Below are 144,179 nucleotides of genomic sequence, written 5' to 3'. Positions count from 1 at the left end.
ACTATCAAGTTAGTACCCTCACTTCGACTTCTTTTAGAAGAGTCTACATGCAAAGCACATTCAAATCTAATTATTAAATATTGAGCATCTACTAAATGAAAGGTACTGGATACAAAAGGAATCCAGATATATATGGATGTATATCAATAAAGGATGGCTATTAAATCCAATACATGGATACAAGATTTATACTTTTATGTTAACAGATATAATGATGCTTCTATAAGGTATTACTAAGACTTAAGAAATGAACCTTTAAAAAAAAAATGTCTACTTATTTATATTTTGGGATTTGGGGCAAGTTTTTCCTCCTCCCTGGGCCTCAGTTTCTTCTCCTATAAAATGACCCCCAAATGATACCTAGTTCATTGTGAGCTAAGATTGCTGTATTGGATGAAATAATGTCCATAAAAAACTTGGAAAGAGAACCTAAATCATAATGAGTGCTATTATGACTGAATTCTGTTACCCCCAAATTCATATGTTGAAGCCCCAGCACCTAAAAATGTGAGTATATTTGGAAATAAGGCCTTCAAAGAGGTAATGAAACTGAAGTCAAGCCATTAGGGTAGCCCTCATCCCGTAGGAATAGTGTCCTTACAGGAGGATATTAGGACACCCCAGAGACACAGGATAACCACGTGAAGAGGCAGATGGAGAGGGCCGTCTGCACACCTAGGAGAGGCCTGGAATGGATTCTTCCCTCATGCACTCAGAAGCACCTTTGTCTAGGACTTCTACCCCCCAAAACTGTGAGAAAATAAGGTTCTGGTGTTTAAGCCACTGGTCTGTAATAGTTTGCTATGCAGCCCACGCAGACTAGTACAAGAGCTCTTGTGTGTTTACCATATGGAGCTGAGAAGGGCAATGTGGAAGAATGAGTGGCCAGGGACACTATAGATGACCTGCACATGGCCGCAGCCTCTGCCTAGGCCCGCCTCCCCCAGACCACCTTGGGTAGCTCCATCCTTCCAGCACCAGGGCAGTATGTTGGACTCCTTCCTTAAATCAGCAAGGACATTCTGGAAAGAATCACAGCTACTTGCAAATAAAGGGAGAGCAGAGCATTCTCATCTGTATCAATTTATAGATTCCGTTTGGAAGGATTCTGAACTTGAAATCATCCAAAGTAACTTACAAACCTAAAGGAGCCTTCATTCCTCCCAAAGCTATTGTCCTTTTGCAGATATAAATCAATACTGTGTTTTCAAAATGGCCTATTTCTTTTATGAATGTCTTGGTTTCTCCTGGCAAAGAAATTTAGAGTCCAGAGTAAAATAAAATAACCCAGGACATTATGTATCAGCATCTATTCATAGAACCATAATCAGTACAATCATTGAACACCATGTTCTCAGTGAGTTCCTTACACTGTGTAATGTATGCAAATATGCAATTCCTTCCTACAGACCCAAACTGCGATGTATCCTTTCCCAGTACTGTCCAGGGGGTTAAAGGAGATCATGCTCAAAGCCCTGTGTCTTTGCAGTGTCATGTCAACCACAACAACACCAAAAATTCCACAGAGATCTAATAGTGTATTGCTGCCAATAACTGGATCTTTTTATTGCTAAATGTTCTCTTTCTCCTTTGTTTGCGGCATAGTTTTAAAATCACGTAGTGCAGTTTATGTTTAGAGAAAACCAGATGATATCTGTATATCCTGAAGTCAGACCCCAACAGTCCATCAGTTAGCACTCGATTGCCCTGGGCTATGTGTGTTACGTTTTAAGGACTTCATTAGTCTGGGGCTGTGTTCCCTGGGGCTTCCTGCTAGCAAAGGTTATTATGGGTGCTGTCCAAATGTTCCATTGTTTTCAATCATTGTTTCTTAAATATAGGCAGCCTATATAAAGAAGAGAATCCTAGGATTTTAGATGGTACCTCTCAAACCTTCCAGTCCAGGGGCGGCAAATGGATTTCACTTAAACTCTTGATTCTTATCTACTAGTGGTGGCTACCTAAACCCTAATACTGAAAAATGTGCCAAGATCAAATGTGGACCTGACAGGAAACAATGCCAAGGTTAATGCTGACCTCTGATGAAGGCACAAGATTGGGAGGAGGAGTAAGACCTGCTGAGAACTTACTTTCCATCCCTAAGTCCATCGCTTTCTACTGTCAGATAAGCAAACTGAATTCCCAAAACATTAAATGATATTCACAGGACACATATTTCAGGACTCTTTTCTGCCACACCAGTGAAAATAATGCTTATACTGTGTGCATGCACGAATATGTAACAATGAATCCCACCACCGCGTACAATTATAATGCACCAATAAAAATATGGGGAAAAAGAGAACAGATCCTAGCAAGATGAATCACACTGAATCCTGCCCTCCGGGCGGCCACACTGGTCTTCTTCTGGAGTGACACTGTCATCCGGAAAGTGGTCCTAAGAGCCTATTCTCCCTAGAACAAAAACGCCTATCCTGCTCCTGAGAATGTGCTCGCTTTGTATCTACTTAGAGACATTTTCTGCGGAGACAATTTTATGGTAGAAATTCAAAGGAAAGTGTTGTTTCTGGTCACCATCTTATCTGAATAACAGGGTGAGAAATAACCAGTCTAAATTCTGCACATTGAACTGAAGTCTTTGAATCCTTTGGAAAAATAATTTAATGAAACATAAGTTTCATTAGTAGCATTCCAAATATAGGTAAGAGAATATTATATGTAAACATAAAATATTCTGCACTTGAAAAAGCATTTGATAAAATACAGCACCCCTTCATGCTCAAAACACTAAAAAAATTAGGGAGAGTGGGAACATTCCTTAACATTGTAAAGGCCATCTATGCTAAGCCCATGACCAATATCATTCTAAATGGTGAAAAACTGAAAGCATTCCCCCTAAAAACTGGAACAAGGCAGGGATGCCCTCTTTCACCACTTTATTCAATATCATCCTTGAAACTCTAGCCAGAGCAATTAGACAGACCAAAGAAATTAAAGGGATACGAATTGGAAAAGAAGAACTCAAACTATCCCTATTTGCTGATGATATGATTATATACTTAGAGGAACCTGGAAATTCCACCAGAAAACTTTTAGAACTCATAAGTGAATTCAGTAAAGTAGCAGGATATAAGATCAATGCACATAAATCTAATGCATTTTTATACATAAGTGATGAATCTTTGGAAAGAATAATTAGGAAAACTACCCCATTCACAATAGCATCGAAAAAAATAAAATACTTGGGAATCAGTCTCACAAAAGAGGTGAAAGACCTCTACAATGAGAACTACAGAACACTAAAGAAAGAAATTGAAGAAAACCTTAGAAGATGGAAAGATCTCCCATGTTCTTGGATAGGCAGAATTAATATTGTCAAAATGGCCATACTATCAAAAGTGCTATACAGATTCAATACAATTCCAATTAAAATCCCAATGACGTACCTTACAGAAATAGAGCAAGTAATTATGAAATTCATCTGGAAGAAAAAGAAGCCCAGAATAGCTAAAGCAATCCTCAGCAGGAAGAGTGAAACAGGGGGTATCACAATACCAGATCTTCAACACTACTACAAAGCAATAGTAACAAAAACAGCACGGTATTGGTACCAAAATAGAAAGGTAGATCAATGGTACAGAATAGAGGACACGGACACAAACCCAAATAAATACAATTTTCTCATACTAGACAAAGGGGCCAAAAATATGCAATGGAGAAAAGATAGCCTCTTCAACAAATGGTGCTGGGAGAATTGAAAATCCATATGCAACAGAATGAAACTAAACCCATATCTCTCACCATGCACGAAACTAAACTCAAAATGGATTAAGGACCTCGGAATCAGACCAGAGACCCTGCAGATTATAGAAGAAAAAGTAGGTCCAGATCTTCAACAAGTCGGCTTAGGACCAGACTTCCTCAACAGGACTCTCATAGCACAAGAAATAAAAGCTAGAATCAACCACTGGGATAGATTCAAACTAAAAAGCTTTCTCTCAGCAAAGGAAACTATCAGCAATGTGAAGAAAGAGCCTACAGAGTGGGAGAAAATCTTTGCCAATCATACTTGAGATAGAGCACTAATCTCCAGAATCTATAAAGAACTCAAGAAACTCTACACCAAGAATACAAATAATCCAATTGACAAATGGGCTAAGGAAATGAATAGACACTTCACAGAAGAAGCAATCAACAAACATATGGAAAAATGTTCAACATCTCTAGTAATAAGAGAAATGCAAATCAAAACCACCCTAAGATTCCATCTCACCCCAATTAGAATGGCGATTATCAAGAACACAAGCAACAACAGGTGTTGGCGAGGATGTGGGGAAAAAGGTACACTCATACATTGCTGGTGGGGCTGCAAATTAGTGCAGCCACTCTGGAAAGCAGTGTGGAGATTCCTTAGAAAACTTGGAATGGAACCACCATTTGACCCAGCTATCCCTCTCCTTGGCCTATACCCAAAGGACTTAAAATCAGCATACTACAGAGATACAGCCACATCAATGTTCATAGCTGCTCAATTCACATTAGCCAGATTGTGGAACCAACCTAGATGTCTTTCAATTGATGGATGGATAAAGAAACTGTGGCATATATATACAATGGAATATTACTCAGCCATAAAGAATGATAAAATTATGGCATTTGCAGGCAAATGGATGAAATTGGAGAATATCATGCTAAGTGAGATAAGCCAATCTCAAAAAGCCAAAGGACGAATGATATCGCTAATAAGTGGATGATGACACATAATGGGGGGAGAGAGGGGTTAGTGTTAGGGTTAGAGTTAGGGTTAGGGAGGGGGGCAAGAATGGAGGAAGGAAGGACTGTATAGAGGGAAAAGAGGGGTGGGAGGGGTGGGGGAAGGGAAAAAATAACAGAATGAATCAAACAACATTACCCTATGTAAATTTATGATTACACAAATGGTATGCCTTTACGCCACGTACAAACAGAGAAACAACATGTATCCCATTTGTTTACAATTAAAAAATATGTATACAGATTTTTAAACACAGAAAAAAAAAAGAATAATATACTAATTCCAAAACTCTTTCAACCATCCAACTTGTCAATTGATAGCCAATCTTACTCCATTTACGCCCACATTTACTTCTCCCTCACTTTGGGTTATTGTGAAGCAAATCTAAGGTACATCATTTCATTCCTAAATGCATCAATATTTATCTCCAATATATGAGGACTCTTTAAAATATCAATAAACAATCATCGCAATTTAAATATATATATATATATATATTCTGCACTTAAATTGGGCACTCTATAGGGAGAAATAAAGTAAAAGTGACCCTAAACCCTTTTGAAGGGATAAGAGCAAGGAGTTAAAGTTTAATTCCTTATAGCAATTATTTTTCTCTCTTGGGGAAGGACATTAAGAACTTTGTGCTGCAATGCCAGGCATTTTTTATCGCACCCACGAACAAGTACATCTTTCCAAACTGCCACCACTCATCGCTTTTAAATAAGAATAGATGAGTTTGAAACGCTATGAAGATTCATTAGTCCCAGGTCTAAATATTGCAGGTGAAATTATTTTCATCTACTGCCTTCTACCATGGACTCAGGGAATAGTCACATGATACCCTTGAAAAGTACATTTCCAAAGAATTTGTCCCCTTTTTGATAAATGCAGAGGCAGCAACACATGTGCCCTCTATTCACTAACAAACTGTCATGCATCCCAGCAGACTTTAAAGGATGTTTGTTCTCCATGGGATGGGTTGTTTCTATACACTGAGACTATCCCAAGAGCATGGGTGGGGATTTTGCTATTGATGTAGTATTTCAGATGAAGTTCCATAGTCAGTAGAAAAGTATTATTAAATCCACATTCTTCTAATGACATTAACCTCCAGGGGACAACTGAGGCGTATCTGCATTTGGGGAAAAGCAGGCAAGAGGAGCGGTGAATTCTACTGAGCTGCTGATTGGCGATTGACACTTATTACCATATGAATTGTCACAGCATTCCAAAAGGCAGGTATTATGATCTACATTTTACAATTGGGAATGTAGAGACATTCAGGGCTTAAGTGGATTTGTCAGTTAAAGATTCGTGATCAGATCATTCTGAGCACCGGAAACAGAAAGAGGAGCTGAGCCATTCCTTGACCGGCTTCCTCTGGGCCAACCTGAAGGCTGCTCTGGGTGACCAAGACCCTCAGCCTCCTAAATCATCACCTGGGTTTTCCTTCAAAACAACCAAGTCCCTGCGCTGGCCTTGCCATCTGGTTTACCTTCTCATCACACACCCAGCCCCCACAAGGAAATACCTAACTCTCCCAAACACAGGAAGGTCTAGTCCTACGTGCTTTCCTGAAACAGCGTTTGGAGCTTGCTTTTAGCCAAACATGGAGATTAAGACATGACTGGGGCAGGATTTTCATACCTTCTTTATGAGATTCATTTCACCCTGCGTTCTGCATTCATTTCCCTAGACTTTGCTGCTTCAGTGACCAAGAGCAAAAACCATGTCATGCACCCTGAAAGCACCACAGCATCTAGCCTGGTGCCCTGCCCATAGTGGGCAGAGTGATTTGCTGATTGAATGAATGATTACAATTCTCACTGATGGTGCACCCTCAGTTGTCAATCCGCCCCTCTTTTTTTATTCATCTTCCACCATGTGAGTGACTTTCCAGACAGAAGAGCATCTCTGATTGTCCTGTGACTTACCTGACGTGCCCTCTGCTATGTCACCCTCCACTGACTTACCCCAACGTAATGAGGCCCAAGGACAATGACTCAGCTCAGAATTATATCTAGATTTTCCATCATCTTTTCTCCTTCATCATTTGCCTCTTTGCCAGTCTGAATGACTCAGCTGCCAGCTTAATGGAAGCAGGGCTTATAGTGTATATAATACTCCTTATACAAAATTTTTTTTCAAAACTCCTCCATAGCCACTCTTCGGTTTGATTGATGCAGAACTTTCTGGAACCAGCAGGAGGCACCTCATGAATCTTATGTCCTAGGTATGAAAGGGCGACAAAAAGGTGACCTCACCAAGGTTGCATAGCTAGCCACACTAGTTGGTGGCAGATACGTGTTCCATGTTCTTTCCATAGCACCATGATTTCCTCTTCAGTTGTAGCTGACCCTGTTTCTATTCTAAGGGCAAAGGCTTAACCCCAGTGACTCAGCTTCAGCTTAGCACAATGGGTATTGATAAACTTGACCATAGCTTCTAAAAGTGCACGCTGGTGGTTTTAGTTCACAGGGTTGAAACTACTTGTGGAAGCATATTTTTGTTATAAATATAAAAATTATCCAAAATATTCCATATTTTTAAAATGGCATCTCAGTGAACTCTCATCAAAAATTAATATTCCCCATTCATTCATTTGGTAGGATTTGGGGGGAACAGAGGTAGCATATGAAGCAAGTACTTTAGAAACTTCTGGGCATCTTCTGTCCCAATGAGGGGTCCCAGAGATAATCCCAAAAGTCAGAGTGGTGGGGCATCCAGATGCATAAGCAGCTAATGGGCAAGAAGCTCTGACTTGAGAGAGGAGGAAGTCTGTCCAGAAGCAAGTGGTGGGCAGAAGAGAGGGGAAAAGACAGGTGCTTCAGAGACACAGGCCAAGGGATGCTAAACTGCTGGTTTAGGGTACTAGATTAATAATGTGGAGACCATGTGGATCACAAGGATATGCATTCATGTCTGCTTTTTAAATTTAATTTATTTTATAATTGTTTGGAAATTATTTTCTCCTGAATACACCTGTGTATCAGGGGGTTAAACTAGGCTGGATTTCCCACTTCTTAGCCATGTGGTGCTGGGAACATTTCTCTGATCTCCATCTTTCTGATTTTGTACATCAGAGGCATATGGACCTACTGTTCAGGGTTGTTGTGGGAGAAATGAGACGATCTCTGTAGGGCACCTAGGGCAATGCTGGCACTGAATAGTTGTTTAGGAATTTATTTCCTGAGTGGGTTTTTATGAGTTTGTGCCCTTCTTACCAAACATACATTTCCAACGATCGCCTTGATCCTCAAAGTCTAGATGTCTTGGAGACTATTGTGTTGCCATTTCTTCAGTCTGGAAGCATAATACACCAATTAGACAAAGGACAGAGAGATGCCTGCATGCATACATAGACGGAGGTAAGGTAGGTAGAAAGTCAGAGAAACAGAGGAGAATTGAAACATTGTCCTTGGTCCACCCACACTTCTGTGAGACATTACCACTAAATCTTGCTGAAACCAAAGCCTGAGTAATTGCAACGAATGCTTGGACTTAGGAGGTTTCATGGCAGGTCGTGGTTATTTATATTTCTTTCTTGTTACTGAGTAATGAGACATCATAGGAAAATGGAAGTGATGGATAAGAAAAAATTCCAAACCTACTCAGATACTAAAAGTGGAATCAAACGAAAATTGGAGAGCAAAGAACATAGGTTTTCATCACTCAAACAGAACATTTTCAGCCTCCCCCTAACTCTGTCATGACTTTAATAAAGGGCTCCTTCCTGGCCCCCACGCCTCCTCTCTCCTCTGCTCCAAGTACCAGTGATCTCAGCTTTTACCATGGCTGAATTAAGTAAAATTACTACTTATGTGGAACCTAGGAACTCTAAGATTTAAATTGAATGTGCAGGTTCAGGGGGCAGGATTCCTGGAGAAAGAGCACGAGAGGAAAGAAGCATCAATACTGGAGATCCTAAAGTTACCTGCCTGCGTCTCACACACCTTGACCCTCAGGGGCCACTACCAGTGTGCAGAGAGCAGCCTGGAAGAAGTGACCCAACAAGCTTGCATGGACAGGCCCACCTGTTACTTGCATTGTGACCAGTGATCACAGCTTACAGGATCCATGTCTGTTGATGGAACTGGCTCAATTCTTCCCAGGCAGGCCTTGACGTGTGGTTTTATTCCCCAAACTTTCAGGTTCAGAACTTATTTTTAACCCCCAAATATTTTATACTTCCTGCACTTGTTATAATGGTCACTAACATTGTCAGAAAACCTATCCCGTGCCAAGCTCTTTTAGGTACTTTCTGGTTTGTTGGTATCATTACTATTCATGCCATGTCTATAGGTAAATGACATCAAGCTACTTCACAGACAGGAAACCCAAGGTACAGGGAAGTTAGAGTAACTTACCCAAAGTCACACAGCCATTTGGAGGAGCCTAGGTGTAGACCAGGCAGGCAGTTCCACGGCCCCTGCCCTGAATAGGTACACAGTGCTTCCTCCTGATCAAAGGTGTGCTTCCTCTAAAGAACAAGTCACAGAAGAACAAAATAATTCCATACATTCAGGAAGTCTTCTACATTAGTCTCACACAGATGAAAACATACCTGCTGCCTTAGTTATTCCATCATAAACAGTACTCAACAGCACCAAGGTAAGTCAACTTACAGTGGCCTCACTTACCCTGGTAGCACATGGCCAGACTCCATCTGTTCTGTGGCCACTGTTCCCAGGGCTCACAGACCTTATATTCTCCTGGAATAGACTGCAAACACTATGTGTTCCTGGGGTCTTCACTATTATAATCCATGTCCCCATCGAGTCTTGCCCATAAATATTCAGTAATATTTTTGGAATGAGTGAATGCATAATTTTGTATCTAGACCCTTCTTCCCTCCACCAAGGGTATTCCCAAGTACAGGAGATACAGAAAGACTGGATTAGACTTTGAAACAGGTGATAACACTAGGAATTTTCAAAGAGTAACACTGACAGGGATTATGTGTGAGTGAGCTCCTGCTATAGAAAGACCAGTACAAAAACCAAAGCACAAGTTCAGTTCCAGGAGCCCTTCTCACATGCTCTGGTTCAGGAGTTTGGGAGGATGGCAAAGGACATTGTGGTCATGGGTGAGTGGTCAGCATCAGTAGACACCAGCATTGAGAGTGGCAGGGTTTGGGTCTAGTCTAAGGCTCTTGCATGTCATGACTTCCATGTGGGTCCTGAGAAGGAGTAAGAAGCACTTTCCTCCAGTCTGTGAGGACCACATGGACCACCAGTAAGGTGAACCAGATGGAGCTGGGGCTGTGGGCAACTTGCTTGGGCTGCTGATCCTAAATGGCTGTGTTATAAGGGTTTGTTCTTTCTGGTGGAATTCCGCACAACCTATGGGGAAACTTTCCCTTCCATTGTTTTCCAAGGGCATGACCCTAAAAGGTATTCACTCTTTGCTACTCATACTGGATAGAGACACTGTGACATTCAAGCTTGGCATTGTGATTATGAATCTGGGCACTCTTAGGAGACAGGGGCCCAGGTATCAGTACTTTGGGAGTCTAGGGTTGCCTACTGTTCGTGGCTCTTGTATCTATCCCAGGGAGAGTTTTGGGGGTTACAGGCAGTGCCTTCTCACTGCAAGAAGCAGCTAACAAATCCCAGAGGCCTATCCTCAACCAGAATAGTAGAAATGAGAGTTCACAAAAGGGTTCAGGGACTGTCTTATGTCATTTGAAAATGACTCGTAGGAATAGCATAGCAAATATCTACTTTAAAAGAGATTTTGGTCCTAAATTGTATTACCTGTGGTAAGAGAAGAAGGAAACAGAATACTCCCAAGTAGCTTGCCAGTTAAGATAAGCTTCTATCAGAGAGGACGGTGCTCAATTCCTTGCTCAGAAACCCATTCTGAGGTGACCACTTGGAGAACTGACCACAGGCTTGTCTTACCACCTGTGACATGACACTTTTTTTACAGAATGAAACCCGATGCCCACCCCATATACTGGGCATAGCAGCTAAACAAAAGCAAATCAACCACTGCAAATAAAAACTTTAAGCATCTCAAAACCGAGACATGTATAAGAAGAGCAGTGTAGCTGTGCATCAGATATGCACACAGTCAACCTTTTGCTAGCTGAGCTGAAGGGAATCAAAAGCACACACTTTCTTCACCATAGTGAGAAAGTATCAGGATAGTGTAATTGCAGATTGCTCAGTCTAAAGTACAAAGAAAATCCAATTGAAGGTTGGCTGGCCACAGAATAGGACTGGATTCACTTATTGCTAATTAGGATGAATAGAAAGAGACAGTGGAAGATGTGATGCCTGGGATTAGGGGTCCACTGGATGGAGTGGGGTGATGCACTTACCTGGTGCTTTGGAAAATCACTTCATGCTGCATCTGGTCCACTGTTGATGCCCTGAAATTTGCACCTAATGAGAACTAAGGATGTTTCTGATAAAACCACATTGCAGGATCCAGTCTGAAGGAGACTCGAGTGTCTAAGCTGGAAAGACTGCTCGACTCCCTATACAGAATGCATCTTTTGGACTGGCCTTCATGGAAAGACATTTTTTTCTTTAGCCTGGGTAATAAAATGCACACCACTGAGCAACACTCTGGACTGTTTGCTGAGGTTGTTGTGATGCCCAGATTGCCCTCTGGATAATCCACAATTTTTTTTGTACCTCCTAGTGCTAACTGCTCTTCTTGGGGTGAACTCACTGTTCCTTTACTCAGTTTAGAGAAGAAATGAACCACTAGGCTCATGCAAGATAGGAACAAGCAGTAGGGAGCTGAGATAGAAGAAACAGATAGACATGAAACATACCAAATAGGACTCTTCTAGGGGGATCTTAACAACATTAGAACTTCCTTTTCCTTCAGCTTTCTGTCCCAGAGTGAGATTGGAGAGTTATTTTAATCTTAACTCTATTTAGAGGACCAGAGTGTTCCAAAGAGAAGAGTTTTGCTGAGCATTTCAAACAATTGATTCCAGATGGAGTCTCTCTGTATCATTTTTGGAATTGTTTTCTCCAAATGTGTTCTAAAGATAGAATCTACATGTTCACTGAAGATTGAAGGATGCTGAAATATTAAGGAACCAGGAAAGCAAATCCTGCCACATGCTGGTCTCACTTAGACAAATGGCTTCTTTTTTTTTTTTTTTTTTTTTTTTGGTGTTTCCATGAGGTATCTGAGACATTAACGTTGTCAGGACAGGGACCACAGGATGAGTTTGCAGGGTGAATTGTCCACACCTCTTCTCAGGCATGACTTTGAGAGTATTTTGCAGTAATAATATGTGGCTTTTATTTTAAGTCAGTTTTAGGAGTGATTGGAATGGGAAATGTGTGTGTGTATGTGTGTGTGTGAATGCGAGTGTGTAGCAGGTAGAGGGAGAGCAGGGGAGAGAATTCTGGTGGAATTGATCAGCTCCAATACACTTCTGCACAAGGCTTCTTGGTGGTTGCCATCCAACATCCCCATGTGAAGGTGATTGTCAAGACAATTGGTGGTGCCCCAGCATGCGTCAGACAGAATGAACTCAGCAGGGGCTGTGGCCATGTGTCAAGGTGAGTGTTCCAGAGACTCTACAGACTTCCCACACCTGCGGCCAGAGTGGAAATGATGTGCTGTCGTGCTGTGTCATTGGACATGGATATTTTACCCACAACGGATGAACCAGAGATTTGCTTCTCAACTAAAAGTTACATGATATGTATGACAGCCCAGTGGCTTACAGGGTGGATAAGTGCCACATAAATGTGTTCCGTTTAGTTTTTGTTTGTTTGTTTTGCGACTCAATAACCCAGGGCCTCAAGCAAGTGCTCTATCACTGGGCTACATCCTCAGCAGCCTGCTGTTTTGAAACATGGTATGGCTATTGCTCAGACTGGCCTCCAGTTTGCCAAGCTCCTGTCTCAGCCTACTGAGCATCTGGGGTTACAGGTATGGGCCAAAGCACATAGTTATTGTGCTCCATTTTCTGGATGAAGAACAACCAACCCAAAGAGCACCTCTTCCTGGAGGAGTTGAATGAGTAATACAAGAAGGAAGAGACAGAGGGACAACCACCAGAGAGAATCTAACAACATAGGAACAGCTAAAATCACTGAGCACTGAAAATGGTAGATTCACTAGAGTAGGTCCCAACTCTGGTGTTGTGGTCAAGGAGGACAAGAAGGTGCTTGAGTTCCTGAGGATCTTTGTGACTCCTGATTGTGGGAGAACTTGGGGGCTGCCCTGATGCTCCTGACTTCCCCAAGTGTTAATTGCTAAATCCTCATCACCAGAGGGATCACAAACCTGTCTCTCCTCCGTGTAACACAAAATAACAACTATAAAAGTAAAATGCTTAGTGTGTGCTAAGTGTATTAAGTAGATTTTTAGTAAATTATTTCAGAAAGCTTTGAGGTGAATGTTACAATCATGATATCCATCTTACAGATAAGAAAATGGTAGGAAAGGGGACTCAAGTGCAATGGACGTCTTCCAGAACACTGTCAGGATCAATCACCAGTTGATCAACTGAAAATGCCAGTTAAAAGAAGAAATTGTAAAACTGTTTCATGCATATGTTACACATTTTATTTTCTTAAAAACATGAGTTTGCATCAGTTTGGCAAGGACTTTTATTTCAGTAGAGGGTCCGTTAGTTGAAATCAGCACTGTTTTTCTGGCAGAAATCACACACGTAACATGTGCTCAGTGTTTTCTGAGTTTCTGTTGCTTTGATGAGAGGAACCTGGAGATCAGTGTGAAACAGTGTGACGCAGAGTTGTCCTAGTTTTCTATTTTACTGTTCCCTAACATTTTATAGCTATTTTTCTAATACCCAATTTTCATGGAGTGCTCATATCCTCTCCTTTTAAAGCATTCGGCCTAGTTTTCACAGGGGGAAACAGAATTTTACGCCACCAGATTTCATTATTAGTTATTATATTTAACTAATTTGTGTGATGACAATCGCTATTCAGAGATCTGAGATCTTCTTCTTGAACAGCTCTCATGACAAGAGCAGAAATGTGTGGGTCTACCCCAGAGTCTCTGTCTAAGTGGATGTAACTCTGCCATCTCACAGGCTTGAAGCTGTGTCCACTCCCTCGAATCTGAAGGTGGCTTGGGGACTACCTTGACAGATTAGGGTGAAATGTGCCACATGACTTCCAAGCTGAAGTCATCAAACTTGTTCTTTTCCAACACTGCTGCTTGAAAGGCAGCTGCAGGCTGGGAGGAAGCCCAACACGGAAGTGCCCACAGGGAGAGGGGTCAAGGTTCCCCACCCACAGTCCTGGCAGAGCCCCCAGCTGGCAAGACACCAACTTACCAGGCAGGTGAATGAACTAACTTGAACATGGCACCTCCAGTTCCCAGTCAGACTGCTCTACCTTACACCATACAGAGTAGAGAAGAGCCATCCTTCCAATTACAACTTAGTGAGGAAAAAAATTGATTTTATTTTGAGTCACTAATTTGGGTGGTTTGCTATATAGCAGAAGATTACAGGAATGAGTGCTTTGGATATCACCGGATATGTCTCACAGAAGGAATAAAGAGCAGATATCAATCTGTTGGCCTACTGAGTAAACTTCTACCATAACTCCTTCAAGATTATGCAAATGTTAAGAGATAAGCCTAGTTTTGAATCCAGAGCTCTGGCAGAATTGTATTATTATAGCCCTAGAAAAAAAAATCTGAAAGTCCTACTGAGGAATACATAGAAGTAGATGAAATATAATCATTCGGTTTGATTTCTTAACTTGGTGCCTATAAATAAGCTCTTGATATTTAAAATATCCAAGACAAGAGTACAAATTTAAACAAGATGTCTAATAGTTAAGAGTTAAGCACTGTTAATAAAATAAGTTTTGTGCTCCTGACTTTTCAGATACTTTCATGAAACTGGAATGGCTAGGTTTCAGTTGGAATTATTGGACTCCATGCTGGTGACCCTCGTCTTTCTACCCCAAGATCCTTTTCTCATTACAAAGGGCTTTGGTTACATGTGTGTAACCTCCAGCTCACGTGTTCAAGCTTCTTTTGAATATTCTGTTTACCCCTGAGAAGCCTCAGGTCAGGGCCAGGTACTAGGGATAGCCATAGTCGGAGATGGGTGGCCCCAGGGAGTGAAACCAGAGAAGGCTCGGGAAGCAGACTTGAGCCACTTGGGTAGAAAATTCTGGGCTATGTTGCCTGGAACATGCTTTAGAAGAAGAGATGGGCTGTAGCAAGACTCTAGGTGATCACGTATCTATGGCCCCTGTCTGTTGCCATGGGAGAGAGTACAGCTGGAAGTACTGCAACAGCACCCCGCAAGCAAGACACCCATGACAGGAACCCTCTTCTGATGTCCAAGGACAGAATGTCCTTACTCCCTAGTTAGTGTTCCCTCCAAAACCTCTCCAACCTTCCTCCAGAGTCTGGTATGTGATTGAGGATCAATAAATATTTTCCCAATAAAGTAGTCTAGTTCCCAAAAGTGGAAATGCAAATTAGTTCTGCCATTATGGAAAATGGTGTCAAGATCCCTCAAAAAACTAAAATTAGAACTTCAATATGATCCAGTATACATCTGGGTATACATCCAGATGAAATAAAATAAATTTATCAAAGAGATGCCTGCATTCCCATGTGGGATTGCAGAACTATTCACCGTAGCCAAGAAATGGAACCAACAGAGGTGTCCCTCAACAGATGAACGGATAAAGAAATGTGGCATGTACATAGTATGGAATATTACTGAGCTGTAAGAAAGAATGAAATGCCATCATTTGTGACAACATGGATAAGACCAGAGGACAACTTGTTAAGTGAAATAAGTCAGACACAGAACAATCAATACTGCGCGTTCTCACTTACATGTAGAAGCTAAAACCATTGATCTCATAGAAGTCAAGAGTAGAATAGGGGTCACTGGAGGTTGGAAAGGGTAGTGGCATACAGGAACACAGGGAACTTGAATAATGAGTGCCAAAATACATTTAAACAGGAAAAAGAAGTTCTTAATGGTCCACAACACAGTCGAGTGACTATAATTGACAGCAATTTATTATACATTTTATGAAGAATTAGAAAAGAGGGTTTGAAATTCCCAACCCAAAGAAATGATAAATGTTTAAGGAGTTGGAAATGCTAATTACCCTGATTTGATCATTACCCATCATGCACATGTGTCAAGTTAACACACTACATCCCATAGATGTGTACAACTATTATTATCTGTCAAATAAAACGAGGATCATAATGATGATGATGATGATGAGACGATGATGATGAAGAAGAAGCTTTCTATTTTCAGTTTGGGTGCTGCTGGAGTCAGAGACTGTCAGCCCTGAGTGAGGTCATGAAGCTGGAATAGGAGCCAGACCTCCAGCACACCTCTGAGCACAGCTAGAATTGACTCTAAGTGGCTCTAAAGAGCGAGTGGGGTGGATGAGAATTAGATTTGGCTCAGTGACTAGGGGCAAAGTAAATATTTGAGAGTGAAACCTTGAGCACAGTACCAATCTTTTAACCTGATGACGTTTCCAGTGGCACGCACAGCTGCACCCTCTCCCCAACCCAGGCCACTTCCCCGCCCAAGTACCTATATTCTTCTGGCAATGACAGCCAACTAAAGCAAAAATGATTGGAGCTAATAGTTGCTCTGCTGTTCTGCAGAATATTGCAACTACGCATTTAGGAGATGCGTTCAGAAAGAACTGTCCATCTTGTCTCTACCTTCAGAGCATCTCCCGGGGAGACACAGACCCCCTGCCCAGTGCTAGTTATGGTAGCATTGCAGACCCTTTCAAACGTGCACACTGCACACCCAGCTTACTTACTTAGTTTAATGCTATATGTTCAAGAACATTCTCTGATATGTCCAGGAAATGATTACCCATGGAAGCAGTTGAATATGCAAAAAAGGTAATTGGAGCTAGGTATTTTAATACTATGTTAGTCCAAACTTGAAGGAACTGAGTCATAAAGTCCTTTAAAAATATTTACCTGTCATTTTGATTAAACTTAGTTCTACCAGCAGCAGAAAAAGACTCATCTAAGATATATTACAAACTGTTTTGAGTAAAAGTGAAAAAAAGTTATGTTGTCATATCATTCTTCTGTCAATGAATTTAACTTACTTAATTTAGAAGTGAGTTAATGCAAATTCTTCATAAACATGAATATATGCAAGAACAAATATGTAACAATGAATCACACTATTATGTATAATTATTATGCACCAATCAAAATATGGAAAATAAAACAAACAAAAAAAACCCATGCGTACATCAAGATCTCCAATAGAACAAAGGTGTTTCAGGCATAATTCTTTTCTGGGTATAAGAGAAAACTGCAGTGAGATTTCAGTTTCCTATAAGGCCACCAGATGCAGGCAAACAACAAAGCTTAACCCTGTGAGAAATGACTGGTGTACCTCATCCTGGACATTCTTCTGCCATTTAAAACTTCCTTGGCTCAGAAGAAATCCATCTTTGCCTAAGCTCATGATGGGTACACTGGGCACAGATGTTGGTTGACAAAGAATTTTGTAGGTTAATTTTTAAATGGTACTTTTACCTTGAGAGATGTTAAGGAAGTTTTATGAGTTTCGAGGGAGATGATATAAAATGAGGAAATGTAATTTATGAAACTATCTATTAATGACTATTGTCCTTTTATTTCCATGTTAGACTAAAAAGCTAGAGAAAAATCCTCTTTCCCCCTTTCCCTAAGCTATGTTTGCTTTCTTCTGTTGTGGACACTGTGTTTTGTTTTGGTTGGTTTTTTATTATTGCCATTATCATTTTATTTCCCCTGAGGAGGATTATACTGGATCCTGAAAGGGATGGGAGGTGAGATATACAGAGAAGAGAGAAGTGGTAGGCAGGAGAATTAGCCCTCACGTATGCCCAAATTCCAGTCCCTGGAATCAGTGAATATGTAATCTTTTATGAAAAAAAAAAAAATGGAGTTAAACACAAAACAATCTGGAGTGAAAAAAATATCAGGACTCAAGTACATGCTGCTTATATGAAATGAACTTTAAATATAAAACCACAAATTATTTAAAAGCAAAGGAACCGAGAAGATATATCGTGTTAAAAGATAAACTTAGGCACTCCAAAATCTTAAGGGTTTATTTGAACATTCGGTGATTCCTGAATGAGACAACACTAAATCCGTATAGAACGTAGTTCAGGGCTACATAGAGTGGGCATGAGGGAAGACCCTGTATAAGGTATTTGTGAAAAAGGGACAAATACAACATTGGGTAGAGTGAAAAGTCCCTAGTTAAAGGTTAGTTGGTGGTTTCTGGTTGGTAGAGTTTCTAATTAGAGGTTCATTGGTTGCTTCTCATGGGTTAAGCTCAAGTTTTGCTTTTAGTACCTACATTGAATTGGGTTTTCATTTGCTGATGAGCAAACTCAAGGCCCTGGGGACTTCTCAGCTGAATGGCACACCAGTTAGTTATTTTATCAGTACTATGCAGCTGGAAATGTAGCTGAGTGGCAGAAGAATTGCCTAGCACATGCCAGGCCCTGGGTTCAATCTCCAGTACCACAAATAAAACACTACTATGCAAAAAATAACTCTATGAAAGTAAATATGGCAAAATTAATATTGACAAAATTTCCATATAAGACACATAGATGTTTTCATAATGAAAAAAATCCTCAATTTATCAAGAAGACATCATGATCCTATATGTATACATACACACATCGAAAATCACATGAAACAAAAATGTACAAGATAAAAAAAGAAATAGACCAATCTACAATCGTAGTGGATTAATTGAAATAAAAACCATGTAGACCTAAAAACTCCTGCAAGAATATAGATTTCAACAATATTGAATGATTTGCATTAATAGAGATTTATAGAACAGCACACTCCACAAATGCAATACCTTCTTTTCTTTCCAAGAATCCATGAAACTTCATGGGTCCTTCACTAAACATGGCCACAATTGTCTCTCCTCCTGTCAAGAGGGAGAGTCTTCCCCGCGTTTAGTTCATCCTGTGACTTGCTTTGACCAGTAGAATATGGCAGAACTAAGAAAGTGGCAGAATTATAGTATCCTACTTATGATAAGACTTCAAGATAATTGCTGCTTTGTTCCCACCCTTTTGAAATGCTGCTGTCCCTTTGCAAGGCTGAACTATCACCTGATGGGAAGCCAGTCTGCTCATGTCCCATCCCCAGCCAACCCTCCAAATGAGTGTGACCTCATGAGTAAGATGAAAGAAAAGTGTAGAAGTAGCATCCAGGCCACCAACAGAATCATGAAAAATGGATTGTTGCTTTACAGCCACTAAGTTTTGGTAGTTATAAAGCAATAGATTATCGATTCACTGAAGACAACTTGACCAAAAATCATCCCAAACCATTTCAGTGGATATGTCATACAAGGATCTTTGACCACAATCAATCAAGGTATAAATGCTATAAATCAACAATGAAAATAAATCTAGGAAGTACACAAATACTTTGAAATTAAACAACATAGTTCAAAAGAGTATACAGATTTAAGGAGAAACCACATGGGAATTAATAAATTATTTTTTAAGCAGAGTAATAAGGAAAAGTATATATATATATATATATATATATATATATATATCTCAACTGGGTGATTAAAACAACAGAGGGACGTTTATAACTTTCAGTTTCTCATATATTAGAAAATAATTAAGGTTTAAAATCCATGATCTAAGCTATACAAGAGAAGAAGGAAATAATAATCATTATTTACAGATACAGATCCAATTATGAAGCACGTGAAGAGTGCCAAGGTGTCAGTAACGAGGATGACCACAACAACAAAACCCAAGAGAACAACGAGTGAATTTAGCGAGGGCTCAGAATATAAAGATAACACGGAAAAATCAATCAATTTCTATTTACTAACAATAAACTAGAAAAATAAAATAAATCTCCATCCATAAAAATACAAAATTCTTAAAGATAATCTTAGCAAAAGATGAAAAGGATTTACACTTGTAACTTAAATTAATGACGTCTTAAATAAATGATTGCATATTGAAAGATTCTATATTGTAACAGTTTATTTGCCCCAACTTCATCTCAATACCTGCTGATATTTTAAAACAAAATTGGCAGCCTGATTCTAAAATGTTTATGGAATAATTGCAGAATAACTAGATCCATTTTGACAGGGAAAAATAAAAGGACAAAGTGGGAAGGCTTACTTACACTGAAAGGTCTCGCAACTTTTGTATTAAACTCCAATCGGCAGGTCTACTCACAGTTATGTTTACCCAGGGGAAATATCTTAAAGCACATGTTCATAAAAAGACTTGTGCTAGAAAGTTCATAGCCATTTTCTCTGTAACAGCCTCAAACTGGAAATAGCTTAAATACCCATCCAAGGATAATGGATAAACAAGTTGTCATTATATTACTGAAATAGAATACTCCTCTCTGATTTAAAAAAATAAACAGCTGATACACACAATGATATGGATGGATCTCCAAAACATTTTGAGGAGTGAAAATTGTCTAAGTGCATATACTGTATCAATAGTATATTCATATTTCCCTTGTATGACATTCAAGAACAGCCCAAACTAATCTATCTCACTAGAAGTTATAACAGAGGTTGCCTATGGTTCAGAAATTGAGAAGGGATAGAAAGCTATGACCCAGGGTGAGGAATACATTGTACACGTTGATGGAGATATTTGTCACACAAGTGTATGCATCTGTCTCCTCAACCTTATGCTTGATGTGTGCATTTTGAAGTTTATCTGATAAAGTCCAATAAAATTAATTCATGAAAAGAAATGAATTAGCACATCTGCTAAATATCTTTAAGATCTGGAACAAGTAAAGTGCATAAGGACAGAGAGCCCAAATCCTGGAGCCAATTGCAGGATGGGGTGAGACTCAGATAGTGAGTGAGTGTCCTGGTGAGAACCCAGATGGGGAGGACGCAGTGAGGAGTGACCGTCAAACCTCCTTGGAACCATCTTGCAAGACCAGGTGGCAGAGGACCACAACCGATGCCCAAAGACCAGAGGCAATTAGCTACACAGCTACACCCCGGATGGAGGTAATAGGGTCAAGTGAAGATCACATAACTCCCAGGGTTCCAGCTCCGTCGCTGTGGTAGCACAGACCAATCTCAACAAGAGTGGGGACCCCAGAACTGGAGATGCGCAGCTGTAAAAGCCAGCTGCTCTTCCTTTTGCTTTTGGACCTTTGAGTTACAGGTAGACTTCTTCACTCCGATACACTGGGTTTGAAGTCTTCATCCTGCAAGGAGCACTGGGCAGGTGGTGTCAGGACAAGTAAGGAGGCCGGGGAGATTGCCAGGGGCCAGGCCCTCGGGCACCCGGGCCAAGTGTGGTTGTGCCCTCTGAAACCACGTGAAACTTAAACCCACATTCATGTATTGACAGTATTCGGAAGTGGGACCTTTGGGAGCTAATGGGGATGAGATAAGGTCATAGGGATGGGACTCGGCTTTTAAGAAGAGAAAGAGAGATGTGAGCTGACATATGTGCTGTGCTCGCTGTGTGTGATTCTCTGCCCATATGGTGATGCAGCAGGAAGGCCCTCATTAGATGCTCAGCAGATATAGGGGCCATGCTCTTAGACACCCCAACCTCCAGAGCCATGGGGCAAATAAACTCCTTTCCTTTATAAATTATCCAGTTTCATGCATTTTGTTATAGATCAAGACACCGTTTTAGGGAGTTTGCATTTTATCCTAAAGGTAAGGAGGAGAGTTTGAAAACATTTATAACAGAAAAAAATATGATTAGATTTATGGCTTTGAAAAAGCGCCGTGGCAAAACTATGGGATATAATTTGGAGTGAGCAAAGCTAGAAGGTGGGAGAGTAAATAAAAGGCTGTTGAATGCCAGGCAAGAAATCTTGAGGGTCTCTATTAAGGGAGGGGCTGTGGGCATGGAGTCCATAGGACTGAATGATATTAAAGAACTGAACTAATGGGGGAGGTGAAAGGTAACCACGAGGCCTGCAGCTTGGCAGACTGTGGTGTCGGGTTTTGAGGAAAGGAACGCATGAGACTTAGACTTGAGGGAAGAAGATGACAAGTCTAGTTTTACATGTTACTTCAAGATGCTCATGGAACATACAAGTGGATACATCCAAGGTATTTTGGGATTTTAGATCTTATAACTCAGCAGAGTTCTGATGTGAAGATAAAGACATTCAAGAAAGACTAAACGTAAACCCTTGTCTGAAAATTCCACGATGAAATGGTTAGGAAATGAGGAGTCAGATGTTCACTTTGCAATAGGAATACTTTTTATTTCCTTAAAAGTAAAACAAAAACCAAACTAAAAAAATAAGATCCAACCACATAATTAGAGTTTTATTTTTCTTATGCAACAAGATACTGAGAGGTAAGCAATTGCGGGCATCAGCTTAAATGTTGAGTAACGTAACAGCCAACTTGTCTGAAGTTCACGCATCCTTATGACTTCAAGACTGCTGCTTCAAAGTGGAAGGAGGCAGGAAAGTCAGCCGACTTCTTTTTATCAGGAAATCGAAAGCTTTCCCAGAGCTGATCTAACCAGCTTCTCATTGCCCAGAACTGTGGCACTAGCCACCCCTCACCAAAGGACAACCAGAAAACTGAGTCCACTTGTAAAACTAAATATATATTTCTTTTGCAAGAGGCAAGGTATGAGGTAGTAGGGGTGTCAGTTGGGTTGGTCAAGCAACCCAAGGGTTCAGAGTCAAAAGAAACGCAAGTAAGTGTTGGTCAGCAGGAAAATCTCACTGGCAATCTCACTGGGTCTTAGCCTCTGGACCTGTCAGATTTTTAAATTTCTTTATTTGGCTATGTAGGGAAAAGGGGGCAGGAAGTGAGTTATAAGCAGTTTTACCTTTAGGTGACTCTGAAACAACTAAGTGGAAGTAAAGGGCCCTCCAACCAGGCTGAGCAAGTCTGTGCTCTGCTCTGCCACTCACCGACTGAGCGCCTTCCACATCCCTGGTACCAGTTTCTCCATCTCTATCACAGAAACAGCAGACATCCTGCACGGTGCCTAAAGCCCAGCAAGGACTTATTCCTGTAAGCTGCTGTCTTTACCAAATCAAACACTGAGGAGCTTCGAACAAGTCATTTTATTTCATTATTATAATGGAAAATTACATTGAAGGAGGTACTCACCTGATTTAAATTCTGAAGGTATTACTTCTAAGAAGCATTCTCATTCATAATTTTCAAATTATAGGATCAAGATAATTCTAAAGTTAAACATCAATAATGAATAAATAAATATAAAAGCAAGTGAAATCTGGACAACACAAAATTGCTTAGAAGTCCATCCGACCCTCTCTGGTCACAGCGAGTTTTTCACGGGCTTCCTAATTCAAGAGGGGTCCCTGGGAGCTCTATGCCATAAAGGGATTAGTAAGAAACGGAAGCAGATTGCTCTGCCATGGGTCCTCACAGAGTGCAAGCAGGGCAGCGATTTTCTACTCTAGGAGGACTGCTGAGATCAGCAGTCTCAACACTTTCTTAAAAAGTAAATTTTGCTACATGTATTGAAGGTATACAACATTAGGTATAGAGCACAGAAGTATAGCAAAATGGCTACTCCCCGAGGCAAGGCAACCATAATCTGCTTATTTCACAAAAATCCTGAATAGAAGACACGACTTAACTGTGGTCTTCATGTCGCACATTTGATCTTCCAGCTTCTGCATCCCACAGTCTGCACTTCATTTCTCCTCCGCCACTTCAACCCTGGTGCTTTAACTCTCTATCTCTATGCATTTGGCTTTGTTTTGTTTTAAAGGTTCCACTTACAAATGATATCATGCCTTATTTTTCTTTCTGGATCTAGCTTATTTCACTTGGCACAATGTCCTCTGGGGCCATCCATGTGTGGCAAAGCACGTAGTCTCCTTGGTTGAGGTATCAGCTCTGGGTCATGGAAGTAGGGCAGAGCAGTGATGCTGAAGTTGGTGACCTAGACTCGTGTACATCTGAGATTTAGCTACAAATTGATACACAAATGCAATTGAGGATAACTCTCAAAACATATCTGGTTTATACAGAGAATTATGCTCAGCTGCACCCATACCTACCTGGGGCCCAAACTTGGAAAAGGCATCCTTAGCAAAAGTTTAGACACTCAGAAAAATGTGCCCACAGCCTGAACAACTTGTCTGTGAAAGGCAGGATCAGGGCCCTGCAAAGATGTCTGTGTCACACTCCCTCAGCTCACAAGCATGTCTTCGTATATGGGAGAAACGACTCGGCAGATGTGGTTAATTTGAGGGTCTTGAAATGACAAGATCATCCTGATGTCATCACATGAGCACAGAACACACACACACAAGGGTCCTTTTAAGATGGGGCAGGAGAGTCAGAGAGGAGAAGTGGCAGGGCAGCAGAGCTGAAACGGTGTGCTTTGCAGATGTAAGAGCAGACCCCAAGCAAGGAACGCGAGAAGCCTCTGAGAACTGGAAGACAGGCACTCGACTTCCCTATCACCTCCGGGACAGCCAGCCCTGTGGCCCCTCAGTTTTATCCCCTTAGAATCTGTTCTGAACTTCAATCTCCAGGCCTGTAAGGTAAGGACTGTGTTATCCTAAGCTGCTAAGCATGTGGTAATTTGTTACAACAGAAATAGAAAACCAGTCTGAGTCATTACCTTCTGTTTGTTTCATGATCTGTGTGTCGGCACCTTCCTTCTCCTGAGTAACTCAGTCTCACTTGGAGAACAGGCTGGGGGAAGGGGCTTAGTGATAGCTTAGAGCCAGGAACAGCTATGGTCTTCTTTACGCAGACCATAGCCCTCTGTCCACCCCCTGTCAACATGGACATACAGGCTTGTGAGCACAGACCACACACACACACACACACACACACACACACACACACACACACACACACCACGACTCTCTTCTTTAAGCACTGGGTCAAAGTGGTAGAGCATCTCCAGATGCAACTGGGTATCAGAAGTAGAGTCTTAGGATCCTTCCTCCCCATAGCTCCGCTGAACCCCAGGAAGTGATAGTTGTTTTAAGTATAACAAAATCCAATACAGAGAGCAGCTGTGAAAATCCCGATCCCCCGAGTTAATGAGATTTCTTTGTGGTATGGACTTGATAAGCTACAATTGCCAAATCCAAACATCTGACTCATATGCATTATAAAAGTGGAGAAAAGGTGTTTTAACACTGTCTCCCATGTGCGTCCCAATGGAGCAGAGTCTGAGCCATGTCTCTACACTGAGTAACTCTTGGGCAAACACCTCCAGTATCGAGTATTTCCAGGTAGACATCAAACCACTCAACCTGGCTCTTTCTAGACTCTCATTTTTTCCTCAACTGGGAGACCCTTCATGGAATTTTACGTGACTCTGTTGATCACCAGCATGCCACAGAAGGCGTTTAGACATTAATTACATAGGCGTTTTTGCAGCCCAAAGAGGAAATGCCAAGAAACCAATATAATGAGAAATTGATTATTCAATAACCATTGGACTAATTCTAGACATGCAGTGATAAGATAAAATGTAGCCCAGTGAATTAAATCAGGAACTGAGAGTCAGCTTTTCTTAAGGTGTTCCTAAAAGTCTTCCATCCAGGGGACTTTACTCTAGGCACAAATCCCCTTAAGATATTGTGAGAGATTTTCCAAGGATCCAGCTGCTATAATAACTATTGGAAAGAAAAACTATTCAGGGAGCATAAAATATTTTCTAGATGCCATATAAATTAGATTCCTTTATTATTTCCAAAATGATGGCAGCCAGGAAGAGGTGTGCTGTAAAGAAGGAATTGAAGTTAATTGCAGATGCTGGTCATGGTGTCTGGGATGACAAAAAATAAGAAAGGGAAGAGGGAAGGGGAGGAACAAGATAACGATGAGGATAAAGAAGAAGAAAAAGGAGGGAAGGGGAGAAGGAGAGGACTGGCATGTGTCCAGGTTAGAGATTTTGGAGGTTATCCAATCTGATCAGCAGATGTGCTGCAGACTCCTTGCAGGTGGCAATGGTGATTTATGTTTTGCTTTAAACATTGTCACATGATTTTTTAAATGCAAATATGCCTGGTTAATGACATACCAGTGATAAGCAGGTCCTTCTTCTATATAATGTAACCTGCTTTTGTAAGACTTTATGCTCAATCCCAGGTGCAGAGACGCTCACATGAATGATGCTGCAAATCCCCAGCTCCTGACGTCACCTGTCACTTTAGGGTTCTAGGCAGCCATTTTCTTTCTCAGTCTCTTCTCTTTCCCATTTTCACCAATTTCTTTTTAAACTTTCAACAAGCACCTGTAATCCCAACATTTCCTCTCTTAATATTAGAAAATTCATTTATTCTTTTTTTTTTTACAAAATATTTTTTCAGAACCCCCTCTATACAGGTCCTTCTTCTAGATACCAGGGAATCAGCAGAGATTAAAATGTGGTCCCAACTTTCATGGAGCGTATGCTCTAGAGAGGAAAAGAGTGATCAATAAGTATGCATATACCACAGCTGTGGCTGAAGATTCTACAAGGAAAGTAAAGCAGAGGGTGAGGGGAGGGCGCCATTTTACAGTGGCCTGGTAAGACCTCCTGACAAGAAAGCAAAGCGGTGCCATGAGGACATGGGGCAAGAGTGTCCCAGGTAGAGGGAAAGCCAGGGCCAGGGCTCCCCAGCAGGGAGGTGCCCAGGGTGTTTGCAAACCAGCATGGGCCAGGCTGCCCTGTGAAGAGAGGGCAGGGCGGACAGCAGAGAGGCAGCCAGCAGCAGGTGCCCAGGACCTCCTAGGACTTTGCAAGGGCATTGACTTCATTCTGAGTGAGATGGGACCTCACCAGAGGGTATCTGAGTAGAAGAGGGGCAGGACCTGGTTACGTTGTGAAAGTGCTGCTGCTGTGCTGTGGAGTTGGGATTAGGAGGAGCAAGAGGACTCTTCATTTCCTGGAGCTGTCCTAGCAAAGTACCCAAAGCTGGGTGGTGTAAAGCAACAGAAATGTATTCGGTCATCCTTCTGGAGGCCAGAAGTCCAAACCCGAGGTGCCAGCAGGGCCATGTTCTCCCTGAAGTCCCTAGAAGAGCATCCCTCCCACTCTTCTTCTCTCCTGGTGGCTGTCAATGGGCCTGGAGCCTCTGCTTGCTGCTGAGTCACTCCAACCATCTGCCTCCACCATTACATGGGGCCCTTCCTTATGTGCCTCTGAGCGTCTCCCGTGGTTTCTTACAATGGCCTTAGTCATTGGGTTGAGGGCCTAGCCTCCTCTGGTCTGCCCCCTCTTCACTAATTACATATGCAAAGCCCTATTCCCAACCAAGTTCACATAACTAGGTTCCAAGTGATCATTAATTTTAGAGCGGGGGGGTCACATTTCAACTCAGTTCGACTGGACTTAGGCGGCAATCATGAAAGTCCCCATGAGAGATGATGCTGATTTATACCAGCAGGAAAGGTGATGACCAGTGATTAGATTCCAGAAGGAATAAACTGATGGCATCCCCCAGTGGGCTGAGTGTGGATACCAAGGATGGGGGATGTAGCGATGACACCCAATTTTGGCCTACGCAACTAACCGTATGATGAAATTCCTATTTCTAGGGAAGCAGGGAAGCAGGTTACCAAGAGCTTATCCAGAAGGAGCTCTATTTTGGATAAGTTGGCTTTGAGGTGTCTCGTTTCCTATTTCAAAGAGAACACAGAAGCCACCAGGCAGGGGCAGCCAAACTTCTTACACCAAAGCTGCTACTTACCTGAAACTCCCCCACACTTTCCTCCTTCCCCTCTGATTGAAATTGAAGGTCAGACTCTGTATGTGGCTCCAGATCCCAGCCTCTTTGCCCTCCGCAGGAAGCAAGCTTAAGGATCAGTTGTTTCCTAAGTCACCAGCTCTTTTCCAGCTCTGTCTTGAAAAGGAAAAGAGAAAAACAAAAGGAATAAAAAAGGGGGATAGAAGGAGGAGAAGAGAAACCTGCTTTGAGAAAACAGGCACCTTCCTTCTCCTTGTTATTCACAGTTAGACTATCGCTTCTCGCTCACCTGAAGGTCCCTGGAGCTGTTTCCCTCCAGAGCATCAAGCGCCTTTGGCCGCTAAACTAAACACCCTGGCTGCCTCCTGGCCCTGATCTTACTTTTAAGAAACATTCCATTCTCTTGACCTCTTCCGGCCTTTTGAAGCAGTCTTTGCCCTGGGCTTCTACACATTTACCCCCCTTCATTTCTCTCCCCATTTTGCATCTCTCTCTCTCTCTCTCTCTCTCCCCCCCCCCCCCCCAAGTGCTAAGCTGGACCTCCTGACATGTTCATTTCTTCCAGCAGAGATTGTGCTTCTAACTTTGGGGCTCACACCTACTGCCTCCTGGCATCTCCACATAGCTACCTTACGGGCACAGGAGCCTTTGATCATCTGCCACCTCCTCCTGCCCTGAGCCACCTCTCTTTCCTCCTTCTCCTCCTCCTCCTGCTCCTCCCCTAAATGCCTACTTCCTGCACACTCTGCCTCTCCCTCTTCAGTCAGCTCCTGCTCTTCAGGTGCTTAGACTAGAGGTTAGACCCTGCAGGAAACTGTCCCTGAACGAGTGCTTTGTCCTGCCCTTTGTTATTTTGTTCTTGTGTTGGCAACAGGACGCTCTGAGACTGTAACTGCCTGCTGCCTTCTCTCCCTCCTCCATGAGGCCACAGAGTTCAGGAAGTGAGCCTGTCTCTTGCACTGTGTCCTGGCCGCCTTCCCTTGTTCCCTCCAGGAAGACGGAGCTTGCTCCACTTGCCTTGTCCCCCCACTGTTGCCCCTTCACCGGGTTTGTGCCCCATCTCCTTACAAAGGTAGCTTCCCCTTGGCCTTGGTGAGCTGACCCTCAATCATGTGCCAAACAGGCATAAGCAAGGGCTTCCGTATGTGCCTGGATAACAGTTGCAACTATGGCAAGAAGGGGACAATGCCACCTTGTTTGCCTAAGCCAGAATCAATGGGGAAAGGAGAAGTAGGAGTCCTGAGAGGGACATTAACAAGGCTTTGTTCAGTGTGGTGGGCGAGCACAGGGCAAAGGGCACAGTGAAAGAGTGCTACCTATCCGCTGCTTTGGTCATTTTGTTAATGGTTTTTAAAAAGACCCATCACCGAACTTCATAGAAGATCACATATTGGCTCCTAGTTGCCTGTTTTCTGGGGGAAAATGCCTTAAAGCAACTCTAAACTCCTTGGCTAATTAGCAAGATAAATCCACAGTGTGGAAAATGGCTCCTGATGAAGGTAAGGAATTCATCGCAGGCACCACGCGGTCCAGAGCTCCAGCTTCACTGTAAATGACAGGCTTCACTGCAACTCTGCGTCAGGAACACAGGGTGGGAACATTTTTTCTGAATCGAGAGCCTGGAACTAAGCTAGTTGCCTTAAGTATCTATTTAAGATCTTTAAACAATTATTACTTAATGTATGAGACATTAAATCATTCTATGTAAATTACATGAAATTATGCAACATGAATTATATAACATTATAAAATACATTTTATATGATATGTTGCATTATATTGTTATAATATATATTATATAGGAGAATGACATCAGACTTTACCATAACTTAGTTTGAAACAGGATGAACTTGGAAAGAGAAGTTTAATATGTCAGACTTTTGTAAATTGCTGTCATTAAAATGTGTAAGTAAAGAAAATAAACTACACAGGAAAATATGGACAAAACATGTCCATGTTTAAAATGACTCATCAATAGCTGGATGACAGCTTTTATAGAATTCAGGGCAGCAAAGCTTTTTTTGCTGTTTGACTCCACGGAAAAGGCAGGAAGGAGCATTCACAACATCATCAAAAACAATAGGCCTACCTGACATCACCAACCTACCAGAGAAAAATAGAAAAGAGAATCAGTCCCACCTAGGATGAAGCAAAAGCAAGAGACAGAACTTGGTTAATTGGACATGTTTTCAGTGGGATGTTCAGAATAAAAAATAAAAATGTTATACTGAAGAAAAAATCAGATAAAAAATTTATTTACTCTGGAAAGTGGTGAAATTTTTAATGGAGAAATCACGCTCTGCTTCATAGATCTTTGATGTGCTTTCCTTTGTGGAATTCTGGGTTTCTCTGTCTCCTCAGAGAGAGAAGGATGTATCCCATCTGATGCCACAATTTTCTGCATTATTGGGTTTACAGCCGTTGATGGAGACAGAATATCCATCCCCCAGGAACAACCCTGCCAAAACTTACCACAGGCTGCAGCCCACCAGCTTCTCATCCTGTGGGATTCAGTCCCAGGTACCCCGCCGACCCAGTGGACAGGATCCTGTTCCCTCCTGTACTCGGTACTCTCCCACCAGAGACCCTTCCGTTGCTAGAATATGCCTCTCTTTTCCTCCAGAGTGTCCATTACTCCTTTGCTGATTCACAGATGCTCACTAACACCAGCCCCTCGGGGACCCTTCCCCAGACGCCCCAGGGACAATTCACTACCTCTCCGACCTCCCACTTCTCTTAGCTCACCTGCATGTCAACGTGTAGGATGCACCGCCCACCAAGGCTCCTCTGCTATCAGGTCTGGCACACAGAAGGTGCTCCTGTAAATGTTTTAGGCTGCAAATGAATGATTCAAAAGAGACACGCGGAGTGGACTTTCTAAATTTTTATAATATTGGAAAAGATTTTGAAAATAAGAGATTTCCGACTCATTTCTTTATCATAAATGTTCTTGGCATCAAAGGCAGCTGGAGTTTGAATTATGGTATTAATAGTTGAAAAGATAAGGGTTTATATCATCATAACTCATACAGCATGTTATTAAGAATTTTAATTATTTTAAGGCAATGATTTCAATTTTCTAAATGCACACCCCCACACTTGAATTTCCATGCGATCCTTTCAGGGATGGTGTATTTTTAGGGGGTGGAAATTCTGCTAGATTCTTCTTCCAGTGCTGACTTGGGTTGTGTACTGGTATTTGTGCATTTGTGTTACAGGAGGTAGGAGACGGCGAGGGGGTATGCAGGATATAGACAGAAGGTACACCCAAAGGGCAAGGTCCTGGGAAGGAAGGAGGCTTCCTTCAGGTGCCCTCTCCACCAGGCGCTCTCATATCCAGAGGTCTCCACCGTACACCCCAGGCAGATATGGCAGAGGGGGATTCTCATCCTCTGCCCCATTTTGTTGTCAAGTGACACACTAATTCAAAAGCAGGCTTGCCACATTCGGGAGTGCTCCTGTCTAAAGTCTGAGTCCACTGTTTTTAACACAATGCTCTACATTGCAATGTCAGTAGTAGCTGGAATTATTCTCCATCAAATGATGTGCAGTTTATGACTTACCTTCGTGATTAAAACATGCAGGAGCCCACCAGGACTTTACTCATTGAACAACAGTTTAAAACAAGCAAATCCCTCAAAGGTTGGAACAGAATGCTCAGCACGCTCACCCTCTAGATCTAGATCGGCCTCTACATAATGTTGGGTTTTCATTTTTTCAAGACTTTGTGATTCATTTTTCCCATTTCTGCAAATCGTCAAACCTTCTCATTGTGGCAAAGATTTTCAACTAGAAAAATATGATTTTTAGAAGTGGGAGAGTTTGCTATGTAGGAATCAATGCTGTCTATTCTATTATCAACCACACAAAAGTTTTTAGAGAATAGAATACAAAGCATTATAATGCATCACCTATATTTCATGTGTTTTTAAAATCTAATTAATTGCTTCAAACAGCCAGCATGTTCAACTCATGTTTCTAAAGGAAGTATGTCCATTTGCCTTCCCATCTCTTGTCACTGCCCATTAAAATGTGCCAATTACCTCCACTGGGAAGTCTAAAAGATGGAAAGTCCCAGGTATCACGAGTTAGCAACCTGTTCCTGGGGAGTCAATAGCTTCATTTTTCTTTTCCTCTTTTCATTTAAAAAAAAAATACTGATACAAGTCATCTAGAGAAGACATCTCACAGCTGGAAAACATATTTTTAGGACTTCATTAGACCAAGTAGGAATATGTTTAAACAATTAGGAAGATACGCAAGGAAAATCTAAGATGGTGCTCAGATAATTCAAGACACTCATAATTGAGAAATCTAGTTGTGGTAGGTCTCTTGGAGGACTGTAAATGTGAGGCAGTATTGTTTTTGAGTTACTATTATTATAACATGTATATGGTGCAATATTCTGATGAGCTTTAAGAACTGGAAATAGCCAGCCTTGCCTGTTTGATATGAATTGGGATAAAACCATATTATTCTGCTCATATTTATCTTTTCGGAAGCTCTCTGCACTGCGTCAGAAATTAGGAGCAAGCCATGATCCTTAGAACTTGCACTGCTGGTGACAAGTTGGTTTTCATCACGTTAAAAAGTCACGCTAAAGCTTGCCAACAGCGCGAGGCACAAAGAGCCAGGCCCAGAGCGCCACAGCAGCACCCGTGCTGTGCCCTCGACGGGCACTAGGGATCTGCCCAGTGCACGCCAAATGCTTCCCCATTCGTACTGTCCGAAAAACTACACGTGCAGCAGCAAGTTTGGTAAAAATATATTTAAAATAAGCAAGAAATATAATAGTTTTGGCCTTAAGGATAACTTCCATCATTCTTTTAACCAAGTAGTTAAATTAGATGTATAATGATTTCAAGTACTAACTTATAAAAGATGTAACAAATCAGAAAACAAAGAACAAGAGGACTCTCTTTTTTTTTTTTTTTCAGAAAAATGTATTTGCAATTCAAATGTTCATATAAAAAGCATAAATTTTAAAAAGTTCACAGATGTGTGGTTTTTAGAAGTGCTATGGTTTCTCCACTCATTGCAATTACATTCCGAAAGGTGCAGGGTGGCCCGCGCTGCATCGCCAGGCATGCCGGTCACACTGAAGTCACTCTCATCACAACCTCTCCCGAGCTGTTGTCTTCTGACAGGTCCTCCTGGGGCCTCATCCGGTTGAACAGATGCAGGAGCACGTAGCCACACTGGAACCTGGGCGAGGTGAGCTGCGTCGGGTGGACCAAGTTTCTGCTCCGCAGGGCCGTCAGTGGCAGCCATAAAGTCCTACTGGTGGAAGACTCTCCCCGGCTGCTCTCTTCAATGTCTGTGGCTTTGTCATAATTTAACACATCCCAGTGCAAATTCACCGCTCGCCAGCGTTTAAACACTCTGTAAACTGCAGCTCCTTCATGCACAATGAGACCTGAAATTCAAGGGGGAAAAAGTAAGACATCCTCATCAAAAGTTGGAAATCCTATTTTGTATTAAGAAGAGGGATTCAAGAAATGGTCCATTCTGTGTTATTCGTCCCATCAAAATCCAGTATCCTGACTACTCAAATATGACTCCTGGCAAGCCACCACCCACCTTATACAGAAAGAATCAATATTCAAAGAGCGACTACCATGCAGACTTCACCAGCCCTGGGTCTAATTTACTTGCTCCATTGTGGCTCAGAACACACCTTGGGCACTTACATTTCTTTAGAAGAATCATTAAATTTGTTTGTTGATTCAACATGGTGTCCAGTATGTGCCAAGCAATGTGCAGGGGGAGTGGACCCAACTGACAAGTTGGCACAGAGACAGATATGCAGGTCACTACCCTCTGCCAGGGTCTAAAACAAGGCCTGACTCACAGCAGATATGGTATCCCTTTCTGTCATTCGTCCTTAACAACGCAACGAAAGTTGACTGGACCCCTGCTTGAGCTTTATGTGTATTATCCCACTTCGTTCTCACACAGCCGTGCGAAGAATACCAGCATTTCCCTCACTTCGCACACATGGAAACCAAGACAGGGATGTGAAGGCCCTTGGCCAGGCACACACAGCCGGAAGTGCTGGAGCAGGGAGGCAAACCCAGAGTCCCGGGTCTCGGCCACGGGGAAGTGAGACTGATGGTCACGTGTTCCTGAGGCAGACTTTCAGGAAAACAAACCAGGTCATAAGAGACGCCCAGGGATCACAACCCAGTGAACCCCCGAGTCCCACACAGCTCACCACCCACTCCACACCCCGCACACAGCCTGACTCCTCTGGGAGGAAAGAAGCACCTGCAGGAGACACCCCTTCAGATGGAGAGTGAGGAGGAGCCCTTGTCTTTGAGGAAACTGCGATGTCACTGAAAGTCAGTGGGGAGGTCAGGAAAGATCTGCCAGGTGGGGGGTGGCATGCCAGAGGAGCGCCACCCATTCATTTAAGGAGCACTGCGACCTCCTAGCATTCAGACCCCTGGTGCCTGCCACAGAGAAACTTGCAAAAATGCGAATAAGGAAGCCTGTGAATAAAGTGCATGCCTATAATTATTCCCAGCAGCTTGGGAGGCTGCAGCAGGAGGATCCAAGATCCTCAGCAATTTGGCGAGGCCCTGAGCAACTCAGCAAGACTCTGTCTCAAAATAAAATATAAAAAAGAGGACTGGGGACGTGGCTCAGTGGTTAAGCGCCCCTGGGTTCCATCACCAGGACCAAAAAAAGCTTACCGCATGATTATTTATATTTAAAGAAAAACATGGCAAGCAATTGTGGAACATGGATCCAATGGATGACAGCAAAATTAAGGGGACAAAGTCGTACCCAGGAACATGGATGGGCCTCAAAACCAGAATGAAAATCTTAAAGCCATGATGAGAAAATGAAAATTTCTGAAAGAAATCATTCTACATTTTTCTGGATGCACACACATATGGTGAATGTTTAAATCATATGCATGAGAAAAGCACTAAATTCATGATGATGGAAAGGAAAAGAAACAAGATTGAGGAGGGCTTCCAAGAGGGCTTTCGACTGTCTCAAATGCTGCAACTTTCTAAACGGAGTGATTGGATATGGATGTTTCACATATTATTCTGTACATTTTTGCACCAATAGAATTCAAAAATTTCAAAAATTACAATTATTTAAAAAATTACAAATAATTTGGAAAATTAATCTGAAATGGAATTGAGGAATTTGGGGAAACAAAGGAGGCTGCTGTATTATACACGAGGACCAGAGTACCAATAAGCGGAGCACAGAGGGACAAAGGAATGAATTCAGAGGAAAAATGGGAGCAACTGTAACCGAAGGAAGCGGGAAGCTCCAAGTCCCATATTCCCAAGGCTGGAGGAATGGGTGATTCAAAGGGTGATGCTCTTCCCATCCATACGAAGCACGTTTGGGGTGTTTCTGTCGGAGAGGTCAGGTTTCCGTCAGCTAACACAATGTCAGGTAGGTGATGGAGATAGCCACACGCCTTGAAAAATCAGAATTTACCTATCTAATGTCAGAATTTAAGTTTCACATTGCTCTTACCAGAAGATAATCTGATACGTGTAGCTTCAAAGCTTCCAAAGATATTAACATAGGACTAAAAACTATATGTGATATAATAAGTAAAAATCCACTCAGCCCAATTATTGAACACTGCCAGGTGTATCAGATATAAATTGCTGTCAATCATAACAATATTTTTTTTTTTCGGTGCTGGGGATCAAATCCAGGGCCTTGTGCTTGTAAGACAAGCACTCTACCAACTGAGCTATCTCCCCAGCCCAATCATAACAATTTTGAAAAGCTGTATTTTTAAAATAACTTCATTTCTTTTTCTATGTGGTGCTGAGGATTGAACCCAGTGCCTCACACATGCTAGGCAAGCATCTACCACTGAGCCACAACCCCAGCCCCGAAAAGTTGTTCTGATCAAATTCTTTTTCCAAAGAAATAGTCAAATTTGACCTAATTGACCACAGGTTTTCAGGAAACATAAGTCAAGACTACTAGATTATAGCTGGTGATTTTATTATTAGCTTTCTAAATTCACCATGGCCATAATTTAACCTTGCTGAATCTCTTTTTCCTCCTTAAAAAGCAATTGGAAATACCTAATTTTTACATTCAGCAGGAGAATGTGAAGATAAATTGGATCTTATCAACTATAAAGCCATCAAATTTCCTCTGAGATGGCAACTATAAAAATATAAGACACCATTATTAATTAAAAATCAATGGTGAATTTATGTGGCAAGGGGTATTGGTTCACACTAATCACGAGAAAATTATAGCTTGAGACAGGTTGATTGTAAGTTCAGTGATGGGGGGTCTGAGCAGCTTCCCCAGGAGAAACTACTCTTTCCCAGGTTGCTCTTCCCTTTTCACTGATTTTCTTTGAAAGGCCAGAAATCAGATAGTTTACTAGAGTTTAAACTCCCTTTCTGGGAATATATTCCTAGTATTTCTTTTCTAAATGCATAAATCTACCCAATGTACAGACACAAGCTCCACAGGTCTTTCTAGAACATTTGGAACAGAATTAACCAAGGAAAACTACTCGAAGTTCTCCCGAGGACACAGTCCTCTTGAATTTCCAACTCCATGGGCAGCCTCTTAATTGTATTAAGTTATGAGTGATGCTCAGATTTCATTTTGCTCCCATGAGCACACAGAAGTACTCCTTGCCCTCTGCAAGCTTAGATTTCCCTGGAATACAATGAATTCCACCCACCCTCAAAGATGTCCTCGGTAGTATGCATTACCCTGTTTCTTCTTTGTGTTCTGGAGTTGTGGCGAATGCCTTTTATACTAGTGGTTATGAGAAGAAATGATTACAATAAATCTTCAATCCAGGCTAAGGATTCATTCAAGTCTATTTCACTGTGTTGAAAATACAACCTTTAGTTTTTTATTTACTTTTATTATTATTATTATTATTATTATTATTATTTTTTTTTTTTTTTTTTTTTTTTTTTTTTGGTACTGGGGATTCAACCTCAGGGTGCTTAAAAAATCCAGTCTTTAAAACCCATATGAGTATGCTTTCTTACTGATAATCAAATGAATTTGTCACCTTGACATTTCAGGTCATATGAGAACAGGCTTGGATTTGCTTTGTCATCTGAGTCACTTAGTCTGCAGGGAAAAGAAATGACAATTTCTGTAAAACGTAAATGCAAAATATTTTAGATACCAGCTACACTAAATGGCACAGATGTCCAAAGTGTGAATGATAGGGATTTGGGGTCTGGAGAGTTCTGGAGTGTTTGTGTGTTGTGGGAGGGGAGGGATTGGTTTTTGTCATTTTCTTGCTGATAACATTTAATGGGAACATATCCTTATGGTGTGCAAAGGACATTTCTGTTAGGGAATAATCTTGAAAAACAAAGCAGGCCTAAGTAGTTTCTGGTTTCAATGAAATTTTTTAAAAAGGTATTATATAAGTGAAACATTCAAAATTTTAAGTGGTGTGTTTATTTTGAAATTCTATCAATAGATATGAACCAATTACCCAAAGAAATGAGGGAGAATATCAAGGTACTTAAGGTTATGAGCTCACGCACTTGTGGGTGTATACACACACACACTCACTTGATTTGTCTATGTCTATTTCAACATCTGAACAAAAGCTTGCACAGTTTATGATCAAATACAAATTTGATCTTATATTAACAACCAAACCACTAGTCAACATTGCCATTCCTTGGGTTGCCAGCCTCAGCCTTGGTTTGGATAGCTGTAGTTGTTTCTTGTAACTTATAAGCTAAATTTTTCTTAGGGGTAATTTTGTTCCAAAAACTTTCCTAAGAGTTTTACATGCATGATTTTCGTTTAATCTTGAAAGCAACACTACAAATAGGTGTTATTTCTATCAGGGAACAATTTGAGGAAATTGAGACCTAAATAGATTTAATGATTGGTCCAATATCACAAAAGTATAAAAATCAGAGGTGAGATGGAGACTTGAAATTGTCTCAGTACAGCCCCGGAGTACCTGAGTCCTATCCATGCTGAGTTTCCAGTGTATGGCAGTCTCTTCTAGTTGTAGAATGACCAACTAGGAAATTAACATAGACTACCTATCAGTGTTCCCCGGTATTCCCATGTTGACAGATTAATTCCCAGTATGCTGGTATTTGGAGGTGGCCTTTGGGAGGTAAGCAGGGTTATATCAGATCATGAGGATAGGGTCCTTATGGTGAGATAAATACTCTTTAAAAAGAAAGGGAGACGTGAAAGAGGTCTCTTGCCCTGCCTCTGTGTGTGTACACACCAAGGCCATGTGAAGGCACAATGAGAAGACGGGGGCTGACCACAAGCAAGAACAAAGGCCCTCACCAGACACCAAACATGCCAGCACCTTGGACTTCCCAGCTCCCAGAACCACAAGAAAGAGAGAAAATGCTGCTTAAGTCACCCAGGCCATAGTATTTTGTTAAAGCCCCCTAAACTGACCACCAGAGACCTTATGGATAAGCTTCCTCACCCTCATTTAAAACATGAGTAGATTAAGTCCTGGAGGCTGTGGTTTGAGACAAATTATACAATCAGTGCCATCTTCAATATCCCTGTGTGTCACTGACGCTGTTAGATGCAGAGGATGTCCATGAAACTGCCCACCGCGGGGAGAGAAAGGCAGGGAGCCGTAGCTGCAGGCGGCTCCGGAATCCTGCCCTGAGCTTTGTCTGGCTGCCGGCTGAGTCACCCCACCCTCGCCCTTACCAGGAAATGCAGGCCCTGGGGAAATGGCAGAGAAACCCAGGTACAGCCCTGTGCAGGGCTCCATCGAAATGACCCCGGGAAGGCTAAAGAACTGCCTGCTCACGGCAGATATCTGGCAGAAAAGGCTCTTGACTGTGAAATTGTCCAAGATTTACAGCTTAATTTCACCTTTCTCCTTTGCCAAGATTGTTATCTCTCTGTCATATTCAAACCCTTTAAATAAGCCTTGTGTCCTCCTGGGAAGTGAGTGTGACCAGAACCACTCTGGGTCCTGGTGACTCTGGGTACTGTTTGGTGGCATATGCTAGAAAGGTTCAGGGCCTATCTCAACAACAGGTCCTGCTTCTTAAAAAAATTTTATTTTAATTAGTTATACATGACAGTAGAATGCACTTTGACACATCATGTATAATGGAGTATAATTTCTCATTCCTCTGGTTATACATGATATAGAATCCCATGTACGTACATGGGATAATAATGTCTGATTCACTCTACTATCCTTCCTACCCCCATGTCCCTCCCCTCCCTCCACTCGACTCTGCCTAATCTAAATTAACTCTATTTTTCCCTGGCCCCGCTCCCATTGTGAATTAGCATCAGCATGTCAGAGAAAATACAGGGTTTTTGGTTTTTTGCGATTGGCTTATTTCACTTAGCATGATTTTAACTCTAAAATTTCTACTCTTTGGTGAAGGCCAGAGAATGATTGCTTCAAAGGATTAAACAAACTAGTCTGTGGTTCAAACACATTAGCTCTCTTAACACTATTTCCCAACATGTCACAAGTTTAAATATCTTATTAAAATGAGTCTTGAAGAAATAACCAGAAATCATGGTTATTTCTATATATACAGAAGGTTTTTGATGGACTGAATATGTACATGAACACACAAAAACACACAAGATAGGGGCTGAGATTGTGGCTCAGTGCTAGAGCACTTGCCTTGCATGTGTGAGGCACTGGGTTCAATTCTCAACACTGCACATAAACAAATGAATAAAATAAAGGTTCATCAACAACTAAAACAAAAATTAAAAAAAAAAGCACACACAAGATAAAACTTAAATGAAGATTTACATATGTCATCACAAAAGTCACCAGGTTGACAAAACATTTTCATGAATTCCTACACCTCTGGGAAGCACAATGTCCTAAAAATATATGGGGATTTTAATGGATACTATGTCCAACGTTGTTCAAATAGAAATAAATAATGTGAATAAACGGTCCATATAAAATGCACTTTCAAGAAGTGTTGTTTTTTCTATTGTTCAATATAAATGGTACAGACCTTAGTTCATCTCAGAGTTGTCTAGAACAAAGTAAAATTCATAGGACCAGATTGAGAATGGCATGCTGGTCATGAGACCTAACAGCTCAAGGGCTCAAACAGATTCATTATTACCACTGGCAGTAAAACCATGTGTCTGAGGAACCTGGTAAGGACCATGAACTATTCTGAAGCTACACACACACACACACACACACACACACTCACACACAAAACCCTGATGCCAGAGGCTGGCTAATACCCAGATATTGATGGTCTAAGCTATCCCACCCCCAAAGCAGATAGCAGCACATGTGAAGAGAAGCCCCTTCACAAGAGTGAAGACCCTGAGCGACAGCAGAGATTCTAGAGTGCACCAAAGGAGCTTGGTGTCCATTCCGTGACACTGCCTCTCTGCTCCACGAGGCCTGCCGCCATCAGGCCGGATGGGAAGGGCACGTCTGTGTGGGGTCTGCAGCCCTGAGGACACCACTGCTGGCATCAGAGTGAGACTGCAAAGCCCAGTTTTATATGGAACCTAGCCCTTTACTAAGTAAGTGATGGTGAGTGAGCTACTGACAGGTCGAATTCGCTCTTGTCCTGCCATCCCTAGGTCAGCTAATGGCACTACTCCAAGTCAGCTGAATCAGAAAGCTGGGAGTCACCAGGACTCCTCTCACCACTTGCACTCAATTCTGCTCGTTCTGTCTTCTTAGCAAATCTGACCTGCAACCATAAAACAGAGAAGATGCTGGAATTTCCACTCTGACATTTGCATGATGAGCTATTAATCATGCTTGAAGATCCAGATTCTCTCATATTTTCTTATCTGACGGAGTCAAACAAGATCAATCACCCACTCCTAACGTCTACCACTGTACACAGGACACACTCACCCTGTTTTGCTTTACACCTGTACTGAAAACACTGTTGATATGCCCCAGATCCCTAACCAGCTATCTAGCTATGTGTTCCCTGACAATAGGAACCTCATCTTACTCGCCTGTGGATATCCATTCCCACTACAGGGCCTGGTGCATGCTAAGAACTCAATCTTTGCTAAATGAGAGGGAGAGATAAAGAGGAGGGGCCCCATCCCAGGAATCTAAGGGATGACAAAGATTGACTTAATCTAGCTGCAACAGTGTCACTGAAACGGAACAATACATTGAGGGTTGTCCTTTTAAACATTAAACTAATATTTTATGACACCAAAGACAAACTGAGACGTGCATTTCAAAACTAGATTTGAAAAGGGTTTAGGAGTCAGTGCCCGTATTTCGTGAAAAGTGGGTTTTAGCCTGGGGAAGGGGGAATGGACAGAGGGAATGGTGGGGAGAAAAGAGTTAAAAATTGTTTATGAATGGAAGAGTTGAAAATTCTTTATAAACATTTGTGTTCTACCCCAGCAACTGTAGGCACCCCGCCCCCCCAAACTGTCTTGTTGGCCTGCATCAAGCAACTATGAACCCAAATACTTTTAAAATGACTGTACCCAGACCTAAACAGCCTTAGAGGAAGAGATGATTCTTCTCTGCTATTTCCAGGCCAAACAGAGAGAGGAAGCTGTCCATTCATTTCACCACTTGTTTTCTGAGAAGTCAATTGATTCATCAATTATTTTATTATCATTTTTTTTTATTTCTTGGTAGATAGATTGGAAGTTATCCTGATTTTCCAACTGCTAACCTTTGGAGCACAAAAACACTATTGGCATATTCACATAATATTCCACAGAAGCTGCAAACTCCACTACAGGTAATAAAATATATGGTATGTTGACATTTTTTAAAAAAGGATTAAAACAATTCACTGGAAAGGAGAATCACTAAATCATCTAAGTTTCTAGTTGAGAAAGAAGATCTATGGGTGTGATTTTTTTTTTTCAAAAAAAATAAATAAATGAAGGAGTGAGGTCAATACTTTTATAGAAAATAAAGGCATCTTAGAGGGTTCCGCTACCAGCAAGCACAGATGAGCATCGGTTTAATCTCCGTTGCAGCAAGTGTCATTCTGTCCCTCAGTTCAGGGGCAGGTGAAATATGTTGTAACAAAGGGGAAGCGTCATACATCACAGAGGTCAGAAGACCCTTGGAGCACAAATTCACCATTGGCACCACTGTTCACCTGGTGAACAAACACAGTCACTGAATTTAAAATATTTTTTTTTAATTGGGTGTGATTTAATCCAACTTGGGAGAACGAGGACTCTTTGAGACCCAGGGATGTGACATTGAGTGACTGGCTCAATGGGTCACAGTGAGTTTCTGAACCCAGGCACTGACCAAGGCACTGACCTAGGCCCTGGAGGCCTGGTCCACTCTGCTTGTTCTACAGGAACTCAGGCTTCAGAAGCCCTTTTTGACCAAAACTAAGCATCACTAGAGTCCCTTCAGCCCACAAAATGTTCAGTGGCCAGAGGCACCAATGACCAAAAAGTACATCAAACCAAAATTTCCTCTGGGTAACACCAAAGGCTAGTCTCCTAAAGGGTATGCTGTAGCATAGGAGATAGGGGATCACAGCATCCCACACAGTTCATAAAAATAAAGAACTCTGCCAGTTCTGATGTCATGAAAATATTTTTTGGTTAAAAAAACAATGTTGATGTCTATCTTCTGTGTTAATTAAAGATTTAGGACTTGAAATTGCTTTGGTAGATTTCCATTTGTTTCCCACATTCTAGTCCATGGACTGAAGCCAGTTCTTAGCGATTGTGTGGACTTTTCCTAATAAGAAGTAGACAAAACTACAACTAATTTTCCATTTCTTCTCCAATGGACAAACTGTCTACTACAAATTCACTGCAACCTATAATGTCAATTTGTAAAAATTCCAAACAGAAACTATCATATAAGCATAATTAAAATTTATAACTCTTCTCTTTCATTCCAGGATGCCAATAAGATATTTTCAACTGAAAATATTAATGAAAATTTTGACATGAATGTAAAAATTCTCGGGTTCCTTAATATTCTGTTCTGTGATCTGGTGAGAAAATTCAAGGTTGAAATGTTCTTCTCTACACAGATAATTCTTTTTAAGAAATGGTTTCACTCAGAACAATGGAAAGAGAACTGAATTTTGGCACAGTAGATTGCATACATGTCTTCCATTCTCTTTACTAGTGTTTCCAAATACCATTGACTCCAATAATTTTGAATAAATAAATAAACACCTCACAGAATAACTACATTACTCGGGGATTTCAGGGAAGAATTTCTCCATCTCTGATCTTAAATCAGCTTCTGCATCTTAGAAAAGGTGTCTGTTCCCTATATATTTGTGTTTGAGATAGTAATTTAAGTAGCTTCATTTTATGGCAGACCACAGGATTTTGTAAATTAGTCATTCAGGTTTAGCGTCTAAGTAGGGGGTTTTACCAGGTAATAAACAGAATTAACTGAGTCATGTAAAGTTAGTACCGGTTGTGCAGCCTCTGGAGTACCGCGATTCCAATCACGGGCGCTGCTTCCAGGCTGCCTAACCTTGAGGACGTCGCTCACTTTAGCTTTCCCATCTCTGAGGTGGAACGATAATGGCAGCCATGCAGCCTGAGGTCCTTGAGAGGATTCAGTGTGACAGATGAGGTGGGAGCTTGGATGGAAGCACAGGTCACAGTAGCTGGATGGTGGTTTTGAAGACCTTCTGTCTACTCATTTGGAAGCAGGTGAAACCTCCAGGGGCCTGGTTTCTGTGCTCACGTCCGTGGTTCCTGATGACCTCAGGGTGTGTCCCCTCTCCCTGTCAGCACCCACAGAGCACATCATCATTTAGAAGAATGTTTGCTCACATTCCCTTCGGTCAAGTTCTCTGTTGTTGAGTAGTACGAGGCCAGGAAACCCCAGAGGCGAGTTCAGCTGTGAAGAACAGTCCCAAGTTTTGGGGTTATGGAAGCTGCCTCTCCCCTGGTCCTGCATGGGCCCTGGCAGCGCTTCTTGTGATGGTTCGGCTCCACTGCTGCTGCATCTGCTTTCTGCTCTTTCTTCTCATGGTGATTCGGCCTCTTTGGGGACCTCGCTTTAACTTAGTGCTCAGGGACACTCTGGGTTGCTGCCCTTGTTCTCAAGCCTCACACATTCAGCATTCCCACAACCACCCTCCTGGAAAATAGTGACATCAGAGTAGAGCCACACACAGTGCACACTTGGGCACATTCATGCACAGAGGAACACTGCAGGAGGTGAGCTCTCCTGGCGTGGTGGTGCCCACAACCTCCAACAATGTGTCCCGTGGCTCGTGGACCTCCTCAGCTCCTAGACCCACAAGGCTGTAGTGTCCACGTGTCCACAGCATATTCCTGCTCCACCCCAGCCTGGGCCTTGCCCTCCCAGAAACCAAAGTAACTCCAAGCTCTGGAACTTGGCCATCCCATTGCTGATGACAACCTCCAGTACTTCCCACTTGCCACTTTCTTAATCTCAATGCACCTCCCTCTGCCTTCCAACCACCTGACCCATTCCCCAAATGCCCTGGACATGGTGTCTGGCACTGAGGGCCACCTGCTCCTTCTCCCAGAAGCTCCTTCCTCCTCGCCATGGCAACCCCAATGGCTTCCTCTCTCTGGCCTTGCTTTCCTGCCTGTCCATCCTCTCACTCACCCTGCAGACACTGGTTTCACCTACCAGATATGAATCCTCTTCCAGTTCTGTCGTTGTCAAAGGTCTTTTATCAATATCAAGCTGACCCAGCACACAGTCCTTCAGCGGTTCCTGGGCTTTCAGTGTGTTCTCACTCCCAAGCTCCATAGAGCTTTCCATGACCAGGCCTTCCTTCCTCCTGGCTACTCTCCCAAACAAGCATCTATTGCTCTTTCCACATTAAATTTCATATGATTCTTTTAAAACGACAAATGGTATTATGCATGCATAATTAGGTCCAGGCAGGTGCCTCTCTCTGGACCCCTTACTAATTTCTGCTTTCCTTAAAATTTTTGCTCAAAGTCCTCAAAAGTCTAGGAATGGAGCCATCGTATTACTCAGCTATTCCAATCCTTGGTATTTATCCAAAAGAACTAAAATAAGCATACTATAGTGATACAGTCACATGAATGTTTATAGCAGCGCAACTCAAAACAGGCAAGTTCTGGAACCAATCCAGGTGCCCATCGACAGATGAATGGATAAAGAAAACATGGTCCATATATACAATGGGGTCTGACTCAACCATAAGGAAGGATGAAAATATGGCATTTTCTGTAACTAGAAGGAACTGGAGAACATCATGCTAAGTGAAATAAGACAGACTCAGAAAGTCAGGAGTCAAACGTTTCTCTCATATGCAGAAGATAGAGCAAAATAAGAAATAAAAAGGCAGAGGGTCCCATGAAAAGAGAAGGAGTCAGTGCAGTAGAGGAAGGAGACTGATGGGGAGGGGGGAGGGGTGGGAAAGGGAGACACTGCAGACTGAAATCCACCAAATCGTGCGATGTAGACGTGTGAATATACCACGGTGAATTCCATTTTCATGTGTATCCATAAGGTGCCAAAGTTTAAAAATGAATAAATAGAGTGGCAATCCATAGAGTAGAGGAGGGGAACAGGAGGAGGGAAGAGGAGAGAAAGGGGACGAAGGACAAAATGGAGCAAATTATACTACATGCATGTGTGATTATGACAAAATGAACCCGAATATTGTGCATAAGTACAGTGAACTAATAAAACATTTTTGAAAAATTTTTCCTCCCCAGAGACTCGACTGACTCAGCATGGTTAACCTTCCCCGTGGGTTCTCACATCTCCCTCTCTCTCCTGGCACTTTTCAGGTTGTGCATTAATCCCTTCGTTTCCTGAATGTCTCCCTGCAGCAAGTGGAAAGCAGGTAGCATGCTGTAGTCCAGGTTTCGGCAAAGGGAAAGGATGAGTATTTTAGTCTGCACAAATCTTTAGCGGCTCCTGCAACTTCTCATAGAGAGAACATTAATGAATGGAAACGGCTGGTCCTGACAGGACTCTGTTTATCAGCCCTGAGGTTTAAAAGTGCTATCATTTTCCAAAATCATGGGCTGTACAAAAAACAAGCAGTGGGTGGCTTTGGCTCTTGGGCTTCAGTTTGCCAGCCTTTGTTGTTTGTATCTCTACGCTGATTAGCATACAGGAAGTACACCATGAAGGCTGGCTCAATAGGTGACCCACACCTCTTTGGCCAGAGGGTCCTGAACTGCAAGAGACGGTAGAAGAGTCCTGACTTTCTACAGAGGAAATGGAAGTCAACGTACCAACACACACACCCGTGGGCTGCTCTGCTAATTAAGGTAAAGTCTCTTCAAAAGAACTTGAGTTTTATGGGCAGGGAGGAGGGGGACTGCATTGAGATTTTGTTTGTTTTGTTTTGTTTTCTCATGGGAGAACTAAAGGGTTAATTAGCTTTGAGAGCCCATTCTAGCTAAGCACAGAAGGGCAAGCAGCAAAAACAGTTCCCTTTGATTTTATTTCCTGGGGTTTTAAGAGCAGTAATATCACTAATAACCAACCATAATAATAATCTTTAGACAAATTGGTAAATGGCAGTATGATTAAGGCATAGAAAACCCTATAATTTGTACCTCCAGAGAAAAAAGATAATGACCTACTCCTCAGAGCAAATAAAAGAAAAAGATTTGGTTTTCCTCGTCAGTTTTGAACAGCACAGGGCCCTGCCTCTGTCCTGAAGGGCTGCCTAAGATGCGCTCAGAGTGCAAAGCACCCAAGCTGGAGCAGGCCAGGATGGACTCCAGGTAGGCCTGCAGGCTCACCCACTGCCTCAGACTTCCTAAAGAAACGGAAGCATGTCCTGGGGTATGAGGCATGCTAACATAGTCTGAAATCAAGGATAATGAGCTGTCCCTGTGAAGGAATTCTACTCTATCTAAGAAATAATTCCAGATGAGCTAGCAGTGCATGCAAATTCCTAACAGCCATGGCTGCGTACGCTGCAGACCCTGCCAGTACAGCCAACCTCACAGCCCTGTCCTCCACCTGGGGTGGAGATGGAAGGCAAACCCAGAGGGGCTCTGGGAAAGAGCAGAAGAATGCTGCTTCCTACAGAAGCAGCTGGGTGAAGGTCTCCTAAGTAGCCAAACTGTGGTGCTGAGGGATGTAGGTCCCCAATCAAATTATAGCTCAGGAAATGAAAGCATTTCCTGGAGCAGAAGTGGCTGACATGCTTCTGATGTCTACAGGGAAAATTATAGAGATGTGGAGATTCAAAAAGGAAATACTGGGCTAATGAACTTTCCTGGTGATTATGCTAAACAGTGTTTAGGTTGAGCTTCTTTATTCACATGCCTTATGATTTATGCAGACTTATCTCTATCAGTTCTTTTTATGAAACTCAGAATGAGACAAATACAGCAACGGTATTTCCTGCCTCCTGCTTCCATGATAACCCAAGGTGTGGACCACCACACGCTTGACCAGCCTTCTGAGCTGACCTATTGACCTTCAGGGCTCTGCTTTCCTGAGTGATCCCAGTTGCTGGATTCCAAGCTTGGCCATGGTGGTGGTGACTGGGGTGGGGGTGGATGATGAAGGTTTGGATCTGGCCTCCCAGTGTTTTATGTTATGAAAATGTCATAATGAACTAGTTAATTTGTCAATTAATATGTGTTAGTAAAAATTAAAGTTTCTTTTAAATTAAAAAAAATACCTGTACATGAAGATTTTTTGATAGAAATTGCTGACCATTTTAAGTGGGGCAGGCCTGCCCAGCTTTGGTGGCCCTGAACAAAACAAAAAGTGTAAGGGCAATACAGGCTGACATCTATGGTCTCCACCTCTCATTCAGGACCTTCAGTGAGGGCGTGGCCTGTGTCCAACCATGCGGCCTCTGATGGTCCTGCCTCTCCCCGGAGAGGACCAGGAAGGAGTTCACTCTACTCAGTCACCTCCAGCCCCCTCTGTGCAGAGCACCTCCACAGAACCTTGACAGTGGGGTGAACATGCTAACTGTTCTCTGGGTAATTCTGCATATTTCACTCGGAACTACTTGATAAATTTCCTAATTTATCCATAAATATCTTACAGCTTAAAAGATGCTACCTAAGGACAATGACCCTAGGGCCACACATTTTACAAACCTCACCAGCAGTTGCTTGAAGCGCATTTATTTAACTATGGTTGATGAACCTGTGTGTCAGTGAACTTGAGGATCTCCTGTGGTCTTGAGAAAATCTCTTTTGCTTTTCTGTCTAAATCACGCGATGTCTCAACTTTAAATGCGAACTTCTTTCCTGACTCTTCTCAGTACAGTTGTCATCCAAAAGGCTCTAAGAAATATTTTCAACTTCGGAAGCATGCTGAGAGGTGCCAGAAATCATGGACATTTCTTTTTTACAAGTTGTAGTTTAAAAGTCATTTACATTTTGCTTGGAATGTATTAGAATTTTGTTTTTCCATAACAGATTTACTTTCTTAATTATGCTTTGCTTATGCTAATTGATTCACCTTCCTTGCAAGCAAGGAAGATGATCTACAGCACTGTTTTAGGAGGAAATTCTCCTGTCAGTAATTAGATCATTCCTGATGCCAGAGCATATTTATGGTAACCAAGTTTGATTATCCTGATTTTTTTGGTCAAAATCCATCATTTTTACCTGTATAATTATCACAGTGAGAAAGAGTACTTTTTAGGTTTCATGTCAATAAAATGTTAAATCATGTATTACTTTTATCTTCTCTACCTGGAAAAAATTAAGTAAAACAATATCAAAAGACAAAAATACCCTGACTTTTAAAAATGTAAATATATGTCTAATATCATCAATCAAAGGTTATAGGAATGTGTTGAATTTACTATTCTGATGTTTTATAATGTAATGTGATTACATTACCAACTAGTTACTCTTGTTTTCTTGTGTGCGCCCAAGTAGCTTTATCTAGATAAATGATCAACTATTGAAAAATGTTTTTAAAAGGACTATAATAACTATAAATATTTACATGAGTTTAAATAACCATTTCAATTGAAAATATAGGAAAAAAAAAGTTTACGTTGGGAAGTATGAAGCCCCTGCAAAGGAAGCCTATTTGCCTTAACTATAATTGGTACAGCAAGAAGAAAATATTTTGACCTGAGTCTTACTCTAGTACAGCTCAGTTTATTTTCGAGAATATATTTTCTAGAATTCCCTAATTCTGTAGCTCTCAAAAACAAGACAGCATAAAAAAAATCATATTATACTTATTTCATTACTTCACAAGAGCTCTGAGAGATATTTTTTGTTTTGGATGGCATACCAGTGTGTGTGTGTGTGTGTGTGTGTGTGTGTGTGTGTGTGTGTGTGTGTCCTCCATTCTGCATGCTTGTGCTTTAATTTCAAGAAATAAAGTAATATGGAGAACAAAAATAACAAGTTAGCATTTTACCCACAGAGCCAAATGACAGAGGGTGGTCATTTTTTCTTAAGGCAATTTCTGGGAACATGTTCTATGATAAAAAGAAACAGAATGAAAGTAAAATCTCCTCGGTATTCAAACATAATAGAAGAAACTGACTGCAGGGTGCCTCAGTGTGCTGGAGAACACAGGAATCTTAAGTGGCAGTGAGCTCTAATCTTGAACATTCCTGCTGGATTCTGTCTTCAGAAAGCACAAGTGAAAGTGTTTACAGAGCAAGCCTGGTCTGCCTCTGCATGTCACATCCCTGGTGTCCCAGAAAACTTCAGGACAACATGCTCAGCGTCATGACCAGGGTGGCCATCATGTTCTTAAATAAAATTTGTCACACCAACTTTGAGAACCTGTTTTAGGAAAACCAATCTAGTGGTGTTTATTTTAAATATAGTTGAAACCACCAATTTGCAATGTGAAGAAGTGATGATATTCGTGGTGGGCAAAGTGTGGAAAACAGGAACTCTGATATATTTGGAGGGAATACCGATATAAAACTTAGAAGGACTATTCAGAATTCGACATGTGCTTAATACTCAACTTGGATTTTTCCAGTAAACAGAATCCAGTAAACAGTATTTGCTTACAGAAATACTCAGGTAAAACAGGTGTCGTTTACAGGACTATCCCTAATGGCAAAGATATCTGTCAGTAGATGAAAGATTAAATAAATCAAGTTCTAACAGAAAAAGATCCCTGGATCACATTGTTGAGTGAAAAAGACTGATTGCTCAACAAATCATATAGTATGGTTCTACTTTCATGAAAAATAAAATACCTAAGTGTCTGTATCTATACATGTATAAACTGAACAGCAACAAAAAATCCAGAGGGTATACATTAAGGTGTCGAGAGGGGACACTTCTGTAAGGGAAGTGGCACAACAGAAAGGGTTATGTTAGTGAAGGGTCTCGCAGCTTCATAGATTTCATAATTATAAATCAAAAATTTATGTGGGATGTGTGTGTGTGTGTGTGTGTTTTATGTGGACAATTATGAAAATTTTAGAAGAACAAAAACAACACACGTTTTAAAATATCATGACCAATTCCTTCACACGGTATTCCAGGGAAGATCACCTCTTCCAGACATGGATTTACCACTAACTTGTAATGCTTTTAGGTGAGGTTCATGAACTGCAGCCTCTATTTTGGCAATCCCACTGATGTAACGAGTTTTAGTCTGTTGCTTCCACAACGTGAAACTGTCTGGCCTTGAGCTACGTGACTCTGACATGTCTTGGTAACTGGTCTCAGCATCTGAATGCAAGCTCACCCTGGGACCATCTCCTAGTCCCTCGAACTCCAGTCATTAAAAAATGAGTTTGACTCGTGGCACATGATTCCTCCGAGTCACATGACCAGATGGCCTCCTACTTTCTCAATGTGCCAAGTGTGGTGTGAAGAAGCAAATTCCCTGGCCAGAGCTCTGTGCAAATGTCTGGGGGGCAAACACAGCCTAGGGTGATTTTCACTCCTCCCTGAGTTACTACCACGGGCTGCGACACCTCAGAGATTTAAATCCCGTATATTAGTTTTCCTGAGAACAATCACAGTCTGAATGTCATCTACTTAAATATTTAAAAGAGCTTCCTAAATATAGTATATAAAGCTATATTTCTTTGCACTTCACTTTCCTTAAATCAGATATGAACTGTACAATAGATGTGGTTTGAAAATTAAATTCACATTTAACCCACAGAAGTCTTTCTAAAAAAGTTCAGGAAGAGAAAAGTCATCTGCCAAGTGTGTCTCCCCTTTAAGGCTCTCTGTCTGCCTTTGAGCACCTTTCCTCTCCCTTTGACAATCTTTCCTGAATTCTCTTGCTCTCACTTGTCACTTGGATCATGTTCACTGAAACAGAGAAGTCCTTTCTCACTAAGAACTATAGGCTACACATGCAGACAAGGTGAGGACGTTCATCAAATCTTACGCATTTGCCATCCCACCATCCAATACAGCAGCCTCCAGTCGAACATGGATATTTAAATTACTAACTAATTTAAAATTTAGTTTATCATTCTCCCCAGTCACACTTCAAGTACCTGACACCCAAATTATCTAGTGTCTATGGTATCAGACAGCATAGCCATGAAACATCTCTGTCACTGCAGAAATTCTATTGAACAGCCTTGATCTTGATATTTCTATGATAATGGTACCTAGACCCTTGGGAGAAATTGAAACATTAATAGTTAGAAAAAAAAAAAAAACCCTAAATCTTGGGAAAGAAGAAAAGCTATTAAGTAATAATGAATGAAAACAACAAACAAATTCACTGTGCCTGGAAATAAGTAAGCCAATTTCTCCAAATAAATGAACGTTCTACAAATTCAATTCAACTTCTTGCTATCTGTTATATACACTGGCTGGATTATAACATTTTTGGATTCTGGAATAATCGTCTTTGGATTTTCTGAATTTTTAAAAAGAACATTCGAGGTTGCCAATCTGTTCCTTCTCATTTAGGTATAATCAAGTCTGAAAAGCTTACAGGACTGTTTCCAGCTATCCTGAAGTCCTCTGGATGAGCAGCTAATCTTGCCTCCGCCAGTGGTGAGAAGGGGAACATCCCTCCACTTGTCAGGTATCTATCTATTCAGCTGTCTGTTCCCCAGGAAATCTGCTCAAACCTTCCCCTCCACACAAAAATCCGGCATTATTCTCCCCTGCATTATCCAGCTACCATTTTCCTGTGCATACTTCCATAACGACACAGCCCAGTGATCCTAATTACTTACTTCCATGCCTGTCTTCACCGTCAAACTAAGTAACAAATGGAGGGAGAGTCCCCCAAGACCAAGTTCTCTCTGAATGAAGTGGCACTGCGACAGGAGCCCAAAAGTCACAGGAAACTGAGTGCATTCAAGAGGCTGAGGCAACGGGGACTCTCCAAAGGCAAAATGAGCAGCAATGCACCAAACATTCTGAAACACCGATCCTTGGCACGAGGATTAAAATCAAGGGTGCTTAAGGATCAACAAAACGGGTGACGCCAGACTAAGATTAAATAGGCAATTCATGAGCGGATGTCCTTGAGGAACTGTTTTCTGTGAGGCTTGCAGTGGCCTTTCTGCATGGTTGTGATCCTGGCAGAGTTTCTTGTGACACTTCTTGTTAATCCGTCACAAGCATGGGACCTCATGCCACAACTTAAGAGCTTGACAAAATGCTTCCGTTTTGATCCCTAGAACTCTCCCATCCCAGGAAAGGAGTTAAAAGATTGGCTGGCTCACTTGCATTCCCAGCACCCAGCACATGTCTGCCACGCAGAACTCTCCCAATAAGCATTTACTAAATTGACCTAAGCAAATTGGACTCAAAACTGTAAACCTGCTTCTCACTAGAAGTCTCCCTGTCAGCAGTATTTAGGGTAGAATCAATGTAATTTTTGTTACTTTCAACATTTAATTAGCAGACATCTGAATTAATTTGAAATGTTAGCGGGGGCTAATACTGGCTACAATCCAGTTGGCTACAACTTTTACTATAGTAGTTTCTCAGCTTCTTGGGGAAAGAAATCAGATTTGCTCAGAACAGACTAATTAATGGGAAAGCCAAGTGAAATAAATAATGTTCAATCTGAATTCTTTATTATTTTTTAAAACATACAAAATACAAAAGATGAGACTTAGATTTGGTGAATCAAAAAGACAATGAAAAGTATTAAAATTCACTTTCAAAGTGTCCTCAAAAACAGCAACTGTTTTTGTTTCTGAGAAACCAGATTTTATAAAATGGGCAGATACACGAATTACAAAAGAGAAGCCCAAATATGTCATATGTCACCAAAAGGTATCAGTTCATGTATTTAGGCTCTTAAAAGCAGAAATTAATTAATCTTGATTAAAATGCTGACAGTAATCATCAAAACTTAAGAGATAATAAATGCAAGTTATGAAATTTAAGACAATGAAAAGGAAATAAATGCATGGTCCGCTTTAGTGTTCAATGACATGGAGACATCAACTGCACTTTCTTTCCCCCTCCAAGCTGAGCTGAAAGCTTAGTGATTCATTTCTTTTTCATATTCCTTTTTCCCTTTTTTAAAAATCTACTTTTAACTGATACATAAAGACATAAAAATTGCCTATCATCAGGGCACTGGGTACTGCTTCTATACATGTATGCATTGTGTAATGTTTAAATCAGATTAAACATAGGTATCTCTTCTAGAATTTATCATTTATTTATGGTGAGAGCTTCCAAAATCCTTTCTTCTAGTTTTTCTAAATGCTTCTTTTTATGGAAGATCACAGTTTATAACATTCAAATCAAAAGAATAAACACTATCTTTGAACCTGACAAGGGACTGGAGCTGTAGAGCAATTTTATGACTCTATGTAGAACAATGCCCTAGAGATTAAATCTGAATAGAGATTTCCAATTTCTAAATGCTTGCATATGCATTATTGCATTTAATACAGAGTGTTCATACACATGATTAGCCCAATTATTTGGGCAACATCTGTTCAGTTTACCTATTATTCATGACATTTCCCTCCCTTCTGTGTTTCTTTCTGGTCTGAAATTTGATGAGTGTCTTTCCTGTTAGTCTTATATTAGTGACAAGGGAGGAAAGAAAAACAGGAAGGAAAAGTCAGACTAACTGTATTTTAAACACTTCAAAAAAAATAACTGAGGATACTGAAATTTCTAGTTAAACTAAGGCTCTAATAAGTACAGACACTGATTTAAGTGATCTAAAGTTATTTAAATGTTTTTGATTATTCAAATGTGCTCAGTCAACCATTTCTACTTAATCACTTAATTACTTAAAACCATGATTTCCTTTATTTAGACCTGCATGGTAAGGATTATTATTCCCATTTCTATGAATGAGAACAGAGAACCTCTGCCCAAGCAGAGGCCAGGATTTGAAACCGACTAATTTGATCCCAAGTTCAGCTTCCATTCCCTGGAATCTCCTCCGGTCCTGAAGCTTTAGCATCAGAACTTTAGGGACACGGGCAGCTAGCTGGGCTGCACCCCAGAAGCCTCTGATTCCACAGGTCTGTAGGTCTGGGACGCCACCTGAGGACAGGCATTTCTAAAGAGGCAGTGCAGGTGCTCTGCTGCCTGCGGTCCAGAGAGCACACTTCCAGAACCACTGCTTTAAATCAAGGCTACCTCCCTCCTTCAGCTCTTCGGACAACTCGTGAGGCTATAAACTACATAAGAACAGAGAAATATCCCTCAGACCTTGGTGTCCCACTGATGTCAACCACCCACTGATACCAATGAACTGGTCATGATCCCAGTGCCTGCCTGTGGCGCCTCCCAGGCACCACGCAAATGCTGCCTGAATTGGCTTTTGTTTCCTCACGGTATTAGGGAAAGGGCAGATCTGTCAAGTGAAATGCAGAAGGAATCTTTCTGTAGGTCTCTTACAAAATGTATGATATGTTTTGTTTTCTGAGACACTGAATTTATCAGGTGAAACGAAGAGTCAGGAGCCATCAAGGAACATAGTCTGCAAATCCTTAACCTCCCAAGGAGTACTTTCTGCCCCCAGGAAGTCTGAGCCACATCATGGTGCAGGTCTTTTAGGTGACTGCCCTCTTCCCAAGTCACAGAACTGCATAATATTGCCATCTGTATCAGTATATGCTTCCCCGGCTTTGTAAAAGGAGACTGACTCGCTCTCCTTGCTTAGAAATATATTATTGCCCTTATATGGCTCACCCCAATAATTTCTTCAACCCCTCCGCCTTCCTTTTAGTTGCAAAATGTGCCACTTTAAATGGGTATCATCTTGTTAATTTTATCAAACTACACTGGAATACAAATGCTATCTATGCTTTGCTTGGAAAAGTGCCCAAATTATGAAACCCACCTCTACCCCAAATAAGTAATAAAGTGGAAAACCAAGATAATGTGAACTGCAACGGTCTATGTATATGAGATCCAAATGGTGAAAATATAATTGCTGAAAGAAATGGATTGCTGACAGTTGGTGAATGTTTAAGGTCATGGTCTTACCTATGCACACTAGATCCATAAAACCATACATTCCATAGCAGATCTGAAAAAGGATGTCCTTCCTCTGCCACACTGCATAGGGGCTGAAGGCTGACCAGAGGAGCCACGTGACACTCGCTATTAAGAACAGGGATCCCAGGATTACAGCAATCATCTGAACTTTCTCAACCAGTGTTATAGAAATGCTTTGCCACTAAAAGAAAAACAGAGGCATGTGAGAAAAAGATGCTGTGTATAACTCAAAAAGGAAAAAAAAAAAAAAGAACATTTTCAGCCCCATGTTTCTCTTCATAATGCCAGACCCCTTGCAATCGGACCAGCCCCCAAATGAATTTTCCCACTTCATTCAGGCAATAAAAGAGACAAGCAGATAACGATTAACGAATTGCCTTAACTTCATTATTTTTAGTAATTCACCCATTCTACAAGTTTAATCTAGTTTACTCCAGATAACAGTACTGAATGTGAATGGCTGAGGAATATTTAGTACCTGGGAATCACATTATTATCTCTCAAGAATGCATGAAATTAAATATATTCTGACAATATATGGTGAGGAGTCCTCTATCTGATTTTTTTTTATTCTTAATACATCTGGGTCCTTAAAAGGGGAGGGGGGGCTATTGTTTCTGTAGAAACATGTAAAAAATTTTTAAAAGAAAAGTAAGTTACATAAGAACATCAGTGAAAAAGTCATTTAAGATAATACACAGTAAAAAAAAACTTATAAGGGAACCATGAAATTTACATTATCTGTTACTGGGTAAATTTCATATGCACAAACATTACTAACTTTATTATCCAATGGGTAATCCATGAAGTCTTTTTGTCAAGATTTAGAATTTGTACCTAAACGAAGTATCTTGGAAACGCATGCATTATATTGGCACACGCTCTTCACTGGGAAAAGTAATTTGTTCTCCTAAATATCAATATTTTAGAGGATTCACAGTACAAATTATCAAAATTCCTTCAAGAGCGCTACCAACTTGAGAGGCTTAATTAGTTATGTTCTCAGTTGTGAGTGTTGGGGACAGAAACAAACCTAGAATCATCATTAGGATTTGCCAGTCAGCAATGGAACCGGACAGGACCTTAGTTCCCTCTGTCCGGAGTCTGGCTGTGGCAACAAGTGGCTGATCGGAAGAATCCCAAGCTGCATCAAGCAGCCTTATTTTAAAAGCGAGTTTAAGCAATCCATGTCCACTGGATGAGTCTATTTGCTTCAAGTCTTAACTTACCTTAGGTGTGCATGCAGGCATTCCGTTTCTATCACCACCTCTAATTTCCTCCCTCCCTCGTTACCCATCTCTCTCCTGTTTGCTCTCATACATGTACAACTCAAAAATAAATAATCTACTTATAATATTTTAAATGCAGACTTGACTTTGCATATTCAAGTATATTATTCTTATTGTTGCAGATTAAATTCCAACATATATTCTAAATGTTTTATACTCTAAAGTCATTCTTCTTTTTCAAAACAGAAACAAACAATAAACAGTTTAAAGCTAAAATTCATTTACAGAAAAACAGTTCTTGCTTTTATCAGTCTAATGATTAATTAAACTAGTTAACATGATTTTATTACTACAAATGAATCAATATTGTTCAAGCAAGATTTTAGAGTCGTCTTTTTTTCTTTTTTTGTCTTAGCTTCCTGATACAAATATTAATTCCAAACCACCAGTCATTTGAATTATAAAGCATTTTAAATTCGGTGTCACCAAAGAAATATGAAGAGTCAATGTTCTTGTTCTTGTTTAGTTTGATTCTCATTAAAATCTGTCTTAAATACAAGAACACAGTAAACACTATAAAAGACCATCCTAGATGGATAGTACTTCATCTCTCTGCCTTCTTACCCTTGATCAATTTATTAACTGCATCATCAGATAGATGAGAAAGGCACAGATAAAGGACAGTGCAGAGGACACTGTGCAGCAGGAGCATCCTTGTGTGTGTTCATGTGTGCACACACACGTGTGCATGTGTGGTTTGCACGTGGTGTCCACGTGCTCAAACACATATGCCTAAATCATAGTTGAGGGCAACCAAGAGTGAGAGAAGAGGAGTCGCCAAGAATGGTCCTCACCATCATCTACCTTTTTTTTGCCAATAATTCTTACAATGTTACAGGTTCATTATGCAACTTGAGTTAAATTTGAGCAGTTCCATATTGTATAAACCAGCTGTATAGCTTCAAATATACCTTCTCATTAATTAATCTGAGCTTGTTTGCATGATAGCTCCGTGACAGCATGGTAGCCCTGAAGAGAGTGTGGTTTAGCCCTTCTGGATGCTCTGATTTGGGAGGTCTGTGGTGACGGCTGTATGTGGCTCTGGAATTTCCTGGGACACAGGAATGGGGTGGCCACACATGACCCTGAGGTATCTGATCCCTCGAACTCCTGTGTGGTGTGCACCTAACTCACCAGTATAGCTGCTCCTTGGAAGGAAGGTGAATGAATAAAAGGAGAGTTGTCGGAAGCAAGAAACATGGATGCTTCACACTTGTTTGGTGACGCCAAATTTAAAATGCTTTGAAATTCAATTCCCTGGCAGTTTAGAAATTAATGTGTTTAAAATCACACCAGGAAGCTGGGAAAAAAGAACAACTCTTGATTACAAAGCACTGGGAAGCTTGATTATTTCTATCATCATAGAAATTATCTTTTGTCATGGATACAGCAGCATTTTGAGATTACAATGCTTATTTTTAAAGAAAAATAAATTGTGCACAATCTATATTGAAGACCTCCAAATTTTTTTGGTTAGGTATTAATCCACTAATAACACAAAGCACTCCATTCGTAATGCGAATGTGTTCAAGGGTAAGTAGATGCCCTTCATATATGGGTGAACCTTAAAAATAGCACCATTTCACTGAATAGTTAGTAAGGATAAACCATAATTTTGAAACCAAAATTATTAACTCCAATAATGAAAGTAGGTTTCCCCTTGGGCACATCATTGCGGCAATGCCCATGCCCACTAGGTACCACTCTTTCATATTTTTAGCACCATATACATGGACGGGGTCGCTCCTATTCCCCCTCTAGGAAGAATAACTGCTTTCCCTGGCAAGAAAGCAACAGAGACCTTGCTCTCGGAAGGCAGACTCTCCTATGGATGGGCTCAGCCTTGTGAGTCAAGTTCATGAATCATTAGTTTGGACAATTAAAGTGGAAGATGGGTCTCTTGGGGCTTTTCTCTCTACCCCATGCTATCCGAGACCTGGATTTAAGTTCATAAGATCATTTGAAACTTGAACAAATGTTTCAGTGGCTAAATACACTTGTTTACCCTAAAGAGACATATAGGAGTATATGAGTGTCTATGTGTGTTTGTGTGTGTGTATTTTTTTTTTCATTTCACTTGATTCCCAAGTTTGGGTAGGAAAGAAATATGACAATAACTGGATTGCCTCTAAGTAGTTGCTGTCATTTTATTTCCTCCCATAATATTTGAATGTGACCCAAGTTCCTGAAAAGCTATTTGCTTCTATACAACAAAGCACCGCACCCACTATTCCCAGCAAACATGAGCCCAACGCCCCGCCCCTTGGGAATCTCACCTCATCTGGTGCACAAGAAGAGAGTCTGACAGCAACAGCTATGTTTATCCAGGACCCCTACCTGCCAGCCACCTTTCTAAGTTGCATGAATTAACTCATTGGATCCCCACAACTACTCTATGAGGGAATTATCATCTCCACGTTAAAGATAAGTAAACTGAGGCAGAGAGTCGTTGAACAATTTTCCCGGGGTTACACATCAGGTCAGGACTGGAGCTAAAAGAGAAGCCACGCAGCCTGGTTCCCAGGGTTGTGCTCTTAATGCTTGGACTGCACAGCAATTCTGCTGAGCTTTGGTGACACCAAAGATGTACATCCCATCTTGGCAGCATCACACTGTTGCCTGACTCCAAAAGCTCCAAGTCTGTCTTCTCTTGCCTACTGGACATGTCAGTAGGCCTGATCCTACACATAACCCCCAGGCGGAAACAAAGGAAGGCTGTCCCTCTAAGCTCCATCAAGGAGGATAGATGTTTGGAACAGCATACGTCCTCAGTGCCTGACACCCACCTGTTACAGAAGGGTAGAAAGTGGTGATGAGTGGAGATGAAGAGGAAGAGAGGGATTGTGCATGAGGGAAAAGTGGGAGGGAGGAGGGAGATGTGGAGACACCCTTCAGTTCCACTTTACCTCTTTTTTAATCTCCCAAGTGTACACACTCATTGCTTTGTTCCCTCTGAACACGTTCCTTCCTGGGCACACTGTGTCCTCTCCTTCTCTTACCTGATTCTCTCTCATCCATTCACACCCGATTCTAATGGCACCTCTTCTAAAAACCCATGTCCTCCTCTGCTAAGGAAGGACATGATCCCTCTTTCCTGGCCTCCAAATCCACCATTTATACTTCTGCTTAATGTTCATTTCTTTCTCGCATTCAATGCCAGAGGGTATTTATTATTGTCTAGATGTTAGCTGTCCCCCAAAATCTCATATGTGAGATAATCAAGAAGGTTTATAGGTGAAATGATGGGTAAAGATAGCCCTGATGTAGTCAACGAATTAATCCAGCTGAATGGATTAACTGGGCAGAAGCTATAGGCAGTTAAGCGTGGCTGGAGGAGGCGGGTCACTGAGGGCTTGCCTTTGAAGTTTTTCTTTCATCCCTGGTGAGCAGAGCTCTGCTCCTCTTTCTGCCTCCTGATGGTCACATCCCGAGCTGCTTTCCTTTACTACACCTTTTATCATGATGTTCCGCCTCACCTTGGTCCCAGAGCAATGGACTCAGCCACCTATGGACTGAGATGGCTGAAACCGTGTGCCCCAAATAAACTTTCACTCCACTAAAATTGTTCTTGTCAGGTCTTTGGCTCACAGTGGTGAAAAACAGCATTTATCTTTTTATTGTTCACAGACTGCAAGTTTCACAGTGGCAGAAGCTGAGTCTTACCTCCCCGTGTTCTACCAGGCAGTAGAACATGCCAGTAAATGTCCGACACCTGTCTGAATGCTGGATGAACTTGAACTCCACACCAGTCCATCATTGCTAAAGCATAAAGTCCCAGCTCCAGCCAAACCACTTCTCAGGGGGCTGAGAGTGACAATTCAGACCCAGAACTACTTCCAAAGCCTGAAGTCTTTCTAAAATACCTTCTCTGTCTTCTCTCTATCTGCTCTCACCCCTGTGCTACCTACTTAAGTGGAACCATTCTACATCCAAAAGGAAAAACAAGATGGGAACAATTACACCTGGCTAAGGCGTGGTGGTGGGATGGGAAACGGGGAACTCGTGCATAAAATATCTCAGCGGATGCCCGTCAGGTCTGACCACGACCATGCTGTTGCTCTGATCAAAAAAATCCTGGCTAATAGACACAGGGTTATCACTGCCCTTGGGGAAGAAAGAAGGAAGGGGAGGAAAGAAAGAGAAAAGGAAAAGGGAAGGGAAGGGAAAATAAAACTGGGAAAGTAGGAATTTTCTTTAAAGAAATGTCAGGAACCCAAGTCAAAGCAAGACTCAAAGTCTCGCCCCGTATAAATCACTTCCGGCCAGTAAAATAAGCACTTGAAAAAGGCACATCCATCCTCAGGTCTCTAGGATGCTGTTTAGAAGATGCACCTGTCATTCCATTGTCTGCAAGTGTCCATGCACCTTCGCAGTTTAGAACCCAATTTCCTCCCTGAAAATAACCATGAGCTCAGAGGGAGCCAGGCTGAGCCCAGTGCAGATCCATCCACGTGCTCTGAGTTAAACCACCCTGTCCGCAGTACTGCTTCACCTTTGTTTTCATGAGGCAGGCCAGATATGAATCATTAGCTAATAGATTTGTAGTACGAGGATTTGTACTGTGCACAATGACAGGGGGATTACTCACCAGCGTCACAGGAGAGAACACCTGCTCTTAGGAGTTGCCCTCTGCAAAAAAATGAATTTAACTGAAACTTATTTTCAATCAACTTTAAATGGTGTGTAAATTGCACCACTAAAGCTGAGATGAGAAATGTTGGCAGAAAAACATCTCAATGTGGAATCGGGATGATGTGTGGATACAACATTCTGTTAATTACAGGCCCGTTCTCTGCAGAGATGTGTTCCTAGGCTGCATATTAAAAGTGATCTCGGGGTTCGGTAGGGGCCTCTTCTGCTAGAAAAGCATCTTCATAAACTTATCTGAGCTGGGATAAAATCAGACAAAAGGAATTTGCTTTGCCTGAGAAAAGATGAAATCTAAACAATACAGAGAAAATTTAAAAAACAGAACTGCTTCTCTGGAAAGGTTCATAGCAGTTGTTTAAATGAAAGACAGGAGATAATGACTGGTCCTAAAGATAAAAAGGGTAGTAAGAAAATATTATAAATAACTTTATGCCAATTCATAATTCCATAGCATAGATGAAATAGATAAGTTCTATGAAAAATTAACTTACCAAAACTGACTCAAGAAGAAATGGAATATATGAATAACTCTACATAAAATAAACTGAATTTGTATTCAAAAGCTTTCCACAAACACACTGGCAAACACCTTCAGGACCAACCAGATGGTTTCACCAGATGTTATCAAACACGTAAAGAAAAAAATACTATCAATCTTTCACATTCTCTGTCAGAAAATAAAGGAGAACAGAACATTTCCCAACTCATTTTATGAAACCAGCACAAGCCTGTTTTGCAAAACCCAACAAAAACATTACAAGAAAAGACAAATCCCAGACCAAAATTCCTATGAGCACAGGTGGAAAAAAAAATTCTCTGTTAAGTGTTAGTGATTCAAATCCAGCAATATATACAGATAATAAGGTGGTGTGAGTGGGTGGGGTTCATCCCAGGAATGCAAGGTGGATAGAACATTAAATACCAATCATGCAATTAATCACATGAACACAATGAAAAAGGAAAAGTCCTCCTGATAGATGCCAAAAAATAAAAATGATTTGACACATCCCCACATGATGAAAACCAGGGAGAGAAAGAAAACTTTTTAACCTGATGAGCATTTACAAGACATGTAATGCAAGGTTTATGCTTAATTGTGGATAAAAATTGCTTTCTTTACCCAGATCAGAAACTAAGCTAAGATATTCATCTTTATTACTTCTTTCCAGTTTTGAAGTGAACATCTTAATGAATGCAATGAGGCAAGAGAAAAAAGAACAGTACAGGGACTGTAAAGAAAGAAATAAAAATATAAAACTGTCTCTCTTTATAGATGGCATGATTATCTGTATAGAAATCCTACAAAAAAAACACTGAAGAATTAGTAAATCAATTTAGCAAAGTCTCAAAATACAAGGTTAATAAATTTGTATCAAATATATTTAAATATCAGCAGCAAAAAATAGGAAAACAAAATTACAAAAATGTTGCTATACACACCACTAAAAGCTATAAATTACTTATGACTGAATTTTTAAAAGATAATCTACAAGTTATTCTGAAAGAAATAAAAGACCCAAACAAACTAGAATTATAGATGAGAAGACTTACTATTTTTTAGATATTCATTCTCCCCAATTTTAATTTCTAAACCTCAAATAAAAGCAACATAGTATCAGAAAAACAAAGCTTTTATAATCATTCATATTTTTGAAAAAGAAAAGATGAGTCGATTAAAATGGTCATAAACTAGCGTACGATAAGCAATCTAAGTCTAATTCACAGAGATCAAATGAGAAAAGTAAGCAGAGCTCAACAGCCTATGCCTGTAACCCCAGAGACTTGGGAGGCTGAATTAGGAGGACCACAAGTTTGAGGCCAGCCTCAGCAACTTGGAGAAACCCTGTCTCAAAAAAAAAAAAAAAAAAAAAAAATGTTTTAAAGGGATTGGGAAGGAACTCGGTGGTAGAGCACATCCCTAGCATGTGAGGCCCTGGGTTCAACATCTAGTGCCACAAAAAGAAAAGAAAAACTTCCAAATCTTCGTTGCACTTTTCAGGACCAGACAGGAGAATACCCTCTGTACTCTTTCCTACATAAAACAATCTTTTCTCCCACTGCCTCAGCTCCTGGTAATGCACATCCTTTGAGGGACAGAGTCTCCACCACAGAATCATCACTTTATTTAACCAAACGCCCGGAGCTAGTTCGCGTGACCACAGAAAAGCAGAGAGGAGGACGCGCAGCTGTCCAAGATGGTGGTTGTGAGCGTTTCAAGTTGTTGTACGAACGCAGAATCTCAAAACCACTCTTCTTCCAGAAGCCTCGCTCGATAACCCCGGGACTTTGCCCGGCTGTGTCCCAGGATCATCGCAGGGTCCTCCGTGGGGTCTACACCTCAGGAGGGTGATCTTGGGGTTCCTAAGACAGGTGTCTCGGGGACCACGTGCCTGGGTCCCAGGATTACAAATAGGAAGGAAACAAGGCTGCCCTTCCGCCTCAGGGACAGGAGAGAAAAGTCCTGGTGCATCAGACAAGGGTGAATCCAGCCCAGGGCCACGTGAGGCAGCAAGGGGACCGGGAGGCCGGGGGCGTGGCCTGATAAGCATGGAGGGCTCCACGGTTCAACTCTAGGGGAAGGGAGACCAGTGCGAAGTGAAAGCTTGGCTCGTCAATGAGAGCCAGGGCCTCGGGTGCGGAGGGGTGCCCACAGGAGAGGCCCCTCTGAACGTCCGGGGACCTGGACACTCCTGACATGAGCCGCAGGAGGCTTTCAGAGAAATGTCTACCCAGAAAAACCCTCTGATGAAAGCTGTTCCTTATCCAGAAGCCAAGTCCTTGGAAGCAGGAGACTGATCCTCAGGACCCACCTGAAAGGATGAGGACGGGCAGGGGGAAGGCTGGGTCCAAGGCAAACCCCTGGAGTGACTATGGAACAAACACCTGAACAGAGTAACTTGAGCGTTAATTTAGCAGCTATTGCACGTTTACTCCATGCAGACAATGCCAGCGACTGAAGATGTCACTTGAGAAAGAGGGCATCTGTTCTTCCATTGTTTCCCCCCATTTCTTCTAGAACTGCCCCTTATCTCAGCTCAGTGTTATCTCTTGTTCTTTCATGCTTGTCAGAAGTTTGTCAGTCCAGATGTATTTAGTTCAAATATTGAAATAAAAATACGTACTATCCCATCAGGGCTCAAGAGCCCTTGCTCTCTCCTGCCTATTTTGTTTTCTTATAACAAAACAGATGCTTTTCATGACTTTGAATCAGGGAAAATTTCCCCAAGTGTCCATGGTCAAATATAGTCAGTCTTAGTAACTTGATTTTTCCCCATCTGATTTAAAAGTGTGTGTCTGTGTCTATTGCACTTTTATTTCATTACTCCTCTCAATATTCAGTATTAATTATGTTTAAATACAGGCTCCCCAGGTGAACTGTATCTAACTAATTAGTAGGTGATCATAACTGGATATACTTGTTCTCTCCACAAGGAATTGAAAGCTACTTTTGCTAAAGGAGCTTATTAAAACTCTCAATGGACTACTGCTGTTATCAACTTTGCTTTTGAGCTGGATTTTCACTGAAAGCATCTACCTTCCCATTTTAGTTTATGCAGGTCAAATACTGCAAATTCTCCTGGTAGAAATAGCACCCTTGGTAATTAGGATCCACAGCATGAGGCAGATCACCCCTTCCTAGAAACTCATGCAGAATCTTTTACAATGTGTTTCTCTCTTGGCTACCGGGCAGCAGTATAATGTGCTCAGACAGAGAGCAGTGATTGGCTCTACCACCAAGCACTTCTTCTCAAAATGGCCTCAATGTTATTTCCTATGCACAACATTTGGTATCAGCAATTGCTATGGTTTGGACATGGTTTGAGTGTATTCCCCAAAATTTCATGTACTGGACCCTTGGTCCTCTGGGTGGTGATACTGAGAAGTAGTGCATTCTTAAGGGGCGGGGCCTAGTGGGAAGTAATGAGGTCAAAGGGAGTGCTGTCCTCACAAAGGATTGAAGTTTGTCTTGTGGAGTCACTTCTGAGAGCAAGGTGTTATAAAGAGAGCAAGTCTGGCCCCTGAATCTCTCTGGCCTCCCGTCTTGCCAGGTGATCCCCCAGCCCCCTATCTACACCACTGTGCTACTTACCCACCATGAGGCCCTCACCAAGGCCAATCTGATGGGGCAACCTGACCTTGCACTCTCAGCCTCCAAAACTGCAAGCTGAATAAATCTGTTTGCATTATAAAGTATCCAGGCTCGGGTCTATTTTACAGCAACAGAAAATGAACCAAGGTACCTCCCAGAATCATTGTGCATCGATGCCTCTGTGACTCTCTCTCCTTCCTTAATTGAGTTCTGGGGATTGGACCAATGGCTCCTATACCATGAAGTGGCTGATTCAGTAACAGGAAAGACACAGCCCATTAAGCTGAGTGTCGAATGTGCCTTGTCCGGGACACGGGACCAGGATTTGCTTCAGTTCTTGGTTAGCGGCGCACCGAGGATGACACCATCAGTGTAAGCGTGCACAGGGAAGTCCCCTCCCCTTAAGTATCTGTACATCTAAGTGGATTTGTTCAATGTGTACCTGTCAGACGCCTGGCACGTGTCACACGCTGTAGAAATCACTAGCCTCAGGAAAAATTCTTATTCTCATGAGATTACTGGCCAAACAGAACAAAACCACACAAGTCTAAAAATCACAATCCGAGTGGGTGTGTGCTCATAGCGGGGAGCGTGCCTCGTGAATGTTTGAGAAGCTGCCCCTGCGGCAGCCTTCAGGAGAGGCTTCCAGAACAAGGTGGCATGGGAGCTGGTTAGACGGGATGGGTTGGCAAGGTGGAGAAAGGGCTCGAGACTCAGGGGACGGAAGAAAACGTGTGTGCAGAGCAGATGGAGAGAGTCTTACTGTGCCAGAGGGGACAAGTGTTGGGGGCTTCCAGAATTGGCCACGGGGTCTGCATATTATCTTCCAAAGAACTAAGAGGTGCAAGATCCGAATGGGACAGGACGGCTGACCTGCTCAGTCCTCCTCTCGCTTCCTGCATTTTTCAAAGATGAACACAACAGTGCCTCCTAACCTACCGGCTCCTCTGCCACGTGGCTCTTATCCATGTTCCCCTCCCCCCTTGAGTAAGGAGACGTTTGAGCAGCACGGCATGGGAGAAGGGACTTGACGTCAACTCTGAGCACAGACTGCCACTGTCTGGGACGTTTTTGCTTCCTCCCTCTAGGATGCCATGCCATGTAAGAACTGCACCAAGCACAAATATGGAGAGGGCCCTGGGCACGGGACACCCAGCCCAGGGAGATCCCTGAGCACGGGGGTCCTGGCAACATGAGCCAAGAAGCCGTCTTGGAAGCAGTTCTGTCAGCCCGAATCTTTCAGCGATGCCCCAGGAATGGCAGTCAGATGGCCCCAGGGAACCCTCGAAGGCCACGAAATCAGGAGCAGAGGAAAAATGGTGGTGCGGAACCACTCAGAATTAGGAATAGCTCTTTCTCTGTGCATTGCAACGAGACACGTGCTAAGACTCAGGAAAGCGAGCTCCCCCTTCCTTTCTGGTCTTTACAGTGAAGAGCCTCATTAAATCACTCGAAGGCTCCTTCCACAACTCCCGGGAACGCCGCTTCTCTTTATTACTCCACCTTCTCTTTCCTTCCCACCTTTCCGCTCCTCCTCCTCCTCCTCCATCCTCCCTCTTCCCACAGGCACCTTAGGAATTCTATAACAAAAAGCCCTTAAAAGCACTAGATCCCAAGAGCTTTGAGGGTGATGGAAATGTTCTACAACTGGGCTGTGGTGATGGCTGCGTGAGTCTATAAATTACTAAAATTCACCAAAGTGCACCCTTAAAATAGATAAATTTTATGATATGTAAATTATACCTCAATAAAACTATTTAAAAGCCCTGGAAAATAATTAAAAAAGCAAAATGAGTGAAAATTTTTCAGCAATTATTTGCCTAGAAAGTGTGTGTTATCTTCTATTATAAGGTATTTGAAATGCACTTAATTTTTAAAAATTACACATAACTCCTGGTACACTGGTACAAAGAGCAGACTAAGCAGGCCACTGGCCCACTCGCTATCCGTGGCTTCTCTCTCCTGGAAGGCTGTGCTGCCTAGTGAGTTCAGACTTGGGGTTCAGATCTGAATCCAAGGTCTGTACTCCAACTTTTTACTGTTTGACTTGGAGTAAGAAGGACATTATCTTCCTCAACTTTAAAGTGGGATGACAGTAAATGAGGATTCACACACACACACACATGTGCACTGCACACCTGACCATACAGCTGACATCTCTGAGAGAAAACACCCCGAGCCCTCTGCTTCCAGAAGCTTCTGCAGGAAGTCTGACAAAGAGCGCTTGTGATATATGTGACCAAGGGTGCCCCTTCCAGCTCCCATTGGCACCCAACCATGTCCTACCTCCTGACACCCTACTGTGGCTTCACATTACTTTCCTTGAAGTGCTAAGAAAGTGTTGGTCCCGTTCACCAACATCAAGGTGATCTGGCAGCTCGCTACTCCTGAGGAGGGGCAGGTACAACATCTCCTCAGATTTTACCTTTTACTTTGAGCAGTACTGTAACACAGCCACCGAATGCCTGCCCCCTCGTTCCGATAACTCCTCACCGTCCTTCCATTTTCCCAGCCGTAAGTTGTAGACGGATAACAAGGAACAAGCTTTTCCTTACTGAAGAGAGCTTCCCCTTGCTTAAATGCTGCACTGGCTGTTCACACTTTGAGAACCTCCTACTCAGAACAGGCAGAAAAGCTGGGCAGGACACTGCAGCAGGACATCCCAGGCCCCACCCAGAACACCTGACTGTCCTTCAGTGAGGGAGGACACACATGACCAGGGACTGCTGGGGACTTCAGGGATCCAGCAACTGCAGGCCACAGAAAGCACAGAGGAAGTAGGTATGAAGCATCGGTAGAAGTTTTGAGGCATCCGTAGAAGTTCATTAGGCAGAACAAACAGTGCCTGCTGGAAAGTCAAACACTTCTCATTCTTTGACCTTGGTACTATTTTTTTAATTTCATTTTGTCTCCCACTTGTCTCTCCTAATACTTTTGAGCTCTCCTCCTATACCTGGTTTTGCAAGTCAACAGCAAATAGTCAAGCAGTGACTTGCTTAGTGCAATAATCCAGCACAACATCTGGTTTCTACCTTTGAATTGCCCATAATCAATTTGAGCAATAAGGTCAAGGCATGGGAAACAAGAACTAAACAATGCAGGGCTGTCCTTAAGCCACAGCCTGTGCAGAAAAGACTGTGTGTTTCATGGGGAGCTGAGCAGACAGACACTGTATAAACTAAAGCAATCCAGAATGGCTTCCTGGGGGAGGCAGGCCTCTCTGTATCTGACAGGGGAAATGTGGAGAAGTCAGTCTGAGGCGAGGCTCTAGGGCGGGAGATAAGCAAGAGAGGCCTCTGCGGTGCCCATTTAAGATACAGTTGTGTCTGCAGACTCCAAAGGAGCTGTTAGAAAGTCCAAGTGCAGGCAATCATCTGGCAGACCTGTCTGCATCACCCAGCAGCACAAGGCTCCCCTGGAGCCCAGCTGACACGATTTTCCACGCACACGTGCTTCCCCAAACACACGGGGCTCTCTTGCAGGCAGGGACTGTACCTTCTTGATGCTGAGTCCTTGCGACTTGGCACAATGCAGAGGCACAGCTTCTGAACTCAAAAAACACTGGGTCAGTGAATGAAGTCGTGCTTATTCGGTCCCTTTACGTGAGTGATTTGTTCTGGCAGCATGGGAGGATCAAAAGCCACTTCACCTTCTAGCTCTGGTAAAGTTATTCTCAACCAAGGATGATTTTGCCTCACCCGACCCTCCTGCCCAGGGAAGTCAGACAGTGCCCGAGGGCGCCGTTGGTTGTCATTAATTCCTGGAGATGATGCCACCAGTAGAGAGGGGGAAGAGCCTGACTCTTCTCAAGATAACTGCACTTCGTCGGCAGCGGGCCTCAAATGTGTCCCGGGTCATCTCACCTCGGAGGGGCTGTGTTCACAGAGTGTGAGGGCGTGGTGCAGAGCGGTGACGTCAGGGCAGAGACGGACGTGCTGGCAGGCTTGACAGGCTAGCTGGAAACCTGCTCAAGCCCTGGGCCGTTCTGCATGCTGTAAACTGCTTGTCTAGGTACAGCACAGCAGGCTGACGTTAAAATAAATGACAGATGACTCAGTGACGCCTCAGGGAAGGGAGAAAGAGCCCGTCTCACAGACTTCCTTACAGTTCCCAATAGGCAGAGGGATGGTGACGGAAAGTGGGGAGGGAGGGAGGAAGGAAGGGCGCACAGACAGCCTGAGAGAAACCCTCACCCAAGGCCACAGCAGGGCCAGGAAACCGACCATCCAGGACACAGCCCTGCAGTGAAATCACCAGATCAGGAGGACAGTTGGCCTTTCCTGTCTTTGATGAGAAATTGAAGAAAAGGTGTCCCAAAGGGCAAAGACAATGCTAATATGTCCTTACGAACTGCTTCTAGAGCTGGCCAAACTTCGGACCTCGAAGAGAGGAATGTGCCCTAGACACTACATGGTACCTCTGTTCCGGAGATGGCAGAGAGAAGCGAAAGCAACCTGGTGCTGAGGTCTGGCTCTGGTGGGCAAGGACAGAAAAACGTGTCCACGGAGGACAGAATCCAGCCTCGTCCACATTTCCATAAACACGATAGAGAACCTGTCCTCATAAAAACATGGTTGGAAGGAGGCCAAAAGGCCTTCAGAGGCCCTTCATCTTAGGAAGAGGCAAGAGTGGCCCAGGCAGTGAACTGCCCGCTATGAAGGGACCAGTCTGGCCAGGGGCCTCACCGTGGCCCCCGGACTCAGCCCAGGGTTCCTGCCCTCTGCCGCCGTGCCTCTGAACTTACCCTGCCGCCTCTCTTGTCCTCACGTGGGTCACTTTCTAATCTCCCTTCAGTCTTAATTCTTTCTTGCCAACTCGAGGGAGCTGTGACCCACAGAAGGGGCGGAAACCACCTGCCTGGTGAAGAAAGGTGGTGGCAGGGGAGCCAGCAGCCCTCCACCGCGGCCGGGCCCTGCCTGCAGGTTGGGTGAGCAGGTGCGCTACTTACGGAAATTTCCATTGCCTGGCAAACGTTCCAGGGAAACGACTATCAGGAAGAGACGAATGTGAACTAATGCACGCGACAGCTGAAACTTCCAAGCAACTGGGCTGGCGGGGGCACTATCTGCCATAAGATGCAGGAGCACATTTCCTGGAGCCTTCCCATCCCAGGAGACACTCGGAGCGGAAAAAAAAATGAAGTGCGTGGTTTGAGAGGAGGGCTCGAGGGAAGCATTATTGATTTTTGAAAATCAGGTTACCGTATTATTGCTTCTTAGGCAGTGATGTCCGTGTTAAAGGATCATTTGTTTTTCAGTAAGCGTCTCTGACAAAGGTTTCATGACCGGAGGTACCAAGTTGGTCATGCTCTGCAAATGGTGAAATAAGGCCACTGTGCCCGCCAAAGAATTAATAAATGATTAAAGAGCTAGAGCAGTACTAACTGCACCCCACTTAAAGAAGCAGGCCTGCATCTGGGTACTTGAGAGTCATGAGACAGGAGAGGGAGGGCAGGCATGGGCTCCAGCTGTTTGGACTCTGCCAGGAGGAGGAGGGGGTCCTGCTGGGGACCGAAGTGCCCCCAGGGCAGCACAAGCTCAGGTGTGGAGAGAAGAGGCAGGGAGGATTAGATGCCTCACCACCTGCAGCTGGCAGGGGACAGGACAGCAGGGGTGAAGAGGAGGATGCAGAGCAGACTCAGAAAGCATCCAGGCAGAGGGTGCTGTGGCAGCCACCTGGTCTCTGAAGCAGCTTTCTCCGCACCTTACAGGTCACACGGCCACAAGGAGCCCAGCCATGAAAGCATGAGTCCCAGGACGATGATCTCCACAGTCACTAAAGCACAGCTCTGTTGAGTTGCATGAGTAAATTCTGTGTGTGTGTGTGTGTGTGTGTGTGTGTGTGTGTGAGAGAGAGAGAGAGAGAGAGAGAGACAGGGAGAGAGAGAGGAAGGAGGGAGGGAGACTTATGCGCACACACACCCCCTTCCTACGTTCTGCACCTGCTGTCATGATGGTCAGTATCACAAGCCTTGAGAGAGGCAGGCTTCCACGAGTGTCCTACATCTGCCTTTTTCTGTTTAAGTCTGGAAATCCACTAGACCTTCTCAGACTCAGTTTCCTCATCTGTGTGAGCATCCAGGACACAGTGATAAATACATGCATTCAGTCCCTGCTGCATTTCCTGGCACACAGTTCTTACGACCGCTGGAATCTGAGGTCCTAGTGTCCTGCGTGCTAATCAGATGGCTGGTGCCTTGGGTAGCCTCATGATAGGGAACCAGCTGTGTGATCAGAGTTGGAAATTTCAGAGTAGGTCTCCAGGGAAGGAAAGGGAAGTGAAGGTTCGGTTGATGACCAATGGTGGATGATTCCAAACATCTACGGAAAGGTTCCTCTGTCAAAATGACAGAGTTGAAGAGTTCTGGGCTGGAGCTCAGTGGGCGGCTTTGCCCTCTGCCTCTCTTCCATTTGGCTGATCCAAGTCATACGTGTTACACACGTGTGACTGTAAGGAAAGCATTTCTCTGGGTTTCACAAGCCAATCTAGCAAATGACTGAACGCAAGGAGAGGGTTAGGAGAACCTTCAATTTGTAACAGCCAGAAGCACAGGTGAGAGCTCGACTCAGAACTGCTATCGACATCTGAAGTGAGGACAGTGTTTGGGGACTGAGCCCTTACCCTGTGTGATGTGATGCTATCTTGATGTAGCTCAATTCACCATGTCAGATCTGAGTCACATTGTGGGACACCCAGTTGGTATCTGGAGAATCAGAGAATTGCTGGTATGAGAAAATCCCACACAGCTGGTGCCAGAAGTAAGGTGTTGGAGTATACAGAAGAAAGTGTTTGTTGCATCTGTGTTAGTCATCTTTTCCTCACTGTAACAACTTACCTGAGATAACTAACTTACAAAGAGGAAAAGTTTAGTCTGACTCACAGTCTAAGGCTCCAGTACATGGTCATACATGGTTGCTTTCAGGCCTCCAGGGAGAATGCCAGATGGCAGTGGCAGGAGAAGCCCATCAGAGCAAGCTGGTCACTCCATGGCCAGAGTTTCACAATCCCCTTAAAGGGCACACACTTCCATGGTCTAAGGAGCTCTTACCAAGTCCAGCCTCACAAAGATTCTACCACATCTCAACAGCGCCAACATGGGGACCAAGACTTGAGCCCATGAACCTCTGAGGGATGTCTGACATTTACATTACAGAACTCTGTCCCTGGTCCCCAGTGGTTCATGTCCATCTCACAATGTGAGATGCATTTAGCCTATCCCAAAGAGTCTCTAAAGCCTTAACTATTCTAGCACTGATCAAAAGCCCCAAGTCCCAAGTTTCCTATGAGACTCAAGGCAAACTCAGCTGTGAGCCCTTGCAAAAAAAGTCAAAGAGAAATGTATACGATGATGATATGGGCACCAGGTAAATATTCCTATTCCAACAGGGAGGAATAAGAAAATAGTAAGGAGGGATTTGGTCCAAAGCAAGACCAAAACTCAGCAGGACAAAGATCACTTTTACATCTCCGTATCTGGCATCCACAACACTCTCTATCTGGATTTGGGTTCCCAAGGGCTTGAACATCTTACCCTTAGCTTTGCTGACTGCAACCCCTCTTGGGCTGAGTCTGCACATTACTCATAACTTCCCGAGGCAGACATTCCATGTTCCTGGGTCTCAACTGCAGCATTGGCATCATTCTCATGCAGTACACTGTCTCGCCCCCCAGGCCCTCCCTTACAATCCTGCACAGCCGCCATGGCTCCATGACTCTTGCATTCTGCATGCCAACACAACCAGCACCAGGCATATGGCACCAAGGTCTGCTTTCAGCATGAACTACGTCCAGGTCTGCCTGGATCACTGCTATAGCAGCCTCTCTGTATCTTGCTAGCTGAACACAGGAAAAGGAATCCTGGGAGTTCTGAGCACACAGAACACCCTAGGGCTCTTCTCTGAAAAGATTCTGCCCTAGAAGTTTTGAAACAATCTTGCATTTCTTCATCACTGAGATGGTGGTGGTGCTGACCTTGACAATTTCGGAGATGTCCTTGAGGCACCTTTCCTATTGTCCTAGTGTGAAACCCTTGGCTTTTTGTTACTGGTGCTATCTACTATACCCTCCTTGGCTACACCTTTACACATGCTCCTTTTATGGGCAAGATGCATTTTTTTTCCAAATTATTACTCCTTTTTGCTTCCAATTCTCACTGTAAAAAGGACTAAAATCAGTCAGTAATACAAATGCCATAGCCCAAATGTGTTGTTACTTTGTTGACTTAAATTTCTTCCACTAGATCACCTTTAAGCTCAGTCACCTACAAACTACATATCCAAATTCTTTGCCATGGTGTTACGTGGGTGGCCTCTAGTCCAGTTCCCAATGGTGTCCTCATTTCTCTCTGAAACCCCATCAACATAATCTTTACTGTCCACATTCTTGTGTCTGCATTCTGATCTTCTGAGCCCCCACAAGATAATCTCCTCTTCCAACATTCAAGGCTTTCTCTAACCTGCTCCTCCAAAATTTTCCAAAATTTTTCTCCTTTGATGAACCAGTTCCAAAGACTCCTCCGCATGGTCTCATGTATAGCTATAGTCAAAAACCCCACTCCTGGTACCAATTTTCTGTATGTCTTTCCCACCACTATAACACAAAACCTAAAAAGGGTTTTTTTCTGGCTGACAGTTTTAGAGGTTCCATGGAGTCCATGATTGGGTGGACCCATTGCTTTTAAGCCTCTGGTTGGAGTGCTGGCTGGGAATAGTGGAGAGTGCATGGCAGATCAACCTGCTCACCTCATGACCAGGAAACAAAGGTAAGAAAAGGTCAGGGTCTTACAATCTCCTTCAGAGCATGCTCTTCATGGCCTAAGGACCTCACACCAGGACCCACCTCCTAAAGGTTCCACCACCTCTCAATGGTGTGACCCTGGGGACCAAACATTTTACATACAGGGCTTTGGGACATTCCACATCCAAACTATAGCAGTATCAGAGGAGATCATTTCTACAATACATTTAGCACTATCCCTGGAATAGAAATACCAAACGGGTGACATCTAGCTGTTAACTATTAAGAGTGCTGAGTACCCAGCAATTCTTCAGCTAGCTCTAGTGGAAGCTGGTGATGTTTTATCAACTAGGCACCAGCTGAATCTCCCCAGGACATAACATTAACATAACATTCATGTGACATACCTTTTGCAAACCATATTTTTTCCTAGTTCTCTAGAAAAACCAGCCCCATTATATTCAGATTTTTCAATTAATTAAAAAGTATGATGTGTGCAATTTTAAAGCCCTCCTCCTTTAACAGTCAAAAATAGATAAAAAGAAGTTTTAGTTAGGACACTGAGATTTATAAACTCACATAATTCAGTTTCTGTATCCACAAAATTGCTTTGCCCAAATGAATCATTATATCATGTCGCTGAACTCAGAATCCAGAGGAGATGCTCAAGACTCAAGATGCTCAAGCAGCCCATCTGCTTTTGTGTTTTTCTACTACTAATTCACAGGAGGCTCATGATGGTGGAGAGCAGCTCCTTCATATATAAAGGGCACAATCACAACATGACAATATAACAGAACATAAAATGGATATCTGCTTTAACTAGAGACTATTGGAGGCTGATACTTTGAAATAATCCAGTCCAAACTCATTTTGGAGACACCAAGAACAGAGATAAAATGACTGACTCAAGGTCACACAGCTAGTTAGTGATCAACATAACAAAAGTCTCAGATCTCTACACTGCAATAGTAATAATGGACTCTGAAAATGGTGTGGATGTCCAGTTCCCATCCCCAACCTAGGATACTTCCTATCCTAGGTCATATTCTACATAAAAACCTATGTCCCTGGGGGTCGAACAAGAGGATGATGTGTGGTCATCAAAGTTACCAAATTAAAGAATGTCACAACCCAAAAGCATGATTTTTATGGCTTCATGATAGGAAATCGTCAATACCTGGCCAACAGCACTGGTCAATGAAGACAAGGTGATATGTGAAATGTTTAAAACACACTTGGCTCTGACAGGCACAACACTTTTCCTCAAAAATCATTAACTGCCCAAGGCGGTCTACAGAAAGCCCTTTCTACACTGGACCGGTGAGAGTCGATGTGTCCAATAGGCAATAGGGAGTGAGGGGCCACTTATACCCAACAGCCAGTTTATTGTTTCAATACAACAATCACGACTGATTTTGACTAGTGAGCAAATGAACAGTATGACTAAAATCTGGAATAATATTCCTGAGCACACTAGAAAACTCAAATTATTATTGTTTGACCTCAGATTACAGAATGCTATAAAGCAGTCTTTCTAGATCGGAGGTTACCTTCTCTGGGTGGATAAAAGGCACATGTATTCGAATGTGAGGACATAATTAAAAAATGTCACTTATTGAATCTCAATATCACGCTGTCTTAGAGAAACTGTAACAACAGGATACATTCCCCTAATTCCAATAGTTTTGTTTGTTTGTTTTCATCAAGAGAGTATTTGTAACTCAGTTTATACAACTAAAGAAAAAATACAGAGGATTCCAAAACCTGAAACTTTTTTTCATTTTTTCAGTGATGATGTTTACAGGTCAACTGCAACGTACCCTAAACGTTTCTTCTTGCCTTTCCCTTGTTTATCACCCAGTGAGCATCCTGACTCTTGGTACAGATGTGGTCTCTGCTTTGCACCCAGAATTGTTCCTGGTGGGGCCCAACCAGTGAGCCCAGAGGGCCCGCTGACCTGTGTACGAGGGTCGACTCTCTCAGGAGTTTTACTTTTCTAATCAAGAGGAAATGACTGCCATAATTATTAGTTAAAAAAAAAAAATACAATGTGGCTGCTCAGTTTCCCCATCCATTAAATTTCCTTTGATTATTTGGATTATTGTCTTCATAATTAAAACCCATGGTGAAGAATCAAAGACCCTTCCTCTAAGCTTTCCTGCTTCATGTGTCTACCTAAGCCACCCAGTGTACTCTGGTCTCACACTGTTGCAATTACTTCATCCTTTTGCACTGAAAAAAAAAAAAAAAAAAAGCCTGTCATCAGACAGGTTCATGAATAAGATGATGAGTCTCGATTCTGCAGTAACGTTTTAACAGAAGCTGAGGCGGGGCTTTGTAAATGGCATTTAGCAAGAAGAATAACTTAAAATGAAATATTTAGCCAATCTACTCATTAGGACAAAATTTGTGAGTCTAATTTAAACCATTATTTTGCAGCAAGTGCCCGCTGGTTCCTTAACTCGTCAATTTCCTCCTCAGCTCTCAGATTAGATGTGCACTCAGCTCCTCTCCTGCCCGTCTCTCAATCTCGCGTATGCTGCTGCTGACTTCCTCCTCAGCTGAGGAGCACTGTGAAGGGCAGTTTGATGTCACAGCGTCATCAGTTTATGTGAAAGGAATGAACTCATCAATAAGTGTGAGTCAAGAGCCCGGAAGACTGCAGAGAGGACAGAAGCAACGGCATGCAAGGAAAACATTTATTTTCTTGAAGCATATTTGGAGAATTTGCATCTTAGCAGACATCTAGCGTTTATAATAAGCTGGGCAGGAAGAAAGGATTAAAAAGATATATGTAAAAAGTTCATACCAAACTGAAACCTGAAGACATCTGCATACTTGTCTTTTTCAATAACCGTGACTACTGCTTGGATAGTCTTGGTATGCACCTCCGCAGGGACTAATGCTCCTGCAGGGCTGGAGGTGCAGCTCAGCACCAGCCCCACATGCCTTGGTTCAATGCTCAGCGCAGGTTAGTCCAGACGTCATGAGGCTGAGGATTGTTAGGAGCACAAAGGCAAAAGTTTAGCAGCATGATTCTAGCTTTTGGAACATGAGTGTACTTATTAATGACTTTCAGAAGAGACTGAGGGTGACAAAGAATACGGTTCCCTTTTTTTACTAAGTCAGTGAATAGTATTCTTGAAGCCTTCGCACAAGGCTTTGTTTGCCTAACTATAACCACAAAATTGGATCTTTCTGAGTGAAATCAAAGTGACCACACTTCAGAGTCCTGGGCCTGAGGGATCATCTCTCACCAAGAACTACAGAGCATCCACTATACCACCTCCACACACGTGCTCACCTGACAAGGAACTGAAATTACCTGATTTTCCCATGCGTACGGTTTCATCAAACCACTCTGGATACTTCCAATAACTTAGTTCAGTATTACCTCCACCCCCAAATTGCAGAGAACAGTTATTACAGGTGATTTGGAAAATAGTCTCTGCTACCCAATGAACTTCTGAAAGGAAGAAATGCCGTGCTACTGGTTTCACTTTGTCTGCTTTGACAGAGTAAAAAGATTCAGAGTGATTTTTGAAAAGCTAACCTGAGGCTACTGCAATCAGAGAAAGTAGAAGCTGCTATATGCCTACCACTCAGGCATCATATTTTTGGAATATTTGGAAAGAATTCAAAGCTATAACCTCATGCAATGATGAACAGCTGCATAAAAATATCTAAACCTACTCACAAATGTTTAAGAAACTGGATTTGGGGGAAATGCGCAGGGCATCTTTGTAACAGAAGTCACTTTCTGTGAAACAGCCCTCAGCCCGTCGGGTCAGACAGTGGGAGGTGCTAAGGCCTTTCTCCAAAGGATTAGTCACAAGAGCAAAGGGTGGGTGAGCTCTGCAGCTGCTCTGCATGAAAAGAGCCACCCGGCTTGACAAACGCGGAAGCCCAGAGCTAAGCGCCAGGGCCACTCTGTGAGTTTCTCAAATTGATTTTCTTCAATACAGAGATAAATAAAATATGACTGGATCGGCTGCACCATAATATGTTTCATTTGGGATGCTGTGAATTATTTATTCCTGACTACCCACTCGGCATGTTTATTCACTAACCTTTTAAAGCTTTCTGATAAAATGGTGCAAACTTTTCTTAAATGGATTCATTTGTGTAGTCGTATTTGGTGTCTCGCTTCTTTATTTGCATTCCTGACCTAACTTCACACATCTGGAAAATGCAGTGCCCACCTAGGCAGGGCTTTACAAAGCGAGGCTTGGATTTGGATCTGCAGGGGAACAGCAAGCCCTTAGAGTTGGTGACTGCTTGCTTTCCACTCCACTGTCTTCCAGCAAAAACTAGGAAACAAAATTGTCTCTTTCATTCCATAGTAATTCAGTGGTCACTGTGATCATGAGGCTGGGCCATGCACTGGTGGAGACAGGCAAGTCCCTGCTTAGGCAGTGCTAGGACTGAGGGAGGATGTGGATGTCAGGTGACCAGTGGTACCCAGGCAGTCAGCATGTGACTTCAGAGGGTGATGATAGCTGCTGAGAGAGCACAGGCCACTCAGCAGAGGGAAAGGAGGGAGACTTACCTAGTTCAGGGATCAGGGAAGCCTCTTAGGTCAAAAGGCATTCTATCCTGAGGAACACGTAGGATTTCATCAGGAGGAGCGCAGAGGGCAGGACAGGCGTGCCTGGCACAGGGCAGAGCACTGAGGCCTGCACAGGGTAATTCTGGGGCACACGGAGAACCGTGGTGGACGGTGACAGGGAAGAGAACCAGTGACGTGAAATGAGCTGGAGGAAGCAGGCATGGCCAGGGTCAGGACGTGCCTGCGAGTCCTTTCAGGGATGGGAAGTTTTCTCCCAAGCTCACTGGACAAGAACTACAAAAGGCCACAAGTGGCATATCCTTCACTGCTGTGTGGGCCTGAATTTGAACAGGCGAGAAGCAGAAAACCCACTGAGAAGGTCCGACTGGTCCAGATGTGGAGTGGTGTGCTGTGCTCAGCGATGGAGGAACAGAACAGCAGCCTTCAGGCTGTCTAACCCCGAGTTTCTCTATTTGTAAAGCAGTACTATGCCGCTGTAAGTACCAGAGCCAGGGCGCAGTGACTCTACACCATAAGGCACAAGGTGGCCAATAACGTACACATGCCAACTCGCCAACTTAGCAACTTAAATCAAGGAGTACCTGGACACCCCAAATCCTATTGGGAACACCTGACATGGAGCTTGTCAACCTCACAGACACAACATCCTCACATAAGACCCATAAAAGGAGGAGCCCCCAAGGCTGGCCCCCGTCACCTGGTCACTCATCAGAAGGTTCCCCAAGAAAATCACCACAGCAATATCCTGTCCCACTGGGCTTCAGCAGAACAGTTTCTCCTGCCCGTGACGATTACATATGGCACACTCCAAGCTGACACTTGCAGTTGGAACTCCACGGGGACACTCTGAAACGAAAGCTGCTGTCCGTTTGGACCCTCTACTTTGATGATTCCATGGAACAGATTCATTAAATTCCTCATCTGATCACCTCCAGTGACTCCTTCTTTGACTCTGCATCTCTCTCTGCCTGTGCTCTTGGCACGGTGTCCTGAAACTCTGTGGCCATCTAAACCCTCTTGAAGTCTTTCTGTGACCCACCCTTATCTTTGTGTGAAGTATGATGTGTGGTTTGAGTGCAATAGATATTTAAAATTAAGGCTGGATTAAAAGACTTGTGTTTGCCCACTTATGACTGTCAGATGACCCACGAGTATTCGGTGAACTGCCATTGCCTATGAACTTATTGTTCATTCGTCAAATTCTGACATTGGGGAAAGACACAATGTGTTTGGTCTATGATAGTGACAGAGCTCACTCACGTAAGAGGAGGTGATGGCTGGGACCAGGTGCGACTTTAGAATGACCCAAGTGAACAGAGGTGCAGTACGTTGAGACGGAGACTGGAGGAGGAGGAGGAGGTTTCAGAAGAAAGACCAACAGCTGTTACAGACACATTTAGTTTTGAATTCCAATTAGAGAAGTGAGCAAAGATGTCAAGTATGTAGTTAGATTCATGAGCATGAAGGAATTACCACATTTAATAGAGGAGGAGCCAGGATTAAAAATGTGCACGCGTGTGCGCGCACACACACACACAAATAAAATCAAGTTGAGCAGCCAGAGAGATAAAGGGAGCTAGGAGAGTGGAATCCTATCCTACATGGAGATGTCTGAAGACCCCTTTCCCTCTTGCAGCTTGTGGTGGGCTTCAGCAATAGCTGTTTGGGGAAAGCATTGGAGGGTAAGTGGGATTAGGGTGGGGAGAAGAATGACAGGGAAGTGAAGCAGTAGAAACCATTCATTTTCTTTAACATGCCAACTTACCAGATTAGATCAAGGAGTACCTGGACACATGGACTCCCCAGATCCTATCAGGAGCACCTGAGCTTATCAACCTCACCAGACACAACATCCTCACATAAGACCCACAAAAGGAGGAGCCCCCAAGGCTGGACCCTGTCACCTGGTCACTCTTCAGAAGGCTGCCCCAAAAGTCTGGGAGGAAAAGAGAATTATGAGGGGGGCACAGCTCGGAGGTAGAGCACCTGGGTTCCATCCCCAGCACCACAGGATGGCGAGGGATTACGGCAGTGGCCGGGCGGTGGGAAGGCTGGTCTGTTAGGATTTTTCTTTTTCTGGTTTCTTTTAGAGATCAAGTGAGTGACAGCCACATAAATCCATATAACCACGCCTGACAGTCGAAAGTGATGGAAGAGAAGAAACAATCAAGGGCGGAGCTCGGGCACAGAGCAGAAGCTGGTGTCTCCTCCTTGGTGCCAGATGGAGAGAGACTGAGGACATCCCAACCAGGATTGGGGAGAAGATCTGCTTTTAATTTTTCTCACTCTCCAGAGCCATGATAACGGAAAGCCCTGAGGTTGTAAAATGTTAAAGAATGCCTATTGATGAGCACTAGATGTCGAGATGCTGAGGTCCTATCAACCAGCAGACCAATTATGTTTACTGACTTGCTGACAGGACCATTTAAGGATCCTCAAATTCTGAGTTTATTCCACCAATTACTCCTCTAAAGCAAAACCCCCAAGGCTCTGTGGTTTATTACTTCTATTTATAGTAATAAAAACTCAAGCCACAGATTCAAACAATGCAGAATGTAATGAAGTAAAATGAACTAGCTGAAAATGCATTACTAAATAACCCTTCGCGAGTGGGTTCCCCGAGGCTTTATTTCTGTACATATGCTGCTAAGTGCTTAGCTCAAGGGCACTCCCATCCCGGCAGACGGGCCAAGGACAGCACAGCACGCGGAGGCCTGCATCTGTGCAATGCACCATGAGTCACCCAGAGCCAGCGGGCTCTCCTGCAGAGTTTCTAAGGACGGGGTTCTATCGGGATTCTGCAGGTTCACCTTGTAATTTTGAAGTCCCACAGATTCACTTAACAAATACGTACTGAATATCTCCCGGATGACAGCCATGGTGCCAGGTGCCGAGAACACAGAGGAAAGTACAACGACCCCTGAGGAGCTGTCACCCAACGTGGCACGGAGAGTGAATAAACAGCCGAAGGACGTGGACGCACATCTGGAACCTGGTCACTGCTACCACCCAGGTTCAAGTCTCACTTAGATCACTACAATAGCCTCCTTCCTACCCCCTGGGGTCCTTCTCCACAGATCAGCCACAGGAATACTGCTCAGTTGTTAATTCATAATAGACCGAAGCTCTACTCCAAACCCTCAGGTGCATTTCCACCCTACATGTACAAATGTCATCGTGAACAAATTTAACTTGCATTTTCAATAGATGAAGCTCTGCAACTCTCTAACATAATGTCCTGTTGCTCTCCCAACAGAGGTAAACTCCAAAAATGGCACCAGACCCTGCAGCTTTTCCCATCAGGAGGCAGAGACTGATCCTCCTCCCCTAGAAGCTAGGCTTGGCCGTGAGACTGGCTTGGACCAACCAAGCATGGCAGAAGTAACTTGTCAAGACGTGGGATAACTGTCTGGAGTACGAGAGGTCAATGTGGACCAGAGAGAAGCCACCCGACCTGAGAGCCCCAACACTGACCAGCACTCAGCTTCCTGCAGAGAAGTGAGTGAGCCCAGTCAAGACCAGATGAACTGCCTGGCTAAGCCCAGTCTACTTGCTCACAAAGATTCCTGAACTGAATAAAGGATTGTTGTTTTAAACTATCAAGTTTGCTTGGTGTGTGTGTTAGTTATTAAAGCTAATTAACACATTAACTCACCCATTTTGTTTCTGCTACACTGACCTCCTTATCGCTACATAAATACAAGGTTACTTTGCACTCTTTGCCGGCCATTCCTCATGCTTAAGAGCACTTCTTACCCACACAGCTATCCATGTTCTTCCTTCAGATTTTTGCCCAAGTTCCATCCACAGTGAAGTGAGGTCTTCCCTTACCCCAGCCAAGCATCTCATTTTCTTCTGCAGAGCTCAACACCATCTGAAATACTATATTGACTACGTGTTTACTTGTTTAGTTTTAATCTTCCTTGCCCATTACAGTCTAAGTCCCATGAGGACCAGGACTTTCATTTTGTTCATCCCTGTCTCCAGTAACTAACACAGTGGCTGATGCATGGTAGAAGTGCAGTATGTAATGGTTAAATGCATAAGTAAATGAATAAATTAAACAAACCAGAAAATATAACATAGTAATAACCACCATAAAGAGATTTTAAGAAGAATGATGGTTAAGCACGGTGGTGCATGCCTATAATCCAAGCAGTTCAGGAGGCTGAGGAAGGAGGATTGCAAGTTTAAAGCCAGCCTCAGCAACTTAGCAAGACCCTGTCTCAAAATAAAAAAAAGTTTTAAAAAGGGCTGGGGATGTGGCTCAGTGGTTGAACACCCCCTGGGTTCAATCCCTGCTACCAAATTTTAAAAAAGTATGATGAAGTAGTAGGGAGTGGGTACCTCCTGTAGACAGTGACATTTCAGTGACACTTGAATAAATTCAACTTCTTCTAAATATAGAAATTCCAAGTTGCATATCAGAGTCACTAGCAATGCTGCCATTCTCCACTGTGCCTGATTGTGCTGTAACTGTCCAGAGAACAGTTTCCGCCCACAGATCCAAAGAGCAGGGTTAAAGCTTTTATGCCCAGTAAAATAAATGGACCCACCCTGAGGTAGGCAGGCTTCGTCCCGACTGCTCCATCCATCCTGCGTGCAGCATTGTTAGAGCTGCACTAACTGTGACCACGCCCCGTCTCTGAGCACTCGCACCCTGCCACGTACTATTCTAGGCACATTACAGGCACATTACTCACTGGTCTACTGTCCACGTTCTGGTACTCGCTGGCATTGTTATCATCCTCCAACAGACCAGGTGACGGAGAATGGAGGAACTTTTTCTAAAGGCACATGGCAAAAAAGCAGTACTTGGCTTTAAACATGGGCAATGTGGCTCTGGTGCCCCCATCTTTTCTCACCCCCATACATGGCCCCCCATCACTCCCACTGCCTTGTTGGAACTTTGACAGGAGGAAACTTCTGGGCCCTGCTGCCTAAACTTCCCTGGGAAGCCTTGAAATGGACCCTTCTCCTCTTCCACACCTGGGCTTACACAGGGCATGAGTCTGGAGAGCAGTTCCACAGAGAGCACTCCTCCAGGGAGAGCTGCACGGAGCTCATCCTTGCTCGTGAGGAGAGCTGCACGGAGCTCCTCCTTGCTCGTGAGGAGAGCTGCACGGAGCTCGTCCTTGCTCGTGAGGGGAGCTGCACGGAGCTTGTCCTTGCTCGTGAGGGGAGCTGCACGGAGCTCGTCCTTGCTCGTGAGGGGAGCTGCACGGAGCTCGTCCTTGCTCGTGAGGGGAGCTGCACGGAGCTCCTCCTTGCTTGTGAGGAGAGCCCACTCATGCTGTGCCTCCTACTGTCCTCCATGCTTCAGGACGCTCTCTTGGCCAGCAGTCCAGCACACCAGTGCTTGACACTTATATGGTCTTTATGTTTCTCATCTCTCCAAAATCCAGCAGAAATTAGTAACATTGAAGGGAATTATTTTTTGGACAAGGAGAATCACACTAATGTTAAAATTTCACAAAATGACTTCTTATTGCTGTGCCCAGTGATGTTCTGCTCTGCACACCTGGACCCGTGCAGCCCCGTGGTCCTCTTCCTCCTCTCATGACACTGCACCTGCAGAGGCCCTGACTCCAGCTGCCTCAGCCACCAGTTCACGCCTTCACTGCTGCTGGTGAGCTCTCCCTGGTAGCTAGGCAAGGGGCCAGGTGCAATAGAGGTGCACTCTCCCTGTCTCAGAACGGAGGTACATCATCAGAGGACAGAGCCACTGAGCCGCTGGAGAGGAACCAGACGGCATCTGCAGGTCCAAGCTCCCTCCTCAGAAGCCACGCTTCGCTGAGCCACAAAGGCTCAGTGCCCTGCCTCTTGCACTCATCTCCTCCGATGCGTCTTCCTCAGTGTTGATGCTGCGAGGCTGCCTGCAGGGAATTTCCTCGTGAGCTCAGCGTGTCCTCCCTCCTCAGTCGGCTCAGCATCTACGCCCTCTGACACAAGCCTTTCCCTCTTCTATACGCATCACTCCTCACTGGTTTTACTTTTCCCCACACACCAGGTTACTGTCTGAATCGTGTCTTGCCTGATGCTCACATGCCAAAGTTTTACCCCCCGGGACTGCAGGAGGTGACAGTTCGGGAAGACAGAGGTGAACAGGGTAAAATGAGGCTGCAGGAGGGTGCTAACCCCACGTGCCTGGCCTCCCTTTAAGAAGAGGACAGGAGGACACAGGTATAGACCAAGACTCTGGGAGGACACAGCAGAAGACTGCCCCAGATGGCCAAGGAGAGAGACACCTCGCCGACACACCTGACCTTGGACTTCCAGCCTCTGGCACCACAGAAAAATAAGTTTCTGTGGTTTAAGCTGCCTGGTGAGGGGCACTCTGTGACAGTAACTCAAGTCACCACCCGTGGCCCTGAGGTGTGTGCTGTGCGGTCTGTCACTGAACACTTGAGCTCCCTCCATGTTCTGGTGTGATCAGGTCGCTTGGCTGTGTCACACTGAACTCTTATCATTATTTGAGCTCTTACTGCTACAAGATCTAAGGTCGGAAACCATGTATTTTTATTTCACCTGCAGTTACCTGCAGTGACATCTCCAATGTCATCATAACTTCATCATTTAGCAGAATTTGCCAAATGAAAGACAAATTTACAAGGGACAATTTCTAGCATGTGTGGTCTTGTCACATTGAAAGTAAGTCCCAGGCCTCTTTACCACGTAGGTACAGAGATTTACTTTTCACAAGCCAACAGGTGGCATGAACTATGTGCAGGTGTGTATGAGTCAACAGGATCGCACACTAAGGGGACTGCCTGGGGAAAGTCCAGGCCATGAACCAGGTTCTTCTGTTCCTAAGGTTACCCAGTGTGAATCTTTAAAACGGGACAGTACTGAACTCGGGGACAGTGAGAGTGGTGGGCTCCTCCTAAGAGTTTCTGAGCATGAAATGACCCTGGATGAGAAGACGCATGGGCTGGGGACAGTGAAAATAAGTAGTGGGATTTTAACTAGCGAGAAGTGGTAAGGAAAAAGGATGCGAGAAGGAAACAAGGAGCCGCTGCCTAGAAAGTGGGGTTCGGAAGGCAGGGAAATAACCTGCAAGGTGACTCACAGAAGAGACTGGCCAGAGCAGCTGAGGAAGGAGGGAGAGGCCAGAGCCAATGACCGGGTCGACGGAGAGGCTTTTGGGGTCTCTCTGTTCCAGAAAAGGGAGAGGAGCTCACACAGAGCCCCAGACCAGGGCTCCAGGGTAGTGCTGTCTGAAAGGCTGTCAGGTGCCAACGGCTACCAGTGAGGTTCCACGCAGACCTGAACACTGGACTGCAGAGGAGACGCGCTTGGAATCCAATGTTTGCAGGACGTGGAGCCGTAACTGAGGGGGGGGCCCATTTTCCACCAGGAAGGGTGAAGGAGTGCGAGGCATCCGCTCACGCCGGGCAACTCCGAGTGTTTCATCTCAGCTGTAGGAGCCCAATCAAGCCCACAGCAGCCAAGACTCTGGGAAATTCCAGGCAGCTGACATCTCCAGATCAATACTGAGTTTGGCCCAATGAAAGTCTGTAAATCTGGTAGGAACACATTTTAGGAGACTTCCAAAAAGATGCAAAGCATCCTTCCTGTTAAAGATGTAACGATCCTTCCTGTTAAAATGTGATTTCAAACTACCTTTATAGAAAAAAAAAAATGTGCAGGATTTTCCTAGATTAGGTTTTGAAATCGTCTTGCTAGTTATCATGGTTTTAAAGCTGAGGATCTTAAATGGTCTCGGTTACCAGGGTCGTTGGTGTCGCAGTGAAGTTCCTCACGAGGCTCAGGCCAAAAGAAATCACTTAGAGTCCCGTTTATCAGAGGTGGATCCAGACAGCTCAGAACTTACTCCACAAGGACGAACCTAAATTTAATTATTGAGTGGCCCCAATTGTTCAGAATGGGATGGGCGAACATGCCGGGCTTCGAGGGGCACCTGCTTTTTATCACAAGACCCACCGTGCTCTCGTTCGGCATCATCAAAAGGAGAGCGAGAGAACTGGTGCCGAAACCACAAGCTGCCTCCAGTGGCGTCTCGCAGTGTCCGACAGATGGCACGGAATCTTCTATGAAAACGTGTAACATCCGGCGGTGCCCCGGGAAGTTCTTTGTGGTTCCCCAGGGTGTCTCAGGGTTCAAGTTTCAGAGCCAGAGATTTAGAGGATCATCAGTTTATATCTTGGACACACACATTTAGGGGCAAAATTCATAATTAACAACAGAAGGAATAATCCATATTTCAAATATCTCGATCATTTATAGGGTTTTGACTGATGTGTGTCAGATCCAATTAGACTGGCTTTTTTTTCTTCTTCTCCTTGTTTTGTTTTGTTTTGTTTTTTCTAGAAACCTGGTTGCACCAGCTTGGCTATGCTTTTACTACTTTATATATTTTTTATTTTTTTTGGTGGGGGGCCGGCACTGGGGATTGAATCCCAGGGTGCTGAACCTCTGAGCCACATCTCCAGCCCTTTTCATTTTGAGACAGGGCCTTGGGAAGATGCTGAGGCTGACCTCGAACTTGCCATCCTCCTGCCTCAGCCTTCCGAGTCCTGGGATACAGGTGTGCCTCCTTACTGTTTTAAGGTTACGCCTGCATTGTTACAATCGCCTTCAGTGGGAGGTTTCTTTGCAACAGTATTTTTCAGCCTCTTGTCAGTTATGTGATGGTGGAGTGGCATTTAAACCATATATTGCAATGGGCAATACCAACTCAACGGGGCCCTGACAACTGTTACATGTCACATTAGGCTGAAATGCAGCACTTGGGTGAAGAAAACCCTGCCGATAGCATATTCATGACCATCTGACGTTAGAACTGAGCACCAGGCACCAAAGGCAATTCATGTATTAAACCCTGGTAAAGCTGCTGATGTGTGGATGGAGGATAATAAATGTTAACTATTCTGGGACAGGACGGCACTTGGTTGGCGTTCAGTAAATCCTGTTGGTATCCTTAGCCTAGGCTCCTCACTGCTGTAGAGAGTCCCCAAAGCAGCCCCTGGCCATGTGGCTTTTAAGGCATGGGTTTATCTTCCCAGCAATGCTTGGGCTGCCATAAGGAATCTTGCCCCAAGCCCAGCCCCCAGGAATGTAAAAACAGCACAGATGTTGGCCCCAACTCCTCCAGGAACACCTCTCAGCTGGTGAATGCCACTGTACTGAAGTTCATACTGACCAGAGCTTCCTTAAAATATCATGGGAATTCCAGGAAACTTAGAGCAATTCTCTAACTAGGAGGAAATCTAGCTACATTTGAAGTACAAGGGAGAAAAAAGCTACCTAAGTCAGAGGAAGTTGAACGCACAGTCCTTTCTAAAAGGCTCGGCTGGCAAACACCAGTAGGCCTGGGAGGTTTTACTTTTCTCCATGATAAGAAAGACGCAGCAAAGGCACATGGCCCCTGAAATCTGGGGATCCATGGTAGATGGGATGGCAATGTTCTTGTTCTTAGTTACAAATACACCTTCTTGCTTGCAAATCTTCAGAGAGTGTTATAGTTTGGATGTGAGGTGACCCCAAAAAAATCACATGTAAGACAATGCAAAAAGGATCAGAGGAGAAATAATTGGGTTGTGAGTCTTAACCCAGTCAGTGATTTAATCCCCTGACAGGGATTAACTGCCTGGTACCTGAAGTGGTAGGTGTGGCAGGAGGAGGTGGAAATGGGGGTGTGGCTTTGGGGTATATGTTTGTATCTGGGGAGCGGATTTTCTCTGCTTCCTGATTCCATGTGAGCTGCCTTCCTCTGCCACACACTCCGCCATGATGATCAGCCTCACCACAAGCCCCTTAGGAATGGAGCTGGCCTTCTAAGGACTAAGACTTCTGAAACTGTGAGCCGCCCCCCAAATAAACTTTTCCTCCTCTACAATTGTTCTGGTCAGGTCCTATAGTAGCAAAAAATCTGAGGAAAACAGAGCAAGCAGGTACGATGCAGGTGAGGCCCTGGTCGCTGGGCTGTCTGAGGGTCCTCAGCAGCTTCACTCTGGTCAACAGCGGTGGTGCACATCAAGTGTCCTTACCCACCGCAAAGGAGGAACTGTTCATGAAGGAGCGAGAGGCCCGTCCCTGTAACAGACCCAGATGGCTTGAAGCTGCGGTGGCGGGTGAAGGCACCGGGTCACTTGGCGTATGCTATGGCTTGGAAATGGTCGCAGTGCTTCCCCTCAAAGTTCACGCTCTGGAAGCCCATCCTCAGTGTGGCAAAGGGAGAGATGGCAAAACTGCAGTTAGAAGTGACTTCGCTATCAGAGGCTCTGCCCTCAGAAGAGCTTATTACTGATCTCTCAGATGTGTTCTCCTAAGAGTGAGTTGCTATAAAAAAAGAGTAACACTGGCCACTCCTTGGTTTCTGGCTTCCTATTTCTCTATGTGATCTTTCCCTCTCTCATGACTTATTCTATAAAGTCACTGGTCATGTTGTGATGCAGTCAAGGGGGTCATTACCAGGACATTGGTGCCATGCTCCTGAACCTCCAGAAGTGTGAACTTAATAACCTTTTTTCATTATAAAGTATTCAGCCTCAGTTATTTTATTATGGCAATAATAAACTGATTGATACAGCATATAAAGGGAAGAGAATCAAGAATTAAAATAGTTTTCTGATTTACACAGTGCTCACCAATTTCATGAAGTCTCATGCCAAGAATGTATCACATAAATGCCACTAATTAGCAATGAAATCATTTACTAGAAAATGTTGGCAGATAGACTAATTTTTAACACATGAATTATTTTGTGCCTTATTCCCAGTTATAATACTTTGCATATGGAATTAAGCTGAGGTTCTTAACTGCAAAGCCCCTGTTTGATACTGTTCTCATTGTTATAATAGCTACCTTTTTATGCCTTGAATAGACATTTTATGAATAAGAATTAACTGATTATAATAATGGAAAAAATTGCCACTATATGGTGGCCCTAAATTTTCTAGGGCAAGAAAGGTTAAATAGTATTTCATTATTTCTCTGGTCTTTGGTCCTTTGTATGGAATTTTCAATGTTTCTAAGTCTCTGACACAATGAGACAGGCACAGTTAAGATTCTAATGAGTGCTGACATTAAATCAGTTCACCTCACGAACTGCTCATCATAACATAATTCGCTGTTTGTTCTAACATTAAGAAACAGCATCTTCAAAAGCTCTGCTTTGGTTAACATCCACTTTTAATAGGCATGGACATTTTATAGGGCCAAATTAATAACTTGATTAAAGTATTAAAATTTGGGGAGATGTTTTTAAAGTCATGAATCTTTAATAACAACAGATGTCTATCCGTTTGCATCACCTTTGTTCAATTGGAGAAAAAAAAAAAAAGTACATCTCCCCACGGCACTCTCAAAGAATGGATTTCGGGAGTAAAATAACATACATAGAGGAACTGGTTAAACATTCAAGTTTCACAGGAGCTGACGGAAATCCCTAGGACACCTGGACCTAATAGATACTAAGTGGACATAGGCTGAGGATCAGTCTGCGTGTGTTGAGGGGTCCCAGCTCGCTCTCAGGCGTGCTTAGGTTGGGATTCAGGTACAGCACAGACTATTAACCGCCTTCCTTGCCTTTCTTTGCAGGCAGGTTAGAGCAGTGTGACTGAGTGCAAGTGCTCAGTGCCAGCCACACCAGGGCTGACCATCTTGGGTGCTCCTCTCTCTCCCCTCTCCTTCAAGGTGATCCTGGAGGCTCGGAATTCCAGAAGACACAGCTACAAGACCAAGGAGAGCTGGACTGGAAGGTGAGCAAGCAGCACTTTCCACTGGATTAAGCCACTTCAGGTTTCCCCCACATCACACCTAACCTCCCTTGACCAACACCAGGCACAACAGGGCCGACCTGGCTGACGTCTTGGGCCAACGCAGCACACAGGGTTTATTTGCATGAGTACCGGGCCTTCTGGGTAAGGCCTCAAGCATGGCGATTACAATCTGTCACTGTTGCACAGAGGAGGGACCACCGAGTACAGCAGGGCATCTGCTTCACAGACTTCAGCTTCAGCCCAGCTCCTAAGCCCGTGGGTGCGCTGCAAGGATGGGAGGGTGAGGAGTTCTGAGACATGCTCTTCCCTGGGTCCTCCAGACCTTGCCTCGGTCTCTCTCTACCCTGCTCCCTGCCACAGGAGCTCCTCTGCCCTCTGACTTCTGCTGGTTGAAGGGAACGCCAGGAAGCGGGAAAGAGCAAGTGCAATGAAGCTGGGCGGCTGCTCCAGGTGCCTACCCGCCTGCCCATGCGCACGGCAATGCCGTCCTCCCCATCCCAGCTCTCGACCCCCTCCTAACTCTCCTCCTGCCCCTTCACACCCTGCTGCAGCCCCTGGATGCCTCCCACCTCCGGCTGGTTCTCGCAATCCTCGCTGTTCCACTAACAGAACCTGCTGAGGGGTGCACCTGTTTCACAGCAGGGCTGATGCGGGCTGTATGTCATTCAGAAGGCCGAAACCATCTCTGCGAAACTTCTACGAGATGTCACACTCACGTCCACACCATCTGGCAAAGCACACACAAACACACCAGGCGAGGTGCTCTGGCACCAGAAAGCCACTGGCCCTGCAGGGGCAGCAAGCATCTTGGCAGCACTCACACCTGTGGGGGTCAAAGGACCCAGCAGAGCAGCCTGGTCTGCAGGCAGCTCCAATGTGGGCCGAGAGGCTGTGGCTGGCCACTTCTCCACAGCTTCACCAACTGTCGAGTAGTTGTTAACTGCTAAGCCACGCCCAGGCCCTCAGAGCTAATCCCTGGGGTCCTCGAAACAGATGGGAGAGAGTCTGAAGTCTTTCAGGGTCCGGACAGGAAGGAGGGACCAGAGCCAGAGAAGTAGAGCTAATGTTCTGGATGTTAGCACCCCTGTAATTCTAAGCTGGTGTGTTCTGGGGAAATAATTCTTATCAGGAGAAGGTGCTGCAGAAAAGTCCCTGAACACAGAACATGTGCTTAAAAAAGAAAAGAAAAAAAGAAAAGAAATATCCTTGTTGGAATGAATTGTACTTCACTGGCCATATACTAAACTCTGTGTGTGCGTGTGTGTGTGTGTGTGTGTGTGTGTGTGTGTTAAAGATCACTTTCAATGTGTCCTTCAAAGTAAAGAAAATTATTCAATGTTCAAAAATTTGGAAGAAAGAAACGTGAGCCAGCGTGGCCATCTGCTTATGCTAGTAATTTACACAACATCAATTCCAGATGGGCACTTAAATCTTAGACATCAACTTATTCTGCCCTTTTGTGCCTAGTTCTTGTCTTTTTTCAAATTGTCTTTTATTTCTATATAAGACGGCACCCTTCTCAACATTTACATCTTAGGCAAAGAAATCTCCAGAACATGAAGATGAGCTTGCTGCTGGGCCTTCAGGGGCAACCAGAGCTTATCAACTGTTCAGCACAGTCCATGCAATCGGCATGAACCTGGCACGAGCTGGCACTCTGTGGTACACCCAGGAGCAACCTTTCCTTCACTTCTGAAGAGACAGGTGGCTCAGGAATTTAAGAGTACAAGTCACATTGCAGAAGGGCTGGAAACATCTCCTGTCATCTTCTCACAACCGTCACTCTGCCTTTGGTTATAGTTTTATAAGTTCTTGACATTTCTCAGGAAAGCCTCGTCTAGCTTGTGTCTTTTACTTTTTTTTTTTTTTTTTTGATGAAGCAATATATTAAACAATTTTTCAAGCCACAGTTTATAATGGGAAAAAAATCCTTACTTTTAAGTCAAGTGTGTTATATTAAAATAGTTATGCCAAATTTAATTTAGTTTAACATAAAGATGTTCAAATAAAAATAGCTATTTTAGAGTTATTTTATGTTCCCATTATGCCTTTATTAAGTAAATTACATTTCAGCACCCTGCTGACCCAACAATACTTTGTTTCTACACTGAGTTTCAGCAACCCTAGAAATGGCCTTATAAAATCAAACTGTAGAGTTGATCATGACAGTTTTAATACTCTTCTTGTGTTTGTTCTCAGGTGTCAGTAGAGAAACAGTGATTTTCAGTGAACATTCATTCCACAGAGTTACTTATTCTTTGGCTTGGAGTCATTATAAAATGACTGCTCCAACGTATTTTTATCTTTACATGAATCATTAAGACAAGGATCAAAAGAGAATAAAAGAAAAATGAAAAAGAAGTATACAGTTAAATTTGTTCTATGAAATCCAAAATAGACAAAAATTCTTTTTCTTTTTTAACGTTTCAAGACATAATCCCTTGAAAATCAACAGAGACAAACCATTTCATCACTTAAAGAAAAAATAAGAGACCAGTATCTATTGCCCATTAAGATTTTGTCTAATTGCACTAGATAAATACAGGTAAAATCTCATTTCAACAAGTCTAATAATTATAACCAGATTCAACTTTGGAAATATGGTCTACCTCTCAGTTAACAATTCAAATCCATTACTTTGCTGATGTAAGAATCATAAATTCCAAACACACACACACACACACATACACATTCCTGTCTTTTGCAAATTGTTGGTCCATGGTACAAACAAATGAAGATCATGAGTGCTTCAATGAGACTGATATAATATGCACAGATCTTGGACTTGAACACTTTTGGTATGCTAACTGTGCTCACAAATAAGGATATACTTAATGTTATGTTGGTGATATTTGGGCAGTATAAATAGAGTTAGTTTTATAGACTTCTGCAGAGATTCTAGCTGGATGGTTATAGAATTTAATCAGCATGTGGTGCTACTAAATAGGGAAGACTGATCATTCATTGGAAAAGAAAACATTCTTGCTTCTGGCAAAAGTGCTCCTGATGATGATGTTCAGGAAAAGGCATAGATGGCCAAAGGCAAAAGAGATTTCCTCAATGAAAACAATCCAGAAAGTGTTAAGGGAGTCAAGAATGTTCAGGGTGTGATTCCAACTTTTATTATAATTTTGGAGGTGGGTGAAGAAAATCCAACAGTGGTATCACTGCCTGAGATCAGTCTAACCCCAAATACGTGAATGCTCTTTTTACCAGGTTCCACATTTTCATCCTTCCCGAAATTAGTTCACTTTCTCATTTTTCCCAGTGGACACAGTTTTTTTTTAATCCATGTGCCTAAAGGCTTGTATGAATTCACTAGGCAAATGTGATCTTATGGCTCCTTCATTTTAAATAGAATTTGCCTGTGAAGATAGATGTAAAACCAGCAGTACCTTGAATATTCCACTCAACAGAGGACGGCCTGAGGAAGTAGACAGAGGGAAGGGTAGGTTAACACCAATCCCCATGCAACGTTAAGGCAAGGTAAATTCTACCAATGGAAAAAGAACAAAACGGACCAGCCAAGAGGAAGCCCCTAACTGAAAATTGTGAGCGTCACCAGAGACTGACCAAGAGATTGATCCCAGCCCCGACTGGCAGCCTCACTACAAGAGCCCAAGCTATTTCCTGACGGTGGCTCTGGAGCCTACCCAGGTGATGCAGGAGGATGCGTCCTCTGTAGTGAGCATAGCGGGTTTGCTGCCATCTTCAGAACCAAGCCTAAAATCGCTTGTTCTCGAGATGCTTGCATGGCTCAAAAGGAAAGGTAACGAGCAGAAATGAAGGAGAAGGGTTCAGTGTAATGAGTGGCCAGCCGGATACTCTCATCTGCCTTGACTCCATACCCCTCAGGGAAGCCAAGAGTCCCATCAGCCCAACTTGGCACCCGTTTCAGGGTTCCATTCTTTTTGGCCCAGGAGCATCCACTTTGCATATGTCTTCAGCTTCTTTCTTCGGTGACCCTCCTACAACATCTGGGTCAGCACCGTCCATGGGAATGTTATGCATGGAAATCTAGTTGAATAGGGAGAGACTTTTACAAAGCAGGAGGGTATGGGCACAGTTTGAGAAACAGCCAAAGGAAGCATTGAATTCCAAAGTGGAAGATTTATATTCAAAGTATCAGAGAATGAGATACTGTAGAGAGTTATAGCCTGAAAACCAGGAGTAGATGTTTCATTAAAGGAACCCAAAGAACGTTTCTGAAGACTTCTTGGAAGCCTCACAAGCAGGAAAGACACTACTATGCCTTACGAGAAACAGGGACAGAAAACAGCAAGGTGAAAAATTAATAGGAATGGACAGAAATACAATGGACTGCAGTAGGAATTAAGATTACAAGTCTCAAAGAAATAATAAAACATCATAGGCCAATAACTATACATTGGAATAAGCAACAGATATTAACCAGGACAACAGGAATAGATATAAAATTAAAGACAAAGTAAATAAAATTTTCTTGTACTTTAATTATTAAAAAGTTTATTTGATATACCCTAGAAAAATACTGACACAAAATGATAAATATCCTAAAATGATTCAGTAAAAAAAAAAAAAAAAAAAAAAAACTTATTAACTGTGAAAGATTTTTTTAATGGTTCCAATTATCAACTTCTCGCTAAATTTATGTGCTTTGCAATATATAAAATTTACAGTTCCCTTCCATTAAGAAGTAGAGTCTACTTCCCCAACCTTTGAATCTGGTCTGGTTGTGTGACTTGCTTTTGCTAGTAGAATGTGTCAGCAGGAGCTGTGTGCCAGCTCCAAATGTTTCTTGGAATTCTGCCACTTGAAGAAGCCAAGCTGAAATGCTAAAGGAGAAGAGCCCAGTTGCCCTAGCCTGGCCATCAGAAATCAGTCAGCCTGCCAGAGCCCCAAATGTAAGAGACCTCCCTATGATCAGCAGAATGTTGCTCTACTTCCAGGTGACCACAGAGGCATGAGAGAGTCTAGCCAAGACCAGAAAAAACATACGGAAAACCAAAAGACCAACAAACAATTAACAAATGATGACTGCTGGAAGCCATTAAGTTTTAGAATATTATGTTATGCAGCAGTAGCTAACTATTGTGCCTAAATAGGAGCACAAAATTGTGAATACACATAGGTTCACGCACACATTTACAAAATTATGAAAAAGGCAAAATATTTGAAATGTCCTAAAAGGAAATAAGCAAGACTCCAACACTCTAGCAGACGACAGGCAAAGGAACTCTTCTGGTAATTCACAGAAGAAATACAATTAACTAAAAACATCACAAAGTACTCAACTCCATTTATGAAAGGAATAAACATTAAAGCAATGGAATGCCATCTTTCCTACATTAAACTGAAAACAGAAGTTTAAAATTCACAAGGTTAAAGGCTGAATGTGCCAGGGAGGGTGGTCGTTTGTGCATACACGCTCCCTGTGGGGTGGCGAAATGCACAGCCCTTCTCAGAAGCAGCCTCATGGTAGGTATTAAGCCTTAAAAATGCTCAGGGGTGTGTTATATTTGAGAACACACTGTATTTCATCATGAAACACATAAAAACAAAAAACTGGAACTTCCACCTATTAACTCTACTTTTCAGACTCTAAACTTAGAATTTGCATAGTCATTACAAAAACAGTATGGAACAAATGCTTACCAATGTGATAAAACATGATAATGCAAAATTTAAGGTACAAACATGCATGCGACTTAATAAAATTATATATGCATGTGTATATAGTTTAGTATAGAAGGAAACACAAAACCAAGCTAAGTAGGGCTTGGTACCCACAAGATTATGGGTTCTACCTGTCTCTGTCTCTCTCTATGTCTCACTGTCTCTCTCTCTCTGTCTCTCTGTGTTTCTCTTTCTTTCTCTCTCTCTCTATCACACACACACATGCAGTTTTCAAATTCCCCACACTAAATGTACATTAATATTACAAATACATACATATTTGACTGCATGACCAATGTGATCCTACAACATGTATAATCAGAAAAATGAGAGATTACACTCCAGTTATATATGATCTATCAAAATATATAAATGCATTCTACTGTCATGTACAACAAATTAAAAAAATTTAAAAATACTACAAATACAAACAAATGTCCTTTTTAAATGATTGTTTAGATCACATGGTAACCTCAGAGGCCAGCTCCAGCCTGGCATGTGTTACGATCTACTCATCAATGACTGCACCATGGCACAGCACGTAAGCTCACCAGCTTCAGTCTGTTACCAGCTCAGGAGGCTTCGTGGATTCAGACTGACATTGTTAAATGCTGAAGTGATCATAAATAAACAGGATGGAAATGAAAAGGTGCCTCTGCCAGGTCATTTACAGAGCATAAACTAAAACACAATGCAGCACACAGGACCAGCACAGGTGTGTCTGAAACAGATCTAGGCGTCTGTGGGCCAGAAACTGAACACGAATTTAAAAGCCAATATAAAAAAGAAAGTACATTATTGAAATCTAAATTGAAGAATAAAACATAAGATTAATTCCTCCCCACCCTATTGGCTGTGTACTGCCTCTTATGAATATCCTTTATTTGTTGGATCCACAAATAATGGTAGGTTCAAAAGAAATACTATACACAATAGTATTCCTTAGTAAATGAGATCATGTAGCCCAAAGGGAAAACACTGGTGAAAAGATTTTAAAAACACAGGATAGATGAAAATTATTCCTGCAATGACCAGGTGATCTTCAAGTTCCCCGAAAAAATATTCAGGCACTTAGCAAGACCCTGTCTCAAACTAAAAAAAAATAAAAATAAAAAGTGCTGGGGATGTGGCTCAGTGGTAAAGCACTCCCCAGGTTCAATCCCCAGTACAAAAAATTATATATATATATATATATATATATCTTATATATATAAACAGAATATAGCTAAGATATACAAAATACACATATAATCAACAAATATTAGATGGTAAAATGAAAGAATGGAAGGTAAAAACAAGTGAAAAAATACTTAATTCTTCTTATGGGGCAAAAATAGATACTGTCTATATCTATGAAGCCATAGGTATAATTATAGAGGTTATCACTAAGAGTTACAACATATGATGATCTTTCAATACAACATGAAAATTTTTCAACAAAATCCAGAACATGTAATAAAAACTTAAACAATGAAACAAAGAATAACATAAAATATGATTATGGAATTAAGACTAAATGTTACCTGTTATATAAATTGATAAATTTCCATTGTATTGAAAAACAAAACAGACACCCAGACATGACCCTCAGTGGAAAAAATTATATATATATATATATATATATATGACACTTAAAATAATGCAACACAGGAATGCTGAAAATAAAAGCCTGGGCCAAAGTAAACCAGATAAAATCAGGAGTGGTGATCTTAACATCAGACACACTGAATTCAAAGCAAATAGCACCAATAAGGAAGAGCTACTTTAAAATTGTAGAGAGTCCGATCCACAATCAATATCTAAGACTTATAAACATAACATCAATATTTACATAGCAAAATCTATATGAAGAACAAAAGTAGAAGAATTACAGAAGTGTTTGGATTAATCTTTCTGCCAAAAAATTATCAAGTGAATAAGAAATAATAAATTACAAATGTAATTATAAGTTACATTCAAATTAATACATAATTGCAATTACAAACCTTAAAACAGAGATGCAACTTCTTTACACATTTTCATGGAATATTTGGACTATTATTAGACAAAAAATAAAGTCTCAGCAAATTATAAAAGTAGAAATTAAATAGATGATAATTCTATTCAATGCTGTAAAGTATGTATAACAAAACCAGAAAACCAATAAACTATACCATCTCTAAAAAAAATTCTCCAAAACAAACTTTATGTCAAAAATGAGATCAAAACCGAATTATTACAGCCTGAACTACTTGTATTAATAAATAAGAAATGATAGGTCTTTTTTAAAAACAGTTGAGCAACCACGTCAAGAGATGTAAGGCCAAGAAATAAGATAAGGTCTTAAATAACCAAAGTGAAAAAAAAAGAATATGAAAAGAAACAGATTATTCATGGAACATGTGACTAATAAGCTACTTGGCTTAAAATTTTATTACATATAAATATTTAAATATTATAATGATTGTTATAATACTTAAATTTTTTATATTTTTAAATTATAATATTTTTTAAAGCCTGGATGAATGGGCAATTGTACACACAGCAACTTACCAGAAACAAAACTGTAGTAGATTTTCATGGAATAATCCTTACCAAATTACACCATAATTTCACACAGCCACATTCTATGAATCCTTAAGGAACAGATAATTCCAATACCAATTGCAACACACACAGAAGGGAAGAAAAGCTTTCCATTCTTCCAATGAGACCAGCATAACTCCACGGCAACACCTGCCACAGCGAGTGTACACACACACACACACACACACACACACACACACACACATACACACACATGCACAAACTACAAATGTCCCTTCTGGACTCAAAAATCTTACATTAAATGTACATAGCCAAATTGTGCAGCACTGCTCAATATTTTAAAATATGTCAATGTAACTACTCATGCTGCTAAATAAAAAAAGGGAGGCTATTTTCTCCACTAAGGTTGAGAAGGAATTTGGCAGAAGTTAATAAAGTTGAGAATGTATCCATCTTGATTTTTGAAATTGCTGTAATGACTATGAAACTCAATACAATAGAAGATATGGAGACATTGCTGAAATCATGATGATGAATAATATTTATAAAGTGCTTAATACGTTTATGGCATCCTAAGTAGATATAAACCAATTTGAATATTCATTTTTGTCCTAAAATAATGGTGAGACTAAAAGGTAGGGCACTGGGAATACAAGGGCCGAAGGGAAGAACTGAACCTGTAGGACACTTAATTTATTCTGAAAGGTGGAGGAACTAGCTAGTCTCCCCCACATACAGAGGAGGAGACACCAAAGGCCACCCTCTCTAGAGGACACACTGGAGACTTTTTATCTACGACAGACGGTAGATACACTCCTGCAGACTGTAAATAGAATCTTCTCTCAGGGTCGGTGGGAGATTGGTTCCAAGACACCCCCACCCAGTAGACACCAAAACCATGGGTGCCAGTGTCCCGGATGTAAAATGGTACAATGTTTGCACATAACTTATACATACAGATATTCTTTAAATCTTCTCATACACTCCAAATGACTTTGAGATACTAATAACAAATAATACAATGTAACTGCTGTTAAGTTGTTAGCACACTGTATTCAGGCAATAATCCACAAGAAAAAAAGTCTGTGCATGTTCAATACAGACAAGATTTTGTTTTTTGAATGTTTCCAGTTCAAGGATGGTTGAATCCACAGATGTGGAACCTGTGCATGTGGAGGCCCATCTGTACTCACTGAGTGCCTCCTGGGTACTGGACACTCTTCTAGGTGATAGAAATATCCTGCCCCCATCTATCTTACTTTCTAGTCTTAAATCTAAATGCAAGAAGCAGCTCACAGTGCAAATCCTCTTTATTAGTAGGAGACACTCCCAAAGTTTCAGGCACTGAGTAAAACGAAAACAGAAAAGTGGCCCATTCCTAAGGAGCCCACAAGGAGGTAAAGGCCTCCTGGGAACAGATGGCTGTGCAACCTTAGCCACAGTCCATCAGCAAAATAAAAGAAGGATGTCTTTGGAAAGCCATCTGATAAAAATGCAAGAGAAACAGATCCATCAGAAGTTAAATGGCCTGGGCACCTTGTGTGGTCACAATGATATTTTGAAGAGAAAAGATATTTTTATAAACCAACAAAATCTACTTCCCATTTACCTTGAAAATGTGAACTGAAACTTAAGAGCCGAGAAACACATGAGAACTGCATTCCGACCTTGGGCCTAAGGAGCAGCACGGCCTCCGAGGCACCTCTTCTGAGGAAAGCACTTCAGTGGCCAAGCGCCTAACAGCAAAGGTGCCCGCAAGGCCTTGAGCTACTGGGATTCTGCTTGATTCTTAGGGGATTGCCTTCCTTTTCCCTGGAAAATCACTTTGCAAACACAGACTTTTACAGGCAAAACATGGTTTCCTCATGAGTCACTGCCAAAAGTTTATAAGACAGCCTCATGATCATTTGTAAGAAAAAAAAACAGCAGACGCTTGTCTTAGACAACCCAGACCAAAATGACTCAAAACCACACGTGGAGAGCTGGCATCACTGTTTCCAACCCCAAACCGTTATCAACAAGTAGTTAAAACTGGGAGGAAACAATTATGTTCCATTTGTTCTGCAAAGGCAAAGTCGCTTCTAAGGTGAGACTTCAAGAGGAGAAAGCACCCAAGCACCTACTTAGGACCAGTAGGTGGTTTTCTGCCCAACCTAGGACCCAAGCTCACCTCCCTTGTTAAAATAACAGCACTGGAAGAGACTCCTTTCTAGGACTGTTGGGACAGATTTCAAAACCCTTTCTTCTGAGTCCAGAGTCTTGAGCCAAGTAGACAGCTCATAAGGCAACCAGAAAACAAAATATATTATACAGGACTACACTCAACTCTGTTTTTACCCTAAGGATTCAAATTCCCTACAAATTCTGGATGCCAGTGTTACAGTGAAGCAAAGTCTGATGAACCAGGGAAATTCCTCGGTTATGATTCCCATAACCCCTACCTCTCTCTCCTTTGTTAGCTTCACTTAAAGCCCTGTTAACAGTTTTTGCATTCGCCTTTTCGTGCATAAAAGTAATTCGTAACTGACTTGAAATGGGTCTGAATACCCTCTGTCGGCTAAGCCTCCATCTCTTTTCTCCATTCTAGGTTCCTTGCCTGTCATTGGCTCCTTGTTCTATTTGAAGCTCTTATAACTGACCCTTCCTTTTCTTTTTTTTTTTTTTTTTTCCTTTCTGACTCCTGACAGTATAGGGAGATGGAGAGTCGGACACCACGGTGGATGTACTGCAGTCAGGGAAGCAGAGTGGGGTGGGAGACGATGGTTGATGGGAAGGTCTTGACTTGACCTTGGCCCCTATTTCCCAGTCAGTTCCTGTTCCACTAACAATGCTAGATCTGGCACACTGGAATGAGGGAATTTGCGGCCCTGGCTCACTCTGGCTGGTCTCTTTCTCCTCACCACCTCCCAGGAGCGGCGTTATCATGCCACTGAATATTAATATTCTCACCATCCAGGAGAGACTTCCTTGACCTATTTCTTTAGGGCCCCAGTGATCCCTTAAGCTGCTAATCTGATACACTGTTCGACAAGCATGTACCCTAAGAATGTCCTAAACAAGAGCTAAGACCTGGCATTCCAACAAAGACATTTTCCTCAACTTTAACATTCATTTTGCCTAGAGAGACTGAATGCAAAATGGAACAAAATCAAACAGAGGAATGTAGGTATTTGAGAAAATTGTGTCTAGATATAGGGAAGTGTGGTATGGGCGTTTTGGGTGAGTCCCCCAGAAACAGATTCACCTGACACACCCTGATAGTAAAACTCTTCAAAATACTGGCGGGACCTCAGAAGCATGGGCTGAATCCTTTAAATGAAATGCCTGGAATCAGATGTTTCAGATTTGGGATTTCTTTCAAATTTTGGAATATTTCCATCTACATAATGGTATCTTGGGAATGCGACCCAAGTCTAAACCTGAAGTTCATTTGTTTCATGTACACCTTAAACACGTACCTGAAGGTAATTTTATACAATATTTTAAACAATTTGGTGTATGAAACAGTTTGTATACATTGAACCATCAGACTTCTGGCATCAAGTTGGCACTCAGAGAGTTTAGATTTCAGAGCATTTCAGATTGGGAGTTTGGGGCTAGGTATCCTTGACCTGAAGTTTGATTTAAATGGATTCCAGTGTAATAGAGTCTAAGAGCTGCAGTCTGTAGATCCCTTCTTATATTATTCAGCTTTTCCTTATTTCAAAACAATACTAACTTTATACGGAGAGAAGGTTTATTTGGCTTACAGAGACACAAGTCCAAGATCAGGTAAGCCCGTGGTCTGGCCTCTGGTGAGGGCAGCATGCCACAATAGCAGCGCACGTGGGAGCAAAGGGTAACTTCTGGAACCACAGCAGAGATAAGACAGGTGGGGTCCCACAAGCCCCTTCGAGTGCACACCCACAGTGACTTTACGGGATCTGCTATGAGGTTCCATCTCTTAGAGGTTTACAGCACCCTACAACATGCCACTTTGCAGACCAACCCTTTAATAGACAGTCCTTTGAGGAACACAAATAATTAAGCCACACCCAAGCCAGAGCACTTGAGTCGGGCAGCCCCTACAGTGACATGCTCACTCCTTCTGTGTTAACAAAAGCCTAATAAATTTAGCTGAAACCAACCGAAACCAGGGTTCTTCGTCCCTGACTCTGTATCCAGAATAAATCACTTTACCTCCCTAAGCCTCAGTGGACCCATCTGCAAACTGAGACTAATGATCAGGCTAACAGCACAGGCCTTTTGTAAGAAATTACTGAGCTAATGCATGTGAAATTCCCTTATACACAGAAAAACACTTATATTTAATTATGAGTTAATTCTGCTTCTCAGAAAAACTCAGAATGAATGCTGTGAAATGCGTTTAGGAAACAAAAGTTGAGAACATGTTTGTGAATACTGCTAAATATTAAGATGACCATTAATGTCCTTTTGGATGGGATTTAACAAATTGTCCAGCGATGCCCAGATCGAGCATACCCTCCTAAGATGTTATTCATCCCAACACAAAGCCACCAGCAGGTCCTCCCACCCTCCCGGGAACAGAACGCCTTCTGACAGCATCGCTCCAACCAGGATCTCCTGCACTAACCTAAGCTTGTATTCACCCACCGTCTCTCTGCTTTATCCCCTAATCCAGCCTCTTGTTTTCCATCAGCCTATCTGATTGATTTGGAACGTCTAATGTTTAGTTAAAGCATGCATTTTGATTCTTCATCAAAGCAACATAAAGCAATCTGTGTATCGAGCACACAGAGGAATTCAGAGATGAACCACATGGCTCCATATCCAGGGAAATTATACCATAATTTAATAGCTGAGAGAGGAATTCATGGTGCCAAAGAAAGTATATAACTTCATGATGCTGAGCACTGAGATTAAAAAATAATTCTGTAAAAAAAAATAATAATAACATTGTTTGTTATCTGAATTTTTAGGCTGTTAGGCAAACCTGTAAACTAAGTGAAAACATGGGGATGGCCAACTGGGTTTTTCGGTCTTAATCGGGATTTTTAAATGCCATATGTACACCACAGAAAGCCAGCGGAATTCGAGCAACACCGAGAGAACGGGACAGAGGCTGGGTGCGCGGCTTGTGGAAAATCATGAGACCGGCTTTCTCATGAAGGTCAGGATAGGCTGAGAACCGGGTCCACTCGGACGCGCTAGGCTGGAAACGAGATCCCCAGCAGCAGCGCTGGGAGGTGGAGCCTGACAGCAGGCCACCAGGGCGCCGCTCGCTTGAATGAATGGTGCTCCAGGAGGAGGCTTGCGGAGTGGGCTTGCTCTCTTCTGCCTTCTGAGACACACATTCCTCCCTCCCCGGGAAGCAGCGTCCAGGATGCCACCCTAGAAGCAGAGAGATCAGGGCCCTCACCTGCTGACACCCTGACCTTGGACTTCCGGTCTGCAGAGCCCCGTGAGGGGAGATTTCGGTCCTTTATTCATTCCCCAAGTGATACAAGGGATCCAGGTCCGCACTGACGGCTCTACATCAGCTGAGGACCAGCACCTTTGATGGCTCTGTGCTGCTCTCTTTGTTCTTCCTCCCCCAAAGCCCAAATCCCATCCACCCATGGGAAAATTGTCATGCACACCCATGCAGAAGGGTCATCTACCAGCTACCTGACCAGTGTTCCTCAAAATCGCCGAGACCTGTCATAGGCCAGAGGAGGCGAAGGAGACATGGTGACGAAATGTGATGGACAGCCTAGACAAGATGCAGGAACAGGAAAAGGATACTAGGGGGAAGATGAGTGAAATCCTAGTAAATTGTGGATCTGAGACAATAACAATGAGCCTAGGTTATTTCTCAGCTGTGACAAGTGTTCCATCGTAACATAGGTATTAACAAGAGGGAGAACAGGCGGCAGGAGTAGAGGAGCCCTCTGTACTACCACTTGCAACTTTCCACCTCTAAAGCCATTCTAAACTTTAAAGTTCATTATAAATCGTCAAAGACCATTAACAATTGTAAACTGCTGAACAAACTACTCATGTTGCAAGTATTCAGAAGGACTGGAATAATTGCAGGGTCAGTTATGCTGCTGTGGGGTTTCTACATTCTTACATTCAGGTCTCTCTCCTTCTCCTTGTCCCATTTTGTGCTCTGGTGTTTGGTGTCTAGTCTTGTCCACCACCAGATTGCTGAGGACAGTTCTCCACCTCTGCAGCTCTCCCAAAAGGGACCTTACGTTGGTGTCCTTCCCTGCCCCCTATCCACCTCCATCCTTTGTTCTTTGAGAGGAATCCTGTGCTCTGTCTGCCTCTCTCTCTCTCTGATTAAGGAATTGCTCTCTCTGTGGGTGTTAACGTAGCAACATTTCTCAAGTAATCTATAGGTTATTTGGAGTAATGTTTAAAGACAAATGAATTCAAAGGGGGAAGGTGCATAATTTTGGAGGCAAAGACGGATTTTCTGGACTTTTCCATCATTCACAGGGACTGTTGGAAGGCTTTCACTGAGACAGCGAGATGGAATTTGTAAACTAAATTTCAAGTGAAATCAATAGCTAAAATGTTCTAAGCAAATGGTTTAGTTTTATAGGTACTTATTCAAGTCCAGAAGTAAGGTCTCGCTATGGCCAAAATTCATATATTGAAGCTCTAACTCCCAATGTGACTATATCTGGAAATAGGGTCTGTCAGACATAATTAAGGTGAAGTGAGGTCATAAGCAAGGGACCCTAATGTGACAGCACTCTGACCTTATGAAGGAGGAGCTTTTTTCTGCTCCTGCCATGTAAGGACACGGCACAATGGAAGACATCTTCAAACTAAGGAGAAGGCCCTCTCCAGAAATCAAATCTGCGGGCGCCCTGATCTTGGACTTACAGCTTCCAGAACTCTGAGAAGTAAATTCCTGCTGTCTAAGCCTCCAGTCTATGGCATTTTGTTGTGGCAGCCCATGCTGACAAACGCAGTTCTTTATGAAAGAAAACTGGCTATAGAATAAGAAGACCAAACATATCTACTCTAAATAAAATGTTAAAAGGCCAGTCTGTCAATACTGAAAGAAGCAAATGTGGGGAAAAAATATAAATAATGTTCCTTTTTTTCTCATTCTAGCATGTATTTATCCAAAGAAGTGCATAAGGACTGTGCTACTTTTCACAGAATTACTCTCTGTATTTCAGTCTTTACGCGGCATATGGTGCTCAAATGGGTATCCTATAGTAAATACCCTTCCATTTCTAGGCAAGTTTTGTCCAGGTTTGTCCAGAGCAAACACTCAGATAGATTTCATCCTTTCATGATCCGGACCTCGAAGTGGGTTTTCTGTGGAAGTGTTTCACATCATTTATGTCTAACTCTAATATTTTATTCACCTCCCACCAAATTCCCTAAGTGAAGTATGGCATCCAGTTCTATTCATTTAGTGAACATTTTAAGAACAACAAAATTAAAATGTTTGATTTTATAAATAATGTAAAGAATTGGATCATCAGGTCAAATTGCTGAATCACAAGTGGGTGCTGATCTTGCAGACCTCACGTGTCCAAATGGCAAGAACCTTTTTGTTTCTATTAGGTTAAAATAAAGGCACAGGCCGTGTCCTAACCCCCTGCTCACAGAAGGTTTTCAGGCCTTCTTCATATTATACCCAATCCTTCTAACTCATGCAAGCGAATCTGCTTGCTATTCATCAGTCAGCTCCCACTAAAATCACAAATGAGCAAAACAAGGTATAGTTAAGACAGCCTCCTGTTTGTTAAAGACATTTTATTTCTTCTGTTGAGCTCTGATAGTTGCAAAGAGGACAACCTGAACATAAGACTGTGGAATTCTTTCTGGATCGTTGCCACCTGGAGAAGAGTAAACAACTCCTGGACTCAGGGACCAAGACTTCAGGGCTCACTCCACCAGCCCTACAATCCTGGGGGTTTGCATACATGATGTCTCAGATATTTTCAGTTCTAAGGACTGAAAAACCTGAAACTAATTCAAAGTTCTGATTGGAGAGGCTGAGAGAGCAGGAGAAACTGTTGTAGGATGGATCGATTCCAAGTTTGTAGTTTATGGCACAGTAGCTGAACTGTGAGAACCATCAATACTCTCAAGTTGGCTTTCAACCCTGAGACAACTTGAAAGCACCCCATCTTGTGCAGAAGTAGACCTCAGACTGTAGCAACCACAGTTCTGAAGAAATAAAGCTTGGGCCTTCCATTATAGTCCTGGGTAGGAGTCCCGATCAAGGGGAATAGCTCGATCTGGAGGCAGAGAGAGGAACATGTTGAACTAACAGCTTTATCAGAATAGAAATGGTGGAAGTGTCGCCATTGTTCTTGGGTAGATTTGTTCAAAACAAAGGGATGTTTCAAGGGACTCTCTTTCACTCAATGTCACACTAGAAGCCCTCTTTGAGGTGACTGCATTTACAGAGGGCACAGCCACGGCAGGATGGGTTTGGACTGGTCAGTCTGCAGGTAGTTCCAAGAACACCTTAAATAAGTAATTAGCCTCCTGTTATGCTCAAACCACAAGGCCCTTTATTTTAAAATCACTGCCAGCCAACATTTACCTAGCGTTTTTTCTGTGTGTCACTCTGCTAAAGGCATTATGTGCCTCATTTCATTTAATCCTCCCCAAAACCCTATGACGCAGTTACTACTATTATTATCCTCATTTGACAGCCAAAAAAATCTGGGACACTGAGCAGTTAAAATTCTGGCCCAAAGTGACAAAGTAAGTAAACAGACAGACTCAAAACCTGATCCATGACCTTATTAAACCAAAACCTCAACCACAAAACTGCTTGTAAAAAGTGGCAAGTCCTGGTTCTAGATATACCTTGGCTACTTGTTCTTTCTGGAAACTGGGCCACCTCATCTCCTTTTTGAATAAAGAGGCTTGATCTAAACAATCTTTAATGCACCTACAGAAATCTAAAACTGGGATCTCCCGGCAATGTTGAAAGGCCATGAATTTGTCCTGTTATTTCAGAGTCCTTCTTGGACGCTTATGCAACTAACTACTGTGAGGCACACAGAGCACGTTTAACATTTTGCACTAGGGTTTGCAGTTATCTGGCTTCACTGACTCATCCCACTAGAAATCTCAGAAGACAGAGACCACATTCATCACCACACTCTTCCACACTGCTTAGCCACTGGCCTGCCCAAACTATGAGGTCAATTAATATAGCCCAGTGCACTGAATGATCTATGGAACCCAAGGAGGGACTGCTGAGTCATGATTCCAGGAAACGTGCTTGCCACTGGCAAGGCTGTGTGGCACCAACATGTCCTGGGGAAATTTCCATAAAGTGACTTTTCTTCATCTTCTGCCTCCTTTTTATATTGCCCACTTTGGGAAAATTTAAGAAAACACTTCTGGGGAAGATGCATTCGGTTTAACAACAACGTTTAAAAAATGATCAGAGCACGAAGTTAAGAACACAGAGTGCTAGGTAACAGTGTAAATTTATTTTTTGTTTTAAAAAACCAACTCAAACGATTAAATTTATGCAATAAAACGTATAGAATGGGTAAAAATACACATCATAAATGTCACAATGTTTCATAATCCCACTTTTAGATGCCCTTAACAAAAGAATGGCTACCCAGACGTTGATCAAATTCAATGGCTCCTTGGGATTTTTCCTGTCCTCTTTCCCTCTTTCCTCACTGGCCCACGTCAGCCACTAACATTAGGGAATCTCTCCATGGTACAGACTTCTGACTTTAATCCATACTGACACTTATCCAAAAGCAAATTTACAGCAGCAGGTTTAGTGCTAAAGAGAGGGCAACTGTGAATGGATGTCCCCTACTCCTCTTGCCTGTCCCTGCCCACCTATTCCTCCTTCTCCAGACATCTCGTTAACATTCCCTCTCATCTCCTAACCCAGGGACTCCCAGCAAAGCTGGCCTCGACCTCCAAGGCCTTCTATGGAAACGTAAGAGGTCTTCCCAGAAAGTCACCAATAAAACTTTGTTTTAAAGACCTAGGACTTAAAGAAGATGAAGAAAGAGAGTAATGAAAAGTTGAGATAAGAAGAAAACCCTTTTACCTTCTGGAAGCTTCCTGGCTGCTCTGGTTCGAATGAAAACTTCATAGGACTTCAATATCAAGTGGTGATGAGAATGTGGAGCAACCGAGTGCTCTATACTGCTGGCGGAGGACAGATTTGCACGCACATTTTGAAAATCCTTCAGTGGTGTCTTCTAAAGCAATCTGTACATATGCCCTGAGACCTCGTGTCATTCACTGCATTATGGCCCAAATTCTTCACCTAGCCCTGTATCCATGCCCTTAGCCAGGGAACAGCAGCTTCTCCCACCTCCATGGAATAAATGCATGTCCTTTGGACTCGGCTATGCAACTTGCTCTGGCTCCTGGGGTGTTAGTAGATGTGAACATGCATGCCTTTCCATGTTCTCTTGTGCTTCAACCATCTCCTGAAGAGATATCCTGCGTAGCCCATCGGTCCCGGGAGGGAAAAGCATCAGAGCTGACCAATGCGCCTACATCCCTGATCGGTCCGTAAAACAGCACACGGCAATAAAAGACTAACTACTGCTACATTCAACCACACAGATGAAATTTCACAATGTGGAGCTACAGAAGCCCAAGACCAAATGTAAGTACCATAAGATCCTATTTGTGTAAATTCTATAAACAGACAGATAAAACTAATCTATTTTGATAGAGTTTTGCTTGTAGGCCTAGTAACAGGCAGCTCAAAGGAGCATGTTCAAAGTTAAAACATCCTGTATCCTGACCTGGCTAATGGACACAGGGAGGATTTATCGAGCTATGCACTCCAGATTTAAGCACTTTAGTCCCCCTGAGTCACTCCTTGATGAAAGACGACATTTCTACAAATACATCAATGATAATTCTTAGGATTGAGAGGGGACAGCAAGAAGTCATGAGAGTCAATTCTGCTGTAGTCACTGCTCAGAACCAGTATGTACTGGAAAGTACAATGATCTGAATGTCCCCTCCCAACTCATGTTGAAACTTAACTGCCATTGTTAACAGTACTAATAGTGGGACCTTTCCCCACCCCTCCCCCACAGGGGAATGAAATTGACTAAATTATGTCGTGTGCATCTATGGATATTTAAACAAGGAAGTTCACTATTATGACAATTATTATGCACCAAGTTAAAAAAAATGATCTCAAATGAAAAAAGGAGTTGGAACCTTAAAGGATGATTGGATCACGAGGAATTTACCCTCATGAACTGATTAAGGTGCTTACTATGGGACAGGGTTCATGACCACAGGAATGGGCTCTTGAAAAGGAGTATAAATAATATCATGACAATAAAAGGATGAGTACGGCCCAGTTTTTCTGCTCACTCACCCTTCCGCCATGCTGTGCAGTAGGAGGCCCGCACCAGATGAGGCCCCTCAATCTTGGATTCCCCAGCCTCCAGAAGCTGGAGCCAAATAAATTTCCATTATTTATAAATGATCTCTAGCCTGTGGTATTCTGTTATAGTAGCAGAAAACCCACGGAGACAGAGTCTTGACTTTCTAGGCCCCAGAAGCCAATCGAGAGGCTGGAGAGGAGAGATGAGGAGAAATATGCAAATCTCTTCACCTTGGAAACATGACAAGCGCGGGTGGAATGGCCTTCCTGGGCAAGCCTGAGCAGCCCACATCGTCTCTGGGATTGGAAAAGGTACTGGGGTTCCTAAACAGGTCTGGCAACTGATCTGTTAGTAAATTGGAGGTGGTCTTTTGTATTAATTTACAGTCAGTCTGTCATAAACATTCATGTTTTTTTCCAGGATGATTTATTCTCCACAAAGCTGACTCTGCCTCTGAGTCTCACTTCACGCTCCCCTTTCCCCACGCAGACCCTTGCCCTCCCTGTTCTCCTCGCTCAAGGCCTACGTAGGCCTTCGGTGGAAGCTTCAGTACTCACACAGACCATGGGCGAATCTCTAAAGACACGTTTTCCGCACTACACTGTAACTTACGTGCATTTGTTCTCCACTAGCTACAAGCTCCTCGAGTCTGCAGACCATAACTCATACGTGACCCTTGGGCCAGGCTGTTTCACACAGACACTGTAGAGTAAATATTGTTCCCCACACCTGGAATGCTGTTCCTGCCTCGCCACCTATCCAAACCCCAAGGCTGGTGAGTGAATCAGCACCAGTGCTCGCCCCTGTGTGAAGCCCTCTTGGATCTCTCTTGCTGCAATGACTTTCCTCTTCTCTGAAACCCTGTGACCTGAAGAGCTAATTGTCACTTTATGGAAGTCACCATAGCATAGGAATGAGAACCCAGTGGAGACCTTATTGGTCAAGCTGTATGTTTTAGGTATCTATTTTTTAAAAAGGTAATTGTAAATACCTTATTATTCCCCAAAAACTTCACACTTTCATGTATCTTCCCAGTTAACTTTGAATTGCCAATGTCAATACATTAGCAATTTTCTTCTATTTCTCTATATTCATAAAAACATTTAGAATATGTAAAATAAATGTTTTTTGCATAAAATAAATGTTTACATAAAGATGCTTGTTTATCTATATGTACATCTAAACCTCTACTTACTAAGTGATGTTGTAGCGTATGTGCCTTCCATACTCTGGCTTTGGTCACTCAACAGCACAGTGTGGAAATCTCTCCAAGTGGATGCAGTTTGTAGGCTTCAGAAAGCCTCTGCACTGAGGTGCTGCAGTTGACAAAACCGCTCACCAGCCTTTAGGGATGCGCACGCAGGTCTTTCCCCGTGTTTATCGCAAGCAAGACTGAAATCAATATGCTTATACATACATCATTCCAGACTTGTATAATCATACCTTTAGAGTAAACCCCTTGAGGTATGAGCACCATACATTTCACATTCAGGCAAACATTCCTAGACCACCCTAAAAGCAGTGTGTGCACGCAGGCCCAAAATCCTTTCCCAGAACCACTCCCTATCCACATTCCACTCTTCCCGACTGATCTATTTGTATCCCAGCAAGACAAAACTTGGCAGCCTTCAGTCTTGCATCCTTGATTCAAAAAAGTGTGCGCGTATGTGTGAGGGGCAGGACACAAACACATTTAAGGCTACAAAAAGATGATATTAATCAGAATTTTTCCTTCCAGGTCTCTAGGTATTGCCACAAGCAAACATTTCATCTTACCCTTAGCATTTCCAATAGACACACAAAAAGAAAACAATCACCCCACTAACCAAACAAAACTCCAATAAAATAGTAAGATTTTTAATTTTGCTTTGTTGTCATTTGGGGTGAAGACAGAGAGTGATGGTCCCCGAGATGCAGGTGTGGCGAAAGGTATGCAGGCCCAATTCTTTTCGTTCTCTTTCCCAATTAGCTAGCTCTTCGAGAACAATTTTAAATAACAGTGGCGACGGGAGACACTTGGGTTTTGATCCTAACATTAGCAGCTGAATTTCCAGTATCTCATTCATTAAGCGTGGAGTGGTTTTCTGTTGAGCTTTATATTTTTTATATCTATTTTACTTTCAGTTCATCTATCAAGATGAACGTACATTCACTGCCGTACTTACAACAGGTGTTAATAGAAACCAGACAGCGCCTGCCTACCTGCCTGCCCCTCTAACAAAGAACTTCTGTCTCAATCAAGAGATAAAATTCATTCCAAATTTAGGCCAGGGCTCAAAAACAAAATTGAAGCAATCTGAGTATAACTGTGGTATACAAGTCTTAGCAAGATCCGTGTCACAAATTTCGAACTCGGTTAACTACTTCATCTTCAGGAAACTAAGCAGAACTTTGTCAGGACCCAGCTTGGTGCAAATTCTGACTGACACAGGAAGAACAGGTGTGCAACAGCACAGGTAAGATTACCTACCAGTGGCTTTCAGAGCTGAGTCAGATATCTACTTCTTACCCCAATCAGAAACACAGATGGAGCCCCCTCCCAAAGCTCATGCAATCAAGAGGCTCCTGATAAATCCAACAGCGGGAACGGGCATGGTTTCTAAATTCTGCTTCTTCTGTTCGGCTAAGAATAATCTATTAGAACATTCAGATGTGCCTGTCAGGGACACCTGTGCTCTCCCAGCCAGTTATACCATCTTCAAACTAAACACATCTTTCTACTTATTATTACGATTAAGCACCAATAATGTCATTTGGAGCACAAGCAGTATAAGCTACATTAGTGTAACATGAGCGTTCAGACTGCACAAAACACTATGGAATGGAATGCACACATTTTACGTGCAATAAATCAGCCAGGTCAACTTCCTTCGCTGGAAGTGATGAGTTTCTTTGCTGTTGTTCCGTGTTCTTCACGAGGCCAGGCACCACAGAGGATGCAGATAAATCGGGCACTGATCCTGCTCCAGTGCCTAACAGTGTGGTACAAAGACAAAAATGTACACACCATTCCAAAAGCCCAGAAAAGACACAGTGCCATGAAATTCTACGGGGGAGGAGATCACACTCAGGGAGGAGTGATCAGAAGGGGCTTGGATCAACAAGTGGCTCTGGGAAAACTGGAAATCCCCATGTAACACAATGAAATTAGACCCCTATCTCTCACCCTGCACAGAAGTCCACTCAAAGTGGACCAAGGACCTAGGCATTAGACCAGAGACCCTGCACCAAATTTCCATCATGCCGGCTTAGGAACCGAATTCCTCAACAAGACTCCTAAATGGGATGGTATCAAACTAAAAAGCTTCTTCACAGCAAAGGAAACAATCAGGAACGTGAAGAGAGAGCCTACAGAATGGGAAAAAAATCTTTGCCACTGCACCTCAGATAGAGCACTAATCTCCAGGATATAAAAAGAACTCAAAAAACAAAACAACAACAACAAAAATAACCCAATCAAGAAATGGGCTAAGGAACTGAACAGACACTTCACAGAAGAAGAAATACAAATGGTCGACAAATATATGAAAAACATGTTCAATATCTCTAGCAATTAGACAAATGCAAATTAAAACTACACTGTGATTTCATCTCACTCCAGTCAGAATGGCCATTATCAAGAATACAAGTAACAATAAATGCTGGTAAGGATGTGGGGGAAAAGGTACACTCATACATTGCTGGTGGGACTGCAAATTGGTGCAACCATTATGGAAAGTAGTGTGGAGATTTCTCAGAAAGCTTGGAATGAAACCACCATTTGATCCTATCCCACTCCTAAGCATATACCCAAAGGACTTAAAATCAGCATACTACAATGACACTGCCACATCCATGTTTACAGCAATTCACAATAGCTAAACCATGGAAGCAACCTAGGTGCCCTTCAACTGGTGAACGAATAAAAAATGTGGTACATATACACAATGGAATATTACTCAGCCATAAAGAAGAATGAAATGATGGCATTTGCAGGTAAATGGATGGAACTGGAGATTATCATGCTAAGTGAAATAAGTCAATCCCAAAAAACCAAGGGCCCAATGTTCTCTCTGATATGCAGATGCTGACTCGCAGTAGGTGGAGGAGGAGGGAGAAGTGGAGGCTCACCAGATTGGGCAGGGAGGAGTGGGGGGATGGGAATGGCAAAGACAGTAGAATGAATCTGATATAATTTTCCTGTGTTCAAATATGAATACACAACCAGCGTAACTCCACATCATGTCCAACCACAAAAATGAGAAGTATACTCCATGTGTGTATCATATGTCAAAATGCATTCTAGTGTCATGTATAAGTAAAAACAACAAATTAAAAAAAAAAAGTGACTTGGAGGACAAGCAGCTTTTGAATTCACTTCTGAAAGCAGAAGGGATTTCTCCATGTAGAAAACAGAAAGAAAATTCCTAGGCAGGAGAAGAGCGCCACCAGCCCAGGAAGTAAAGCTGGATTCTGTCTGTGCCAGGAAGACAAGGAGAGTCTGGAGGGGTCGCGGTGACAAGACAAGCAGGAAGTGGCCTGCGCCGGGCCACTTCGGGGGTGGCTCCTCAGCTAAGACCCGGACTAACATGCTTTTTAAGAACATACGCCACAGCTACATAAATTATCCATACATCTGGCCAAAATTCAAGTTTCAGCAAATGTAGAAAACTGAAATACACCAAATGTGTCCTTTCTAATCACAAGGCAATTAAGATAGAATTCAATAACACGAAGGTAATCCTCGTATGTTTAAAAATTAATTGTATGATGATTTGTTAATGTCTGTCTCCCACTTAGATTGTAAATTATGTAACAGAAACTAACAGATCAAGCTGGCCAAAGGGGGGAAGTTTGCAATGATGTTAATGTGAATTTAAAAATTGACAAGCTTGATTTCAATTTTCAAAAGGTAAAGGATACAAACATCATTCACATACACCCAGAGATACTCCAATGGTCAGTAAACACAGAGAGCAAAGTCCGACCTCATTAGTAATTGGGGAAATGAAAATTAAAATAACAAAGTATCACTTCTATGCTGCATCAATAATTGAATTTATTGATGATTAATTATTTATAGTTTCCCTAGTCATGAGGATATGGGAAATGAGCACTGTCCTCTGCTGCTGGTGGAAATTCACACTGGGGCTGTGCTGACGGCAGGCAGGCAATCAGGAGGCATCTATAAAGGTTTAACGGCACATTCTCCAAAACCCAGCACGTCCACGTCTGCCTCCGCCCTACAGTCATACCCCAAACTGTGCGTGGAGTTCACGACACCAGTTTTATAACAGCAAATAGAAACCACTAATATCCCTCTATAGGAAAAACACTAAATAAACTTGTAGATTCGTTCTAAACAACATAACACATTGGTTAAAAACAAACAAGAGAGCCTTGTGTGCTGACAGTCAAGTGAACGAGGCTACAGAACAAGACAGGCAGAAGCTCCCCGTCTTGGGAAAGGAAGCAGTATGACCCCACAGACACACACGCAGACACCCTGGGTGCATTTCCCAAAAGCCTTAGAAGACGACAGACCATTCTCTTCCCTTTGATCAACACCAGGAGGCATATGGGTTGGATGGACCTGGGAAGTAGATCAAAGAAGGCGTCGTACACTTTCACTCACATGGTTCCTGGATTATCTGAGTCTTTAAATTTTAGCATGTATTTTAATTATATTATGTTTTCCTGAATTACCTATATAGTTAAAAACAACTTAATAAATTACTGGATTTACTATAAATCCCATAGGGATGTGTGGTTCCTCATGAACTGACATTCATGTTCTCTTTATTGGAGGGAAATGTTCTCAACCATTTTCCCAAATCAACACAGACTTTTCTGAATTCCAGAGTCTGTTCAATCCTGTAAATCTTGGTTCAATTTAAACTGAAGCACCTCAGCACAAGATGCGTTTCTCCTACTGTTCATCCTCACAGTATTTCAAGTGCGGCGTTCCTACCAAAAGCTTTGCAAAGTGCCTTGAAACATAAGTGCTCAATAAATGGCAGCTATTATTACTGTAGTATCTCTCCAAGTTGTTGGATCGTAGCACCAACTTTATAGTAAATGGGCTTCTCTTCTGAGCTCACCAAAGGCACAGACCTGGTCACCCTGACAAGGTGTATACAAGAGGAGAGGGTCAAGCATATTCCAAACTTCTCACTCCAAATCACTATCAATTGTATTTTTTAAATATTTTCAGTCCTAGAAATGGTAACTGGGATTTCCTTAAACACTTTTCTAATCTACATCAACCTCCAAAGTCATTTAACTGTGCAACCAAATGAGTCTTAATCCATGAGTATCTAACTGTATAAAGTTTATAAATTAAATTTATTTTTAAATTTTTAAATTTTTTTATTTGTTCTAATTAGTTATACATGACAGTAGAATGTTTGATATGCAGATGCTAATTAGCAACACACTCTTTGTATTGAGTTCTGGATATATCTACTATGAAAGATCATGATTATATAATTTAATTGCCATATAGTCACTTTCCTGACACTGGTTGTGATCAAACATCTAGAAGAAATTCCATTATTAGACTCTGTGATAAGATATGAGAAATGATTGCTCTTATTTCTAAAGTGCTGGCCAAATTCTGACTCACAGCTGATAAGAAACACTGTTTTACTTTTCATATCATAAAACTGCCAGCCATATGCAGTCAACACTTTATCTGAAGTTAGGACCTTCTCTCCAAACTACAAACTAAGCAGCCTTCAACAGCACTCAGTACTCTCCTCGTTCCTCATGAGAATACTAGCATACCTTAGTATCCAATTGGGAGGAAATGGTTAATCGAACATGTTTTAAGACAGAGCATATAAGTCATATGCATATTAATATGAGCATTTCTTCCCTCACTCTCAAGGAGATCTTATGCTATTTCATTGAAAACCATCCTCATTTTGTACCAAAGCATTGTTGCAATATTAATAATATTACTGTCATACAAATTTATATGCTATGCACTTTGCTAATGGTTTAACTACTGAAAATATGATTTTGGTAGTTTTATATAACTCCGTTTATTTCATTTAGTACCCTATGGTTTGCTATTGAGAAAAAGAGGCACCTCATAAGTAATAGAAGTAATTTTTCTTATTTTATCATTATCTGGGGAGGGATAATTTTCTAACTGTCCAAACAAAAATATATACCACCAGAACATGTGACTATCAATTAACCATCCTAATTTATAAACTTATTATCATGCTTAGCATTTTGACCTAGAAATACATTTCCATTTTTGATAAGGCAAATGTAGTGTGTGTGTATATAAATATATATATCTATCTATATATATATATCTTTATTCCAAATGTAATGTATTTATATATTTATTTATTCACTTAAAAACTTTCACAACATATCCCTATTTGAAATAGGTTTAAAATGGACTTTAAGTCAAGAGACTTAAAGAGATAGAAAAGGTCACTATATAGTAAAAAGTGGTCAATTCATCAAGAAGATACAACTGTAAATATATATGCACCCAATATCAGGATACCTAAATATATAAAGTAAATATTAATAGATCTGAAGGGAGAGGCAGTAGTAATAATAATATAATAATACTAGGGGATTTCAGTACCCCACTTTCAGCAATGGACAGAACATTCAGGTAGAAATCAATGGGAAACATCAGACTTACTACATTGAGACAAAACAGACCTGACACACACAGAACTTTCCCTCCAAGAGCAGCAGAATAAATATTCATCTCAAAGGCACCTAAGACATGGTCCAGGAAAGATCACAAGTTAAATCATACGGTAAGTTTTAGCAAATGAGAGAAAACTAAAATAATATTGAGTGTCTTTTCCAGTCACCACAGTATGAAACTAGAAATTAATAATCAGAACATTAAAAGATACATGGAAGTTAAGTAGCATGTTCCTGAATAACTAATAGTTAAGGAAGAAAATAAAAAGGAAATTATAAAGCCACAAAGAAAAAGGATATAGCATACCAAAACAGAGGGGATTCAACAAAATCAGTTCTAAGAAGGAAGCTTACAGCACTAAATGCCTACTTTAAAAAAAAAAAAAAAAAAAAACTTCAAACACCCTAACATTACACGTCAAGGAACTAGAAAAAGAGAAACAAACTAAGCCCAAAGTTAATACAGCAGAAATAATAAAAATTAGAGAGAAGAAAAATGAAATAAATAGAAGAAAAACAGTAGAAGTCATCAATGAAACTAATTGCTTTTGAAAAGATAAACCAAATTAACAAACCTTTGGCTAGACTAGGAGCAAAAGGAAGAAAATCATGAATGGAATAAAAGATATTAACAACTGGCACTACAAAAAATACAAAGGATTCTAAGAGATACTGTAGTAATTATATGCCATCTAATTTGATAATCTAGAACTAGATAAATTCCTAAATACATACAACCTACCAAGACAGATTACAAAGAAATAGAAAATCAGAACAGACCAATAATGAATAAGGAGACTGAATCAATAAGAAATATTCTCTCTCCAAAGCAAAACCCAATACCTAATGACTTCACTGCGGAATTCTGGATTTAAAGAACACCAATCCCTTTCAAACTCTTCCAAAAAACTGAAAAGAGGGAATCCTTCCAAACTCATACTGGCATTTCCCAGATACAGAAAGTTGCAGACCAATATGCCCTGATGAATACAGATGCAAAAATCCCCAAGAAAATACTAGCAAACCAAATTGAATTGTGCATTGAAAGGATTCAACAAGACCAAGTGGAATTTATTCCAGGAATGGAAAGAGACTTCAACTCATGCAAATGTATATATGCAATATATCACATTAACAGAATGAAGAAAAAAGTGTGATTATCTCAAAAGATGCAGAAAAAGAATCTGAAAAAATTCAACACCCTTTTATGATAAAAACTCAGCAAACGAGATTAAAAAGTAACATACCTCAGCACAACTGAGGCCACATAAGATAAACTGACACCACACTCAACAGGATAAAGTTGAAAGTTTTTCTTTTAAAATCAGTCAATAGCATAAGGCTTCTATTCAACCTATTACTGGAAGAGCTAGCCAGAAAAGTTATGAAAGAGAAAGAAAGAAAGAAAAGCATACGATCAGGAAGAAGTTAAATTGTTTACAGACATATGACCTTAAATATAGAACCCTCCCAAAAAATCTGTCAGAAGTAATAAGTTGCAGTTGCAGGAAATAATCAGCATGCAAAAATCAGTAGCATTTCTACATACTAACAACAAACTGTGAAAAAAAAACACACACAAGAAACCAGTCCCTTTATAATAACTATCAAAAAATGAAACACTTAGGAATAAATTTAGCCAAGGAGATGAAAGACCTCTAAACTGAAAACAAAATTTTGTTAAAGAATTGGAACAAGACACAAATAAATGGAAAGATATCCTATCTTCTTGGATGAGATAAATAAATCCTGTTAAAAATGTCCATAATATTCAAAGTAATCTTTAAAATTAATGCAATCACTAGCAGAATTCCAATGTCATTTTTCAATGAAATAGGAAAAATCCCTAAAATTCAGACGGAACCACCGAAGATGCCAAATTGTCAAAACAATTTAAGCAAAAAGAATGAAGCTGAAAGTATCACACTACCTGAATTCAAAACATACTACAAAGATAATCAAAGAGTGTTGTACTGGCATAAAAACAGTATGTAGACCAATGGAACAGAATAGAGAGCCCAGAAATAAATCCATGAATTTATGGTCAATTGATTTTTGATAAGGTGCCAATAATACACAAAGTAAAAGATAATCTTACCAACATATGGTGCTGGGAAAACTGGACATCCATATGCAGAAGAATGAAATTAGACCCTGGTCTCATACTATACATAAAAGTCAACTCAAAAAAAAAAGATTGGCCTTAAACATAGACCTGATGTAAATACAGTACTAGAAGAAGACATAGGAGAGAAAATCCAAAGTATGGTTCTATGCAATGATTTTTTAGATACAATCCCTAAGGCACAGGCAAGGAAAACAAAAAGAGAAATGGAATTAAATTGAATTTAAAAGCTTTTGTACAGCAAAGGTTACAATCAACAGGATAAAATGACAACCTTCAGAATGAGGAAATATCTGCAATCCATACATCTAATTAGGAGTTAATATCCAAGACAGATAAGGGAGGCAAATAATTCAATAGTGAGAAAACAAGTAACTTGATTCTTTTCAATGGACACATCAGCAAGGCCCTGGATTTAATCCCAAGCACCACAAATAAATAAGAAAGAAAGAGAGGGAGGGAGGGAGGGAAGGGAAAAAAAGGCAGGGGATGTGCTCAGAACCTAAAAATAAAAAACATTTCTTGAAAGAAGACACGAATGGCCAACAGATTCATGAGAAACTCCTCAACGTGACTGATCGTTAGGGAAAGGTAAATGAGCTACAGTAAGGTATTACCTCACATCTGTCAGAGTGGCTGTTTCCAAAAAGATGAAAATGAAAAGTGTTGACAAGAATGGAGAAAAGGCCTCTCTTTCCCACGGCTGACGGGAATGGAAATCGGTGCAGCTATTATGGACAACACTGTGGAACTTCCTTGAAGTATTTTTTTTTTTTTTAAATCATGTAATCCAGCAATCCCACAACTGGATATGTACCCAAGGGAAATAAGATCATATTTTACAAGGTCATCTGCCTACACGCTCACTGTGCCTTTCCACAACAGCTAAATACAGAAGCAACCTGAGTCTAGCTGTAGATGAATGGATGAAGAGAACGTGGTACATGCACATGTTAGATACTAGTCAGTCTTAAACACACAAAAGACAAGGAAGTTTTTTCATTTATGACAACGTGGATGAACCTGGGGGACAGTATGCTAGGTGAGATAAATTGGGCATAGAAAAGACAAATGCCACATGACCTCACCTCTAGGTGGAACCTAAAGAGGCTGAGCTCATACCGGCAGAGCAGAATGGTGGCCCCAGGGACTGCGGGTGAGGAGACACTGGTTGGAGGACACAGCTTCAGTTCAGAAGAGGAAGTTCAATAAATCTAGTATCAACACGGTGGCAATAGTTAAGCCATTGACAGTAGATTGCAGTCTTGAAAAACCCTAAGGAGTAGATTTTAAGCACTCTCACCACAAGTGGTAAGATTGTGAGATAATACATTTATCAATTTTCTTGATTCAGCCATTCCATAATGAACACACATTTCAAAATATCACATCATACTTGCTTTATTTGTCCATGTAAAATAATTAGTTTTTAAATGAATAATAAAGCTTGTCAACAAATAGAGTCAGTGACATTAAAATCTAATGGTCTATCTTGAAAAAATTATATAAAATAATTCATTGGTTTTAGTACCAGTGACTAAACCCAGGCAGGGGGGCTTAACCTTGGAGCCACATCCCCAGCACTTTTTATTTTTTATTTTGAGACACCGTCTAAGTTGCTTAGGGCCTTGCTAAGTTGCTGAAACTGGCCTCAAACTTGATATCTTCCTGTCTTAGCCTCCTGAGCAGCTGGGATTATAGGAGTGGGTCACTGTGCCCAGCCTTAATAGGTTTAATGAATTTTATGGACACACAGTCCTCTAACAGAAGCTTCAGACTGCTCAAGTCAGTCCTCCCCCTGGACACCCTTGAAAACCAGAGCTGAAATGATTTTCCCTGACAGATCATAATGATTCTTCCACCTCTGCCATGCCTTCATATACTTCAAGGTAGAGGAGTTAGTCAATCAGCAAGGCAGGTCTTCAGAGCGACTGGAGCATCTTCCCATCTCAGTAAGTTAGAGGCCACATTTTCTAAGCATCACACCAAGAGCAATTTTAGCCTTGTTGATCTGAAAATGGTGTGCATGATTCCAGACATAAAACGTTTATCTAATGCTAATTATGAATGTTCCTAAAATGCCTTGGAGAACGTAAAGTAGGTTCCCCATCTAGAAAAGAAAATAATTTCTCTCTCTCCTTTCCCCCTCTTTGATTCCTTTCTTATGTTTGGTTATTTCCAGGGCAGAGGGTCTTCCTAGGGCTTCACAAGCAGCCAAAGAGAGGCGTCCTCCGCTACACACCCTCACCAATGACGGAGCCTCAGGAGATGGCCGGTGCCTCAATAATTACTGCTTAATTAATGTGTCTCTGCTTGTTAACTAAAAACTTAAACTGCTTGGAAAAAATTTCTCCCTCAAGCAAGATGGCTTGCCATTAGTAAAACAATCAGTAGTAATTAAAAACCTCATTTTCAAATATAGTTCATAAGTTTCACATCATGAAAATGGCTTCTCATCTAATTCTCTTTAAAAATGTTGCCCTAAGCAAAATAAAATGCTGTCTTTGAAAATGTAAAGCCAAAGGAAAGAAGCTAAACTTCAACCAGTTTCCTCTTCAAATAACAAAATCTCTCCAATAATAGATCAATAGTTGCTTTTACATATGCAAATTCAAGTAAGTGATATTCTTTAAAGAAATTTTTCTTGAATCAAAAATATATGATGTTTGATTCTAAATATTTTGACAGAGAATGCTAGGTGTTATAATTATCTTTAATTTAAATTTTTCACACCCAGAAAGACAATGGGCAATCAAAATCTGAATGCATTCCCCAAAAAGTTTACATGAATTTAACACTATTCTTGAGTTTAAATGCTTTACATTCTCAAACTATTTAGGAAATAACTATTCCAAAAATCTCTAAAAAGAGTAAAGATAAAATCCACCAAATTGCAAGTAGAATAAAGAAAGCAGAAAAGTTTAATAAAAGTATCTAATCAAAAAAAAAAAAAAAAACCTGACACTTTAGTTCAAAAAAATTAGATGAGCAATAACAGATGATAAATACCTTTAAATAAAAGGAATCTGGGTCAAATTCATTTAAAAGTAAGATAAAGAAAGTGCAGTATGTTTAACAGTGGAATTCTGCACGATGGGTCAACTTCCAAGAACATACCTAGTTCCTGTGTACACTAGAGGGCGGAGTTGCATAGTGAAGCTCTTCTGACATCTAACGGGGAAGGATTCAGTCTGTAAACCCTCAAGACCTACTACTGACTTAATTTGAAAGACTTTAAACTTTTAATAGATGACCCAAACTAGTCCACCATGAAAGCAATCAACCAAAAAGGAAACCCAGACCAGGGATCATGGAAAATACTTTTTTGAAGAATGATCCTCCGTGCATGTGTTCATAAAACATCCTATTCCCCAGGAAATGATGATCACTTTTCTTTTGAATGGAAGATTCTTAATAATCCACTTATGCTTATGGCCTTTGAGAGCCAAAGGTTTTAAGTTACAAGTGACATTTCTCATCAGCTTCGGGAAAGTATTCCATTTTCGTTGACTAAGTGCCATAAACTTAAAAAAAAAAAAAAAAAAAGTCTCCATATTATTAAAAGTTTTCTGGGGAACAGAAAGGCATCTTCACCCTTCATAACTCCTTTATATTCAGACTCCCTGTCGATGGCTAAGATCCGAAAACTATGAGCTGCCCAGCATCCTACCTCACTGATAAATGGAAGCCATTTATTTCCAAATGGATTTTGGAAGACCAAGTATCAATTTTTGTAGCTCCTGGAGCAACATAAAAAGTCATTTCCCCTCTTTAAGCATCACAGGTCTTTCACAGTGGCCAAATCAAGTAAAAGCCACTTCAATATCTCCCAATTACATTATCTTGAAAATTACAGCCTCAAACATTCATTCTGCAAATAGCCCAGCTTCTACATGACGTTCAACGAGATGATGGAGCTTCTCTTCAAAACAATCCATCTCAGAAATTGTGTTTTTCAACAGAAAAATTGTACTTGTCCAAGAAGAAATAAGTTCAAAAATTAGTTTCTAGCTTGTTTTATCGTTACATTTATAAAATCAATATTAAAAATAATTATAATCCTAGATAGACCTAATTTGTCGTATATGCAGACTTAATTATTTAAGATCCTACCCCTTTGATAATTCTGTAGATTGAATTGTAAATGTGGCAACATAACTAAATAATTTAAATTACTCAGGAGGAGCAAATCGAGCATCTGTCTTTCTTAAAATCCGAAATATGTTTCCACCATTCTTTTTCCCTTAACATCTCTCTGATCATATTCATTTTTCCTTGCCCCTCAAACTAATGTCTTGAGTTTTCACTATGACACACTTGATATAAAAACAGATCAGGAAAACTGAGCCTCTCGTAAGGATTTTAATACACTGATACAAATTACAAAACTGTAGGGTACAAATATGGAAAACTAAAACCTGAATGAAATGTATTTGAGTAGGAAAGCTAACTATGACGAATATTCACTAGTACACCCTACTTCTAAAAGCGTAAACATTAGAATTTTTATCAACTGAATCTAACATTATGGATTAGTAGCCTTCCCTAATGACCCCACATCTCAACATTTTTAACAGCACATCTCAACATTCCATACCCACTTCACTGCCCAGTGTTTCCCCTTAGCACTTAGTACTAATTAACTTATTGATTAGTTTATTTGGAATTTCTACTTATGTACTGTCAGTATTTCCAGAACATGAGACCTTGAAGGCCAGGATTGGGTCTTTTTGAACAAGAGTTCTTGTAAATCTCCAGTGTCAAAATAGTGCTTGACACTTAATAGGTCATTAATAAGTATAATTATATGGATGAATAAATAAGTGAGTAAAGAACAAATCCGAAACCTGACCATCTTGTTCTAACAAGGTGAGGAATCAAGAATCAATAGGCGGCTATCAAATACCAACCACTTTGCAAATGTACTTGATTTATTTAATCACCCAACAACGTCAAGGAATTAATACACGCAGTATCACTGTTAGTCACACAGTTCATATATTACACAGAGCATCCCATACTCCCAACCCTTCCAGCAAATATATAGCAAATTTTCAAAAGGTAGGGCTTACATGGCAAAAGCAAATTGTGTCAACATGAGTTCATACTCACGAGGCTCTGGAGATGTGGAAGATGTGACTACTTATGAGTGGCAATAAGACTGTCCTCCTTACTAGAAAAGCATAGGTTCCCACAATTCCTCCATTTCCCACACCAGGTCAACTCACAGATACGCAGATCTTTTTCTTTGTACTTTTTTTTTTTTTTTTCAATGTTGGCCAACAAACCAACACTTGATAACTTCACAATCAGAAAGCAAACTGATTGTCTGCTGATTTTCATAAGGCCCTCCTCCAGGAATACCTTTACACGGGTCCAAAACTCCTTACTCAATAATCCAACTATACACTCCCTTTAAGAGACACATTTTAGATTCAAAGACCAAATATGTTGAAAGTGAAAAGATGAGAAAGATGCATCATGCAAACATTAACCAAAGGAGAGTTGGAGTGAATATACTAACGCCAGACAAAATAGACATTAAGACAGAACTTGTTGCTAGAGTACCATGTTTCCAATGATGGCGTCCACTCCAACTTGAGTACTGAAGCTTAATCACCAACGTGATTGTACTAAGCAGTGGAGACTTGAAGAGAGGATTGATTTGTGAGAGTGGAGCCCTCAGGGGCAGGACTGGGCCTTTCAGAAGAGCTGGAGAAAGTGGGCTCCCTCTCTTCTCTGCCTTCACTTGAGAACACAGCACATGCCCTCCAGGGAATAGCAACAAAGCACCTTTTTTTTTTTTTTTTAATTTTTAAATTTGTTTTAATTAGTTACACATGACAGTAGAATGCACTTTGATACACCATATAGAATGGAGTATAAGTTCTCATTTTTCTGATTATACATGATGGGGAATCCCACCAGTGGTAGTTGTAAATGCACACATGGTATAATAATGTCTGATTCATTCTACTATCCTTCCCCTCCCCACCCCCCCTTCCCTTTCTTCACTCACCTCTACCTAATCTAAAGTAACTCTATTCTTCCCTACCCGCTCCCATTGTGAATTAGCGTCTGCATATCAGAGAAAACATTCGGCCTTTGTTTTTTGGAATTGGCATATTTCACTCAGCATGATATTCTCCAGCTCTATCCATTTACCAGCAAAAGCCACCATTTCATTCTTCTTCAAGGCTGAGTAATATTCTATCATATATATATATATATATATATATATATATATATATATATATATATACACCACATTTTTTAACCCATTCATCTGTTCAAGGACATCTAGGTTGGTTCCATAGTTTAGCTATTGTGAATTAAGCTGCTGTGAACACTGATGTGGCTGCATCACTGTTAGTATGCTGATTTTAAGTCCTTTGGGTATAAACTGAGAAGTGGGATAGCTGGATCAAATGATGGCAAAGCACCTTCTCAGAAGAGGAAACAGAGCCTTCACCAGACACCCCACCTGCCAGGGCCTTGACCTTAGACATCTGCTATCCAGAATTGTGAGAAATAAACTGGTTTTTAAGAATTGCCAAATGTGAGCTATTTTGTCACAGCAACACAAATGAACTAAGACATAGAGACAAAAGACAGTCCATAACAACAAAATGGTCAACCCATCAGGAAAATACAGGAAAACACAGCACTTACATATATATTTGTACTTAACAACAGAACTCTACAATCCATGAAGAAAAGTATATAGAACTGAATGGATAGATAGAATTCAACAATAATATCTGGAAACTTCAACAGCCCCCCTTCAACTACATAAGAAGACCAACATGGAAATAGAAGACTTTGACAACACAATCAAAACCATGCCTGACACTATAAATCAACCACACCCAACAGACATCTACAACACATCCCTCAACAAGAGCAGAATATATATTCTTCTGAGGTACATAGAAGATTCTTCAGGATAGGCCATATGGTAGGCCAAAATTTCTCACCCAAACACCATGGCCAATGTGGTGTAGAATTTCAAACGTCTGGGTTTTTTAAATATCATGCATTTTCAGTATACTGTGGCGGACACACACCATCAGCAAGGTCTAGGTCAGCACCCTGTAACAAATCACAGTATATCTAAAGAGAAATATGACTTCTGACACTAAACGAGGCAAAGATTATTAATAGTTTCAGATCCATTCAGATATTTTGTCATCAAATAAATCAGAAAACAAAATTCAAAACCTATTGCCTCTACTTGCAAAGCATTTTCAGGTGGTCCTGTTTTTCATCTCTGCTGCTGTCATCCTAGAGCCCTAAGTGTTCACTCTTCCCTTCTGTCCATCAAAAGTGCATTCTACCGGCATCTGTGCTTTGGGCCCTGCCTCTCTGTAGTCCAGGTCCACCAAGCAAGCAGAAGAAGCATCTGCTGCTGTCACTACTACTTCCCTGCCTGGGACCACGCAACACTTGCCAGTGCTCTTGAAAGAGACGCTGGCGGCCTGCAAGGTTAGGTGCAGCCCGGTTTCCCCAGAGAAGTCACCTACTCCTCCCCACTCACGGTCCTCCAGTCACCTGGCCTTCGTTTGATTTCCTCAAACACCTCCAGTCATTTCCTGCTTAGGGTCTTCAGTTTTGCCATCACCTTCCAACAGCTCTTCAGAGTTTCTCAGAGACGGGATCATTGCTGACCTTCAGGTCTAACTCAGATAGATGTCCCCTCCTCGGAGAGACTTTCCCTACCTCCTCGACCTAGCTACACTTGGTCTTCCCTGTGTGTTTTTCTTAACAAACTAAATTTCAGAGTAGCTTTTGATTTACAATAAAAAAAAAAAAAAAAAATTGCAAAGGTAATACAAAGAGTCTCCACAGACCCACACCCAGGTTCCCTGTTGTTGACATCTTACAGGGACGGCTGTGGTGTTTCTATGACAAGTAATCAGCCAACACTAACATTTCACTACTGACAAAGCTCCACACTTGCTGAGGGTTTCACTGACTCTTCTTAATGCCCCTTTTCTTCTCCAAGGTCCCCTCCAGGATCCCGCACTGTATCTAGTTATCATGGCTCCTTGGTCTCTCGTGTCTCCCAGACTTTTTGAAGCTTTCCGTGCTTTTTCTTCAGTTTTGAGGAGTACTGGTGAGGCCCTTGATTTGGCTTTATCTGATGAGACTAGGGTGATGGGTTCAGAAGAGGGTGACCCCACAGGTGGAACAGTCTTATCAGAGCATGTTAAAGGCACTTGCCATCAACGCGACATCCCAATAATGCTCGGTCATCACCAGCAAGGTTAAACCTGATCACCTGGGTAAAGTCAGCGTGTCAGTCCTCTTCATTACAGAGTTGTCCTTCCTGCCCTTCCCACCCTAATGCCACTCAACTCCTTGGAAACAAGTCACCAAGTACAGCCCATACGTAAGGGACACAGGGACCTGAGCTGCACCTCTTGGAGGGAAGACTGTATCCATAAATTATTTGTAAGTATTCTGCCCTGGAGATGTGTCTCTCCTCTCCCCTTTATTTATTAAATCATCTCTTTATATCAATATTCACTCATGGATGTTTACAGTACAGGTTGAATTATAATCCAGTGCCACATTATAATAAATATCATCGGGCTGGGGTTGTGGCTCAGTGGCAGAGCACTTGTCTAGCATGTGTGAGGCACTGGGTTCGATCCTCAGCACCACATAAAAATGAATAAATAAAATAAAGGTATTGGGTCCATCTACTACTAAAAAAAAAATTTAATAAATAAATAAATAAACAAATGAATATTGTTGCTCAAATGATTCCAGCTTTCTTCATAGAGGGTTCTTTCACTGTGGGCACTATGTCCCTTTAACGTGCCCCCAGTCTTTTGTTTTTGGAGCACTTCTATGCTTTCTGACACGTAAGATGCTTGAGTCTCATCTTTTACGTGACTGTATCCCTTTAGTACAGAATAGAATTGAAAGTTAGTTATGTCTGGTTCTAGCTGAGATTATTGTTGGGATGTCACCATTGTTAGGCCCTCTCCACAGAGTGAGCTAGGAAATACATGTATGTATGCCAATCTACCATACGTAAAAACCTATGAATATTTCTAGATGTAATATGAGTTTATGCTGATGTACTCAATTTCAGTCAAGTACCAAATGGTCCACTTTACCACATACATCCTTTTTAATCACTCAGCACATTAGTCAGGGTTCTCCAGAGAAACAGACCAATGGGATCTGTGTGTGCGTGTATGCGTGTGTGCGCACACACATGTATGTGCACACATTTATTAGAAGATTCATTATAAGGAACTGGCACACATGACTATGAAGACTGACAAGTCCCAGCATCTGCAATTGTCATTCTGGAGACCCAGGAGAGCCAATGGTGCAGTCCCAGTTCCAGTGTGAGGCCTAAGGACCAGCAGAGCTGATAGTAGCTCTGAAAGCCTACCAGCCTGAAGGACAGTAAGCTCAAGACCCACAGAGAACCAGTGTTTCAGTTCAAGTGCAAAGGCAAGTAAAAAAAAAAAAAAAAAAAACGATGTCCCAACTAGCAAGCAAACAGGTAAGTGGGACTCCCTCTCTTACTCAAGGGAGAGTTTGCCTTATTCTTGTTCAGTTCAGGCCTTCAACAGATTATGAGGCCCAACCACATAGGGGGAACAATTTGCTTTACTTAACCTGTGTATTTAATTATTAATCTCTCCACAGAAATGCACTCACAGATATACCTGGAGTAATATCTGAATAAATGTTAGGGTACACTACAACATAAAATTAATCAGCACGCCTAGTTTACTTTCATTAGCATCATTAACACTACCTATAATTACCTAGTTTTTATATTTATTTGCTTACTTATTTTCTGTCCCTCACCATCAATAATCTTAAATTCTAGAAGCAGAGGCCCTGCTTGTTTTAAACAACTCTAGAACCCCAAGGCTTGAACAGTGTGTATTATGTAGCAGTGGTTAATTTGTTGAATAAATGAAAAAATAATAAGTAGTATTGATATCTAGCTTATAGTAGAAAATAACAAAGATGGACTGTTTTGCGGTTATCCCCGGAACATGAATAAAATCATCTTACAGGTCAAAAATCAACACGTATTAATCTACCGCTATGCTTTGTTATAATATTATTCTCCATATATCCATCATGATTTGGCAGTAAAGTTTCCCCTTCAGGTAATTCAAGGGATAGCTGGCATTTTCCCCCTAAAGTTTACTTTAGCAGAGCATGATCATTTTCAAAATAAAGTGCATATTTATTTTTCAAGTTTCCTCTTCCACAATAGATGTTACTTTCAGTCCCAGTAGTGACAGGTCAGAGGAGAAGGGAGATCCATCACTCATCCTAACTGGTGTCTCCAAGTCATTGAGAAACGCTTCAACATCTAAGGGTTTTCCACTCCTAGTTATCCAGCAAATTTTGGCAAAGTTAATTGTACCTACAATATTTTTATTTTCTTTATTTTTTATAACTAATGGAGAGGCCACCTGCATACATAGTTATGAAAAATATCTGCAAACATAACAGAGAAGTTAATGCTGGCAAGGGAGATGGAGGAGAGAGCAGGACAAATATATTTCCTGTGGCTTATGAAATATTCTTCCATAAGAATATAAATAAAATCCCCTGATATTTATGAGAGATGCTATCCTTTCCAGAATCTTTTTTTAACAGGTTGAACAAACCAAAGTCAGCCTGTGTAAATTTCCTGAAATAGTCCCCTGTTCATTGGAACTATTATGTAGCTCAATGTCATGACACAAATTGAATAGGGAGATGACATTTGGCACAAGTGCAAGACCATATATAACAAAGGAGTGTCCAGAGGGTTCTGGGAATAAGAGCGAGAGGCTTATGGAGAGGCACCCTGGACCCAAATTAAGCTCTTGGCCACCTGCACATAATTAGCATACCAAAAAGAGAAGCAAAACTAAAAGGAACAATGAGACAACAGAATTATGTTACTCCAACAAGGACACATTGCCCATGTGTCACCAGTCAAAATGAACTACTTGAAGAGACAAAAACTGGAATCCCAAAAAGCCAAAGGTCAAATATTTTCTCTGATACACTGAAGCAAAGCCAAAATAAGGGGTGGAGGGATTAAAAAAAAAAAAAAAAAAGAGTAAAAGAAAGATCAGCGGAGTAGACAAAGGGGAATGAAGGCAAGGGAGGAGGGGTGGAAGGAGGAAAGAGAGTGGAATGCGTCCGACTTTTCCTATGTACACAGATCAGGACTCCACAGGGAGGCTGACCTTGCACACCACCACACACCACCACAAGACACTAATTTTTTAAAAACCTATAAGGAAATAGCAGAAAGATCAGTAGAGTAGAGGGGATGGAGGAAGGAAGAGAAAGGGGAAGTGTTGGGAAAAGAACCAGAACAAATTACATTCCATGCCTTTATAATCACGTCAAAATGAATCATATTGCTACGTATAACTACAAAGAACCAATTTTAAAAAACTGGCAAGCGAGCAGGTTATTAGATGGAAGTTTTCACAGTGCATCCTACACCTAAGGGAGGGATGGAGTAAGAAGTGGCTCTTCAGGAAGTTTCCTTACTGACTTTACCTATATGGAATTGGTTGGTTTTGTTTGTTTTGTTTTTTATGCAACTGTCTCTAGTCCACCTCTACTTACAAAAAACTTCATTTGGAAAAATCATGTGAAACAGCTGTTGAATCATGAGCTGTGCTCACAAGGAAGATGCTGTCTGATACCCCAGGATACAGGAAGTACAAGCCACGACGCGATCTCTCTTGGCCGCGTCCGCTGAGCTGCCATCCATTCACTGGTACTCGTAGGTGATTATCTACTCATCGGCCCATTCCCTGCCTTCTGAGGGGTCAGAGGAGCTCTCATTTTGCCCTCCGAGTCATCCCATGCTACTCTTAGAAGGTCCAAAAATAGAAGGAAGCTGACTTTCCTTTGTTCCAATCCCTTTAGCAAAACATCAGACACATCGCAGCAAAGCCACATGCCCAGGAAAGGCAGGGAGTGAGCAAGGAGGAGAGAGGCCATTCTCTGCAAGTCTCCCAGGGTTGGAGTTTGCATTCCCCACATTTCCGAAGCTGTGCTACAACGGTACAAACCACTCATCAAAAAATGTCACCTTGTTTTCAGCCAGGTGGCAGATTTCACACCAGAAAGAAATTATAACCAGTAGACATTCAGAGTAGCTTAGCCATACCCAGGATCATACAGTGAAATTTCCAATGAATTATTCAAATTCCCTGAACAAATGCTACATGAAACCCTTCAACCAGTGACAATCTCAAGAAAGCAAGTGTGTCACACATGGATAATTCCACATTCACTGAGTCTTTTTTCATGACATTTTATGTTTTGAAAAGAGCAGATATGTCTCACTGGAAGATTTTTTTTTTTTTTTTAATTCTAGGTTTTTAAAAATAGATTCCTGAATTCTTTTTAAAGGCTTTTTACTGTGATCTAAAAAACCGAATATATTTGCCCAGGCAAATTCTGAATAGTATTATTAGAGGATCAACTTAACAAGGTGAACATTAACAGTTAGGTGGCTAATATATAAGTAATGAGTGCACTGCGACCTCTTAAGATGTATCCTCACTGCGGAAGAAACATGACCTCCATAATTCTGGCCCCTTCACTGAAACACTGGCTCATGCATCCATCCACTCATTCATACCACAAATATTCATTGAATGCCCACAATGTGACCAAGAAAATGAATCTCAAGCAATACTGAGCTGTTTTTTGTAATTTGTTCTAAAATGTGTCCCACTTATTGCTATGCTTATCCATTTAGAAAGCAAGCCTAGAAACCCTAAGCAAACTAAAATAATTTCATTTTAAGATATTCAGAAGTGGCTATGCCAATAACATCTGCTGGGCTGCAGACCTAAGAGGATTTATTTAGGGATGAACCTACTAGCACTCTCTACAGTGTATTCCAGGCCTCAATGAGATGAGCGGTGCCCTGTTCCAAGGGCACGGAGGGCTTATTTTGAGATGGCCCTGCATTCTGCTTCTGACTTAGCTGATACTACTCCTGGGACTTCAGGATGTGAGTCTTACACAATCAAGAAACCAAAAGAAACAATGATTTAAATACTTAATATTAAGAAGCAGCAGCATTTTTTCATGGAGCTCAAGTGCCACCATTTTCTAAATGATGCAAGCTCATTATGATTTCACTTGAAATTATAAAGAAATACAAAACTTTAGAAACACTTTGCACATGCAATTTTCTAAGAGGTCATGAAATACCCCAGTCAAGATCAATCTTCTGTTTGTTTAAACTATTGCCAAATGTTGCTGGGTCAAGTCTAGCTCGCCACCTGCTCTGGGGTAGCCTACACGCTTTCACATTTTTAAGTGGCAGGGAAGAACTTTTTAAGGAATGGTATTCCTTGACACATTAAGATTTTGTGAAATTTAAATTTCAGGGTCTATTATGAGAGTTGTACTGGAACACAGCCATGCTTATTCATTTATAAAGTGTCTACGGCTGCCTCCGGGCCAGGACAGTGGTGACAATGGCCCCATGACCTAAAAGACCATCTATCTGCCCTTTAGAGAACAAGTTTGTTGACCTCAGATGAAAATAACAAGACAAATGTTGTCAAGGAAGACACAGAGACATGCCAATGTTCCTCCACCCAACCACTGCCAAAGAGTCTTGCTACTCTTAAGTTGCTTTGAGCAGAAGATCTGTCTACCCATTTCAACCCAGGAGACTCAGGAGGAAGTTCTTCCTTCTGCAAGCAGGTGGACACACAGGCAAAGAAAATAAAGGAGAGAAAAGTTTCAAAAGGGAAATACACTTGAGGAGAGATAGAAAATGTAGAAAAACAGATGCGTGTGGAGAAGAATATTCCAGAGTAGAACATTGTCCGCAAGCCTTGCCCTAGAAAGTTTAGAAACAGCAGAGTACAAAGTCTGAAATGTTCCCCACCTCCTTTCTCTCCTGTCTCAAAGCAATCTGGCCCTGGGACAAGTTATAAAATTACTGTACACGTAGCCTGCTCAGTAAATAAGATGGCTCCAGTAGTATGCAAAATTAATTTACATATTTCATTCAGTAGAGAATCATTACTCTTTTCTAGTGAGTCAAATGCAGATTCATGTGTTTGGGCAATGAGTAAGCAAATGAAACAAAGACGATTTCTAAGGCAGGGGAATTGCCTCGTGATGTGTTCTTTATTTTGACATTTGTCGTTCACTATAAGACATGCCATCATACACACTGAAATATTGCATCTGAGCACTGTTTCTCAGTTATTCAGGCGTGGCGACAAAAAGCCTCCTCTCAGTTTGTCATCCGCCTTAAACCACAAAAAATATTAGTAAAAACAGAGAAAAAGTCAAAGTGGTGGCTCACCATGAATTATGGTCTGGATCTGGACTGTCCCCCCAGGGTGCCTGTGTTGGAGGCCTGGTCCCCAGTGCAGCAACCTTCAGAGTGAGGGTTTTGGGAAGTGAACAGATGATGAGGGCTCTGGCCTCGTGGGTGGACTGATCCACTGACAGTCGGATGGACTACTGGGAGATGGTAGGAACTGTAGGCAGTGCGGCATGGTGGAAAGAAGTAGGTCACTGGGGTGAACTGGAAGGGCATTGCTTGTCCCCAACACCTTTATCCTCCCACCTCTCTCTCTCTGCTCCCCAGCTGCCATGAGCTACACAGCTTTCCTCTTGGCCGTCAGCCATGGTGCTCAGGCACAAAGCAACAGAACTGACCATGGACTGAAACCATGAGCTGAAATAAACGTGTCCTCCTTTAAGTTGTTTGTGTCAGGTACTTTGGTCACAGTGATGAAAAGCTAACACACCATGTCACAAGGTGGACATTTTTGAGCATTTTTAAGCCCAAAAGTGCAAAGGTCTTGAATGATTTCAAACGACAGCACGCAGTATGCTGGAGTTCCAGATCTGATGTTTCCTTCACACATTTTCAAAATCCCCGTCAATTTCGATAATTTTTCAGCTGCTCCCAGTGCACCTACACCATGCATTCAGTTCTGAAGATGAAAATACCTCTTTCATGCCCTGTCTAGGAAAATAATGACTGCCCAAGTCCTCAAAGCTAATTAAGGTGAGCCCAAAGTTCTACCTTAGAAAGACAACCAAGACAAACCCAGCTGGCACCAAAGTCCTCTCTAATTTATATCTATCATGATGAATCTCAGAGTTTAGGAATATGGATAAAAATGAAAACTCATCTCAGTCACCCTCCTTCTTAGGAGACTTTCCAGTCATTCTTATTGCTATAAGAAGGCCTGCTGCTAAGAGCACATTATAAACATTGAAAGGAAAAGCAGTAATGGAAGGCTAATAAAAATGTTACAGGCTAGTAAAAGTGGCCAAGGGCCTAATACCCACAAAGGTATGTGGCCCACATGAAGTCTTGATCCCTCCCCAGGCAGGAAAGGCAGGTAGATATCACTATCCCTTCCTCTGGTGCTCTGCGCAATGGAGGAGGAGGAAGCAAAGTTGGGAACACCTGAGTCTCTGTGAATGATACTCAGCCACCCCGCGTGCTGCCCTCCAGCAAACTTGAGGCTTCTCTGGCCTCCCCGACTGACAGGTCGCAGGTATCCCACACAACAGGGGACCGCTGCAGCAAAGTGCCAACAAATAATGGCTGCCTGACTCTTAAGAGTGCTGCCCTGCCTGTGCCTGGCCACATTTAAAAGCATCATATAACTCTAATTAGGGGAACACTCATAAGGACATAGGGAAGACCCATAATAAATGACAACTAGAGAGGAAATACGTCACAGTACATCTCACTACACTGGCTTTTAAAAAATGCTGACTAATTAATTATTTATGACAACTAATTTGATCATAAACTGAGATGGGTTTCCCCAAAAAGCAAGAGGTAAACATCTACAGATAAAGAATGGTATTGAATTCATAATAGCCATGACATGTAGACAATCTAAGTGACCATCCACAGATGAATGGATGAGAAAATATGGTTTTTAGACAGATGGGAATACTATTCAGCCTTCAAAAGAAAACAAAATTCTGTCATTTGCAATAATATGGATGAAACTAAAGGACACTGTGTTAACTGGAATAAACCTAGCACAGAGAAACAAATAACAATACAATAAATATTACTTAAGATGTGGAATCTAGGGGCTGAGGTTATAGGTCAGTGGTAGAGCATTCACCTAACAAGCACTTGATTCAATCCTCAGCACCACATAAAAATAAATAAATAAAATAAAGGTATTGTGTACATCTGCAACCAAAAACCATTTTTAAAAAAATGTGAAATCTACAAGAAGTTGAACTTACAGAAGTTGAAAGTAGAATGATCAGTACCAGAGACTGGGACTGGAGTGGTCGGGAAAGGGAGATGTTGGTCAATGGGTACGAAGTTAGAATTAAAGATGAGGAATAAGTTCTGGGGTTCTACTGCCCAGCACAAGGACTGTAGTTAACAATAATGTACTGTATATTTCAAAACAGAGAGGATTTTAGGTGTTCTTAACCACAAATAATAACTATTTGAGGTAATGAATATGCCAATTAGTATGACAATTATTCCATAATATATATATGCATCCATATACCTCAGATCCTATAAATATATGTAATTATTATTTGTCACTTAAAAATAAAATAAAACTTGAAGGGAATGACATGAAAAGAGGGATCGTTAATGTCACTTCAGTGACAAGAGACTGAAGAAAACAAGAAGGAACCGTGAGCAGGGGCCAGCTGAAGGACCCCACCTCTTAGGTGACAAGAAGTAAAAATAATTAGAACCAAAAGTCAAGTGACACCTGGCATGTTCCAGGTACCATTCTAAGTGCTTCACATATATATCAGCCTCTAATCCTCAAAATTATGTATGAGATAGGTGCCATTATCCTTTTTAAAGTTGAGCTAACTGAAGAATTAAGAGTCTAGGAAACTCATCTAAGGAAACAGCTATGACTTTACATTTACGTTTTTCTATGCAAGCAATATAGTTTGACTTATATAGCACATTTAAAGTTTCCTATACAATAATTTATCTAGTAAATGTTACTTCTTCAAAGATCTGTATCTCAGTAAGCTACTGAAAGCATTCATAAACTGGAATATAGTTTAATTGATTTATAATGTCACCAACATCTCAGAATAAAATTGATCTTATGTGTTTCTGTATCTCACCAATTATAGACCCTACTATGAGATTTGAAATAGAATTATCTTTTACTCTTAAAATATCTTTAATATAGATATATTTTCAATATATTAATAAAATAGATTCTGCAAGTAGGTAGGCAGGTAAATACATTTTAATTACCTCAGATGTTTTAATTAACTCCTACCACTAATGATGTAACAATTAAGATTTAAATATGTTGTAGAGAATGCATCTGTTGGGTCTTATTAATGAGCATCACTAAAATCCAATGACATGGGGAAGTTTAGATCCCATTTCTCAAAGAACTTTAATCTCATAGAGAAAAGACAATTAAACCTAAGATTTCAGACTCACTGAAGCATGTTTCCTTCATACACACCTGCTTCCTGGCTCCCTGACCTTCACTATCTCCACCTCCCAGTGAGCATCGGGGGACAAATCACAGTAATAATCAATTCTTATAGTACTTGAAGACATGCATCAAAAACCTCTGGAGGAGTCCATCTCCCACACCTGTCCTTTGAAGGGAAGCTATGGGGATGCCTGCCAGTCCCTGTGGACCAACACAGAGACCAGGGCAAATAGGAAGAGCCATTTTAAAAGCTATCTCCTATCATGAGTTAAAGATGGACATTCTCTTTAAAAGAAAGACTGGACTTCAGAGGTGGAAACTGTTTTCCCTTCCCTTGAATCTGATTTGGTCTTGTGACTTGCTTTAAACAAGACAATGCAGAGATGTGAAAACATGTTCAGAAGTTGAGCCTTTAAAAATCGGTAACTTCCACTTGTACCTTTCTGAAACCCAGGTGTCACAGCCTGAGAAACACAAATGACATGGATGGACAAATAAGGCTCCAGTCGGTAGCTCCGACTGAGCTTCTATCCAACGACCAGCACCAAGAACAAGTCAAAGGGGCGAGCTATCTTGGATGCTCCAAGCCAGTCAAACCTCTGGATTACAGCTCCAAATGACACCACACAGGGAACAGAATCTCCCAGCTGACCTCAGTCAATACAAACACACAGGTAATAAATAATGATGCTGTTTCAACCACTCAGAACTGAGGTGGTTTGTTATGCAGAAAAAGGCAGCCAGAAACCTCCTCAAACCCTTCACAGGCTGCAACCAGTTCCTACTCACCTTAGACAGGAAAAGTGGATAGACCCAGAAATATCAAAAGGGCTAGGAGGGGATTGAGAGGAACACCTGCTAATACGTGACTATGGCCATGGCCCCTGGAGCCAGACTGGCTGAGTTGGGATCCTGGTTTTGCCTTTACTAGGTATGGACCCTGCAGAAGTTACTGACCCTTCCTGAGTCTCAGTTTCCACTTGGGTAAAACAGAGATAATAATATCCCTCACCTCACTGATTTGCTACAAGTACTAAGTAGCAGTATGCATACATGTAAAGCACTTAGAACAGTGCCTAGCAAAGAGTGAACGTTCATTAAATGTTCTCTCTTGGTATTATTATTTATTCTCTTTTGCTCTACATCCAAGGAACTACCCCCTCACAGCTGTGGGATGGCTCTATACGTGGGACAGAGAGATATGAAAAGTGAAGGCGAAGGCCATAAATGTACTTCTTGTGTGACTCTCCACCATGAGGAAGGGGATGCCTACCTACCTACCAACGCAACATGAATGTGATAAATGCTAACTCAAAACTCTGGGTTCACACTGAGTTTTGAGTTTCAGAGGGAGAAAACTGAGAAGCAGAGTGAATGCTTGGGCTGTGGGTCATCCACAATAGAAATGTCAGACAAGTGGCCAAACTTGACCTGAGCATCTGAGTGTAAACTACTCTTACCTAAGAACCCACTCTGGGAACCTTATAACTCAATTGCTTATAAAGAGCACCAAGTTTTATATATAATGGAGTCCTGGAAAGTCATCTCCTCTCTGGTATGATATGAGTTGTTATCAAATTCATATCAGTTTTATTTCTAAATGTTATTTCACAGTGTGGCAACAATCAGATCAGGTTACCTACTGATCACAGTAGTATTCATATGGGTCATAATAAAATGTGTTGCTAAATGTGTGTGTTAGATTGGATTAGTTAGGGGGTTTGTAGGGAGGAAAAGGGCCATATCTTACATAGTTTGGAGAACTGCTTTCATTAAAATAATCATTGAATTTTTTAATGATGTAAAAGACACTAGTAATCAATTCTTTTTGTCACAGGAATACAATTAGTTTATAATTTTTTTTTTTTTTGCCTCAGCCTTTTATTTCTACTTTTAAATATTCCTCAAGGACCTACTTCTATTTACTTCAAATCATCCCAAATGAATTAACATGTAGTGTTCATAAGTTCAAGCTTTCAAATTACCAAGTAAGCATTCTGTTTCAACTCTTGAGCTTCTGACCATAGTCCTTTCTCATTGGACTTTTTGCTGGAGCAACAAACTCATCTATCTTTCCATATATTTGTATTTATAAAATCATTACAGATATAATTGCATTAACCATATCCTGATCTTTGGACACGGTTCCATCTGTTTTTCAACACAACTATGATAGATCTATAAATTGATATCCAAGTAGTTCAATCAATTAAAGGTTCTGGGGAAATGCACTAGGCTTGCATCTATCTTCAGCATGATAACACCACTTATCCACATTAGTTATGCTTCTTCTTTTCAAATAATTTATAAGCCTCAGGTCAGCTTGAGAAAATTTGTATTTTCATTTCATGCTTGTTAATCATGCCTTAAATGGCAACTACCAGAGATGCAAATTAATTGCAAACTATATGAAGGATGCGCAAGTTAAAAACTATGAAATTTAAATCATTAATGCAGCAATATTTTAGCTTCCAGTTTCTTTCTGGAAACACTACAATTTCCTATATGTCATACTGCTCAATGCAAATCACATTTGGTAATTTAGATAGAAACTGAACTTTATGACGTTTTTCTCCCTCTCCACTTTGCAATTCCCTCTTCCTATTCCTTCCATTACCTCCTTTGTTTCTACACTTTGAACTTTTTTTTATTTGTCTGCTTAATTTCAGTCCCATCTCACTATCTGACCTCATCACTTACACATTACCCTACTTTAAGATGTCATTCTTAATATTCCATGTTTTAGATTCTACCACCCTATTCAAAGAACTTGAATCAGTTGCACCAGGAAAAAAATAAGAAAAAAAAAAAAAAAAAAAAGAAGAAGTCTATTTTTTCCAGGGTATTTGTGGTATGGTGTTGTCATTTTACACAAAAGTTTAATAATATATGTGATACCAATAAGTATGATTGAAGGTAACCCTTGGAAATACTTCTGCATCCACTATGTAGCTGAATACAGCAAAAAATGAAAGTGGCCAAAATTTAACTGTGAAGAAAATCTCCTATGAAAAAAGAAAACCTGGTTAAGTAAAGAGTATTCAGAATAGAACTGATAGGTTCAACCAAAGTTTCCACAGAAGTAAAGTTTTGTTTTCCATAATGAGGCTTAACACTTATAACAATGCACTTATAACAATTAACAAAATATTAAAAAGATAAATTGTGTAACACTTTAAATGGACCATATGATATTTTATCAACTTGCTCTTTTAGAAACAAAAATGGTTATAATTTGGTCAGTAAATAACAAATTATTAAGGAAACCATATTCTTTTGAGTTTCTCGACAAATGTAATTGCTTTTTCAAAGCACAGCTCTACAAATTCTAAATCTTGGTTTTACTGCAATTTGCATTAAATGTTTCAAGCAGCATAAGTAAACACCTTAAGTAATAACTAAACTCAAGTGCACTCATGTTAACTAAATTATTTCTGGAAAAAACAAATGTCATGTTTACCTGGCAAGGCTGTTTCATCTTAATGGCTATCACGTGGTATCTATAACAGCAGAGCTCGCAGGTCCAGGATCCTCTCTCACTGATCCACTTTAGCAGGCACAGTTGGTGTGTGTACCGAACTGACCCATCACATCGGCAGGGATTTAATAGCTCCCCCTGGGGAAAAAAAAAAAAAAAGAAAGAAAGGCTCAATATAAATATTTGTGTCTGTGTCTTTATTTAAAAATACAACGCTTGCTTTCCTTTTCTTTCAAAGTCATTTACCCAGAAGGACGCAAGCATCAAGCTCTATCCCAGAAAAGCAAATTAAAATTTTATATCTCTGATGGGAATGAAACTAAAGTCTTAAAACTATTTCAAATATATTGCTGAGAGTTATGACATAAATGTTTCTACTAACATACACAATGTCTGCAAGATATAGCTCCCAATACCCTTGGGGGAAAGCTGTACTATTAAATCTCTTTAATAACTTTTAAGTGGATGGTCAGATGCATTTCCTCTACAGTTATTCTTAATCATTGCTAAAGAAGAAATGCATGGCACCCCAGGAAGCAGCCTGCAATAGCATTATGCTTTTACTTTTTCTAAATGTAGCATCATAAATATTGACTTAGGGCACTATATCCCTGAAAGCCTGCATATTCTTATACAACTTCCTTACTTTTAAAAATATTAAGCCTAATGTCTTCTCAGCCCACACATTGTTAGAGAGATATATTATCCTCTACTCTGCATGATTACTCTCATATAAGTTTGCACGCACCTCAAATGGCGTTCTAAATTCTGCTTCTAACAAAATATAAAGTACGCTGTTGGCTAAGTTGCCTTTCTTTCAAAGCACTTTCCTACTTCTCTTGCAAGAACTGTAACGTACTTTTCACATCAGTGAGATTCAATCATCAAAATCTTCAATATGGAAAGACCCTGTTCTTGTAACGTGACTCAACTCCAGTCATGGTCTCAGGATACATTTACAGGTAACAGACTTCACCTTACATCCTGTGGGTATTCTTCCACGTACGAACCAAAATCCTTTGAGTAATTCACGAGAGAGTCTTATGGTATTGCAATCCCATTAAAGCACCCCAGGAACGTGTAACTGCAAAACCAGGTAGGGAGGGAAAAGTGAGGCGCAAACTAGCCCGGTGTTCACCACCGGGACGTTCTCATCTGCCTTCACGGGAATGGAAGGGGAACACACCGCAGCCACTGCTCAGAGGCGGGACCGGACAGGCCAACTGGGAGGCTGCGCTGTCCGTGGTGCTGAACGGTCTACCATCGAAAGCGGGAGCCGTCCCGGCTCTGGCCGAGTCCACTGCCTGCTGCCCTGAGGTCCCACGGGGCCTTACCTGCTCCGCGCCCTGGAAGCAGATCTTGCAGATGGGCTGGTGATGCTGGTGCTGGTGCCCCGCGCGTTGGTCGCCGCCGCCGCCGCTGCTGCTGCTGCGGCTGCTGCACACGGAGCGCGTCTCGGGCTGGTCGCCGGCACCCCGCCGCTCGCCCTCCCCGCCGGCGCCGGCCTCTGGCTCCCCGGGGCCGCCCTTCCCCGCCGCCGCCTCGGGGACTGACACCTCGGGGAGGTGCCTTGGACCTTCCCGGGAGTCCCCAGCCGCCGACACCTCCTGCCCGGCGGGCGGCAGGGGCAGGGGTGGCGGCGGCGGCGGCAGCTCGTCCGTGCCCCTGCGCCGCGGGGACACCTCCCTCGGCGGGTCATCCTGCCCCGCCGTGCGCTCGGGTGGCACGGGCGGCGCGGGCAGCGGCGGCAGGTAGCGCGGGGCCGCGAGGACTGGGGCCGGCTCTCCCGGCGGCGGCGGCGGGGGCGGCGGCGGCGGCGGCTCGGCGTCTCCGCTCTCCGCCCCGCGACACAGACTGAGGCTGTGGCCGCCCTCAGAGCTCATGGTGGTGCCGCCGCCCTCCTGCCGGCCCGGCTGGAGGGCCGGGCACGGACTGCCGCGGGAGAGCGAGCGGAGGGGGAAGAAGGGAAGGGAGGAGGGAGGAGGGTGGGGAAGGGGGACCCGGGCGCCGAGGGCTGGGAGGGCGGGACGGGAGGGGACGCGGAGGGCCCGGCGCGGCGGCAGAGGCGGCTGCTCCGCGGAGCCGCCGGCTCGGCTCTGATGGAGGCGGCGCCGAATTCGGCTGCGCGTGAGAGCCGCGCTGCGGAGGGGGCGTGGGGGAGCTGCGGGGCAGGAGGGAGGAGCAGCGCGCGGGCGGTGGGCCGCGGAGGGGCGCGGGCAGCGGGCGCGGGGATGGGGGCGGTCGTGGGAGGGAGGCGGGGGCGCGCGCCCGGGGTGAGGCGCGCGAGGAGTGGCCGGAATTGGGGGATCCCTCGCCGCCTCCACCAACCCCGCCCCGGGGCCGCTCACGTCGGTTCCGGGGCGGATTACCCCTCTCCAAACGGCGCGGCACTGCGGCTCTCGTGCAGGGAAAGGGGGAGGGGTCGGAGGCCGCCAGTCCAGAGACGGTTACTGGGGGTAAGTGGGCTGTGGAGGCGCGGGCCGGGTGGGGGCGCGATGCCCGAGCCCAGACCCGCGTGGGAGCTGGGGCGCGGAAGACCCCGGTCCTGGGCGCATCCGAGCCGGCGGAACAGTGGCGCGGGGAAGGGCGCGCGACCCGGGTACCGTAACCGCCGCTGACCCGCGATCGCTGCCGGGCCTCGAACCTTCTCCCTCAAGGGCACAGTCTCCCAGCTGCCCCAGAACCTTCAGATAGAAATCTCTGGAAGATTTATCCTCCCACTGCCTGTCACGCCCCTGATTGCTCCCCGCGTCCTCCTCGCCCCCTCTCTCCTGCAGTAAGTTTCCTGGGTTATTTCTAAGTATCTTGTGCCTGCGATGTCGGAGGGTCGTTTCTTGAAATGATTCCCAACAGTGAATCCTGGTGTTTGTGGCCACTTTCACCCTTTCGGTAAAATGATGAAAGGAAAAGTGGCTGCAACCTTAGAACCAGGTTTTCACTCACCCACCGTAAACCCAGTTTCTCCATAACTGCACCTCACAAAACCTCTCTGGGACGTCTCTCTAATCCGGGCCCTTTCTCAAAAAAAAAACTCCCTCACTTGCAGGGAACTAGAGAAAAAATTAGCACATGTCGTGGATTCCAAATTCGTGCAGTGTGAACTCATAAGTCACTGGATTTCTGTACTGCAATGTGTCCATGCAAATCAATGCCGATTGTCACTGATGTAACACTTTTACGTCCTGGACACAACCCACTCACAGACTCGCTCTCAGAGCAGTCGTTTTTGACTGCATTTCACAGCTGAAGCCCCAGGGTCAGATAGGCAAACTAACTTGTTCAAGGTCACTGGTCTAGTAACGAAGAACTTTTGAGCCCCCTGACTTGAGATTTGCCATATCAAACACCAAGGATTGTTTTTCCAATTCTTTCTTCCACCTCCTAAAATAGTGTTGTAGTGCGTGGTTTGTTTGGTGGCACTGACTCCTATTAACAGATGTTTTGAAATGGTTGAAATAAACTACCAGCTTAAGTTAATTTTTCAATTACACATTTTGGCAGGAAGAAGCATATTTGACTTTAAAAAAAACGGCTTTTAACAAATTAGTTCGATTAGAAAGTAGGAAACGAAGGTAGTAAAAAAGAGAATTTGAGAATGCTAGGTTGCAAATGGCCTCAGATGAAGTAGTCTCCAGGAATGTCTTCTTGCACTTAGTTCCCTGGGATGAGCTTATTTTTGGTACCAGAGTGACAAGCAGCAAGCACATTTTTAAAATAATAATCCCTGCCTGCCCTGGGAATTTATCACATTGAAGAGATGTGATTGTTGATAATGCTTTCACTTTTGGTCTTCACCTGCCAAAATAACATTGCATAATTTATATATTATCTGTTTCAAAATCATTATAAACCTTAAGATAATCATAAGCCTTGATCAAAACTTCTTAAAGTAAAAAGGTGTCTAAATATCTATGGGGAGCATGGTAAGGGCCACTGACCCACTGGGTTTCCAGTCTTCTTCCTCAAGGACATTCTCCCTGAGCTGAGAGCCTTCAAATTGAAGTCTCTGGAAGATTAATCCTCCCGCAGTGCAAACCTTGTAGAATAATTCAGTCAACACAGAACCTGGATAGAGGAGGAAAAGACCACAAGCCTAGCTTTGTCCTCTCAGTTGATTGTTTCTGAAAAACAA

The 144,179-nt window shown here is 42.1% G+C and overlaps 1 protein-coding gene across 2 annotated transcripts; it reads right to left on the bottom strand.

Annotated features, from left to right (window-relative positions):
* Nucleotides 1-32,305: 32,305 nt before the first annotated feature.
* Nucleotides 32,306-142,485, bottom strand: MARCHF11 (membrane associated ring-CH-type finger 11). 2 transcript variants are annotated; one of them, XM_079144581.1, is made up of 4 exons: nucleotides 141,382-142,485; nucleotides 140,030-140,185; nucleotides 54,719-54,911; nucleotides 32,306-32,825 (listed from the first exon to the last, which is right to left on the bottom strand). In XM_079144581.1, exons 1-4 carry the CDS (start codon nucleotides 141,928-141,930, stop codon nucleotides 32,503-32,505), a joined length of 1,221 nt encoding a protein of 406 aa, XP_079000707.1. In that variant the 5' UTR covers nucleotides 141,931-142,485; the 3' UTR covers nucleotides 32,306-32,502. The 2 variants fall into 2 exon arrangements, with proteins under 2 accessions (XP_079000707.1, XP_079000708.1); XM_079144582.1 differs by lacking the exon at nucleotides 54,719-54,911 and having other exon boundaries at nucleotides 32,630-32,825; nucleotides 141,382-142,071.
* Between the last annotated feature and the right edge of the window lie 1,694 nt (nucleotides 142,486-144,179).

This window comes from Sciurus vulgaris (genome assembly GCF_902686455.1).
Source record: "Sciurus vulgaris genome assembly, chromosome: 6".
NCBI classification, from domain to species: domain Eukaryota; kingdom Metazoa; phylum Chordata; class Mammalia; order Rodentia; family Sciuridae; genus Sciurus; species Sciurus vulgaris.
The sequence above is the reverse complement of the archived record's forward strand: the minus strand, read 5'-3'. Positions and strand labels throughout refer to the sequence as shown.

Excerpts from the sequence above, each read along its gene's own strand:
- MARCHF11 (XM_079144581.1), bottom strand. The coding sequence starts at position 141,930 with ATGAGCTCTGAGGGCGGCCACAGCCTCAGTCTGTGTCGCGGGGCGGAG. Across the intron at positions 54,912-140,029 it reads AGATGAAACAGCCTTGCCAG|TGGCAAAGCATTTCTATAAC; the intron begins GTAAACATGACA and ends TTTTTCTTTTAG. Across the intron at positions 32,826-54,718 it reads TATGGATCTAGTGTGCATAG|GTCTCATTGTGCATGAAGGA; the intron begins GTAAGACCATGA and ends CTTGAATTTCAG.